Source organism: Lampris incognitus, chromosome 2 (assembly GCF_029633865.1).
Source record: "Lampris incognitus isolate fLamInc1 chromosome 2, fLamInc1.hap2, whole genome shotgun sequence".
Taxonomy (NCBI): domain Eukaryota; kingdom Metazoa; phylum Chordata; class Actinopteri; order Lampriformes; family Lampridae; genus Lampris; species Lampris incognitus.
In genome coordinates, this window is record NC_079212.1 from 39,387,143 (window position 1) to 39,509,038 (window position 121,896).

The 121,896-nt window shown below is 45.1% G+C and overlaps 1 protein-coding gene across 3 annotated transcripts; it reads left to right on the forward strand.

The window, feature by feature from the left end:
- Positions 1-53,375: 53,375 nt before the first annotated feature.
- On the forward strand, positions 53,376-121,552 carry LOC130108191 (paired box protein Pax-7). 3 transcript variants are annotated; one of them, XM_056275047.1, is made up of 9 exons: positions 53,376-53,460; positions 54,415-54,650; positions 55,138-55,282; positions 55,545-55,673; positions 78,648-78,847; positions 92,153-92,318; positions 97,220-97,419; positions 116,607-116,874; positions 121,410-121,552. In XM_056275047.1, the coding sequence occupies exons 1-9, from the start codon at positions 53,376-53,378 to the stop codon at positions 121,550-121,552; spliced, it is 1,572 nt and encodes a 523-aa protein (XP_056131022.1). The 3 variants fall into 3 exon arrangements, with proteins under 3 accessions (XP_056131022.1, XP_056131023.1, XP_056131024.1); XM_056275048.1 differs by having other exon boundaries at positions 121,437-121,552; XM_056275049.1 differs by having other exon boundaries at positions 55,138-55,267; positions 121,437-121,552.
- The last annotated feature ends 344 nt before the right edge of the window (positions 121,553-121,896 follow it).

Sequence of the window (121,896 nt, forward strand, 5' to 3'; positions counted from 1 at the left end):
ATGGCGCGCTCTTCTTTATGTTGATAGTGAAACCCATGTACTCCATGAATTCCATCAACTCCTGAGTATGGAGTATTGCTTGTTCCGGCGACCGGGCCAACACCAACAGGTCGTCTAGGAATCATGCCAAGCGCATACCTTTGCGCATCAACACTCCGAGCGCTGCTTTCACACACCTTGTGAATGTCAGAGGAGAGAGGCGATATCCGAACGGGAGGCATGTGTACTGGTAACACTGACCCCGGTAACAGAAAAGATACTTTCTGTGTCTTTCCGCAATCGGACAATGATAGAAAGCATCTTTTAGGTCGACCGAAGTTAGCCAATCGGACTGTGTCACCATTGACAGCAGAACCAGTGTGCGTAGCATTTTGAAACTGACCTTCTCTACATACTTGTTGAAGGGTTTCAAATCTAGGATTGGGCGCATGCCCCCATCCTTCTTCGGGACCAGAAAGTAACGGCTGTAAAACCCGTCTTCTCTTTCTAGGGGAGGAACCACCGTGATTGCCCCTTTCGAGAGTAACTCTGTGAGTTCGTTGTCTAGGATTTGTGCTTCGGCCACCGACCCCGGTTCCGTATGCACTATTCCCAAGTACGGGGGTACAATACCGTTCTCGAAAAGGATTTGGTGTCCGTGGGCTATCTGATCCAAAACAGAAGCCGACGGGACCAATTCCTTCCACCTGTGTAACATGCGTGAGAGAGGTCTCGTTGCCTCCTGTACCTTGCTGTTCAGGTAGCGCGCGTAAGTTGCGCGTAAAGGGTCTGGGGAAGCCCCGCCCGCCATGCCCTGCATCCATGGGGGGGCTTCGTCCTTGTAAAGGAGACCCAGATGGGGGAATTGGCGTTTTGAACCTTTCCAAATTACCATTTGACCCATCAGAGAGACAAAACATTGTCGCATCATAGTCCCCTCCCAGGGGCTCATTTGCGCTCATGTCATTATTATCCAATATTTCCAGCAGGGATGTTATTACATTGTTATCATCATCTTTACCTAAAGATTCAGACAGACAATCAGACTTGCGTTTCAAACCTTTTAAAACGCAATCACCATCATCACCAACATAAAAACTTTTATTCACATTCACAACCTTTGGAATAGAACAAGTAGACTGTGCATCAGAAACCAAAATAAAAGGCGCAGTGTTTAGCCCTGCGCACGCTGTGTCCCCTGAACAAGCGTCTATATCGCCGGAGACGGCTCTGGAATCAGTCTGTTGGTGTGGGTCGTAACATCCTGCCGAAACACGTCACTTGGCAGCTCCCTTCTTGGAAGTGTCTGTGCTGTCCGGCTTGGCCGCCTTGGCCGCTGGATCTGTGGAAGACTGGGAGTTTGGACGTGAGCCCTGTCCACGCCCGCGCCCCACTTTACCACCTCTTTTTGGATAAGTCTCTCTCCATTTCTGCTTGCGCGCAGGCTTGTCCCCCTGCCCTGTGCCCACCGCGGGCTTAGGGGTAGGCGGGTTCTTCATCATCGGGAGAAGCTCCTTGTGCAAGGTTTCGCGCTCGGCCTGGGCGGCCTTGTATTTGCTGATAATGTCCGGGGTCGTTCCAAACAGGCCCTGGTTCCCTGCGCAGGAGTGGGCCATCCACTCCTTGCAGGATTCCTCTTTTACCCCGGCTGTCTCTAGCCAGAGACGTCTGCGCGAAAGGGTGGAGGCAGCTGCGCTAGAACCGCACTCTAGAGCGATGGAATACAGCAGCGATCCCAGGGAGTCAGCTATGCGTTCCATTTCCAAGATGTACTCACAACCTGCTTCGCTGGCCACTACGTCACCGAACTCGGCCCCGTCAATACCTGCTGTAGCGATGGCGGCTTTGCTTTGCTCGACGTTTGATAGGCTGCAGAGCTTGCGCATGTACGCCGTTATCATCCCAGCCGTTGAGACGAGTCCAGCTGCGCGTGTACTGGCGTGCCATGCATCACACGCGTAACGATCCACCTGTTGGCCCCACTGCAAAGGGTGTTTGGGAGTATCGCGAGACCCCACCTTGGTGTTAGGGTTGAACGATAAAACGTCCCTCTCTGGTTGCGGAATTTTCCAGTCTTTGTAGTTGAGGTTCCTAACCTCGACTGCTAAGACGTCAACCCCCTTCTGACTGAACTTTGAGGACGATTTAAGTAGCGGATCCGCCTCCGCCCGCTTAAACGCTCGTTCGATGTGAGGATAAGGTGGTAGAGTGGAGTCCCTGACCCTCTCTGCCATTCGTGGGAAATCGGCTCCCACCGGATCTTGAGGATTGCCCGGCTCGGTAACGATGTCGGCAGACTTGACCGCTCGCGCGAACAGATCGCGGAAACTGGCGAGGATTGTTTCGGACCCACGTTGCATGGCGTCGCCATCTTTGTTTGGTTGAGACGAACTTGGCTGGTCGTCTTCCACGCCCTGATCGTCTACTTCCTCAGGCAGTGAATCCTCGGGTTCCGCACCCGCCGAATAACATGCCACGGATTCACCAGGGAGAGATAGGATCTCATTGATCCAGTCCTCTCTAACTATCCCGGATGGTGGGATAGCCTCTGGCTCCGGAGGGATGCTAATGCTAGCCGCCGTCCCGTGACTATAGCTAGGAAGCATCGGAGGGATGTTGCTAGCCTCCGCCCCATGGCTTTAGCTAGGTAGCACCATGCTAGCCGCCTCGTTAGCAGGTGCGAAGGGATCTGCAACTCCCCATCTTTGACGGTACAGGGCAGCCCACCTTTGGCGCCCCGACCCTCTGATGGTTTTACAGAAATTGCAGTCGATCTCATTACGGTCTACATCCCTCAAGTAGCCCGTGTAGTGAACATGCGTGATATGGGAGACACAGTCCGGATGGGGGTCCCATTGGAGCGTCGCCGGTTTAACACACCCGCACCAAGCGTAGAATCCGGCCTCATCGACCGGATTAACGAACATCTTGGCGATAAAAGGTAAGCTAACTATAAGTTAGTATCTAATATACCAGTATATCACTAGATTAGTTGCGTATTTGCAGTTTTCCTCTTAGTCCCAGCGAGAGAGAAACAGCCATCGACCGATCTCATTTAGTTGGAGATGGAAAGAGGAATAGCGCTTCCGGTGGGCGTGCCAATACGGGGTCGGTGGGAGGACATATGACCACAGGGGGTCATATTGTCCGGGATTGGCACGGGGAATGCACCTCCATCGTTTTTCTTTTTTCCAGCGAGCTATTGTGGATGATGTCACAATGCAATAACCCTCTCAGCCATTTTGGAGTACGTGAAATGTAACCGGTTGCTATCCGTTTCCACAGGGGGAAACAGATCTACGGGGAAAGAGTTCAACACCGGCAAATTGCATCCAATCTCGTTCGAATCATTGATTTTAACTGGCCAGAGATAAATACAAGAAAGGTGATATTTCTGGTAGCTGTTGTAACAATAGGAAACAAAGTTTAGATATATGTTGCTACACGAACCTACGTTGTTGTTGCACCTAGAGAGAGCGCACGGCTGAGTGCACGCAGGTGTCAATGATAAATAAACTTGTTACCCAGTTGGGTAGGAATAATATATTCTGTAGTCCTCCTGTGTGTAAAAGGGACAGACTATAACAGGTGACATCCTCACAAGTGCTTTTAACGTTAAACCTATTCCCGCGAATTAGTAGTAAACGGTATCTTCGCGTTTGCACGTCAAAGTACACTAAGATGTTAAGGGCAAAACAAAAACACAAAACTCTAGGGACAGTGTGTATTTTCTAAGCAGCGGACATTTGTTTTCTGGATTGATTTGCAGGCGTCATTACGGCTGTCGGACAAATGGGCTTTCGGTCCAATGGGACATTTTTCGGACTACTGGGGTTTCGTAATATTAGGCCGTCGTTTTTGTTTTCTTTTTATATTGGGCCGTCGTAACGATGGGCAGTCCCCATGAATGACGTCACTGGGTTCGAACCATGAAGAACGGTCCTGGAACGGTTTGCCTCGATATCGCAACCAACCAAATGGGGGGGGGGGGGGGGGAACTCTCATATTCTGATCCTTTGTGAAGGGAATCTAAGAGAAGAACATCAGTTATTTATTTACACTTTAGAAGAGCTTTAAAGAGTAAATAACTGATGTTCTTCTCAAAACAAAATCCTTCAAATATGTAACGCAATAACGAACGCAAAGGTTACTTTTTTTTCAGTGATAAATTTCCCTAGCCTCTTAATAGCGCCCCCTATGATTAAATGTGTTTGGATCTGCTCAACACATCAGTGGCAAACACGAAGTCTGTCAGTATCACTACAAGAACTGTCTCACTGTCCCTCACCTGTCTGTCTGGCTTGTCCTATTTCTACCTGCCGGCTGCCTTCCTGCTGACGGGACTCTTGGCTCGTGTGTTATCGTGTACCTCTTTGCTTTCTCACTTCGCTGTCTGTGACTGAGGCTGATGTCTTCAGTCCGACGTGAATCGATCACATGACTGTCCGCGGCTGCTGCACGCCTTTATAAACCATCGGTATTATGACGTCACTGAGGCCCAGAATGGCCAGAAGGAGTCACAGGTAGTGGGTGGATCGCGAGTGAGTGCACGGCCAAGTGGAGACGAATGCAGAGCAATAAGAAGGGGCGCAATAGGAGGACCTACGAGTTCAAAAGACCCCCACGCAGCATCTGAGAAAAGCTGAACATCATTTACACACAAACACGATGATACACACTCATACGCACACTGACACATATAAATACACACACAATGAGCTGTTGAATTATTATGAAACTTTTCTTCCCTGAAACCTCTGTCTGACTGCGGCTTTATTTTGTTGTATGTCTGTTCTTTGTTTTTATTATAGTAATAATATTCATTTATCTCTGTAACTGTCTGATACCCTTATTGTATTCTTTTGACGTAGTTGTATAATCATATTGAACCTGATATGTGCTTATACTATATACCAGTTTTTTCCTGTAAATTTGTCTATCGTTCAATAAAAAAAAAACAATCGTTCTGTTGACATTTTTTAACCTGGGGAACGGCCTGCGGAACGAATCACAATTATTTCAATAAAATTAAAGATATAGAAATATTCATTGGCGGCGGCCACGGGTTTTTACTGGGGGTTCTCAGTTGGAGCTTGGCTATTAATTGGGGGTGCTACGGTACTGTGGATATACCAGTATACGCACGCACGACCGAACGCAATCGCACGTGTTAAGAGTGGCTGATACACACACTGACCAATGCAAAAGTACGACAAAATCAGACTGAAGCTCACACAAACACACACACAGAGTGGGTCAGCGACAGAAACCTCATGCGCCGCTGTTGGTCTAAAAACAGCGCGTCAGACCTCGATCCAGATCAAAACCAAAACTGTGCAAACGCGGTGTAACACAACGTGACTGCCATTTCTCTCCAACGTCCCAAAAAACCGTAACAAACCATTTGACGCATAGCACAACACACATCTCCAGGTATAAAATATGCTGCCGGCTCCCTAGTAAGCTCATACAACAAAGAATAACTTACAGAATATAAAGAAAGAATATTGGTGCAGCATGAGAACAACTGTTACATGGCAAGACCTGGCCTGGTAATAAAGCGCCATTATAAGACAGTCACTCACCATTAGACGTCTTCATAGAAGACTTGACCAGAAATGTAAAGCGCTTTGCGTGGCTGCTGCAGCTATAAAAGCGCTATATAAAAGGCAACTTGATTGACTGATTGAAGAACAATGTATCTGTAATTTTGATTGTTGTCAAAGGCATCGATGATTTCATCAGTGTCAAAATCTTTTGTCCTCCTAGTGTTTATGGCCAACAATCAATCAACCAATCAACCAATCAAGTTGCATGCCAGGTTACTGTTCCGGGTGTCCCCACTGCTGTTCCTCAGGTATGTTTTTAAACGCAGCTTGCTGATGACACGGGAAGTGTTATTGATATACATATCAGTTTATACAAATCCATAAAGGCATCCTTGTATGGGCTCATACGTGACAGGAACTCCATGGTGCTGTTAGTGGGGTGTCCTTGCTCTTCTTTTCTTTGCAGCAGCCGGCGGACCTGGTGTAACTCTGCAGCCAAGTTCTCTTCATCAATTCCATAATACCGGGACATTGGCAGTATAGATGTTTGTTAAGAAACGATGTGTGTTTAGGGCTCAGGGCTGTCACACCCATCAGCACATCATTTGCTTCTGTTGAAAGGCGTCTCTTCATTTCACTTAAGAGTCTGTCAGTAACATGATAGAACGAGTGCTTTCACATGTCATCCATGGTGTCATGCCGTCTCTATTGGAGCGTCGACTACAAAACCCTCCAAGTGTCGAGGTGGTTGGGCCTGTCTTTTCTCGTGCCGTGGGCTCTGTGCAGTGATGCCAGCCTTCAGGCACAGGTCCTCTGCTCACTATCTAATATTTTCCCATGAATCCTCTGTGCGTTTTCCGGAGATGGCAGTGATTACGGACTGGGCCAGGTCTCTTGCCGATGCTCAAGATCGGCTGACTGCAGCTGATCAGACATGAATTTAGTCACTATGAATAGATCTCCAAAGAGAGTCAGATGCAGGACAAACTGCTCGTCTATGATAGCACGTATAGCCCCTGTCTTGGCATTCCTGCGTGGTTTCGACTGGTCGAGCATGTCTAGCAGGGTGGCTCGTTTGGATGTATAAATTGGAAATGTCTCATTTAAAATCGAGTGTCATTTTTGAATTTCAAACTGAATAAGGTTTTGAAACCTAATTTTCTTTTTTGCATTAAATGTTCCCCATTTATTTCAAGGTTATTTGAAGTGAAAACTCAACACTCAACACCCTTTCAAATTCAGTTCCTGCAATAAAGATTCAAATTGAGAGTGGTGTGTGAATTGTCAGTACATTCTACATAATCCAATTACGCAGTGCACACTGCATACTACTAAGTGCATAGTATGCACAGTATGCATTGTGCACTATGTACATTACACTTTGCGGATCACATCCAAACGGAAGTGACCCTTCATAACAGCAGAAAACCTTTGTTGCTTTTTAATTAGAGGACCTTTGTCTTTTTTGCTTCAGCCGTTGTGACTAACCGTAGCTCTTTATTTATGCTAAGACATTTTATCATGGTGGTGTTAAAGCATACATTTGAACTTCCAACGCCAGCTGCCACTCATCCCACTTCACTTCACATCACATAGTTTTGGCAAGTCTTTCCCATGGAACCCGAATTATGGGATAGTTTAATTGCTTATTGACCATAAGCTGTGTAGTGCAAAAACATACGAAACAAATACTTCAAACCACATACCGTCAAAAGAAAAAACAAAACAAAAAAACAGTCCCATAACTTGTCCTCTGCATCTCTCCATACTACAAAAAATAAAAAACACAAATACAAAAGTCACATGAAACACTCTGCAAAACATCGCATCTCCTACGAGGAGACGCCATACAAATCCAGCCATTGCATGCTGCCTATTAGCACACGAGACCAGCATTTGTGTAGAAGCTAGCACGAGGCTAATTAAATTAGCCAAACACACATGAACAATAGTCTAAATCAAAATTACAAATCATTTATACAATGGAAGATAGATCAATAAGCTCGTTAGCACATCACAATACTGCGTGTATCATCATAATATAACTTTTAAAAAATGAAGAAAATGCGTAAGATAATGGAGACAGCATTGGAAAACGTGACTCACCAGCTCCGAGCATACGTGCTCGCTGAAGCTAGACCCAGAGGTGTCACACAACAACAGCGCCCCCCGGAAACAAATGGTATGATTTTAAAACCGCTAGGGTGGAACCTATTTACAGGTAGGAACTAATTTTTGGGGAAGTTCACAACAATTAATATATATATATATTTCAGGGAAAATAAAGAAATAGAATAAAATAAGAAACGTTATTAATAAGTGTCGTGTATTGATTACGTCATTACGTCGCGCTTTGATGCGGAATGTAGATGAAGAAGGAATATGGAGTAAAGGGAAGTGATGTGAAACGTGGCTCTCGGTGTGCGTATGATTTAATTCGGTTCTACTTGGCATGATATGCAAGTTAGAAGTGTAACAGTGGCGACGAGGACACTCAATTCGAATAGTTAACTCTGGAAAGTGAGTTTAGTTCGTCCGCGAGATGGAGAACACCAACGTGCCAAAGTTTGATTGCTACAACGAGCCTGCTACGCTAGGTCCTCGTTGGAGTAGATGGCTAACGGCTTCCGAGTTGTTCGCAGACGGTAAAGGTCTGATAATGACGGACGATGTCAGCGCAAGTACAAAGATTAGGAGAAGAGCATTACTTTTGCATCACGCAGGGACAGATGTGCAGGACGTTTTCTCTACCCTTGACGACACGGGAGGTCCTGAAGATTATGCCAAAGCAGTGGATGCACTGAATAACTACTTCCTGCCTCAGGTGAATACCGCGTTCGCGCGCCAGGCTTTCTACCAATTGTCACAGAACAATGGCGAGACTGTACAACAGTTTGTAACACGTTTGCGCCAGACAGCTAATGTAACGGGGGCAGTCCTATGCCGTTCTATGCTGGTCAGCCTGCTGCACGCCCGTCACTCTCATCATTAGCTCTGCGTTGTATTCTATTTTGGGTGGGGCCCCAGGTGTTGTGGGGGGCCCTCAGTCTCTCATCATCATTGTAATGAATGAAAAATGTTATTATTTTGAAGGTCCTGTCACGTGTTTAACTTGACCTACTCACGGGTGTACGTGCAGTGCGTGTGACGTATACAGGAAGTTAGACACTCATGTTATGAAGGTTGTATGATGAACGAACGCTAGTAAAAGCTACACAGTTAAGAACCTACGAAGTCGGCTCATTCTTGAATTATTCTTATGTCAGTAAGATAAGGCGTCTACGGACATTACATGGTGTCAGAATAGTCTGTGTATCTGAACACGAGCGGTCATGCCGAAGTTTAATCCGCCGAGTGAATTCAAGTTTGACTGCCCTGTTGAATGGCCGGAGTGGAAACAAGGGTTTTCGCGCTTCAGGCTCGCGGCAAAGCTGGATAAAGACGACGGGGAGATTCAAGTGAGTTCGCTGATTTATGCAATGGGAAGCGAGGCTGAAAAGATATTCAGCTCGTTTGACTTCGCGGCGGAGGATGATAAAGTGGACTATGATATCGTACTGAAAAAGTTCGACGACTACTTTATTCCCCGCCGTAACATCATACATGAGAGGGCGTGCTTCTATCAACGTAGCCAGCAGCCAGGAGAGACAGCGGAGATGTACATCCGGACACTGTATGAGCTGTCTGAACACTGTGAGTTTGGGGACAAGAGGGATGAACATATCAGAGATCGTCTGGTAGTGGGCATAAAAGACAAAGTGCTCTCCCGTCAGTTCCAGCTCACAGCGGACCTTACTCTGGTGAAAGTCATTGAACAAGTGCGCCAGGCGGAGGCAATAACAAAGCAGCTCAGCCTCCAAGCTAACCAACCAGAGGCCCAGCTGGCTAACGTCAATGTTGTCCGACGGCGGGACGGACACCAAAAGAAAAAGGGCGGACAGCGTCATGGTGGCGGCAGTCCTGCAACCAACAAAGTAGATGAATGCGGGAGGTGCGGCAAGACGCAGCACACCGATGAGCGGAAGTGTCCTGCAATGAACAGTAAGTGCAACAAGTGTCATAAAAAGGGACATTGGGAGCGTGTATGTCACTCTAAAGTGGTGAGAGAAGTCACCGAAGAGGTTAAACAGCTGTACTTTCTGGGAGAAGTTGGCAAAGAGAGCAGTCAAGAGGATTGGACTGTTAGTTTAACAATAAGTGATGTACCAATAACCTTTAAAATTGACACGGGGGCTGACGCTACTGTTATCAACCAAGGGACATTTAAAAAGCTGAAGCCAAACATAAAACTGGGACCTACTGACACATGCTTCATAAGCCCAGGTGGAAACATCAGCTGCATAGGACAGTTTCAAGCCACAACCAACTACAAGGAGAAACAATACTCCTTTCCAGTGTATTAGTCCATGGGCCAGACGATATTTCGGTACACTCAAGGTGGCAAAACTTACTTATAATTTTTGAAAGGATCCATGTCTGTAGATGATATTTTGGTATGATAACCATTCCTGAGTGGCAGCTGTATCACAGTTATCAGCTCATGAAGTTAACCACCCGCTAAACTAAATTGCATTTTAGACGCTGGTGCATATCCTGGTTTAGCCTCATGGTCAGGACATTTTTCAATGTTCTATAATACTGTCTTTGGTATCATTTTAAAGGGGACCTTCTTAGCTTTCATTCAAGCCCTGTTGTGGATATTTCTCACAAATATAGAGGTCACTTGAGCTCTTCAACCCATCAATAACACACATCTTTCTGCAATTTTTCGCCTAAACTATATACTTTCTTTTAGCCCTGTGGCATCTAGGAATATCAGGGACACAAAACACAAAAACTGGAATACTCACAGGACTGTAAAGATTCAGGAAATGTATAATATACCCATACTATTTCATTGTGTGAGGTGATTGTGAGCCTTAAATGAGAACTAGACCAAAGCCAGTTAGGTCACAAACTGGTCTCTATACATTTGTTTAAATACACAATCAAAATACATGATAAAAAGGAATACCATAGTGAGGTAATGAACTATTTTAATATTTTAAACAACATTGACATTTACATATACTTAGTCAATGATACATGTAATCCCATATCATTAGTGGGTATATGTAATGGTAATGGGTAGGGTAATGGGTATATGTGAATATGGTTACATTATTGTTATCAAGCTCTGGGTAACCAAGTCCAGAATCAACATCCTGTGCATCAATAGACTACTACCACAGTAATACCATCAGAATCATCACACTGTCATTCATCAAACTGCTCGTTTCTCTCATCATCTGACTCCCCAAGTTCAAAGTCCAGTTCTGGACCATCCTGCTGTTTTTGGTTACTGCAGGTCTGTAACCTGCACATGTCTGTGCATGGAAGTCCATTTGACAGGCACATGCAGCTTGGCATTTTGCATGAATGCACACACTTGCATGTTAGCATTTCCAAGACCACATCTGGTGCAGATGGGGAGCGCATCCAGTAAATGGCCAGCTTGCCTTCATCGTCTGTCCATCCATACTCAGTAGGGCTTGGCACCACAGGGTTAGCCTGCAGACAGCACTTCCATATTGCTGCCTGATAGTTGGCTCGTTGAACATGCATAAAGAGACAGTCTCTACATGGTGGCAGCTGGCTGGACTCAACCTCTCCCCTTTTGGTGCAGAAGAGCTGGTAACGCAGTTTGTTCACCTCAGCAGTGCTGCTATTAGCAACATACATCCGACAGGTGAACTGCTCAATTTTCTGGAACAGCTCATCACTCACATTCCATGTCTGTCCCAGTTGACTAAAAGTCTCTTGGCAGGAAGTGTGCTTTCTCACTATCTTCAGGGCATTCAGCTTCCCTCGACCAGCGAATGCACTGACAGTGTCGCAGCCTGTGAAGGCATGTAAGCCAATTAGGCTGTCACAGATGCTGTCTCCAAGTGAACTTGCCAGTTTGGTGATGTCGACAAACCGTGTGCGGTTCTGAGTCCCACACTTCTGGTAGATGGGACAGGTGATGTCCTTCTGGAAGCCAAGACAAAGCACCATGACATCAGTGTCCTCAGCTGTGATGATAACTGACTTTGAGCCCGCATTTGCTGCATGCAATGCATGCAGGAGCAGACAGGTGTCAGCTTCTTCATGTGTGGAGTGCAGTTCTGCTGCTTCCTCACACCCATCTTCTGTCAACTTGTAGCAGGTTTCCTCACAGGTCATGTACAACACCTTGCCATGCAGCATAGCTCTGTATCGTGGGAGTTTCCACTCTTCCACCAGAAACTTGATGAGACTGGTCTTGTTGGAGGAACTGCACAGAAATTTTCTCCACTGCTGGACGTGGTGTCCCCCTGCAAGATTCTTGTACTGGAGATTGATGTCTCCACCCCGGTTCAGTCGTTCAGCATCTTTGATCGAAGTCTGGTGATAGACATCAAAAACAACATCAATCCTCCCACTCTGTGCTCCCTCATGGAGGACCTGGGTCAAGGCTGACTCTGCCACCTGTGCAAAGGTTTTGTTGTTGCCATTCATTTTTTGGACCAGGCTCATCCCATCAATGATGGAAGTAGATGGGATTGGGATGTCTTCTGCAGGAGATACATTCTTTTCAAGCTCTCTGGCAAGTGCAGCCTTGTTTTTTTTTCGTAAGGACCCATCAGCATTTGCCAGTGCCCATGGTAGTGGGCCCAATGGGTAGGCAAGGACATCCTTCAGATTCACCTTCCTGCTTTCAGCCACCAGGATCATGTGACTGAAAAAGGTTTCTATCTGCCTTCAGAACCACATCCTGTGCTTTCTTTCCATGAGCTTGTTTTGTGCTGACATTGGAGAATGTTTTCAGACTTTGCTTGGTCATCTTGTCGTGGAATTTCACAGGTGGTGGGTCTGCATCTAACCTTTTTTGCTTGAATGCTTGGTAGGCCTCTTCTCCTTTCTCAAGAGCTCTCAAGAGATCTATGGTCACATCAGGTGGAGCCATGTTGCCAGTGGAGAGGCTAACCAAATCAATCTCATCAGGGGACATAGGATTGAGCCAGTTATTCTCCATAAGGTCCATGAGAGACTGGACATCTGCTTCATCTCTCTTGATCCTTGGACTCTGTAGATCTGGATGAGACCATTTGCACCTGCCTTGACCTGTCAGGTCTCTCAGCTGTCTGAGGTACATGCTTCTATACTCAGCTGTGAGATAATATTTGGTCACAGCTCCTGGCTTCAAGCTGAATCCCTTTGTCCCTCCAGCTGTTTGGGTGTCTTTGTTCACCGTTTCTTCTATAGCTTGGTCAACAGGGATTCGGCCAAAGGGATTGGTGGAGCCCAGTTGGACTGAGAAGCCTCCTTCCATGAATTCTGTGTACACATCTGGGTGTGTGATGGGCAGCTCAGACATCTGGGCGTAGTAGTAGGGGAGGTAGCGTGCATAATTCATCCTGTCATAAGCAAAGCACCATGGGATCATTGCTCAAATGCTAGCCAAGTGTAGCATCCAGTCTCCCTCTCTTGATGCTCGGATGAGCCCCAACAAGATTTCAACCATGTCCAAATAGGACATCCAAAAGTTCGAGAGGCTGCCGTTTCCACCTCTAAGGAACTCACGGTAGACTTCAAATAGATCCATGATGCGTGTACAAGAGCTGTTCTCGAGGACCTCCTTCAAAGCATGTTGTGAGACTTCTTTCCCAAGGCTGTCAATGGTCTTCAGTGTCTCATTCAGGTGAACCATGTCATTCCTGTGAGTTTCTTCCAACCAGGACAGGAAACCATTCAAGGTCAGTCGCATGAGAGCCTCATACAGGAGCTTGTGTAGTCGCACTGTCCTGTTGTACTTGCGGCCATCCATAACACCAGCAATTGAGCCTTCTGCAATCATGCCAGACTCAATGCAGAGGTCTTTGAGTCCAGCATCTTGGAAACGCTTTCCTATTATTGCCAGCAGTGTGCAGATGGTGTGGAATACCCCAAGCCTAACGATGATATCATGAAACTTGTCATGGTGTTTCCATGTGATCTCGACAGCCTTCGCATACAGGGCTTGGTCAAAGACACAGACAATCTTCCTCAGGCCTAAGCACTGCATGATGCTCAGTGACTGGTTAAGCACCTCGTTGACAGTAGACATTTGTGTCGCTGGAGCATTGATGGTAGGCAGATAGCCTATATTGTCGGGGATGACCGTCATCTCTCCTCGAGTCAGGATGTTGAAGCCTGTCCAGCTGCTGACTGACTGTTCTTCTTGTTGTGACATGCGTGCTAGGACCCAAAGAAGGTTTTTCTCTCTGGCAAGCTTAGTATTGGCTGCAGTATCGGCATCTGACTTTTTGCTTTGTGGTGGCCCAACCCGTTGTCCAGCATTGTAAGTTGGTAACATTGGTGGGGGTCCATCAATGCTTCTCTTCTTTGTTTTGGGAACAGTGGGCATGGGTTGGACAGGAAGTGGGTTGACTGGCTTTGCTTGCACAGCAATCCCACTGACTCTTTGAGATTTTCCCTCACCACTGACAGTTTCTTCAAGACGGTCGATATTGTCCCAGGCTAAAGTTGTGAATATGCCAGGATGGATGTTAGCTGGAAGGGCATCTTGACAGAATGCCACTCCCTGATGATGAGAGTTTCTGGAGACACAGGGCAGTGTTGATCTCTTCCATCTGTGAATAGGACACACTGTGACCAAGTCGGTTGAGGATGTTTATCAACTCTACATTTCCTGTCAACGATTTGACACTGAATGGCAGAACAATGTGCTTGGAAGGCTTGGTATTTCCACATGTCACTGCATATACTATGTCATGGCCAAATGACTGCAGAAGGCACTGCACTCTCTGGGATGCATGATCAGGATCATTTGAGCCTGTGAGTAGAGAGTACAGGAAGATAATGAGCGACTCTGGAATGGTAGGACATTCTGCTTCTGGTTTGACTTCAGGCGGCCAGGTTTGAGGAACATCTTGACTTTTAATGTCTGCTCTCAATTTGATGGCTGCTTTGGCTATAACATCTTGTGCACTGACACTTTACAGGGTCTGCAGCTCCCTTTTGAGAGAGTGATTTTCTTTGGCAAGTTCCCTCATGGACAAGTTATCGGGATAGAGGAGGAATTTTCCTTTCTCATCAGGGAATATCTGCAAGGCTCCAGCAAACTCACTCTCCAGGTTTCGCCTTATGTGCTTCTTGGTTGATTCCTTGACTTGGGCAATGCCTTGGGAGTTCATTGAAGCTACCAGTCTAGAAGAGAGATCAGTCATTTTCATCACTTGAGGATTGTCAAAAAGCTCCATCCTGATGAAGAGGAACAGCTCATTGTATGCCTTATTCACAGCAGCTTCATACTGGGCTGCAGCATCATCATCTTCATTGCTGGCAACCTCTCCTTTGGAAACCTCTTCTTTGGTGTAAAGTCTATAGCATGACCTGTGGTAGTGCCCTTCAGCTGCTACAAGGTCTCTACTCACAATGGCAAGGATTCTGCTGTCCCTTTTCTTTGTGGCTGCACTCCTGATCTTTGCATCAGCTCGCAGTTCTCGACACTGCACCAGTACTTCTCTCGTATTCTGTCTCTTGGAATATTTGCTGTTTTTCTGACAAAATATGCACTCTGCATCATAAGTCCTAGATGTACTTGGAGCATGTCGAGCTACTCTCTTAGATTGTTTCTCTTCAGCAGAGACACAACTTTTCTTTTCTTTTGCAAGGAGGCCATCAAGAATTTGCTTCATAGTGAAGATACTGCGACACTTTCTGTGGTAGTAGATTGCTGGAATCTGTCCCTCAGGAATGTCTTTTGCCAGTTTCAAAACTGGTGCATGATTTCGTATCTGAGCTGCCCTGAGCAGAGTTCTCCATGAGTCGACACTTTGTAGTGAAACCAGCTTATCTGTATCATCAGAACAGTGGATAATGCACTCCACCCGTGGGCGCTTTGATATTGGGTAAAAACTTGCTTGTTCACCAGTGGCCATATTCAGTCAGTTTTCACCTGCCACATACAAACAAATACATGTAACTTAGGTGTATGAACACTACTAAAACAAAGTTTACTTTGCTTCACCAGCGTCATATTACCATTATTTATCTTACATAGCCACAAATAGATACATTACCTAGTTGCTATGCAACAGCTGTATTTTGTCCACATGAGGCCGCTAAAATCAACACAAGATGAAAGTTCCTCGTAGCCACTTTAACTAATCATATTAACATATACATTAAAAGAACATGCTAACATTATGGGAAATTAGCTTACAATCTTCTCCAGAGTGAGACAAGAAGATAGATACCAGTTTCCTCTATATGTGTTTAGTAGAAAGCTATCTGGCTGCACGTTAGCCTAGCTTAGCACAATGAATGGAGGTACACAGTACTGGTTATCCTTGGTTGTTGGCCAACTAAGAACTGTCCCAGAGTTTAAGCTAGGCTAATCAGTACCAGGGGTGTTGAAATGCTATATTTGTAAAAATCTGGGCAAATACACAATCGTGAGAGGCACAGAAACAGGTTTCCTGAAAAAAAATGAAATAGCTGCTCATTTGGAAAGGTTATCATGTATTATTTTACTTCTGTTAGTGTACCAAATAAAATGGCACCAGTGAAGTTGTGTCACCTTGGGTGATATCGATATCTGGTCTGACCCATGGACTAACTGGCTTTGGTCTAGTTAGTTTCTTAGTAATAATGCCCTTCTAATTTAAGGTTCACAATCACCTCACACAATGAAATAGTATGGGTATATTATACATTTCCTGAATCTTTACAGTCCTGTGAGTATTCCAGTTTTTGTGTTTTGTGTCCCTGATATTCCTAGATGCCACAGGGCTAAAAGAAAGTATATAGTTTAGGCGAACATTGCAGAAAGATGCGTGTTATTGACGGGTTGAAGAGCTCAAGTGACCTCTATATTTGTGAGAAATATCCACAACAGGGCTTGAATGAAAGCTAAGAAGGTCCCCTTTAAAATGATACCAAAGACAATATTATAGAACATTGAAAAATATCCTGACCATGAGGCTAAACCAGGATATGCACCAGTGTCTAAAATGCAATTTACTTTAGGGGGTGGTTAACTTCATGAGCTGATAACTGTGATACAGCTGCCACTCAGGAATGGTTATCATACCAAAATATCATCTACAGACATGGATCCTTTCAAAAATTATAAGTAAGTTTTGCCACCTTGAGTGTACCGAAATAGGAAATTTTGGGCTCTGGCCCATGGACTATATGTGATCAAGGGGAGAGGCAGCTGTCTGCTGAGTTGTCCAGAGGCAGTGGAGATGGGTCTAGTGAAGCGGATGAATGAGGTCAGTGGAGTTTTCGGTTCAAGTGGACTGCTGAAAACAGACCCAGTGAAAATAGCTCTGGTGGAGGATGCCCAGCCATACGTGGTGCATACAGCCAGACAGATACCGCTGCCACTTGTACCACTGGTTAAGAAAGAACTGCACCGCATGGAAAATGAGGGCATTGTTGAAAAAGTGACTCAGCCCACAGAATGGTGCGCCGCTATGGTGCCGGTCCTGAAACCGAACAAGAAAGAGGTTCGCTGCTGCGCTGACCTCAGAAGGCTGAATCGAGCGGTGAAACGTGAGAAATACGTGCTGCCCACTATGGAGGAAATAATGCCAAGGCTCGCAGGGTCAAAGTTCTTCACAACGTTGGATGCAGCAAGTGGGTTTTACCAGATCCCCTTGCATGAAGACAGCAGGGGGCTCACCACTTCCATCACCCCATTTGGAAGGTATGCTTTCAGCCGCCTTCCATTTGGTATAACGAGTGCTCCAGAGATTTTCCAGAGAAAGATGGCGGAAACTCTGACCGGGCTAGAAGGCACAGAGGTGTACATGGATGACATCCTTATACATGGAGAGACTGAGGAAATCCATGACTGGCGCCTAGCAGAGGCGCTGGGGGTCATTGAAACAGCAGGTCTCAAACTGAACCAAGCGAAATGCAAGTTCAAACAGAAACAAGTCCGCTTCCTTGGTCACATCATCGACGAGGCAGGCATCAGACCTGACCCGGACAAAGTGGCCGGAATAGAGAACTTTCCTCAGCCCCAGAACGTGAACGAACTCAAGAGGTTCCTCGGGATGGTGAACTATTTGGCAAAATACGTCCCAGAGCTGTCCACTGTAGGTCAGCCGCTTTATGGACTGCTTAAAGCAAGGACAGAGTGGCTGTGGGGACCTGCACAGAACACAGCATTCCAAGACCTTAAAGCAGCACTCGCCACCGCCCCGGTACTCACCTTTTATGATGTCACTAAGGCTACGGTGGTGTCAGCAGATGCCAGCAGCTACGGGCTGGGGGGCGTTCTGCTCCAGCAGCACGGGGAACACTGGAAGCCCGTGGCCTACTGCTCCCGATGGCTGAGTGACGCAGAGACAAGGTACGCACAGATCGAGAAAGAGTGCTTAGCCAGCGTCTGGGCATGTGAAAGGTTCAAGAAGTACTTGTTTGGGCCCGACAATTTCAGACTTGTCACCGATCATAAACCACTAGTGCCTCTCATGAACAGCAAAGACTTGGATAATGTGCCCATTAGGTGCCAGAGACTGTTAATGAGGCTGATGCGTTTCAATGCAGTGGCTGAATACTCACCAGGCAAAACGTTAGCTGTGGCTGACGCACTCTCCAGAGGCCCAGAGCAGCGCTACGGAGATGGTGCTTCTCATGATGATGTTGCGGCACACATTGATGCCATCGTGTGCCAGGTGCCTGCCACACCTCAAAGGATGCAGGAGATAAAACAGAGCACAGATGGGGATCTGCAGCTCCAGACAGCGTTGGGCTTCATCAGACACGGCTGGCCTGAGTATGTCGATAAAGTGCCGGAGACAGTCAGAGACTTTTATCAGGTGAGAGGGGAGTTATCTGAGGTAGATGGTTTAGTCATCAGAGGCAGTCGTATCGTCATTCCCACAGAGATGAGGGAGGTGATCTTAGAGAGAATACACGACAGGCACCAGGGGATAGTTAAGTGCAGAGAGAGAGCTAGCCAGTCAGTGTGGTGGCCCAAAATGACAGAGCACATTACAACAAAGATACAGCAATGTCAATTCTGCAGAGAACACAAGAACACACAGAGAAAAGAGCCTTTAATGTCAAGTGAGCTCCCATCCAGACCATGGCAGAAAGTTGGCATAGACCTGTGTGAGTACAAAAAGCAAAACTACTTGATAGTGTCTGACTATTATTCCAGGTTTTTGGAGATCCTAAATCTACCAACAACTACTAGCAGTCAGGTTGTAGCTAGGCTGAAGGCTACATTTGCACGTTTTGGTATCCCTGAAATTGTAGTTAGCGATAATGGGCCACAGCTAGTTTCAGAAGAGATGAGGAGGTTCAGCGAGGATTATGATTTCATCCATGTGACTTCAAGCCCACACTACCCCCAGAGTAATGGACAGGCAGAGAGGGCTGTTCAGATAGCCAAAAGCATATTAAGACAGGAAGACCCTCTCCTTGCCCTGTTGACATACAGAGCTACACCCTCTTCTTCCACTAGAGCCAGTCCAGCGGAATTGCTCATGGGTAGGAGACAGTGTTGTATTCAAGACCGCCTCAATCGAGACCAAGACAAGACCAAGACTCCTCCTAGCCGAGACCGAGTCAAGATCAAGACCAACGGTGGTCGAGACCAAGTTCAAGACCAAGACCGGAACAAGTCGAGTCTTTTCCGAGACCGAGAATAGAATAGTTTGTATACCCTTTACAATAACTATACTATTGTATTATAATGGCATTTATACATTTTCTACTCAGAATGAAGCCATTGTACAAAACACTTACACAGTCAGGAGAGAAAATTATTTCATTGATCCTCATGCATAGTCTTTTAAAAAATACCAGTCAGTATAACATAGGATGGCTGATAACATAACTTTCTGAATAAACCAACTTTAAAAAAGGAACGATTCCCTCTGGTTAAAGGCAAGCAAAGATTTCACATTAATTTGGCCAGTGCAGCAACGCATTCAACAATACAGTACAACTAAACATCAGGTTATTTGTTAAAATGTAATGGAATTAGATACAGTTCATGCTTTCACTTAAACAATGAAAATACAGTAATCAGAAGAGAAGCGAATAGATTTGCAAAAAAATATTTAATGTTTACAACATGTTTTATGTCTACAGACAGTCTGTTGGTCTACTCAGTATAAACCATTTTATATACCAGCCAACATGGGCATGGGCACCTTAGACTACTTAGACAGTAGTGCATGGTTACACTTAAGAAACATTAGATATGACAACATTTTTGTCCCCAATCGTGAATGGTGAGGCCTCATGATAAGGCCCCCTCTGCTGAATACACGCTCAATAGGAGCTGAAGATGCAGGCACAGACAAGACTTTAAGTGCCAGGGAATGTAGGTTGGGGAACTTCTCTTCGTTCCTAGCCCAAAAACTGAGTGTGTCTTCATCATGGAAGTCTTTAATGGTCTCAAAGTACTTCTGTACTTGTGATGCTATTCTTGAGTCTCGGTCACCACTGTGACTTTTTCTATGCCATTGGTACCTTACCAATAGTCTTGGACACTTGAGTGGAGGTAACTCCTCTTGAGATTGTTGCGCACTATGGGGATCCTTCGGAGGGGATCCTGTTCCTATGGCCCTTGCTTCTGTAATCAAGGTGTCTGAAAAAAATAAACAAAGAAAAAGATCATTAAGTCTTTTATGAACAAAGACTTAAATTATACCATTTTGTCATTTATTATATTTACTACTGTTCCTAAACTACCATTGTATGTACACAGAGCCATCAGGCAGTGAAAGCAGTGTGTGTGTGTGTGTGTGTGTGTGTGTGTGTGTGTGTGTGTGTGTGTGTGTGTGTGTGTGTGTGTACTGACCTTTGAGTGACCTCTTGAGTTCATCTCTGACCTGAGGGGACATGACATTTTCAGTACACTTAACATCCATATCCACCCAGCTGAGTCCAAAACGTGGGTCAAGCATGGCAGCTATGAAGTAAACATCCTCACCAAACGGTTCATGGTGCTGCTTGCTTTCATCCATTTTTGTTCTAACAAATATGCCAGAAAACCTCCTGTGTAAGGATTCTTTAAGTGCTCTAACTAAAGGCCGGCAGAGACACCTCTTCTCTTCCATCCTCATGAGGTGGGTGTTAATGTCCAAAACTGTGGGGGCAACTAGGCTGCTTGTCACCAGTTGCTCACCTTGTGTGAGGTCGGTAGACTCTGCAAAAGGCTCAAGCATGGTGCAGAGTTCTTTGAGCTGAGCCCACTTGCATGGAGAGAAAACAACATTAGGAAAGTCAGAGCACATGTCTGTGAGAATGCTGTGATCCAATGCTGTGATAGCTTTCAATTGCTTAAAAGTGGAGTTCCAGCGGGTGTCATTTGCTGCTGGGATAGAGCGTCCATAGCCAAAAGCAGTGTTGTAGTCAAGTCACTAAACCTCGAGTCCGAGTCGAGTCTCGAGTCCCCAGTGTTCGAGTCCAAGTCCAAGTCCGAGTCACCAAAGAAAAGTCGAGTCGAGTCCGAGTCGAGTCCCCATTACCTGAGTCCGAGTCGAGTCCCTATTACCCTAGTCCGAGTCCGATTCATCAAGGTTGAGTCTGAGTCGAGTTCCAAGATGGCTCCAGTGATCCACTCGGGCACAGTCAAAGATCTGACATACAAATAAAAAAGGTCTACATTAAACATAAATGACAGCTGTCACCATTTCAAAGGGAGTTTAATTACTTTGTAACACGATAGCCAAACAAATGCACACCCACACACTCGCACACATGCACGCGCAAGCATGCGCGCACACACACATTTTTAGAACAGTCTGAATTTCTTTGACATTCTGAACACTGGATGTGCTTCAAAACACCTGGATAGCTGTGAATAGCATGATATTAGCAAATGGTGGAAACAGTATACAGAAGTAAGTTCCACAGCATACAATACATTCATAAAAACTAGTCAAAAGACATTGTCTCTCAGGAATAGTTAGGAACAAAAGGCTGGTGGCACTAGTTTTAAGCATACACGTTGCATTTCAAAAACATAAGATCTAACAGCATGGAACTACTCAACCTTGCACGGTGAGGCCTCATCAAAATGCCTCCATGACTAAATACCCTTTCAATGGGCGCACTGGAGGCAGGGATAGAGAATACCTGTGTGGCAATCTGATAGAGGGTAGGGAATTTGGATTTGTTTTGCTGCCAAAACCTGAGGCACGGGACTGAGTCAGAGTCCTGCTCAGCGATCAAGTTGAGGTATGCAGTCAACTGAGCCTGGCCAGACGGCTTCTTCTCGGTGGAGGAGGGAGTCCTCCTATAGTGGGAGAACATTCTCAACTGCTTCTCAGGAGGAGACTCTGAAAGTTCACCTTCCCCTGGTCCTGTTGCTTCCGCTGCATCTGCTGTTGATACCGCTTGCTTGTCACCCTCTGCCTTTATATACTCTGAAATGAGAGGGGGGCATGGGGGACTCATTACAAATATGTTATTGACTAGGCCTACATGACAAATGACATGTCTATGTGCTTTATTGTAACACCTTCAATGATTTAAACATCACAACAATCAAATAGTTAATCACTTAACTAACATTAATCAAAACATTTCTCACCTTTGATCTCAGTCTTCAGCACATCTTTAATGTCACTGTCCAGCTGCACATCATGTTCTAGCCACTGGAAGCCAAATGCTGGGTCCAACACAGATGCTATGAAGTAGGCATTGATGAAAGGAAATTTGGTGGGGCCTCTTCCTTCAGCTGGCTCACATCCTGGTATCTTGACTGCACTGAAAACCTCTGCAAACCTTGTTTTCAAGGAGCTCTCCAGAGCTCTCACCAGAGGCCCACAGTATCTGGCTTTTCCTCTTATTTCCTGCAGGTAACAGCGCAGAGTGAGGACACAGGGCACAATCACACTGACGGTGACAGTAGTCTCACCCTGAGTTAGGTTGGTTGCCTCTAAGAACGGATCAAGAACTTCGATCAGTTCTTTAAGCTGAACATACTCTCGCGGGGATAAGATAAGGCTTTTGTGCCCCTCTGATTCCAACACACTGGACAGCTTTTGCATGTCTAAATGCACATAAGCCTTCACCTGCTTCAGAGTGGAATTCCATCGTGTGGCATTCGCTGTTGGAATTGTTGCATCACCAAAACACGCTTCAAAGCAGTCTTTAAACGAGGTGCCACTGTGGAGGAGGTTGGCTGCACGGGATAGCTTTGCTAGGGTGCTTGACAGCCCACTGGTGTCTTTCAGACCATCTTTTATGACCAACTGCAGTGAATGTATGAAGCATGATAGTCTCTGCATCTTACAGTTCTCAGCCAAAGTGTCATTGACTGTCTGTTGATCTTCTGGCATCAGGTCTTGCCATATTTCCTCATCCTCCTCAAATGTGCTGGGATCATGAGCTTCAGCATCACAAGGATCCTCTAGGGGAAAGCTGGCCTGGAAAGCTTTTCTCATGTTGGATGCATTGTCAGTTATGACAAAGTTGATCTTGTCCTTAATCAGGTATTCTTCAGCACAGCATTCAAACATCATTGCAATCTTCTCTCCTGAGTGTTTCCCATGCACTCTTTTGCAGGAAAGAAGATATGACTGAAGGCTGAGTTCCTGTTTTTTTTATCCATTGCCACTGTGTGTGCTGTCACTCCAAGGAATGACTGCATCTTTCGATCACTCCAAATGTCTGTGGTAACAGCAACACTCGATGCTTCTGCCAGCTGGTTCTTTATCTGTTCTTTCTTGACTTCCACCATTCCTGGAATGGTCACAGAGGAAATTGTGGATCTTGCTATAGGCCGGTACTGAGGGTCCAGGACATGCAGGAAGTGCTTGAAGTCCTCGTTGTCAATGATGGAGAGTGGCAAGCAGCACTTCATGATTAGATCTTTTACAAGGGCATCACTTATAGCCTTCTGACGTGGATGTTTGAGGTCGTACATCCTTTGCTGTCCATCATTTAAAAATGATGTGATAGTCTTCTGACCTGGAGCAGCTGGCATCACATCTGAAGCAGTGGAGGCAAAGTATTCTTGGAACCTAGGGGAAGATAGGATACACACTTTAGCTTGCTGATGCCAAACTGTTTCAAGTAATCTTTCTTACAGCAAAAAATGTGTAACGTTATAGCTATAACAATATGCAATAACAATACAAATGTTACACATTATACACATAGTTGTTTGAACCATAACCAGTTAAGTTACATATTTAGTTATCTATATAACTAACATTACCATATTAGTAGATTAACTAATGTAAGCTAGCTGGATAAATGAAAAGTATGAGAAAAGATACATAATTTATGAGACTAACAGGACAGGGATTAATTAGCAAAACCCAGTCATTTAATTATTGATTTAAGTATGTTACATGCTACCTAGCTGAGCTTTAACTCTCTATCCTCCGTGAGTCTGTATGTTTATTCTGTATGGGTCAGGGAGGGTGTGATTTTGTTAGAAGACAGAGCCAGTTCATAGTACTGTTCAAAAGCTAGGTCGTGCGTGTCTATTTTTAGAATTTGGCACACCCAATGCTGCATATATGCAAAGAAAAATATCCCCATATTTACAGTAGCCTATGCGGTGTCACGAATCACGATACGGTTCGGTAGTTTTCGGTACATCGGGGGGGGGGGGGAAATGCCACATCCGTCAAATCTTGTACCGTCTCCAGCTCTCAAGAAAACCAGTGGCGGCATCCACATTAGCTTTCTTCAATTAGTCCATTTAGCGAGTAATAGCCTACAATTATTTTTATTTGCATTGTAAAGTTGTGTACATTTTATCAACATTATTTGTGGATGCATATAGGCTAGACTTCTTCCTTCTCCGCACTTGGAGAATATTTATGGCGGAGATCTGCAATGTGCGGATTTGTTATTGCTAGTTAAGATTAATGCTAACATGATAGTTCAGAGTGGTGTGTTTTTTCCGTTAAGTGTATGCTACTTGGTAATTAGCTAAATGATAAATAAGAAAAATCAGTTTTAATCTCCCTATAACATGAAGACGCTGCGTGTTACTTACCAACTCATCATTAGTGAGATCGATGGCACGCTCGTACCGAAAGCGAACCGTACTGTGACTTTTCTGTGCAATGCTGCATTAGCACTCTAACAGTAACGTTACTGAACTTACCTATACAATTTCACTTGGTTCTAGTGATATGATATACCCACACGACCTAACCGAACATCTTGGACCAGTGGTTGAGTTACTTCAGAGGCTATTGTTACCATAGCTAGATAGCTAGCTAGCTAACGTTAACTGATCACCAACCATATCATCAACTGACTGCATATCACTTACTTTTCTGGGTGCATCCTTGACAGATGTCTGTTGAAGTTTGAGGTTGTCCCGGTCTTCTCCTCAATAGTTCGTTTACATATCGAACATCTAGCAGTGATCTTGCTGGAATTTGTTGTAAAATCTGTGTAAGCAAAGAGCACAATTCGGGGCGTCTCTTTAGGCATCTTCGCGCTACTGAACATGACGGTATGCACGCCACGTGAATCCGCATGTAGGTGGAACACACGTGCCTGCCCTTACACGGAATTGAATAATTTTACAGTATTAATATAGCTATCAATATATTTTAATAGGGCCTATTATTTAAAAAAAATCTAACAAAAACAGTCTTTATCAATTAAAAAGTCAGAGTCCGGGTCTCCAACTTCCGAGTCCGAATGCAGTAAATTCGCGAGTCCGAGTCCAAGTCCGAGTCATCAGTGCTCAAGTCCAAGTCGAGTCACGAGTCATGAAAATCAGGACTCGAGTCGGACTCGAGTCCGAGTCCTGGACTCGAGTACTACAACACTGGCCAAAAGTGACTTCAAACTTATCTTTAAATGAAGTGCTGAAATGTAACAAAGACGACAGTTTTGAAGCTTTGGCAATCACACCGGAAAGACACTTAGTTTCCTTTAAGCCATCTCCTACTACCAGTTGCAGAGAATGAGCAAAGCATGACAAACGCTGTCTGGAGATACTCGTTATATCTGCACTGCCATCCTCATCCTCCAGATCCTCCCATAAATCATCATCATCAAGGTCTCCCACCTCGTCTCCACTATCATGCGCATCATCTGATTGTTGCGGCATTTTAACTTTAAAAGCACATTTCATGTTGGAAGCGTTGTCTGTTATTATGTAGTCAATCTTTTCACTGATTGTAAATTCTTCCGTGATCTCATAAATGCAGAGGCAATGTTCTCGCCACAATGTCGTCCAGTAAAACGCCTACAGTCCAAGAGATAAGACTTAAGCTCAAATTCATCTTTGGTGCTGCTATACACATGTGCAGTTAACCCTAAAAAAGAACGCAAGGTTCGATCAGACCAAATGTCTGCTGTCACTGAGATGTAAGCCTGACACTGCAGGTCATATTTAATATGTGCTTTAACCTTATCTACTAGATGAGGGATAGGTTTGTCTGTCATGGTTCTCCTTGACATTGGGGTATATCGATCATCCATAATTTTCAAAAAGTGTCTGAAGTTGTCGTTTTCCAAAAGTGACAGAGGCAAACAGCATCCAACAATCAAGTCACATATTACTGCATTGTTGATGGCCTGTTGTCTAGTCGAGGTTTGACTGTACGCCTGCTGTACCCGGGGCTGTAAAAAGGATGACACACTTGGCTGAGAGGTCTGCTCAAATGAAGTAAATTTTCCAGCTTTATATTCACTTAACCTGTTAGGTGGAGATGGAAAAAAGAAAGAAAAGAAAGATTAAATGAAATTTAAAAAATAGCAAATAGCTATTAGCTAGCTACATACAGAAGTATTAGAATATTTACACATCGGTGTCGGTGACTATTTTAATAATTAAAATAGGTGACTATTTTAAACGTTATTATGCAATAAATGCAGGTTATGTACCGTATAACATCGAAGTCTGTGTCTGGTAACGATTTGGCTGGCTAGCTGCAAGCTAAGCTAATTTTAAAGGAAGAAAAGGCCAGCTACCTTAGCTCCATAGGAAACCATACATCGATAACGTTAGCTGTATCATACTGTAGCTATTAATACTAGCTCTTATAAGAATTAATGCTGGAAATTGCTTTAATTCACAGCTAGCTACCTAATGTTAGCTAATTTAGAAAACTGTATAAAATAAATAGCTGGGGCGCATTCCAGTTTCACACTGAATTTAAACATTCCAAGTGCGTGAGCTAGCTATATAACTAGCTATGCTAGCTCTAGTCTAGCATAATCACCGTAGTTGACTCGCCCAAAAGAGCGAACGTTACATGAGAAAAGACCCAAAATGGAACAGTTGGCTTGCTTAGCTAACAATATAAAAGCTATTGCACGAATGACTAACCTGTCTTTATGGCTTTATGGCTCCATATGCCTATAGAAGCTTGATGTTGTCCCAACGGTCTCCGTGATCGATTTGTGGCAAAACTTGCAGACGGCTTGATGCTTCTTTTTCATATTGGACACAAACTCTTTGTGATTAGTGTACCCGAAGCGAATTATTGACGACAACGCAGACATTATTAATTAACTTAATTATTATTAGCTAGTGTGCGCGTATTCAGCAGCGAGAATCACAACGAACTGAGCCGTGGCTCGCAATAGAAATGAACAGCAACGTTAACGTACACAGTTGCCAATGGTAACGAGGAAGGAAGGAATGGCATCTTTACAACAGTTAGCTAGTTCCGACCAAGTACTTTGATGTGACGAGAGGCAGCCAATGAGTGCTGATATTCAGTACAACATCACTGGGACTTCACTTTAGTATCACTCCGCTTTCTGCTTTGTGTTGATTACGATCGTAATCTATCTTAACGAATGAGGAAATGGGACTGAGTTACATTTCACGCTAATGGTTAATACAAATATGTTTACATTGTGCTAAAATACATGTAGCCTGTTAGCGTAAATACACGGATTAGTCATAGTTTAGTAAAAAGCTATATTGTTCTGAAAAGTAGGCTACGATGCTTCATATAATCTGTTACAGTCAACTTTAAACATACTGTAGCCTATCTAAGAAAAAGGCCAAAGTAGCGACTCTACTTTTGGAGGTCGGTGATTAATTAGCCTCCCATTCCGATATTAAATAGCCATTTAGAAAACAGTAACGTTCGTTGAATGTAAAATGTGTTCTCGAGTTTGGTCAATTACGCATCTAGCTACAATCTGTGTTCAGTGCGTGGATGACTGTGTGTGTCTGCAGTGCAGCCTACCGGCTGATTCTCGCCAACCTATTATTTTTTAAATTGCCTCCACTTAATTTTCACTCGATACAAATTTGAGAAATTCAAGACCAATATCCGAGACCAAGACAGGACCGAGACAAATTATGTCCGAGACCAAGACCATGGGATCCTGTCTCGAGACCAAGACCGGTCTCGAGAACTACAACACTGGTAGGAGAATCAGAACCACCTTACCCACATTGCAGCATAACCTGAAACCGGCCTGGCCTAAAGAGGAACTGATCAAAACCGCTGACGCCGCAGCTAAATCGAGGCAGTCTTTCTACTACAACCGCAGGAACGGCGTGCGGACACTGCGCTCACTGAACTCGGGTGACGCAGTACTCACCAAACTTGATGCAGAAAACATGGACAATGCCAGCAGTTGTTCACAGTCAGAGCTCCACTCCCAGATCCTACATAGTGGAGACAGCTCAAGGTGAACATTACAGAAGGAACAGGCGCCACCTGTTGGCCACACCCAAAACACTCACCTTTGTCAGCAGGGATCCTGACCATGTCACTCCATGGGAGAGTGGAAACACGGATGAGTCCCGAGCAGCAGAAATGCCAACTTCCACACCACATGTTACTCGCTCTGGCAGGGTGAGCAAGCCAGCAATCCGGCTGGATTTGTGAGGCGTATGGACTTGTGTACTGTGGGAGATTTTTTTTAATTTTCCTTGTGAAAAGGGGGGTGATATACAGGTTGGAATTAAAAAAATAAATATTTCAGTTGAGTTATGGACTCTTTAAAGCTTACACCCCAGGCCTGTCAGTAAAATGTTGGACATTGTAAATCAAAGATGTTTGATGTCTTTGCTCTTTCTGTTTTACAGTTGAAAGAAAGAAAATGGTATTATTTTATTTGTCAAATAAAGCTACGGTTAAAGTCAGGAGTTGCTAAACTGGAGTTAAAATTGTTGGCAGTAAATGTTCAGAGAAATGTTTAGAAAATCATCTTAGAGGGGGAGATGTAATGAATGAAAGATATTATTTTGAAGGTCCTGTCACATGTTTAACTTGACCTACTCACGGGTGTACGTGCAGTGCGTGTGACGTATACAGGAAGTTAGACACTCATGTTATGAAGGTTGTATGATGAACGAACGCTAGTAAAAGCTACACAGTTAAGAACCTACGAAGTCGGCTCATTCTTGAATTATTCTTATGTCAGTAAGATAAGGCGTCTACGGACATTACAATCATCATCATCATCATCATGATCAAGGAAGGAGGGCGGACACACAGGACTCTATTTGGCCCACCTTGCCATTTATTTTGGTTTCAAACCCTTCGACAAACGTCCAGTCCTCCAGCTGGAGCGGTGTTTCTTACGGACGTGGGGGTCGAAGCTCAACCACTGCCCGGACTTCACTCGTGTGCGTTAGAAGGAGAAACCGTCCACGGGACTCCGATGTAAGAAAGGATAAACAAGTATTTTATCCCACAGCTTGCAGTATCTTCTTACAGGGATACTCAAGGTTACGTTCTCCTCAACCAGCAAAACTGTGCTACGGTAAGAAACACGCGTGGCTTGGCTCGATCGCTGCTTGAGACTCCTCCCACAAAACAAAAATGGCCTCTCCCGCGTTCCCTCTTCCGTGTACCCACAAGACCTCTCTCTTAAAGCGACAGTACAAGTATATGACGGTCGTTATAAAACATACATAAAAGTAAATAATGACATAAAATAAAATGTAGTAAACACAAATAACAGCACACAGACAGGATTTGGTGATATTTCATACTCAAATAAAATAAAAACATTAATTTTAACCTGGTTACACTAAGGACTGTGGTTTTGGGGCGGATATGTCTAACCAGCTCAGGGATGCGGTGCTGAGTAAATGCACGTCAGGATATGTGCGGAGAAAGCTGCTTGAGGAGGGTTCGGGACTCACTTTAGCGAGAGCGCTAGAGATTGCTGCGTAGTGTGAAAGAGTAGAACGACAGATGGCAGCAATGGGCGTGAGTAACACGGACGCAAAGGCAACTGAGACTGTGAACCAGGTATCCAAAGGGAAATGGGTCAAGAAGAGCCGAAAACGTGAAGGGGAAGGAAAAGGGAAAGAGAAAGTGTGCTGTCGTTGTGGGCACGGAGACCACTTTGCAAAAGATGAAACATGTCCAGCACGCGGGCAAACCTGCAGGAGGTGCGGTGGTAAAGACCACTATGCGAAAATGTGCAAATCTAAAGGTGGCAAACAGTTAGTGAAATATGTAGATTCAGAAAAGGAAGAGCAACAGGATAAAGATTATGCATTTGTGGTACGTGACAGTAGCGATATTGATAGATTAACATTTAACATGGGTGCTGTAGACCTAGAAATGTTAAGTGACTCAGGGGCTACGACCAACATAGTAGATGAAAACACATGGGAAGGACTAAAAAGAGAAAAAATTAAGTGTCAGTCCTCCACTTCAGACAAAAAGCTGTATACATACTCGTCAAAGGAACCCCTGCCAGTGAAGGGAGTGTTCATATGTGAGGTGAAGATAGGGAAAAGGGAAACCCAAGCAAAGTTCACAGTAGTAGCGGGTCAGGGAATACCACTACTAGGGAGAGAGACAGCTATAGAGCTAGGTGTGCTAAAAGTGGGTGTAGATGTAGCAGCGGTGACTGATATCAGGGCAGAGGTAAAGAGGAAGTACCCAAAGCTCTTCACAGGGGTTGGTAAGCTCAATACCAAACAGATCAGTCTGCACATCAACAACGACGTGGAACCCGTAGCACAACCACTGAGACGAGTACCGTTCCATCTGAGGGAGGCAGTCGATAAGAAGATAGAGGAGCTGCTAAGCATGGACATTATCGAAAAGGTTGAGGGCCCAACACCGTGGGTAAACCCAGTCGTAGTAGTTCCCAAAGCAAAAGATACTGATATCAGACTATGCCTAGATATGAGAATGGCAAACAGGGCTATCATCCGGGGAAGATATCCAATCCCGACAGTAGATGAACTGTTAGTTGACATGAACGGTTCAGTTGTGTTTAGTAAACTCGATCTGAAACGGGGCTACCATCAAATGGAGCTCACACCAGAGTCAAGAGCCATAACAACATTTGCCGTGCACAGTGGAACATACCGCTACAAAAGGCGCATATTTGGAGTCTCGTCTGCGAGTTAGCAGTACCAACATGAAGTGGCAACGACACTGGCTGGCATCGAAGGAGTTGCAAACATATCCGATGACATCATCTCCACACACCGGATCGTGAGACACATGACCAGCGACTACATGCCGTACTGGAGAGACTTGAGAGATGCGGCTTGACCTTAAATGGTGAGAAGTGTCAGTTTGAGATGGACAAACTAGTGTTCATGGGCATGTTACTATCAGAGAAGGGGATAGGGCCCACAAGCGAGAGAGTGAGAGCACTGGCCGAAGCACGCGAGCCGGAGAACGGATCAGAGGTCCACAGTTTCCTGGGTTTGGCTGGGTACAGTAGTAGATTCATACCCCAGTTCACCGCCATCTCAGAGCCGCTGCGGAGACTGACCAAAAAGGATGTGCCATTTGTCTTTGGCCCAGAGCAGAAACAGGCATTTGAGACACTGAAAAATAAGGCATTCTTTGATAAAGATGCCCCCACAAAAGTGATAGCTGATGCAGGGCCGGTAGGCATAGGAACAGTTCTGGTACAGGAACAGCAAGGAGTTATGGTGCCTATATGTTATGTGAGCAGGAGCCTGACAGACTGTGAGAGGAGATATTCTCAAACGGAGCGCGAGGCCCTGGCACTGGTTTGGGCATGTGAACGCCTACACCCATACATATACGGGAAGAGGTTCGACCTGATAACGGATCATAAGGCTCTGGAGGTGATCTACAGCCCCAGATCAAAACCGTGCACCCGGATTGAGCGTTGGGTGCTCCGTCTCCAACCTTATGACTTTCAAGTGATACACATATCTGGAAAGTACAACATTGCTGACCCTCTGTCTCATCTCCTTGGGGACACTGCAAAGAAGACGACACACACACATGGAGCGGAAGAATACATGCAGTTTGTGGCAGTGCAAGCGACGCCCAGGGTGCTGACTACAAAAGAGGTGGGGAGAGCCTCTGCAGAGGATGAAGAACTGAATGAGGTGAGGAAAGTGATACAGAGTGGCCGGTTTGAGAAGTGTTCAGCCTATGCGCCTATCGTAAAGGAACTATGCACTATAGGACAGTTAGTGTTAAGAGGAATGAGAATTGTTCTACCGCAGAGCCTACAGAACAGAGCTCTAGCGTTAGCTCATGAAGGACATTTAGGTATTGTAGGGACAAAACAGCATCTCAGGGGAAAGGTGTGGTGGCCAGGGATGTATGGGGCAACAGAGAAATATGTTAAGTCATGTCACGGGTGCCAACTAGTGGCGCGGCCCGACGTACCAGAGCCATGCGGCCCACAGCTCTCCCTGATGGACCATGGCAAGATATTGCCACGGATTTGTTAGGTCCGTTAGCAACAGGACATTCTATCTTAGTAGTTGTAGACTACTACAGCAGATATTATGAGTACGAGATCATGCGATCCACCACGACAGACAAAGTGATAGACCGTTTAGAGAACATATTCAGCCGCCACGGTCTACCTGTCTCTATAAGGTCCGACTGTGGACCACAGTTCTTGTCACCACAGTTCCAGGAGTTCTGTCAAGACAACGGCATACAGCACGTGAAAACAACACCTAAATGGGCACAAGCAAATGGAAAAGTGGAGAGGCAAAACGCGTCGATCATGAAATGGATACGCATCGCACAGGCGGAGGGACTGGGAGAAGGAACTCCGGAGGTACGTCACCATCTACAGATCCATAGACCACTCCACCATGGTCAAGAGCCCAGCCGAACTCTTGTTCAACAGAAAGCTGGGAGGAAAGCTGCTGGACATCAGTACACCTAGGAGTGACCTGGAGGCACGGGACACTGATGCAGAGCGAAAGGGGAAGTCCAAAATATACGCCGACGACCGACGCGGAGCCAAACCATCCCAAGTACAAGTGGGAGATGAAGTCCTTTTGATACAGGACAAAGCAGATAAGTTCACGACAACTTTCAACCAGACACCACACACGTTAATCAGTAAGAACGGTAACAATGTGGTAGTCGAGTCACCCACAGGAGCTCAGTACTCCAGAAACACAACCCGTGTCAAAAGGTACACACCAGCTGAGCTGACGTCATCGCCTGCTGGAAAAGAAACACAGACAACACTGAGTGAGAATGAAAACCAGGGACTTGAACACACAGAGAGGTCCACACCAGAGACACCCAGTCAGGGGTCATCCCCATGCCGACCTCTGACAGCACAGACAGAGAGACCTCGCCGAGAAATAAAGATGCCCCAGAGATTCACAGGTTTTGTTATGAAGTGAATTCAATGTGAGTATGCATATGTTCATGTGTATGGTAATAGAGAAAATTAATACACAATCATAGGGGGCAGGAATGTTTATTCTGTGAGAGAATATGTTACTAACATTCAGATATGACCTGTTGTTCATGTAAAGGAGACATTAGAGTTCTAATCCAAGTAAGGGGGGATGTCGTGTATTGACTACGTCATTACGTCGCGCTTTGATGCGGAATGTAGATAAAGAAGAAATATGGAGTAAAGTGAAGCGATGTGAAACGTGGCTCTTGGTGTACGTATGATTTAATTCGGTTCTACTTGGCATAATATGCAAGTTAGAAGTGTAACAATAAGAACTGCTAGCCCATGCAGACGGGCAGCCATGCTGACAGGTGTTCATTCTCTGGACGGTGGAGTTTTTCGACTGTGTTGCACTGGGTGGACCGTGTGTTGGCTGTTTTTTTACTTTGTTCTCTGTGTTTTTGTTTGTTTTTGGTGGTGTTGTCTTTGTCATTTGTGTTGCACTGCTGTGGGCTGGGGGAAACGGAATTTCGTTTCTTTTGTCATTAGATGAAATGATAAATAAATTGTTCATGATTCCTGATTCCTGATTTGGCTCGGCTATAGCTCCATACATTATATTTTCACGTACTATGCACAGTAGTATGTATTCACACAGCTTTCACATACTAAATCTGCATACAAAACATTGTGCACATTACAATTCCCACACTATCAGTATCTATGTAGTATGAACAATTCAGACAGTTTCTTCTGACATACACACCCGGGGACTTGGAAACGCAATAAAGCAAATATTTGATTGACTTCTTATTCAAATCTAAAAAAAAAAAAGAGCATTTGAGGGAGCATGCATCATGTGGATGTGTGGCTGCAAACCAGAAATGCGTGGTAATGGACACCACGTGTAGTATTGTGACGCCATAACACTGCAAGGATCAAGATTAAGATCAAGTCATAAGGCATTAAAAAGTATTTACAAAGGTTTTATAGCAGACAATATAGTATATTAACTGTCATATCTTACATAAAATAGTCTAATCCCTCTAATCTACTATTTCCGTGGCGTCAGAATATTTACATATATTTACAAAATATTTACTTATAATAGTCTCCCTCTAATCTACTGTTTCTGTGGCGTCTACTATTTCTGTGACACCAAACAAACAGCCTCTTCCCTTTTTCAGGAAACAATTAAACCACAATGACGTCAACGTCCTTGGCCATGATGCCACGCTTTCTTTTGATTATCTCATTTTGAAATGCCATCGCTTTTACCTTAATAGTGCCAATATGACCTCTTATAACATTTATTATTATGCACCGACTGCTTTGTCTTACTTCCATGGCAGTTCATTACCACTACCACGGAAAACATGATTCGATTTTTTTTTTTGATCAAGACAAAATTCTGTCCTTTCTTGGCAGCAAATGCATAGATTCTACTTCACCAAGCTTCCTGTTTAGCCTATATAACCCCCCCTCTACCTCCCCATCTTCCCTGAAAGAGCTTGTTTTGAAGGCTGGAGGGCTTTGGACGTGAAGGTTTGTACTCGTATCATTCCTACCAAACACTACCAGCTGATGCCACTGACGCCCCCCCCCCACTGGTTAACGGCGTGCTAATTGGTGCATGACGCAATTTGTGTCACATGTGTCATGTCACCGACTGAAGAAGAGGCAAACAAGGTGGCGTAATTGTAAAAAAAAGTAAAAAAAAGTGTGGAGTAATTTGACAATATAACCAGTAGATGGCAGTATTACACCAAACAGTTATGCACTAAGCGCTCAACATGGACTTCGATTAATCAGTAGCCAGTTGTCAGCAATGCAATGTGCTCACACCTCTCGGGTTGGAAACACCAGTTTTGGCTTATTACCACTGGTGTTGTTCTAATACCATATGCTACCAAGAACATGTCCACCACAATAAGTCTTACACAGTTATTACGGATTCTTTCCACAGGCGGCCATGAATGGTTAACACTTGTCAAATAAATCCAGCCATCTTGTCTATAAGTGTGCTGTACATTGTACGTATACTGGTACGATCTGTCATGTCCACCTACCTCAGACGTGTGTGTAAGTAACCTGCTAACATCTGTTTCAGCATCTCTGGTATGTTATCTGCACCACTGCATTTTATCGCCTCTCATTTCTCCTGTATATATTCAACCCTTGTGTGTATATCTGAAGATTGTTGTGTTGTAGCGTTGTTATTCTATTTTAAGTACACTGAGAGAGCCATGAAACCGGAGTCAAATTCCATGCATGTGCAAACCTACATGGCCAATAACATAAACATGATTCTGATTCTGATTCTGATTCTGATACAACAACATTTACAGAAATGAACATCTGAGTCAAGGTTGGACTGTTGGAAATGCTCACAACAAGTGGACTGTATTTTGGCATCTGCATTTATATTTAAGCACAGACATTCATTGATATGGACATAGAGCGTGGATGATTATTGCAAGAAAAACACCCTGTGATGATTTGGCTCAGTTAGATTATGACGTCCCAAGGCAAGGCAGTTTCATTTACGAAGCAGGTTTTATACACAGAGGTGGATTCAAGGTTCTGTACACAGAAGTTGAAACAACACGGTACAAAGTTAAAACAACGCAACTTAAAAAGAGCAAACTATTAGAGATAAAATCCATACAGAAGTAATAATTAAAAGTAATTAAAGATAAAAGATAAAAAGAGTAAAAGAATAAAAAGATTATAAATTCTAATGATAATACACTAATAATAAGACCTGGAGTTTTAAAAACATCTACATACAAGTGCCTGAGAACAAGGAGGTTTTCAGTGTGGATGTAAGAACACGGGTTGGGGCGCCAGGCTGCAAGACGACTGAAAGCCCAGCCATTATACTGCATCAACAACACGGAGTGTTGTTAAAGAAATGATGTTGCCACTGATTTAAAAATTATATCACATTCATAACCTGACTAATTTACCAGTAAACCAGTATATTAAAATAGTTTAACCATGACCAGATGTCCAAACACGACATACATCTATAGTGAGGATGAAGAAGGTGTAGTGAAGGTGGTGGTGGTGGTGGTGGTGGTGGGGGGGGGCATTTGGGTATGGGGTCTTCCACCACAAAAATAAGTCTTTAAAAACACATTTCATGCATTTCTTCTCTCCTTCCCGTCCCCATGTTGCTTTCTGGGTGGTGTGTGGTCAGAGCAGTAGGTTGGGACAGTGCGACATGGTCCTCCATAACATCCCAACTAATCTTTTTTCCAGATATGAATGGCACAAACTTGCTGTTTTCACGGCCTGATTATGATTACAGCTTGCCTGTAATCGGCTTACAAATGAAGTATTCAAAGTTAACAGTCATTGATAAAAAAAAAAAACATCCACCACCCCCTTTATGAAAATCATAAAATTGATGTTATTCGTCATCAAGTTTGTTTATCTTCAATTGTGCAGCAGCTTGATCTAAGCCAGACTGTCAAAATAGAGGTGGAAGAGGACGGATAAGCTAATTTCTCTCCTAGAGACCGACGACGTCTACTGTACACACGCTGTGTGAGCACGTTACTGACATACTCACATGCACAGAGAAGGTGTCTGCACTGTTCTGGTGAAAATCAATTTCTTATTATGTGCATGGCCTGCACTGAATGTTGCAGGAAATAATTACTTATGAGCAAAAATGGCTTGCTGACTATCAACTAATTGAAATGTATTGAAAATTAGTCTCTTGTACATTTCTGCAAATACGAAGGACGTGACCTCAGCTTTACTGTCATTCTGACCGTTATATGAAATTAGCCCAGTTCCCCACAGAACGTGTCACAGGGTCACTGTGGAGAATAAACCCATCGACGCTTCAATAAAAAGCAAACACAGTACACTCTGAAATGAGAAGAATGATATCGTTCCCAAATAGATGGGCATTTTTACAGATAACAAACGGGCGGCGATGGATTTGAGAGGTGGACCGAACTCTGCAGCCTGCAGGGGCCACAGACAACTAGGGAATCTGTCAAGGCTGTGCCTGAACAATCTGTAAAACTTAGCCAGCAAATTGAAAATCAAACAAATGAATCAGATGCCATCTTTGAATATGGGCAATGATTCCCCCCACTTTTTCCTTTCCCCCCACAATGATTCCTGTGCTCTTTTGGTTCGGCCTATCGGCTCCAGCGTTTAACACCTACCATTGTGAGTCCAGCTCATGATGTCTGATGCTCATCAACTGTAATTCCTGTGGCTCTTCATGGTTAAACATACTATCAAGAAGGTCCTGGGTTCGAACCTTGGGGATCATCTCAGGTCGTCCTCTGTGTGGAGTTTGCATGTTCTCCCCGTGTCTGCGGTGGGTTTCCTCTGGGTGCTCCGGTTTCCTCCCACCATCAAAAAGACATGCATGCTAGGGTTAATACTCCTGTCTGTGCCCCTGAGCAAGGCAACAGAAAGAAGAACTGGAGCTGGTCCCCGGGTGCTGCAGCTGCCAACTGCTCCTAGCTACACAGCTAGGATGGGTTAAATGCAGAGCAGGAATTTCCCCACGGGGATTAATAAAGTATATCAAAATAAAAAGAAATCAAAAATGAAGCAGAAATGCTCCAAAAATAATCTATTCAAGCAATCAAATGGCTAATTACCACTGTAGGTTTTACTATAATCGCATGACTCTCAGTGATCTCTTGCTGTGGTCCTGAACCCAGGCTCCATTAACTCCATCAGTGGTGTGCTATTTACTGGGTTCACTTTATTGCATTTCACGACGTTGTACTAACCATAATGTACCACTGTCTTCTTCTACATGTCAAACACAGAATTGGATAAAACATACTCAGTGTGAAGCGCCGTCTCATCTGTGGGCACATACTGATTCACTTTGGACAATGTGTCAAAGTTTCATTTTCTCCTCGCCATAAATAACAATAACAATGGCTTCCTGTTGTTCCCACAACTCTAATGTCTAGAAAACATCATCATCAAACTGCTGCAGTGCACTGAGAGCATAAATTAGCTGTGACAGAGATTGTCAATGTCATCATTTGACAAAAGACACAAGCGTGAAAGTAGTTTGTCATTATCGGATATTTGCATCCACAATCAATTAAAAATGAGGCCTACTGGTGATTCTTATGAAGTGAGGATACACTTTATGGGGAGCCTAACTGGTATAAAGTTATGTTTTACATGAAATTTGAGATGGTTTATTGTGGCTGCCATTTCGATTAGTCTGTTAAGATCTGTCAATTTAAATCGAGCAAAATTGCTCTTAAAAAGAGAAAGCGCTGCGTTTCACAGACAGCACCAGCTACAGCTGGGTGTAGTTAATGTACTGTTAGGAGTGTTCTCATTACAAGTGTTGTTGCAGCTCTTTCCCCTCGTGATGTGTTGGTCAACAGTGCTGTGAGCAGGCCACCATTCTTGTCTCATGGGTCATTTTGCCTTTGTGAAGTCTGCTGCAGACAACATGCATCACAATGAGTGGCAGTCCTCCATGTGGTGCCGACGAGGAGACATTATTATTATTCTTATTATTACTATCATTATTATTATTATTATTATTATCATATTATTATTTCTGGACTTTGATGATAAAACAACTCACGTTGTGTCAGTACTGTTCTGTTGTTGGTCCTCAGAGGCTAGAAGCTTGCTTCATAGTGCAGTTCTGCTGGAGTCTTCTGCCATCGCCTATCGCCGTCATGTTTGACCTGGGATCTGTTATATTTGTGCGTAGCCGTGATCAAGTCTCACAGGTCAGAAATTCCCCACCTTTGTGGAAATGTTTTGCATTTCGAAGCGTTGAAATAGAACGTAAATGGAGTCACCATGTGAACCGAACTGCTACTTTGTCCACTAACCCGGGCTCTTGTCGATTGTCAGAGGAGTAAGATTGTGCTCCTGATAAGCAGAACCATCAGTCTTTGTCTTTTTTTAATCTTTGAGATGGACATATGCATTTTAATAAATCTGCAGATTATCTTTAAGATTGCAATCCCATCCGAATCAGTTTTCTCCAAATGAATAACTAATCTAAACATCTCTTGCACGTGTGAACAGGCCGAGTTTCACAAAGTTAACCTGGCCTCTATCCAAATCTTTCCCAAATCAGTGGTTTTGACCAAAGTTTTACTAAGTCAATAAGATAATGGGAGCGTCAATCTTTAATTGTAGGTTTCAATTTGTATAATGCAAACATTGTACCAAATACATCTTGTGCAGACTGAGGATGTTATTCAAGCCATCAGCGTCATCATCACGCTGTCCACTTTTACTCCTGTGAAAAATTGGCCGATGAATAGACACTTCAGATAATTACTTAGCAAACAAAATGCATCTTGCATGGTGGATCTGTGTTGTTTGATCAACAAAATGGCAACATTGATCCCAGAGGTGGCTCACGCCCCTCATGAAGGTCCCATGCTCTCTTGGCGTGTGAGACAGTCTGTTCTAGCAGTAATCGCCTGTGAAAAAACAAGTTAGCGATGCTTCGGTGCCCCAATATCATGCCGCCAAAGATTAAAAGATACCCTACCGTGCGAAATTAGCTATGTTTACAGGGCTGGCCATTTTTTGAAAACATGAATTTTATTTTGGTCTTGTGTTGGACCGCTCTCTATAGTCTTACTGTTCACAGTTAACACTAAATACAGTTGCATTATTGTAGGACTAGATGAAAATAGGTATACCTGGTTTCACCGGGGATGCATTTCATGTGTCATTCTGAGCTTTGTTTCAGTTGTTTTATTCCAAGTCCACCTCATTTCGAAATATCTGTATCGCTTGTTATTTGAACCGCTGTGGATTTCTGCGCTAATGGTTCCCATGTCAATGGAAAGCCCAGTCTGACTGTGTCTGTGGATGTCGAGTTAGATATCTGAGCCGTCATTGCAGAGCAGATGTTGAACTTGGAGCTTGAATTTCTGTCAGAAGATGTTGAACTTGGAGCTTGAACTTCTGTCCTGGACTTGTCTTGTTAAGCGGCTCACCTGGAAGAGCACGTACCACGTAGCATGGCCGGATCCGAACCGCAGTGGCCTGGGTTGGGATCTAACTCGGGCCCTTTGCTGTATGTCATCCCCTTCTACTATCAAATGAAGAAGAAATGCCAAAAAATAATCTCTAAAAAAAAAAAAATCAGGTTTCAAAAACGATGTCACCCACGAACCAGGCTTTGGCAAACAGTTCAAACATAGCATTAAAAACTAAGTCCCAGCAAAAGGTTAGGGTTTATGCCCTCTCTCTGTGTCAAATGCCCACTCATAATCTTGATTAACAAGGTGGCCTACAAACTGAGTGGTCCCCACATCTTACAAATACAAGTTTAAATTGTATGGGAATCTGTTTCTCCATTGAAATTGGATTAGTGTTTGAGCTAACGTTTGTGTTTCACTTGTTTAGTGAGACCTCCATGCTCTGATGCAGCACTGACAGAAAGAAAAAAGGCACAGGACAATTTTGCAGTGTAATTACATTACATTTGACCAAGTATGTAACTTCCGGGTCCAATGCATTTTGCCAAATGAATAGAGAGGATTGAAATGAATGTTTTGCCTCGCCTAACCGTCATAGTTTTCCAGTTAACTAAAGTTGTCTCGTAGCTCCTCAGCTATTAGACTGGTTTGCCCATATAACTTAATTGTGGCCACGTTTGCAAATTTGCAAAGTAAATGTAAAAAATAAAATAAAAAATGACCATGCATAAACAGAAACGCCTGCTGTTTGTTTCTTTCTACAAGTTTCATTCTGTATAGGGGTGTATGGTAAAAGTATGTTGTGTGTTGTTTCATAAGTGTAGCATCTGCAATTCAGCCCGGTTTCCCTTTCTTCATTTGTGAGGTAGATAGTAGTAACTTATTAGTACTAACTGTTAAAGCAGTAACGAATTTAGACATGGTTTTTGACATTTAGCTTCCATCAGAAAGTAAAACATTGTATGAAGTTTGTGTTAAATCAACTGAGTGAAGGAGTTTTGCACCACCCTGAAATTCCTCTCTCCTCACAGGATAGGCATAGGACAGGGGCAGGAGATGCTGGGAGGTTGGAAATGGAGCATGTGGGGTATCAGATGCATCACTCTTCATGGGTCGGTCACCCAGATTGATTAAGTGAAACCAATCGAGACAGCATGTAAAATCATGACTGCTACTTTCATCTTTGGTAAACAGAGTCTTTTCTTTTTAACATTTTCAAAGGCAAGCCTGATCTAACTGATTAATGCAAAACGACCATCTCGTCTATCACATGCCAAAGCAGTTTCAGAGCCTTGTGTCAGTAGGGAAGTTTTGAAACTCTGCTGTGTAGCGATACAAACCGTTAGTGTTAAAAGTTATGTTGGCCGAGTTTTGTTAAATGCTTCTGTTTTTTGTTTTTTTTAATCTGTATTTACTGCTCAGTCTATGTAAGGCCATGGTGACTGTAAAATGGATATGTCTTGTAAATCACCTTATCCTGTGGTTCACCTACAAAGATATCAATAGTTCTCTGCAACGGGCTAATCCAAACTTTCTCACCTTATATTTAAAGAAAACCATTTTACTTCCCAGATGATAACAAGGTTTTCTTTCTTCCATCCAGTATGTCTAGGATAGAAACAGAGGTGGCACTGACAGACGTTTGGCTCCATCAATTTCATATGAATAATTATTATCGATCTTACTGTAATTGTTGCAGATAACAGTGTGGTGAGGAGTGTTTATTTGGCCTGTCCATCATATTAGCAGCATTTAACAATGTTTAACAAAGTTAAATGCCTTGTAAATTGAGTTTGCAAGGAGGCTAACCTCTGTGCTGGCAGAAGAAGTTAAACATGATTGAATTGTCCATGCTCGCTGGTTTTGACTCCAGCTAACCAGGCTGGATGTGTACACCAGTATCTGAAGACATTTATCAATTCAATCTGCTCATCTGAGTTTTACAAACATGGCAATACTTCAGTTTCATTTCGATGTGATTAATTCATGAAACATTTCTTATTTTTATTGTTTTCATCAAGATCACAGTTCCCTTTCAGGTGTATCCTGGATGGAAATTTCGACAGTCAATACCTGCAAAAGTTTGGCTGTTTAAATTGCTTATTCTTTTTTTTTTTACTTATTATTATTAAATCAATCTATGCTTGCCCAGTCTTTTTTTTAAAAATATTTTGGTGGTCAAATAATGCACTATGCAGTGTTTAAAGCGAGGAGTTGGAACATGCATAATGTATGGTCTTTGAGTGGCAAGTAACGTGTCATACTTCTTTACGTAAGCTGCTCGGTCTCTCTGCTGCATGTCCGTATGAGCCCAAGCCTCCTTTGCACATTTTATCAACTCCTCCATCTCTTGGACTGTGAAGGGATGAAAAGGGGAAAAGTCTCAGTGTGAAAAGATCACACACTGGGGGTCACCAAGGGTTCTTTCCCCCACAATCTTCAGCTCATCAAATCACAGGGCCTTTTAACAGAGATGGCCATCAGAGGACTCTCAAACTGCGACTGAGACAAACCGGTGAGTTTACAGCTCGCCGTTGGCCAAGTGAACTTCTCGCAGTGCTTTGTATACTTACCTCAGAGAGCTTTTAGCTTCATTGAACTGAAAAGCAGACAGGTGAGCACATAATGGTATTTTTTTTTATTCTATTCCGGTGGGCGACATGAGACAGTTTACTCAGCTGCCATGTGTGAATTCGAGATGCAAAGTCTATGTAAAAATGTGATCCTGAGAACACTGCATGGGTTGCCTCTACATTAGCTTTTACTCTGGTCACTTTTCTATTCACGCAGTGAACTTCCGGTCAAGATGGCGGAGTGAGCGGTGGATCCTTTTGCAAGCTCCGAAGCCTGAACCCCCCACCCCCCCCAACATCAAGAAAGACTACTTTTGCACTGAAAGCAGGGACGGGCCTTAGGGGGCCGGACCCGCCTCCACTAGTGCTAGGTTGAATAAATTTATCAATTCAGCTATATTATTTTTCTGTTAAAAATAAAAACACCAACTTTATATTTCTTATAAATTAAGACATTAAAATAGAGAAACAATGGTGTTTTTTTGATTGTCGGGGTTCTGTTATGCGCGCAACAGCCTATCTCTGGCGGCCGCCATACTGAAAAAGGAAGTGACGCCAATGTAGCGGTTATCGCGCGATTTTAGCTGTGAGTGGAGCCGAGCTAGCCGAGCTGTTTTTCCCAGTAGGACTGCTTTTGCTATTTGCTTAAGAATGGACATTCGTAAATCGCAAGTCTCTTCCATCTCTTCTAACGTTATATTGGAGGAATCAGATTCCGCCTCCAAACCGGACACGGCACCCAAGCCCCTGGATGTTGATGGCGCCGGAATGCAGCCTAGCACCAGCACCAGCAGCGGCTGGCTGCTATGGATCTGAGACTAGCCCAACGACTAGCCTTGCTGCTGCAACCACAGGGACAGTATTTGGACCACAACTGTGTGCAGGATTATCGGTGGACGACCTTGGCACGGACAAGCCTAAACAGGTTGTGTTGAACAAATATCCAGTCAAAATGTTTGGTGCCAAAAAAGGTCATTCTCCTCTAGCTGGTATAGGAACAGGGACTGGCTTGAGTACTCTGAGAAAAACGACTCAGCGTTTTTGCTATCCGCGCAGGATATTCAAATCGGTTTCATCTGATGCATCCTCCTCCGTTAGGGGATTTAATGACTTGGAAACATGCCATTGAAACTAGCAAGGGTTCGAATAAGCACGCAGCTTCAAAAGAGCATTTAGCCTGTGAAGCACTGTGGAGGGAGTCGGAAAAACGTAGAGAGACAGGGGCAGAGATTTCCACTCGTAAACTCAGAACAATTTGCACGCAACAGATAGTACATGTCAGCCATAATTGATATGCTTGAGTTTTTAGTGGTGGATCAATTGCCCTTACGTGGAGATAATGCTGGTTTTGACAGCGTGCTGCTAGAAGACCATGGCTCCGCTGGGCTGTTCTCGTCTCTGTTCGAGTACACCGTGCGTAAAGATCCAGAACTGACAAAAGATTAGGAAAACAATTCCTATACAGAATACACGCTATACCAGCCCACAGATACAAAACGAGATTATCGAACCGATGAGCGACGTTGAGACAGATGCTATAGTGAGACGAGTAGGGGATAGCTGGTACACAATAAAGGTACATGGGACACGGGATCCTATAGGCCAAGAAAACATATTGTAACGTGCATGGATAATTAGACACGCTGGCCACTGGTTGGCGAGTCTGACCCTTTAGTCGAGCGGTTAGCGATATCTCCTGCGGTGCGGGCGATACGGGTTCGCTTCCCGGCCGCGTCAGTTCCTGTGGTTGCGTTGTCCCCCGAATTCGCTGCAATATTGTAACGTGCATGGATAAGTAGACACGTTGGTCCTTGATTAAAGGCCCTTTAGTCGACTGGTTAACGTTGTCGCTTGCGGAGTGGGGAGACACGGGTTCGGGTCCCGGCTCTGGCGACGGTCTCCCCGACTGCCCCCCGAATTTGCTACAATATCTTTAGTCGTGTGTTTCGTTGACGAAAACCACGGGGTATCTGAGCGCATCGGATTATCAAAAATATTTAATAATAATTGTGCCCCCCTCATGCAGTTCATATGCCCCACTGAAGACTGAGCCCTGGCGACGGGTCTGACTGAAAGACATCGTTTACATCAATTCACTATTGGGCAACTGCGGGCGGAAGTGGGAGAGACACGGAGCCGGGTTCGCCTGTTGCGACTGAAAAAGACGCACCCGTGGCTAGCTAAGCTAACCAACTGGCTAATATGACACAAACAAAACTCAGCTCAAAACTTTATTGCAGATTCAGGGTCCATAACAGACAAAGACATGGTACAAAAAAAGGGGACGGGACAAAAAAGAATCCCCCAACCGAGGAAGATCTAGAAAGTTCGCTCGACTTCCTGGCGGAGGAGGTTGAAGTGGTCAAACAACATCTAAATGTCTTACACATTACATCTTGCATGCGTTTGCTGACTTGCCTTAGGCCATCCATCAGCCGTCGACTGTTCTCTCTAGTTTTGGCTTGAGTTCTGCCTTTACCTTCTCCACACTGGATTACGAAACCTGATTTCAATCATGTGGGCCAACCACAAATGACTTCTAGTGTTGTAGCCATCAAAGAAAGAAATATCATTTCTAAAAGAGTTTTTTGTATACTGCCTGTTTCGCAATGATAAGACTGGGGGATAACAGCCTTTAGCAGAGACAGATCGGGGGGAAAGAGACCAAATGCAAAGGTGGCCTTCAGGGTTGAGGTTTTTGTTGTCCTTGATCTGCAGCCATGCTCCTGATACTGGCTACACGTTCTGAACATTAAAGTAATTTATCTCTATGTCTGCTTTGCTGTCTGTTTTTAGGACTAAAATCTGTCAGTGCACAAGGAAGGGCATATAACTGGTAGGAAACTAAAGTTGGTGTCAAACATGATGGTTATACACCCTGGACATTCCTTCCTTTTGCTGGTGTTGATAAATGGTGACAGGGTGTCACTAAGGGCCCCAGTGATTTAGCGCCTTTTAATGCTTACAGCTGGACTGCCCGTCTGCTCACCGTGCTGAACGAGTCATGCTTCTCAGCTCCTGCAAAAGCCTCTGCAACCCCACCTGGCTATTCTCCGTTGCCGATTTTCATTTTTTGCACCGGCATAATTTTGATGGTTTGATGTGAGGAGCCCATCTTGAATGCACAACTATAATGTTTGTATAACCTTGAGCTGCTCATCTAATTCCTATTCGATTTGAGACTCCCAATTTAAAATTCCATCATACGTGGCGTCGTGTTCGATCTGAACCCATAATCTGTCCCTTCATACTCAATTTATGAAACTTTTGTGTTGGAAAGTAGTTTCTTAAACCCCTTTAACCAATACATTTAACAAGTAGCTAGTGCGTACGTATCAAGCGAGTGTCTGGCCAAATATAATTTCAGTCAAAACTTTTCTTTTTTTTTGTCCGTCAGTGTTTTCTCATCTTATTTCACTTGTTGATGTCAGCAGCCAATGACCTCAAAAATGAATGGGCCTTCCCCCAAATTTTAACATAGAAGGCTTTGATTGGGCTATGGTTTTTTGAATTATATGGGGCAGAAGTGCAAAGATAGAAATAACAAGATGACAGAAATAACCAAGACACAAGTATCTTTACCCCGTCGTTGGTGGGTAATAAAGCTACCCTATTAAATGAAGCTGCCCGGGTGCAAACAGTAGAGGATTATGGTTTGATCTGGTATAAATGATCACCATGCATGGTCAGCATGGTGGCCCTGGTTAAATGAACACTAAAATATGATGGAGCTTAAAGCAAGCTTAGCTTGTCAAACATGCAGCCTGTCAGACATGTTGCTGTTGTTGGAGGTGCTAACACACCCACAGGGCCGTGGCGCGTAGGCACTTCATGCTGGGTTCAGAGGCACAGCACCCTCATATTTGCAGCTCAGTGATACGAGAGGCAAGGCACCAAGCACACAGCCATGGTGTCTGGATGCTTTAAATACCAGGCTGACCCTGGTAATGCTGGTGTCATCCTCTACGCCCTACACTATATTAGAGCCGTATGAATGTTTTACGTTATTATTATTACCATGTTAAAAGTGATTGAACATGGTAACCGAACTGGACATTTAATATTATTACAAACATGTGACCATGTATTCAATTCTAACAAGGCAGTCATATGTGTAACTGTGTTATTTGTTGGGATGAAACTAAATCCAGTTTATTGAGAAAAAAACTTAAGATTTTTTTCTAAAAGTTTGGAAGGTATATGTTCAATCGTATATACCTAGATCACAGTTAAAGTCTCATAGGAAGTCTCAGAGAACTGCATTTTCTTGGTAAGACAGGTAGATACAGCTGATGATGATGATGATGATGATGAATACAGTTGGGGACAATAGGCGACACCCTCTTTCCTTAGACCCTCGATCTGGATGAGGAAAAACGCCACAGAGGGAAAAACAACAATGAGATGAAGTTGAGGAAAGACATCTTCCACGATGGCTGTGGGGTGCAACAGGGGCTTGGATGGAAACCAGGATATGTTGTTGGGCAGGGGCTCCTCCACCCCACCCCACCCACACACACTATTCCCACTATTCCCACCCCGACGTTGCCCTATTACCATTCTTTATCTCACACTACCTTCATGACTCTGGCCCTGCTGAATGCTGTTGTAACGGGCTATTCCTTAAGGGAAGTACACACTTCACAGTCGTTCATCTAAGTCAGCCAGTGTTCAGTTGTTTAGACCAGTCCAGTCACATTGAGACCAGAGGTAACGTCATGGAGGATGGGTCGGAATGATGCGGTGTGATGGCAGTGAAACAGAGATCACGCCTCCCAACTGTGTGCACTTCCTTGCTTAGTGTCGCGTATGGATCTGGTCGTACTGGACAGATTGTATGTCCTTCACTGCTGCATCGCTTCACACAGACTGAACCCACACATCTTCAGTGGATCTCCGAACATCTGTCTCAGCAGACATCTGCTGAAGGCATCACAACGAGGCAATGATAACAAATAATTAGGCATTTTTCCCTATTTATTCAAGACTTGTGTGATAGCCTTTATGCAGTATATGCTGTATATATATTCTTTTTTAATTTATCTATCTATCTATCTATCTATCTATCTATCTATCTATCTATCTATCTATCTATCCATCTATCCATCTATCTATCTATCTATCTATCTATCTATCTATCTATCTATCTATCTATCTATCTATCTATCTATCTATCTATCTATCTATCTATCTATCTATCTATCTATCTATCTATCTATCCATCTATCCATCTATCTATCTATCTATCTATCTATCTATCTATCTATCTATCTATCTATCTATCTATCTATGGCACGAAACAAGCTTGTTCTGAAATGCATTAAAAAAAATTCCTACATCTAAACACACACCGAGAGAGAGAGAGACTGTGATTCATAGTGCTGACCTGGGACCAGCTCCTTCTGTTTCCGTGTTCTGTATCATTTTGTAACATGGCAGTCTATATCTTATAATTGAGGAATCCAGTACAACTACAGCATAGATCTCCATATCTATCTATCTATCTATCTATCTATCTATCTATCTATCTATCTATCTATCTATCTATCTATCTATCTATCTATCTATCTCTCTCTCTCTCTCTCTCTCTCTCTCTCTCTCTCTCTCTCTCTCTCTCTCTCTCTCTCTCTCTCTCTCTCTCTCTCTCTCTCTCTCTCTCTCTCTCTCTCTCTCTCTCTCTCACCCACACCCACAAACAGACTCATTCATTGTATCGCCCCACATGGCTGAGGGACTGGTCCAGTGAGGTGCAGCCTGTTTGCTGGTGTATTTCGCTTTTCATTGAGCTGTGTTTGCCTGCTGGAGTATTTATTTAGCATTTCGTTTGGGGAACGAGGAGCAGTGTAATCAGTGACATGCCTAAACATTGCTGCGTTAACTATCATGCAAGTATAGACCGGATCAGGGTATAGCCTGGAGTTTATAACGTGCGACCCGATGGTTCATGTGAACGTGTTGTGCTGGTCTGACAGTGATTTCCGAGCAACATTTCATGTCACATTCTCACGGATGTTCCCTGACGTACTTCATTCTCCGGCGTGTTGAGGTGTGCGGGAGGGAGGGCAAGGTGACCGAGGCAAAGCCATCTACAGGGAGGTTGCCACTAGGCGAGTTTATCAACGTCAATATCGGAGTCATCTCAAACACCGCGCAAGAGGGCACTCGTCGAGTCTGGTGGAAAAAAGGGCAGGGGCTCAAACCCCCATCCGAGGTCTATCTGTGCACCTGCCATGTGGTTTCGTCCTCGTTTTGCCCTGCTGACCACGCCCCATAGCAACGCGACGGGGGTCCCATAGACTCCAATGGCAAACTGCTGCTCCGATTTCGTATTATTAATTACATAAAGGCCGCGTCTCGCACGGTGCTTATCACACCTTATCAAGTCACGTGTCCACGCTTGGTCAATACAGCTCAAATAATGACGCAGTGGGGCGAGGCCGGGCTCGTGTGTGTGCGCGCGAGTGCGCGCGCATGCTCTTGGGCTCCATAAGATGTTTCCAGACGTCTCCTCACAGTGTGATAAATGTAATATAGTAGCAGAGGCAAGTCTCCTGCATAGCTTCTCTGTCCCAGGATAGAGAGATGTTGGACAGAAAATGTCACGACATTCTCTGTTAATGTCCACACTGAACCTGATCCTTTCTTAATTGTCCTGGGACCTTCAGATTCCACATCTGTATTAGAAAGGGCACAGCAACAACTTTCCTATGGTCTGATTACAGCCAACAAATTAGTTTTGACATTCTGGAAGAAGAAAGAAGTTCCCACTTTTAAGACGTGGCTCAGTGAATTGACTGATAACCTTCAAGTTGAAGAAAAACAACAACACCAAAAAGAAAAAAAGAAAAGATTTTTCCTGAAGAATAGAGTCACAGTTCAATAAGCTCTGGCTGGTCCCAAGACACAACCCATAGTGGACACTCCTCATGTAGTCGACTGTCCATAATTACTTTTCACCTTTTTTATCGTTATTATTTTCCATTTCAATCTTTATTGTGATGGGGGGGGTGTTAAGAGTATTTTGTTTTTGTGTTTATTTATGTCTGGTACTATCTGTTGTACTCTCTGGCTTTGTTTCTCTCAAATGAAAATGGAAACTCCGTTCTCATGGCCTACATCTTTAATAGAAATACTTGACAAAAAAAGAAAAAAGACTGCATGTGCTCTTTGTGTAAGTAGGTGTTTTACATATTGTGAAAGCCAAAAGACAAGGACTTATGTCTACCTTAACCACCAGAGCACGCACGCACGAACACACGCACGCACACACACAGTGAGCGTCTCCATACAGAATAGCACCTTATAGTGTCCTGTTCGTTATAACTATGTAATTATATTAGGATTTGTCGATCTTTAGACGTCCCTCTCCCTCATGTTGCATTTGGCTGAGTCCTTCTCGCCTCTTGAGGGGTTTACACTCCTCTCTGTAGGGAGCTGAACTCGTGTTTGGACTTTTGTTGCCCTCTAGCGTTCAATGTTGACAAAATCTTACGAACCAGATCACGGCTCTATCTATCTACGTGTATGACTATCATATGTTATAGGTTACTCTAATGACAGTCATATGATATGACTGTCATTAGAGTAAGCTTATTGTAACCAGTGACTGCTTGTGTTAAAAATCAATAATCCAGCCACCAAATATATTGGCATATGCAAACCAATTTAATGATCAATGTAGACCGTCCAAATAACCTCAGGGAGTAGGATATTGTAAATCACAAAGCTTAAAACCGAGATTGAAAACTATGCGGCAGTCTCCAGAGTTCACATCTGATTAAAAAGCAAAAAAACAAAAACAAACATGTTAGTCTGGTTGTCTGTTAAGCTGTCGTCTTCGAATAACTATTGATTTCTTCAGCAGTCGTCCCATGACATCTGTTCAGGGGCAGAGAAAATTGAAAGTTTTTTTCCTTTTTTTAAAATATAGTCCTTCATCTTGTGTCTGGGCTGCTTCAAAACCAGAAACAAAAACAAAGAAACAGCCCCTAACAGCCAACGGTTGTCTGTCCGCCATTCATTTGACAAAGTGTGAAGAAAAGCTGTGGAGCATTTATGGAGCATTTATTCCAACCGGCCCTCTGAAACTGTAAGATTTAGTTTGTTAAGTACAAATGTACGGAGTGGGCACGACAAAACGATTGCATGTGGCACCTTGCGAAATGTTCGTCTTGCTCAACATTTTCTTAGAAATAACGTGTTATTATAAGATTTAGTGCTGTCAACGGGGTTCACCGCACTTCACATGTCATTGTTTAACAAGTACTGTCATGATAATGATAACAGTGACAATATTAACAAAAACAATCAAAATAAAACTGTTGCTGCTAGCTGCTATAGTAAAAGGTTAAAGGCTTTTTATCAACTGTTTTTATTTGCTCAAATCAGAATAATCACGTGCACTCCAGTGACCAAAATACTTAATGAAATAAAAATCATGAAGCTGAATTGACATTTTGAGGTTTCTGGGTTTAGTTCTAGTGATCACTGACCAGTATGGACCTTAGGGGCACATTTTCGACACCATCAACCACACCATTCTTCTCTCCCCGCCTTGAATCCTCCCTCAACATCACTGGTACTGCCCCCTCTTGGCTAAAGTCATATCTCACAATCAGACAACACTTCATCAGCATCAACAACTGCACCTCCTTCGCCACTCCCCTGTCTGAAGGCATCCCTCAGGGTTCGGTGCTTGGTCCTCTCCTGTTCATTCTTAACATGTTCCCCCTTGGTAACATCATACATCGTCGTGGTCTCCACTTCCACTGTTACGCCGACGATGTCCAGCTCTACATCGCCACTAAAGCCATCACTGCAACAACTTACTCCAGTCTGACCAACTGCCTCACTGAAATTAAATCATGGATGCGAGCTAACTTCCTCAAACTAAATTGGGTTAAATCAGACATGATCATCATCGGTCCTAAATCCCTTGCCAAAATTACTCACAACTTCCACCTTACCATCGACAACTCCACTCTGTCTGTCTCCCTACAAGTCCGCAACCTCGGAATAATTTTCAACAGCGACCTCGCCTTTGAACACCACATCAGCCAAATCACCAGAACTGCCTATTTTCACCTAAAAAAAACCCTAGGTCATCTCCGCCCATCACTCTCCATCTCTGCTGCCGAAACTTTGATCCATGCCTTCATCACATCCAGAACTGAATACTGCAACAGCATTCTCTACGGCTCATCATCCATAGTCCTAAACAAACTCCAGTACATCCAGAACTCTGCTGCTCTCTTGCTCACCTACTCCCACTCCCGTGACCACGTAACCTCTGTCCTCCAGAACCCCCACTGACTCCCTGTCCCACAACGGATCCAATTCAAAGTCTTTCTCCTCGCTCACAAAGCCTTCCATAACCAGGCCCCCTCCTACCTCACCAATCTACTCCACTCCGATGCCAACCTCCTGTCTCCACCACACAGGACCATGCACCAGACCCTGGGCGACAGAGCCTTCTCCATAGCTGCCCCTCCCTCCCGAACTCCCTCCCCAAACACATCAGTGACTGTACCGATCTGTCCACATTCACATCATTAATCAAAACTCACCTTTTCAGAATTGCTTTTAATGTGTGATTAATGCTGTGTGTTATGTGTTGTTTTTATGTTTACTTTATCTTCTGTAAATAGCTTTTGAGTATCTTTAAAAGCTCCCTATAAATAAATTATTACGATGATGATTATTATGATGATGACAACGATGATGATGATTATGATGATGATGATGACGATGATGATGACGATGATTATGATGATGATGATGATTATTATTATTATTATTTTGTCAAACTGTAATGGTCCTTAGTCTAGCTTTTGATTTGACAAGAAATACATTTAAAATAATATTGCGCTGGCCTATATGGCCTGTTCTGGACAATAGGCCCAATATGCCACATAGACTGCATGGCTCATGTCAGGCGATGTTGAAACAGGCCAAAATTAAACTGTAACAATTAATTGTGTCATAAGCCATCATTTGCACGTCGATCCGGTTTTGACGCAGACTCAACACAAAAGCAGCGAAGGAGGACGCGAAACCGATCTTTCCCGCCAAAGCGGCGGGAGCAGGCGGTGGCAGGAGTGCGGTGAGTAACAGCACCGGTATATCAATCACGCACTTTAACGTCAGAAATTAACGTTTCGGCTGTTGGCTAAAGCAAACTTGGCCCCCACTTCCTCCCCTCATGAATAAAACAAAGCTGCGGGAGCCTATCGCTCGGCGCGGCGCGGCCCTCCTCCCACGCCTGGATAATAGTGCCAAAGTTCTCCGCTCCAACTTCTCCTCCCAGCCTCAAAACCCAGCGGAGCTTTTGGAAAACACGGCAAACCATCGGGAAGCCTCCTGCCTGTGCTACTTGAGAGCGTAAGGGACTTTTACCCCTCCGTCTCCTCCTCCTCCTCCGTCTCCGTCTCCACCCGCACCGCACCGTTTACCGGTGTCTTATAATGCTGCTGTGCGCCAGCGCGACCTGAACGTGTTATTTACACGTTTTTGGAGCTTCGACGCTGACACTCACATCCGCTGGATGAGCACTTTTTCCTCCCCCCTTCTCTCCATCTCTCTCTCTGACTCTCTGACTCTCTTTCTCTCATTGGAGTTCTCGTCCATTTTCCGTTTTGTTTTTTGTTTTTTTGAAACAGCTGTCACCAACAACTGTCACCAAGTGTGGACTCGGGGTCTGCTCGGCTGAGTTAGTGCATCGCCCCCCCCCCTCCCCCGTGTTGTGCCGGTTTAACGATACCATGTCGTCTTTGCCAGGAACGGTACCACGGATGATGCGACCCGCGCCCGGACAGAACTACCCCCGCACCGGCTTCCCGCTGGAAGGTAGGCTTACTATCCCCTCTCTTCCAGCCCGGCGGGTTACTGGCCTGCGCGGTACCGGATGACACCGCATAGCGACCGGATAGCCGTCCACACGTGCCAGCGAGGCTTAACGAGAATAAAGAATTCGAGAAAAATAACAGTTTTACAGTTTTTCTTTCTTTTACTCTACTCTTAAAGGACACGAAGTGGTTTGTTTTGTTTGTTTGTTTTGAGCGGCTGTCGTCGCATCCTCCTCTCACAGTGAAAACCCCAGAGAGTCACAATAAAAATCTCCAGGCTTTAAAACACAATTTATTTGCATGTACGGACGGCGCGTGTGCGCATCCCGCCGGCAGACGTGCGTGCTCAAGTGGCCCCCAACGAGCTCTCACGAGAGCACGGCGCGCGAGCGTCCCTCGAGTGTGCCCGCGGTTGCAAATTAAAATAAAACACAGAGCAAAACGACGAATCAAAGGATTACGCCAATATTTGGGCAGCGTGACGGCGAATAAATGGGAGCAGGAGGGGACCGGCGCTCCTCGCAGCCTCCTCCGCCCGCCACCGATGCCGGCTGTCGCACCTTTTCTCCCTACTCCCAATCCCTCCAAATAAACGAGGTGCAACATCTTTAAGAGGGGGGGGGGGGCAAAAACCATACATCTATAGATGGAGGTTAGTTTCGGGGTGATGCTGTGATAATTGATCAGGCCAACTTTAAATTGGCTAAATTACACATCGTGAGTTGATAGATCGATGAAACGCGTGCAGTGAAGGGGCCTCGGTAAAACAGGTTTATTCCAGATTTATCCATTTGAACGGGCCCACATCCGCGTTAGTACTACACAGCCACCCTTCCTAATTTCGTTACCTTTGTTGTATTTTAGCACGTAAACGAAATAGTACGTCGATGGTGTGTCAGTTAAGGTCTTGTGTTTTTTTTTATTTGGTTTATCTATATATTTTTTTCTTGCACAGTTTCGACTCCTTTAGGCCAAGGCCGGGTGAACCAGCTCGGCGGAGTGTTTATCAATGGAAGGCCCTTGCCAAACCACATCCGTCATAAGATCGTGGAGATGGCCCACCATGGCATCCGACCCTGTGTCATCTCCAGGCAGCTGCGAGTCTCCCACGGCTGCGTCTCCAAAATCCTCTGCCGGTACCAGGAAACTGGCTCCATCCGGCCTGGAGCCATCGGAGGGAGTAAACCCAGGGTAAGCACAGATGTTACTATTATTATTATTATTATTATTATTATTGTTATTATTATTGTTATTAATGTTTTTATAATTATTATTATTGTTATTATTCGTATTCATTATTATTATTATTGTTATTATTATTCGTATTCAATATTGTTGTTATTATTATTGAAACATCGCCATGATTTTTTTCAATATAAAAATTTAGTTCAAAACTTCAGATCCTAATTTAGCTCTTCACTTTATTCAACATTGTATTTATTCAACATTGAATAAGGCACACTTCAATTTATTATTATTATTATTATTATAGCTATTACATTATTATTTTTGCCATTATTGCTATTGTTCGTGGTCGACTTATATTCATTTACCGTTGTATTTTCCCTCTCCCCCCCCTTTTTTTTTAAATCTTAACTCGCGCTGTTCCTGCCCTCCCCCTCCCTTCCTCCTCCTCCTCCTCCTCCTCCTCTTCTCCTCATGCTGTTCTCCACAATAGCAGGTAGCAACGCCTGACGTGGAGAAACGAATCGAGGAGTACAAAAGAGAAAATCCCGGCATGTTTAGCTGGGAGATCCGCGATAAGCTGTTGAAGGACGGTGTGTGTGACAGAAGCACAGTACCTTCAGGTGAGGCCTCATCTGGTAAGACACCTTTCTAATCACCAATCATTTCCCCTCATAACGACTAGAAGCATTGATAAACAGAAAACAAAAAATACGTGTAGGCCTTTATGTTGCCATAAAAAGGCAAAACGAAGGTCAAATGGGATTATTATAGTGGGCCTAATAATAATAATAATAATTAATAATAATAATAATAGTAATTACAAATATTTATAATAATAATAATAATAGTGATAATAGTTGTGCTGAGCACTGTAAAATAGTGTCCTTAATTTCGCAGTGAGTTCAATAAGCCGAGTTCTCCGAGCTCGATTCGGGAAGAAAGATGAGGAGGACGACTGCGATAAAAAAGACGAAGATGGAGAAAAGAAAACAAAACACAGCATCGACGGCATCCTCGGTGACAAAGGTAGGCCCGACGTGGATTATAAACCAGATTAAACCCGGTGTGACACTGCTGACTGGTGAGCTGCCTTCTGGGTAGCGCGCGTCTGGGCCTGATGCGGGTTTGGACGCGGCTGTGGCTGGTCGCTGGTGAAGGGAAGGGATCGCAAATGGAAACGATGATGGGTTTTTTTTCCCTGTCTATCACTGCCGGCCCACTAGGGGAAACGTCCCAGTTAATTATTTATTATGAGCCCTGATGTATTGCGTTGGATAGTCTCCATTTGTCGAACAAAGCCCTCTGGCGCTGGCTAAACGGTCCCTTGAAACACACGCTGACAGATGAGCCCAAGTGACAATCGATATCAATTACCGCCAGCAGGTGACAACTGGTCCTAAACCACCGCTGCTACTCAAGGCAGGCGGTCAGGCCCATTTCACACTCACGATATGAGCAACTGCAAACGCATAGTAGATGCTGTGTGCCACAGTGACCTATATATACATACATACATACATACATACATACATACATACATACATACATACATACATACACACACACACACACACACATATATATATATATATATATATATATATATATATATATACACATACATACATGTGTGTGTGCGTGTGTGTGTGTGTGTGTGTGTGTGTGTGTGTGTGTGTGTGTGTGTGTGATTTAGGAACTTTTCTCACTGGAATTGTTTCATTAAATTTGCATTACAGTCGTTTTTCTTTCGTTATTGTAACAAGTGCAGGATTTAGTGTGTGTGATATTTATTTATTTATTTATTTATTTATTCAAATATATGCATTTTTGTATGTATGTATGTATGTGTGCGTGTATGCATATCCACCACGAGTCGCGTCAGTTCGGGCATGGCGTCACACAGACGGCCGCACGAGCGGCACAGTTTGCTGCACAAAACCAGCGGTGAGCGCATGGTGACAGCTGTGCATCGCGCCGCTGCGTTCAAAGATGAAGGTGGATTTGTCGAAGAGGGCCCAAAATAACAACCCTATCGCTCTTGGTCACGTGGTTGTCCTCGCGTTTTTTTTTTAACGGGCAAAATCCCAGTTGTGTTAATACCGGGAGAGGCCAGATGTGTGTTGATGCTGCTGATGTTCTGCTGCTGATGTGACGTGATGTGATGTGATGGGGTGTGATGTGACGTGATGTGATGTGATGGGGTGTGATGGGATGTGATGTGATGTGATGGGGTGATGGGGGGGGGGTGATGAGGGATATATGTCGGTGTTTCCCATGCACGTGAATAACGACAAGACACAAGTCTGGCCCCTTGCTTTTCGACCGGCCGCTGACCCGCTGCAGGACGCTCCGTCCAGCCGGCCTTCAGCTTTTGCTCCGGCGAGCTTTCGGGAGGCGGGCTATCAAGTGAAACGTCCGCCTGTAAATGTCTTAAAAAGATCAGTGGCATCATCCTGGCTGGCGTTTAGCGCCGTTAAGACTTATTACCGCTGGTAATGAAAGCGGTGTGTGCTGAATGGGCGTGTGTGTTGGAGAGGGGTGTAATAGCTCACAGGCATGGTAAGAAATGTATTTATCCCCTCTCAGCCCCTCACTCTTTGAGTTTCAAGCACATACGCTGTGTTGAAGGGCTTTAAAGCAGATTAAATTGAGCCTTTTATTTCTTTTCACTTTCATCTCTAAACGGCTCCCTTCGCGACTGGGGCCCCGGGCGCAAGCTCGCGAGATCCCAGGTTTCTAGTGTCCTTGTTTAGATTGGGTTTTTGTACGGGCCGCGTATTCCCTTTTGTCTTGCGATGCGCAATCTGCCCCCCCGATCTCGAGCGAAGGCCCTTCATAGCCGGCCGCTCGGTGAACTGATGGGGACGACACGCGCACGTGCAGGTTTGGGAGCACGGGAGAGGGAGTCGTCGCGAATGGTGTTGTACTTAGAAAAAAATTGAACAATAATAATAATAATAATAATAATAATAATAATAATAGTAATAATAGTTATTATAATGACTTAACATTGCATTGATTTGCACACTAGATATCAGAGGGAACCGGTCTTCAGGGGCACTTTGGCGTGAAAGACTGCCTTGCAGGAGTGTACGTTGAGTTTGGGGGACCCCCTGCAGTGGGAATGTGGATGTGAGGGTTGCGGCCATTAAGAGTTCAACTGCAAGTGGCTGCATGTGTCCACGTGCAAAAAGCTTTGGTGCATCGGAGGTGTTGAATCTGCTTCTGAGTGGAAGGACACAAATAGGCTGTGTGTGTGTGTGTGTGTGTGTGTGTGTGTGTGTGTGTGTGTGTGCGCGCGCGTGTGTGTGTGCGTGCGCGCGTGTGCGTGCGTGTGCGTGTGTGTGTGTTGTTAAACGAGCGAACGTTCAGTATAGAAGGTGTTAGTAGTGCTTTAGAAATGGGGACAATTGTGGTTTAGACAGTGACCTCGTTTTGAAACAGCCAAGTCTGCGCACGGATCGAAAAACCCGGCCTTTGTCTGCAAGCAGGCCGCATGCACTGTGAGTGTGGTGTGGTGTCATACGTCAGCCCAATACCACAGCACTGGCTGGTCAAACACCCAGCAGCCCACGCAGCTCCTGCAAGCGACGCCTGAACAAACTAGAGGATTACCTGTGATTATCAGCCGATCGGATTGATGTTTGCTGTGGTGGGATTTAGGGGCCCGCAAACGAAACATCTCACCGGACCCTCAGCTCAGGTACACACAGCCTGTGTTGGACGTCTCAAAGTTTAGTCTTAGGTTTAGGTAGGCTTAAACCGGTAAGCGGGTCTGTGGGGATCATGCAGAATTGGCCTATGTAGATACACCCTCCAATTAAAACCTATAAATAAAACAAAATTAATACAAATATTGATAAAAGTAGAGCTTTTATGCTTATTTTTTGCAGCACAATTTATTTTTCCAAAGGAGAGTCGTATAGCCATCTTAAGACAAAGGAGAAAATGAAAATGAATTTGATGACGAGGAATCCAGATGAGAGGTCGGTGATGGAGACCACCTTCACCCGACTGGAGCGGATGTGACGACAGGGAGCGTTACTGGCGGTACTCCCACTGTGGGGTTATGAGACGATAAGGAGGTTTGTTCCTCGGGCGTCGGGACTTGGCCTGCTCCGTCTGCACTTCCTCCCAGCAGCTATTTCGCTGGTCTGATATGGAGGGAGAGCCAAACGTTGCCTAGAGATAACCACCTCATCACAGCCTCGGCCCTGTGCTGTTGACCTGGACTAACCTCCCCTTCTGCTGCTCCCGCCACACGTCATGGCAAGGCATTGGTTTGGACGGGGCAGGTAGAAAAAAACATAAGACAAGACCACTGTGAGGAGAGTGGATCCTCAGATGGCAACAACAACATCAACAACAACAACAACAACAGTAATAATTGCTCATTATATTACTTGAGCTCAATATTCAGATTTTACTGATTGCAGAAAGATGTGAGACGGCCTCACGAGACGGATGGTTAAAACTCATATAAGTTCTTTTCACATGAAAATAAACAAATGGCTACAATTTAGTAGCATTTTCTCCCTTTTGGTCACTTGTGTCTTGGTGTTAATTAGCTGGTTGTAGACGAGGCAGGCGGTACACCTCATAGAGCCGCCCTGCTCTTGGAGTTTCTTGCTCTCTTTCTCCTACTGCAAGTGATTTGTTGAAGTGAGTGAACGGTCTGGACGTGTATTCGGTCAGAGGTCAGAGGTCAAATAAGTGTTGAATGCTAAATGCTGCAGCAGCCACCATTGTCTTGCCTCGGGACCGGTTTAGCGAGACCGGTATGGGGGAGCAGCTAACGGCTGAAGACGTAATTACACCCGATGGGAGGACCTGTACAGTTGTGTGACGATGGCATGTACAGTCATGTACGAGTGTTTCACACTCTCCATGTGGGGGGGGGGGGCAATATGTAGGTGTTGGTGTGTTACGGCGTCCATCTCGGGCTGAGCCGTGAGTATTAATGAGCAATTACACCCGGGAGCGGTAGTGACCTCCTAACCTGAGGCCCGCCCTGTGGCAGTCATGGGAGGGGTTTCACGTTGTGTGTTTCAGGAATGTAAAAGAGGTGGGGTGGGGGGGGAGGGGGGGCAGTAAGAGAAATAGGTGAGGAAATGTTGAAGTGGCTAGAGGAAATTGAGAGGCTTAGAGTCTTTGATCCTTGGCTGCTTTCGCTTATCAGAAACATTTGTGGTGACACCGCCACAATGGGAGTTCATCATATTACTGGCTGCCAGCGCTGTTTTTAAGCCGGCCTGTCTATTAATTAAAGCCCGTGTGCCATGTGGGACAGGACCTATCTGGCTGTACGCACCGCCGCCGCCGCCGCCGCCGCCACCAACACTACTCCGTGGACCCCTGCTGCACGGGGGGTTTCTCCCTCTCTCCTCCCCTATTCCTAAACACTTTGGGAAAATTCAAAGATCTACTTTACACTACGTGTGGGGATTTCCCGCCATAAGGGGAAGGGCCTAATCCTCCCCTGCTCCATAACTTTAAAGCAATTGCTCCAATGCCACCCTCCCCCAAACCAGCACCCCCACATCGTACTCCAGGCTATTGGATTTCATCGAACGACGTTAGCAGCCTTTGTTTATTCTCAGTTTCTACTTCAGTTTCCCTTCAGCTGTGCGGACCGCGGTCTCTGTTGAGGCGACGTACGTCTTGCTGCATGAAGCGAGGGGGTCAACGACTTTATCCCTTTTGGCCAGGGCAGCGGGGGGCAGTTTGGTGGGATATGCACAAGTCACACTGACAACAAAGGGAAGCTCCAGCTGATACCAATAGAAGTAGGCTATTAGCCTCCAGGCTCCCCCTGCCAACAAAACGCCAATCCGTGAAAAAAATGGAGTCCGATAGAATTATTAGTGTATTCTCTTATATATACATCTATAACTCGTTAAAACTATTTCAGTGTAGCTTAGGCTACTTTTCACAGCCTTAGCACAAATGTCCTAAGTGCTAACGTTGCAAGAACTAATGCCAAAACCACATGTACGCTATATATCGTAGGCTAGCATAACAGCTCTAACTGCAGTACTTGTTGTCTTTTGCAAAATTTATCAAGACTTAATCTGTTTTGTAGGTCTGACCTACTTGTTGATTTTTTTTTTAATTCCCCGTGTCTTTTCAGGCCTCTCAATGATGTCTTTGATAAAACAAATATATGGAAAAAGGAGTTACTAAACTGGGAAGGGGGGTTTGAATGGGAGAATAGCAACGCACTTCTTTGCCATGGAGTGTTCAGTAGCCATCCCTTAATCCTGCTTTCATTTCGCCGACAAATGCCAAGAATCTTGTCTGGCAGCCCGATGGGAGGCTGATCAGCGGACAAAAGAGAAAGTGTTCACAAAGAAGGAATGGGCAAACCAGGGCTGAGGCTAGTCAGAAGACTTGGGTGTGCCTTTAATACCCTGTCTGCAAATGGCCCAGGACAATGGCAGACACAGAAATCTTAAGACAAACAATATGGCAAGCACAAATAAATAAAATGTCACGAATGCTGTTGGTCTTTAATTGAGCCCCTAGCCACCCTTCTGGAGAACCCCTAGCGTTAGCGCATGCGGGCCTATTGTTATTGTTCTATGGGACTGCCCTTTTGGAGTTCAGTTGTAATTTATCATCTTCATTATTATTATTATCTGCGATTCCACCGTTGAATGAAAAGATATTAAACATAGCCAGGGCAGGCCTTATCGGTGCTCTTATCGGTGCTGGGTGAATTTGATATTTTGTGCATGACTGGTTTATTAGTCACCCCTGTGTAGAGATTTGGTATGGGCTGCAGAGGCCTGGAGACATCCAGCTAAATCCAACTCATTTTGCTCCCCCACTGAATTCATCCCAAGAGCAGGCTGGAGAATGTGATAGAATATTGTCCCAAAAAACAAACAAACAAAAAAAAAAAACACCATCCCAACCTACACCTAGTCTTTGATTAGAGGGAGTCTTTGATAAAGAGTAGAGGCCCTTACAGCTATTTGCAGCATATAAAGCCAATGAGGAGCTCATTTCCAAAACAATCGAGTCTACTAATTTGGGGAGGAAAAGGTCCCCGTAAAGCCATCAGACGGAGTTAATGCATCAAAAATTGAACTTGTTTTCATGAGAAAACATCTCAAAATGGTTGATGTGGTAACCCTTAATGGATATTATACAAAATTAGCACATTGTCATACGCTGGATAAACACCTCAGACAAAGTTAAGCATTCTACATAAGACGTCCACATAACTTTGACATCACGTGATAGGGTCTATGGCCCTCGGAGAACGTAGAGGTTGAAATTTTAGAGAAAACCTTGATGAGGTGTAGATTAATCTCACTGGATTCTATAAAGCTGTATTGTCTGTAGCATAATTGTAATTGTTTACAGTCATTTTCCAACAGTTTAGCCCAACCCCCCTACATATTTAGTACAATTTTAGGATGCTCATCGTGAAAACAAAATAAACAAAAATGACAGCTGGTGCATTATTGTCAAATTTAAGTCTGCCTAGCCGGTCTATTATATTATCCTTAAAGAATGAGGGTCCTGGGTTGGGGGAAAATTGAATGAATAATTATTTTAGTGATAACTAGAATTCATCTATTTGAATCCTATTTGAAATTCTCTGTCAAAGGTCTCTCTCCTTATGCCTATTACATATCTTATTCATGGTATGCACAGTCGATCCTTAGAATAAATTACAATGAATAAATGCAACCACCCTCTGTAATTGGCCAGGTAATGTCCTTAATAACACAGAAATTACAGGGAGAGAGATAATGGTCATGCTACTGAAAAGCACAAGAGACACCCTCTAAGTCATTGCAATTCCATTTTTTTGACTCACATTCAACATCCAATGAAACAATAAATGCACATTTTGTTTTTACACATTATTCTGATTTGGATTTTGGGATGGATTAGACTGAGTCCTATTTTGTCTGGACTGTCAAAATGTGTCAGACCACAACAAATTTTTAGGCTCCAAACTCTTTTTGTATTTGATGGAAAATTATGAAATCATTATCAAGTGAATGTGTAGCAGGCAGTTAGCCACCAATGGGCTTCTTTATACATTCAGCAGCTGGTTTCACCTTGTGGTTAGTATCATTTGTGCAATATGACATACATGCTACACATGCACAAACATGAGCACACAGATCAAAGAAGGTTGAATCAGTTCATCTGGATACAATGTTTATTGACAAATACATTTCATCACTCATCTAAGTGATGTCACTTAGTTGATTCAACCTTTGATTTTGCTACCTGGATGATTGAGCGTGCATCAAGACACGAGCTCACATATGTAGCAGAGACTTGAGGATCGTTTCATGAGGATATTGTACGGTCATTGTTTAATTGAAGCGCACTTGTAATGATTTGTACAGATCCAATTTATTTTTCATTTTTTTTGGTCATGGTGTAACATTTAAACAAAACGAAAACACATTTTTGTCGTCCTGAAATGTGTAACTGTGGTGTGGTGGGGGCGATGGTGATACTGATCAAAATACCTGCAGGTCTGTGCTCACAGAAGCTACATGGTCTGCTAGATAAAAAACTAATGCCAACCCAGTGCCAAGATAAATGCTCTCCAAACACCTTTGGAGCTTATAGGCGTATTTATGATTAACCATGGGTGAGACAAAAAGTCAAAAAAGAAACTAAAAACATTTTCAATCACTTCAAAAATACGTTGCTTTGGACATTTTAGCCTGAAGAGGTGAGATTGTAGTTATAAATCCTGATATCCAAGCAAAAACCAGTACATATATATGAGAGTTTCAAGTTCTCTGTTGACCAAAAGGTTTGGCTATAACTGCTCTTTTTTTTACACTTTTCTACAAACAATGGCTGAAAAGTCAATTGAGAGTGATTTAAGTCATTCAACCCTTTTTGCCCTGTATGGGCGTTTGTGGAGAATGAGGGTGTGGACTGAAAAAAAAAGAAGAAAACCCCCCCCCTTTTTGTATGGTTTCCATCTTGGTCTATTAATAGACAGGCAGCCACTAACGAGGATGAAAGGAGAGACGGGGAGAACGGGGCCAGAGGGGCCTGTCTGTTGTTTTGTGTCTGCATCAGTTATTTAAGGAGTTGATGAACTCCTCCAAAAGTTTATTAAGAGCGAGGAAACAAAATGAACCGAAGCCTTCAGGGGACCCGGCTGACAGTTTATAAACTGGTGGCCATTGTGGCCCAAAGGCAGATGCATGAATACCCCTGAATAGGCTCCCTCGAAGTGACACGATTGAGCCAGACAACGGCAAAATGCTAAAGAGGAGGGCTTCTCCTGTGCAGCGCCGGGCCGCTTGGTATTTCTTATTCTTTTTCTTTGCATTAATGTACATCTGCAGTGGGAGGGGTGGAGCCTGGGAGGGGCCGCGGGGCTCGAGGCAGAGCAGTGGGTTTTACTGGCCTTTTGGTGGGTAAGTAAAAGCCTTGTGTTTCATCCGCCCACACCAGGCAGCAGGTGTCTTGACACTCTGAGGGGAAATATGCTAATCAGAATGAACGACGGGGCGAGAGAGGAACAAATACTTCTGCACCGCTCCTTCACAGCTGCAGCAGGGCATCAACCTCCATCTGCAGCCGAACGCATGGAAGTACAGTTTTGGGAACACCGCGTCCTTTCTCTTGCTTGGGCTAAAAAAATTTTTTTTTTTAACAACACTACTTAATGTGAAATAAGACTTGTGCTTCAGCAACGTCCATCATCCAGCCATCACAGGGATGGATAATCTTGATAGTAGGTGGAGCACAAGGAATGTCGGAAAGCAAAAACGATGAGTATGTTCCCAGTTCAAAGAGAACTTGCTAAAATCATTCTTAACAATACGTTAATATGCAAAGTAAAATCATATAATTATGAGTCAAGTGATATATGGGACGTTGTGAGTAGAGTGACATGTTAAGCTACATAGACCTCAACATATATCCCTAATACTATTGTGTTCCTCTTGAAACTGCTTCACATCGTTATGCTGCTGCAAATATTGCACAATTCAAACTTTAATGGTGGCGGTGGGACTACACTAAGAAGTCGTGTAAGGTTCAGGAGAGAAGCCAAATGGGTGCAATATTTGGGAGAAAGTAGTTTTGAAGTGCACAGCCAACTATTGCATCCATCAGAATTCATCAGATTTTATTTCGTTGTTCCATTTTTATTTTTTGTACATAAGGTTTGCAAGGATCTCAGATTGGATGAAAGTGGCAAGATGCTAGCACCTATCATACAGCATATAGCACCTATCATACAGCATATAGCACCTATCATACAGCATATAGCACCTATCATACAGCACATAGGCCAGAATTGCTAGAAGGCCCCGAACTCTTTAAGGGCTGCATGCATAGGATGGTTGTAGCGGATGACTGATTATCCTTAACTGATGCTATTTGGCTGAAAGCAGGCCAGACGCGGCCTTTCCATTCCCAGGGGGTGAACCTGCAACATCTGGGATTTTCAGGGCAACAGGCAAAATGGCTGTGGCACACGAGTCATCAGCAGCACAATTAGCTGCCAGCAGTTGTTTTAGGTCCCAGCATGCTCACCTAAGAATGCTGCGCTGCTACTCAATTAAATCCAGAGCATGACAGAACAGAGTGGGAGGATCTAAAGGGGAGCGTGTGTGTGTGTGTGTGGGGAGGGGGCGGGGGGAATTAAAGAAGAAATTAAAGTCAAACTGCTGTTAGGGAGCGTAAGGTCTGGAAAAGCAAAATATTATGAGTGTGTGATGAAAGAGTGCTTCAAGTGTTTATGCTTTGTTGACAGAATAGGCATTTTCGCCCCGCCACCCTCGAACCATGGGCTAGCCTTAACCCACAACAAACGAGCCACTGACGGATGCCCAAGTTCTCCTCATATCTGCATTTTTGTTTTGTCTGTAACTTACTGGTGTTGGTTTAGTTTTGCAGCGGTGGCCGTGAGGAGATGTGAGAGAAGGAAGTGGGAGGAAGAGATTTAAGTTGCCCCTCATAATGCATATCTTCACCATGACAGGGCTTCTCTGTGCCATGTGAAGTGTTCTGGGAGAATGAGCTCAGGAGCAAAAAAAACCCCAAACCCTCCATATAGTAGTTTTCCAAAACACAAAGACACATAGGATGTATGTATAACCAGAAATATGTTTATCTATTTATAAGGAAAAAGCTGGGGATATGAACCTTGGTTAGTTTATGGGGCAATACATAAAGGCGGGCTTGGTCCTTGTTGGGAAACAGAATTGGATGGGGGTATGAGGTCCATGTAAAGAACACGCAGAACGTATTGCTAAATGTCATGATGATAATGTAAATGTGAATGATTTTCTCCAAAATTACCCGGTGACAAGACTGGCTCAGTTTTCAATGTAGTGTTTAACCGAGTGAAAACATGACTTTCTTTACTTGATGATCGAATTTAAGGTCAGCATCAGAGATGACTCCTGCAATTTCAATAGCCGACTAAGATAAGGTGCCCATTTAGCACGATTTGTCTATAGGGAGTTATGAAAAATATTCTGGGATGTCAAAAGCTTAAAGAGGGCTTAAGAAACACAAGGCGATGCAAGTTATACTGGGTTTCAAGACAGCGTATTGCTATTGCCGTGGATCATCAGCAGGGCACCGCACGGAGATTTTGTGTCTGCATATGAAAAATTAACTTATCATCACCTGCACGGCTGAATGGCACCTTTTTTATGATCATATTCACCAGGTTTGTCACGTTACACTCGTGGCGGTGGTCACTGATATCCTGAATTAGGTGATGCAAAACTTCTTCCGTCTACCACCAGAAGCAGGTTGAGGATGACAACGGTCATTTTTGAGCCTTCCATTATCAGAAGGAGGATGACATGAATAATTGAGCACACAGGCATTTGTTCAGTTTTTCAGGCCTGATTAGTGGCTGACAACATGTCCCAATGGCTTAAAAATCACCATCAACCCACGCCACTTAAGGCCATAAAATCATCCATTTTCTGCTCCTTATCTGCTTTGCCCTGGAATCTTCCCCCTTGCCTTAATTATCTGTGTTTTTGCTGCCATGCACAAAGGCAATAAACATGTTGTTAGACTGTTGCAAATCAGACATTTGCCTTTTTTTCCCCCCTCCTCCGGCCAGCTGTGGATGTGGTGGCCAGTGTTGAAGCAGACACTTTGAGCCAGCCAGCTGTGACGGGGTCAGGGGTTTGCTGCCGCCGCACCATTCAGCTTCAAACAGCGAGGCTTGTCTTACAGTCTTTTTTCCACTGACGGGCTTAATGTATGCATCTATCCAAGCGCCCTCTCCTCGGGGCTATATGTGTGCATATATCCACGCCACCTCGGCCCTGCCCAAACACACCACCACGTACCACCATCGCCACCGCCACTCCTCCCAGCGTCTGACTGGAGACAGCGGCGCCGTTGTCCCCCTCCTGAAACAACGCAGGCCAAGGTCAAACTATCTGCCTAAGCCAATTTGCTAAAAATAAAACTTTGTCAGATTTAAAAAAAAAAAACTCGAGTTCTTCAAAACGCATCAAAGGCTGGAGCTCTTCTTGCGGGATATTCCAGCATGATTATTATCCCAAATGCACGGCCGGGAACAAAGATCTCCACTCAGTTTTTCAAATCATAACTTGACCAGCTGTTCACCCGATAGATGTCAGATTGCCATGAAAAAGGGGCAGCCGCAAGAAGGAGTGAAGAATGAGTACTTTATTTCCCTCTGGTATTAAGGGGACCGCTCCCCCTCTGGAGTGACACGGCCCCAGATCAAGTGCTCAGCATCCCCCCCCACCTACCCACCCTCACCCCCCCCCCGACGAACGTATCCGGGTGCATTTCAAAGCACCTTTTAACCGTAATCTGTAAAGAGATTCAACAAGCCTAAATCACTTCATTTTGTTTGCGGGGGGGGGGGGGGGGACCACACTTCTATGATTGTTAATCTGCTTTCTTCAAAATAAGATTATTCTATTTCTCTTTAAAACTTTCTGCAATTGCTTTCTTAAGCCCCAAGCTGTCCACTAAGGGCTTTGGTTTGTACCGTATATCTCCAATATGCCTCTTATTATTATTCTGTGTGCTCCCAGCTGTAATCTATATCAGTGTTTATATTGACAGTCAACAATTTTTGTTTGTGCAGCTATTTTTTTTATCAGTAAATAAAGACACTTACATGCCACTGGCTGAGCAAGAAAGAAGATAAAGGCTTTGCATTTAATAGCTGTTAGTTTTCCAGGACGTAATGCCTCGATAAGGCGGACTTCTTTGGGAGGACTGGGCCGAGTTCAGTGTCACTTCTGCACTATATGTACCCTTTTACCATTTACCAGGAGGGTCCTGCAGTGTGCTAGTGCGCTTTATAGCTTTGTGTGTGACCAAACCATATTTCTACCACTATAGCATAGTTTTTCACAATAAAACAAACCACAAAAAAAGATGATTTTTTTTCTTACTGGTTGTGGCAACGATTCCTGAATATAATCAGCTTGAAATTTCAGTGTTTCTAAATCTTTTGGCAAATATTTAGCCAGCACTTTTAACACTGCTTACTTTGCACACTGCACTTTCGGTGCCTACTTGTACATTTTATTGCGACGCTGCTTGTGAATAAATACTATTGTCTTCCCCCTGTTTTTGGAACAATGGCTGGAATGATATATGAATGGGAGGGAGGATGCATAGCCGCTGAATGTGGTGACATACGTAGCGCTAGGCTAGGCTTCAGCCGAGTTTTTGCCTATAATGTGTTTGCTTGGGCTTGGATTTCAGGCCCTTTGTTGATGGATTGGGTTCCGGTGCCAACTGGCAGATTTCACTTCACTTCCTTTTGTGTTCTTTCATATTTCTTTTTTTTTATAACTTTGGCTTTGACCTCAATTAGTCAAATCTTTAAGCCATGAAATGAGGACCCTACGTTCCCTGTACGAAGATGGGTAATAAATTAATGAAAAGAAACATGCATTAGGCAAATGTAGAGAAGCTTATTATTGCTCTCTGATTTGTCTCGAAAACACACAGGGTCGATCCAGAAATTCGCTTTCAAAACTCTCAGAAATGACAAATAAACGTGCAGATTTGATGCAGAACTGCTGGCTGATAGAAATGATACACAAAGTCCACTAGTGGATGCTGATAACGTTATCCCACTTTTAGGAGTTAAAGTGATGATTTTCCCCTGAGTGTTGTTGAGAATGTAATTTTAATAAGCGGGTATGGGATGCTTTTTAGGGGGTTTACTGTTACTGTAAAAGACATGCAGAAGCGAGGTGTTGAGATGTTGCTGTCGTCGCCGTGAGGAGACAATTTGGTTTCTAATCTGCCCGTTGAAAGGCTTTAGCTATCATGGGCAGCATCTCCCTCAAAAACCTGCAGGAATATCAAGTGTTTTAACAGTTGAATTGCGCAACATTTACTAAAAAACAAAAAAAACAAAAAAAACCCCAAAACCTGACCTGTGCTCCAACAGGCCCCCCACCACCACCGCCCCGCCCCACCAAACTATCCTTTCAATGTCGTGCCTCTGCTCCATCTGACCTTTTTAATAGTTAAATATGCGGGCAGCACTTTGCCGCGCGGCTCGGGAACAGAGAGTCAATATGTCAGCGTTTATTGATGGCCTGCAGAGCTCGGCGGGGTTGGCAGGCCTCTTTTCAGGGCCAGGCGGCCCCCTGAAGTGCTGCCTCTATTGGCCGTGAATGGCCTGTGAGACTCCCGAGTCCCTCCGTTGTTTAAGGTGAGCGCGCTCTCACACACATGAAGTGCACAAAAAGGGGGCGTCCCAAAAGAAACCTTCAGAGCCATGACAAGATGGCTAAAAGACCATCACCAATCACCTCTCCGCTCCGCTCCTCCATTCTTTTCTTTCTCTCCCACCAAACCTCCTTTTAAGCGCCGGGGGGGGGGGGGGGGGGGGAAGAAAAGAGGTCATAATTGTGTGTGGAGGGAGCGCGGTGCCATCCTCTCCTCGTCCTCCCCTCCCCTTTTGCTCTTCTCTTACGCCGCTTTCTCCAGAATGAATGGGAAGACTGGCAGGACACATTCTCCGTGAACGTTGTGGAACAAAACATCCCCTTTTGCCCACATTCAGGCAAGCAAAAACAGCATTTCTATATTAGATAAAATGCTGCGTCTTTGCTGTCCACCTTTACCCTTTCTCCCAAAGGATTTTAATAATGTAATATTTGGCCTGTTTTATTAAAAAAAAATCTTCCTAATACTACTAAATACGACTACTGATATTTATATTTACAAATTATTATTATTATTATCATTGTTATCATCATCATCATTATTATTATTATTAATATTGTTATTATTGTTGTATTTCAGGAAGCATATTTTCTATAAATTTCTTTAAATTATGTCTTGATGCATGCTCAATAATCCAGGCAAGAAAATCAAAAAAGGTTGAATCAGTTCATCTGGATACAACGTATCCTTCATCTGGATACAACGTTTATTAAACATTGAATCAGTTCATCCGGATACAACGTATCCTTCATCTGGATACAACGTTTATTAAACATTGTATCCAGATGAAGTGATTCAACCCTCTTTGATTCTTTAAATTGTCTTTGAAAAGGTTCAGTAGGGTGACCCACATTAAATGGTGCTGCATTTCTATGCACATTGAACTGCAGACATGGTCTCTGTATTCCACATCGTTGCCGTGAAAATGAGGAGAGAGCCCATACACACCTTCTCCCCACCTTCTCGGTGCGACTGCCCCAACTTCTCCGTCCCAGCAGCTAGCAAAGAAGACAGGTCGGGTAAATCCAGCCCGCAGGCCAAACCGACAGGAGAGAAACAGATGCTTGTCAAAGATAGTGGATCATAATGGGCTGTTTGTATAATACTCTCTCCCTCTTTTGACGTGCACACACACAAAGAGAATGTCTGGGCACTGATTACAAGGAACTTGAGGCATCAGCAGACTTTTTCTTTTTTCCCCCCTCTCTTTCGGCGGCCTGTATTTGCAGGCGAGACATGTTTTCCTGCAGCCATGATGTTGTTCTGCTGGTGTGCAGTTGGTCAGTGCTCATACTACCAAACTGAATGTGGACGGAGCCTGATTGTAATTATACTGGAACTAATATGCTTTTCAAAATGACCCGTAATGAGTTTCATGCAGCTCTCCAGAGCTCTGTCAGTCTTTGTCTCTCTCTGTCTTGGTCAAATAGTGGAACCGAGCAAGCACTGGTGTGGACCCTGCACAGCATGGCCAAGCCGCCCTGCACACCCTGCACAGCACCGCCAAGCCACCCTGCACACCCTGAACACCCTGTCACAACTACAGGCAGCGCCCGGACTGTCCAAATACCAGCATTTTTTATGATTATCATTTGATTTTTCATTTTGAACGAGAGTTTTTCTTCCTTATTTCAGTGTGCTTGTCATTTGAATGGAAGGGGAAATTACACCCTAACAATAAGTCTGCTCTTAAATGACCCAGGTGTCATTTAACACTATGTCAATGACCCTGACTTCTACACTGGTCACATTTGTTTCAATAAACCCCCTTTAGTTGGACTTACTGGTCGTCTTTATGACCCTGCTTACAAACCTAGATGCGTAATTAATCAACGTCGTTATGGATGGAGTCTAGTCCCGATGACTAGAGTCTTCCTCTATAGTTGAAATAGAGACGCAGAGGATTTGGCCTTTAGCAAACGTGGGCGTTAGCCTGTCCAGCCGCAGCACTGCGACGTATGCCGTCCCCGCCTATATGCACAAATTCCCATCAGCAGCTGCTCTCCAATAATCACAACAACACGGCCCCGTTGGGAAACATCCACATTCAGTATAATTAACAGGCTTATTTAATTAAAGTATAACAAGACAATTTGTTCATTTTGATTCAATTTTTGATTTGTTCTACCATTTGGTAAAGGTCAGCAGAGCATGCTAATCGTTTTTGTCACAAATACACTGTACATGCGCGCGCCGCAGACCCCGGAGGAGAGTGTACATTGCATGATATTTAATTAAGCGCTAATTTGGCGATAAAACGCCCGAGACTTCCTGGCGTCTACATCGCTGCCCTCGTAACACTTGAAAATACAATAGGAGATGTTGTTATTTAGTCATCTGAGTGTCCCTTTTAAGCAGACGAATAAATAGCCGGCTTGGAATTTTTATTAGATTTATTTTCTGAAAGTGTGAAAGTGAGCATGTACATGTACGTGTGTGTATTGCTGCTTTCTGTCTACTGACCAAAACAGCATGTGACGCATTTTTTGATATAGGAATAACAGATTTATTTATATGCCGGTTCTGTGCGTGCTGGAAACAAATGGACCTCTGTTGTGAAATGAGGAAGGGTGGGGTGGGGTTGGTGGTGGGGGGCGTATGTTTTTATTTATGCCATGGCACATTTGCAAGGCTTGCATGCGATGAGCTTTGCCATGGCACCATTTGCTTGATAAGATGGAGCATGCCAATCGCGGGATCTGGTGGGAGACAAAGATGAGGTCCAGGTTGAGCCCCTCTATCGGCTCAAGGCGTCTGTTTCATTTCCATAATCTCCGGTCCCCCATTATCAGCAGAGGAGGAGAGGCGGGGGGGACAAGAGAGGAGCTGACCATCCCAATCCTGTGGGCTGTCAAACTTTATTTTGCTCCGTCCAGGGGAGCCTCATTGTTCTGCCAGCTGAAGCCGGCGTGGAGCCTCGGCTAGCGTGTGGTACCAAAAAGGCAAAACAGTGTGCAGAGGTTGTGTCCACCTGGACTCTGCTGCTGAGGCAGAGGTAGCAAGAACACCGCCGCACACATTTTGGAGGAAAAAACAAACAAACAAGAAACCCCTCCGGCCCCTTAAAATTCCCATTCAGATACCCCTCTTTGGTTTGTATACAGAGGCCATTGTGAAATAGAAATGTTGTAAAAAATTAAGAAAGAGAGGCTGAGAAGGGCGCCGGTCACATGGTCACATGGTCATGTGGTTGCATGGTTGCCGGTTCAAATCCAGCCGGTGAGCTTTGTTGCAAGTCATAGCCCCCTCTCTCTCTCTCCCCCCCCCCATTTTCTGTTTGCCTCCGCTCCTCCACTTTTGGTATCCGATAAAGGTGTAAAATACCAACAGAAGTAATCTTTTGGAAAGAAAAAAAAGAAGGAGGGAGGGAGAAAGTGGGAGGAAGAGAGACAGTTTCAACTGTGACTTGTTTGTAAGGCATTATGTGAAAACTGAGGAAACTATCCACATACGCAGGGCCAAAGCCATGGGTTGTGGGCTGGCAGAGAGACAGCCAGCCAGCCAGAGAGCGAGAGAGAGAGAGACGGGAAGAGCGAAACTGAGTCAGACAGAGAAGTGATGCAAGGCATGGATGTGCCATTTTGCTAACATCCCCCCCACCCCCCCTCCTCCCACCTCCGCGTCACCCCTCCCACCTCCCTTAAATCCACCAGCATGTGGAGGGAAAACAAATAAGAAGTCCACGATCGTCGCTGGAATGAAAAGGCAGCGCTGCAGCCACCCCGAGGACTCCGAGGGGCCTTTTGGAGAAGTGATCCACAGCCCACCACACCGGCCTCAAGTGTTGTCACGCCGTGTTAGTGGCAAATCGCTTTGCAGCGAACCCCCCCCCCCCCCCGCCACTTATTCCAGCCCCCCCCATCACCCTTCACCAACCTGTCACAATGAACCAGATATGTTTGTAAACACATCGTCTCCTTTAAAGGCGTGCAACGTATATGCCTCGTCTTTTCTTTCTTTTTTTTTTTTACCTCCGTTTTAGGAAAACAAATCTTTGCGATGACTAAAATGGTGGAGGAATTGATTTAATTAATGCAGCACCATGTCCTGCGGCCACATGTAATCCGTTGAGGATTCTCTAGCTGGAGCTTTTGAAGGGGGGGGGTACAAAAAGATATCCTCTGTGAGACTCTTCCAGTGGCCTGTAATGAGAGCCTCTGTCTAATCCCATAATTCCTTGTTTAATTAAACTACAGAGCTGGCCCTGTAGTTTTCTAAGACGGTTTGATTGGCCCTTTCTTCTTCTTGTGATTTGTTATTTCGGTGGCATGTGACAAACTTTCCCTAATAATGAGTACATACACGTACGTACACACACACACACACACACACACACACACACACACACAGACACCAACCAACCACTGGTGAGACTCTGGAATAAAATCTGTGTCCACCCACACACACTCCACACTCAGCACCCAGAAGGCATTGCACAAGTATCTTTGCATATCTCAGATGGGGCCTACAACCCTATGTATGTATGTATGTATGTATGTGAGGTTTTCCAGTGTTATTGTATTTAGACATGGAAATAAGCAAACGTTCAGTCTGTATGAGATGTGTGCACGCACCCTTAAATGTTGACCTCAGAAAGTGACACGCAGCTTGGCAGCGTGTCATTATGTCAGAGCCGTCACCGTTAACATGAAAGGCCATTATAAGGTCATTATAAGGCCATTATAAGGGCTTTATAAGGGCTTTATGCATACCGGCTTTCAAGCGGTAGCGGAGACGTTTGGTGTTTTGATGCCACACCCAGACTCCGCGCTGCCTTACTGTCCCCTCAGGGGCCCTCGCGGAGCCGAACAGGAGCAGACAAGAGACGAAGCAGTGCTGAAGTTTCTACACAACACCATCTATTCCCACATGTGGCGACTGAGCTCATCACACCTCTCAGTGTGTCAGCGACACACACACACACACACACACACACCCGCATGCACGCACGCACGCACGCACGCACGCACGCACGCACGCACGCACACACGCACACACACACGCACACACACACACACACACACACAACAATTTCAAGGATGTCTGGGTAGCATAGCGGTCTATTCCGTTGCCTACCAACACAGGGATCGCCGGTTCGAATCCCCGTGTTACCTCCGGCTCGGTCGGGTGTCCCCACTGACACAATTGGCCGTGTCTGCGGGTGGGAAGCCAGATGTGGGTATGTGTCCTGCTCGCTGCACTAGCGCCTCCTCCGGTCAGTCAGGGCGCCTGTTCAGGGGGGAGGGGGAAGTGGGGGGAAATAGTGTGATCTTCCCACGCGCTACGTCCTCCTGGTGAAACTCCATACTGTCAGGTGAAAAGAAGCGGCTGGCGACTCCACATCGGAGGAGGCATGTGGTAGTCTGCAGTCCTTCCTGGTTCGGCAGAGGGGCTGGGACGGCTCAGAAGAGTGGGGTAATTGGCGAAGGTACAATTGGGGAGAAAAAGGGGGGAAAATTCACACAAAAACAAAATTCAAAGGCACACACAGTTGGATTTACTCGTCCCCGGCACACACCCATGAAACACAAGGTGTGAGTCCATGCGAGCTGCTGCACTTTAGTGTTCTCAACAAGCCTGGAAGAGAGTCAGCTGGATCTGCAGACGACTGCAAGCTCGGTTATTTGGCACCTTGCACTTTCGTTCAAATGCGGCAGACTTGAAGGGTTAGACTAAATCCCTCTTAATCAAAAGGGGGTGACCGACATCCCCGTTGACACCATGTCAGTGTTGTCATCACAGGTGTGATTCCTCTGGCAACAAATTGCCAGCTACGCTCGCTTTGCTCGAGGCTCCCTTTGCTCGAGGCTCCCTTTGCTTGGATGGTTGTGTCAAACCTTCATCTCACAAGTGAGGCCACTTGATCCCTCTCCAGAGCGGCACTCCTGCTCCTGAAGTGTGCTACAGGGGCATACCTGAAAAAGAGAATGAAGCGTTAGGGGGTCCGAGCCTGTTCTACTGTAAAAGGCAGCTGGCGGTTTTAAGCAAGGTCACAGCTACTGCATGTTTTAAACCCATGTGGTGGTGGTGGTGGTGGTGGGGGGGGGTTGTCTCGCGCTCCAGCCCCATCTCCCGTTTCCTTCCTTTTCAGCTTCCCCAACTCAGAGCCTCTCCTAATCTCTCTCTCTCTCTCTCTCTTTCACTTTTGGCCTTGAATCCTCCCTAAATTTTCACTCTGCTCCCATTTCTACTTCGCTCACCCCGCCAATTTACTTCTTTCTCTCTCCGTCGAGCCACAGTCACCTTATCATCGCTGCAGCACAGGGCTGGCAGTCTGAGACGCTGACACCCTCACCTTCTCCTCCCCTCTTTCTCCTCTCCTCTCCGCTCCTCTCTGCTCCTCTCCTCTCCTGTCCTAAGGGCCGCCCACCCCCCCAATCCTCCCCACACACACACACACACACACACACACACACACACACACACACACACACATACACACCTCTATGCATATCTACGAGGTGCAGGGTAAAGTCAGGCAGTGCAGCCGTCCCTAACACGGGATGGCTTAAAGTGTGAAGGGAGAAGCCACGGGCTGGATGCCGGATTAGATGTGGAGGGGGGTGGTAGCGGTGCTGCCGGTGCTGAGGGGAGTGAATTGGGGATGGGATCAGACCCCCCAAACCACTGGCAAATAAATAAGGGCACCGCTAACATCCAGGCCAAGTGAGGAAAGAGGAAATGGGATAAGAATGGCCTCGGACCACTCCGTTTGTCACCTAGACAGACCGGAGACAGACACATACTGAAAAAAAGAGTTGGACCAAGAGTGACAGACACAGATGAAGTGAGACGGAGAGAGGGAGGCTGGTGTAAGACAGCCAGCCAGGGCAGCGAGACAGTCTTGGGGACAGACATGACTAGAGAACATGTTGAAGAATGAGCTGGCTGGCTCGGCTAATTTAAACCACTGCAGTCTGTGTGCATGTTCAGCGTGCTTGTGCATACGACTGCACGCGCATTTCCGACTTCGCTGGGGGGAAGAAGAGGGAAAAGTGGATGCAAAGAGAAAAACAATATTTTAATTGTGTCATAACATGACTACTGAATCTTACTTTCTTACGAGAAACACTTTTATTGTTGTCCGCGGTGTCATATCTAATTGATGCTCAGACCGGCGGCAGTAGCTGTCATTTGCAGAGTTCATCGGCACAGAAAAGTATTATAAATATACATTAACCTTGCTGCCAATCCCTGCAAGTAGCGGGCCGCTTTGACAGATATGGATAGCAGTGTGCATTAGATAATCTGCAGAAGAAGAAGAAAACACAGCATCGATGCATTGTGCGTGGGGGATTCAATGAAATCAGCGGCACAATAAATATATTGGGAATTCGCAACCGTGCCAGTTTTTTTTTTTGTCTGACGTGCCCTCAAGCCTAGTGGAAGAATAGTGGCACATGGATCACCAAGGTGGTCTGGTGAGATTAGCACCCCCCCCCCCCATTCCCTTCTGACTCTCAGCTCCAGGCCCCGGGGACTCGCAGTATATGTTTGTACTGATGCAGGATTGTATTCAGCAAGAAGGAAGGACTCTGTCGTGTGAATTACCACACAGTGAAATCATAAAGCCCTCGGAGGAGGCCTCGGAAGCCATGTTATTTGAAGCAGCAGTTGCCCTCGCGTTCTCTGCACTACGGATGGTATCTGTATGGGCAGTGCTGCTGTGAGCTTGGCTTGGAAGCGGGCCCATTTTGCTTAAAAAGGCCTATTAAGTTTTAATGGGTCAGTAATCATGTGTGGAGGAATCCAGTGATGCAAAAAAAGAGGCTCATTTGAGGATTTCCCAGATCCCTTAACCGCCGAAGAGCCCGTGTGCAGCTTCGGTTGGAAGTTGGGAGAAATACGGTTTCTGCGTTATCATATCAGCTTTTAAATCAGTTTTCCAAATCACAAATGTATTTCCCATAATTCTGTGTAACCTTAGCATGCAGGAGAAACAGGGAGTTTATCACAAATGCCACACACACTGCTCCCGTACAACACTCAAGAAACATCAGATGTGATCCGAATGCCTCCCTGACAAAATACCATGGCCCTTGACATCGCTCTTATTGTCAAAATATTATGTACACCATCTGTCCATGCTCATGCAAACCACTGGCCTGGACTAAAAAACACCGTTTACTGCATGCAAACGCGTCCACAACATGACTAGAAAGACAGAAGGAGGTGATAGAACGAGTCAGTCGACACACTGTGAGAATGCTTATCGGTGACTACCAGTACTGGGTTTTATGCATCTGGCTAACACAAAGAAACACTCGCTTTGTTGCACCTCTTTTGTGGGTCTGGCCCCTTTACTAGAGGTTAAGTGAGTTACTGGGGGGAAAAAAAGACGAAAACAAACTTTTCCCCCCATATTTACTGCCGCAGTCTTTGTCGTCCCTGTGACATATGACCAGTACAGCGAGTAGTGTTTTAGACTGCTGTTACTATTAAAGTAACATTACTGTGTAATTAAGGTAAAGATAAATGGCCTTTGTTCATTTTAATGACATCACATTATTTGCTGTTCAGCCAGGTTCCCGCCTCGCCGGGCTAACTCGTGGGAGTAAGGCTTAAACTTTGCTAAGCCCGGCTACACTGAACAGGGGCACACATACAAAAGCAGAGGAGAAGAATATCACATTTACAATTATCATGAAGTTTGCTCATTACCATTCCCGAGCTAATACCTGGAATCTAATCCGCCAAGTTAGTTTAATGTCAGCTAGCTCTGCACTGCTAAGCTAGTCAAGTAACTCGAAACAAATACTTTGCATTCCGGCCTTATGCCGGATGAAATTCAAAGATGTCTCAAATTCTTCCTCAGTTTCCTTTAGCATATTTTGCATTTTGCTCTCCTGTTCAAGACTGCCGAGGGTAAACCTGCACTGACAACAGTAACAGAGAGTGGCGCGAGGTTTGGTCTCGCTTCTTGGCAGTGCGAGTCTACATCATCTCAACACATCTTGTGTTGTGATTTCAACTGTCAGGTGGACGTTGCTGTACAACCAGATTGTCTGGTGCAGATTTAAGGTAATGCTGCAAGATGTGTCACTGACTGTACACAGAAAATAGTCACGTCCCAAGTTCAAGTTCAAGGAGTCAGTGTTTGTGTGTGAGTCCGAGCCAAACTTTGCGCCATTCGTTTTTAAGTCCGGCTCGGGTCACAAGTTATCAGAGTTGGGCCTTGAGTTTCACTCGAACCCGAGTCTCTCGCTTGAGTGCTACACCAGAGTTAGGATATCTTGTGTTCATTTAGAGGCGGTAAACTGACTGATCTCTCCTCCTGTGTCCCCTCTCCAGGCAGTCGGATGGATGACGGTTCAGACGTGGAGTCGGAGCCCGACCTTCCCCTGAAGAGGAAGCAGAGGAGGAGTCGCACAACCTTCACCGCAGAGCAGCTGGAGGAGCTGGAGAAAGCTTTCGAGAGAACCCACTACCCTGACATCTACACAAGGGAGGAGCTGGCCCAGAGGACCAAACTCACTGAGGCCCGTGTCCAGGTAAAGAGACATGGATAACATAAAATCCACCATGGAGCATTACTGAAGCTGTAAAAATGTTCTGTATCCCTTACTTATCCTGTCCACATTTAAACAAAAGCACACCGGGGAACTTTTTGGCTTAAATCAGTACGAATTATTATGGCATGAGGCACTTTATTTACCACAATAAAAGCTGACAGCTGGACTCACAGAAGCCAAAACCCATATAAAGAAATGCACAGGAGGTAGAACAGGACTGCCGGTCTCGTATCTGTTTGGCCCATCATCGTAACGACTCAAACGGTCGATATCTGAGCTTGTATGTGCACAAACACACAAGACACGCTCGCACTCTTCCCTGCATGCATAGACACCCACAGTCTGTCACGCACAAACAAAAGCAGAAGGTCATTCGGCATTTGGGAAAAGCCTTTGGCGGATCTAATGGCCTTTGGTTGTCGGCGAACAGGCTGAGGTCAGTGTTAAGGAGAAACGTACCATCACAGCCAGCTAAATGGTGGAGCACGACCCCTTTGTAACCTCCTCCAGCTTTTTTTTTTTGGAGGTTGACATTCATATATGCCATGGCTAATTTTGGTCACTGGGTTGTCCCCCCCCCCCACTCTTTTTCTCCCCAATTGTACAATTGTACACGGCCAATTACCCCACTTTTCTGAGCAGGTCCTTGGTCTCCGCTCCACCCACTGTGCTGAGCCGGGGAGGGCTGCAGACTACCACATGCCTCCTCCGATACATGTGGAGTCGCCAGCCACTTCTTTTCACCTGACAGTGAGGAGTTTCACCAGGTGGACGTAGCACATGGGAGGATCACGCTATTCTCCCCCAGTTCCACCCTCCCCCCTGAACAGGCGCCCCGACCGACCAGAGGAGGCGCTAGTGCAGTGACCAGGACGCATACCCACATCCGGCTTCCCACCTGCAGATACGGCCACTTGTGTTTGTAGGGACGCCCGACCAAGCCGGAGGTAACAGTGGAACTCGAACAGGCGATCCCCATCTTGGTAGGCAACGGAATAGACTGCTACGCCACCCGGACACCCCAACTCGGTTGTTTTTATAGTTAGTGTGTCTTTCTTGGTTCTTCTGAGGACGACCACATCGACCATGATATGCTGCAGCTACAGACAGAGAGCACGGACTGTGGCGTTGGAAACCCCTCACCGTGTTACCACTCATTCTCCTTCGTCTCATCCTCACATTTCATCGCGTCTTTTTTCCCCCCTCTTTTTGCACATTCTCTTATATGTTTACTCTCTTTCTGACTTCTATTCACACGTACATAAAATGCTCCCCTAAGTCTGCCAGCTGTTCATGTCTTGCTGAAGAACACTCTTTTCTCACTTAGGTTTTGACAGTTTCACTGCCTGGAAGTACCGCTGGAGAAAAAAGAAGAAAAAAAAAACTACTGTGGAGTTATAGCAACAGCTGTTAGGTGTGCAGCCCAGGGGGGGCGGTGGGGGACAGGGGGATAAAATGAGCTGCACATTCCTGATGGATTTCTCATTCTAACGTCTTGGCTGGGATCTTTTCTTCCCACCACTTTCAAGCCCACCGCTCCTTGTAAAATTCACCGCGTATTAGAGAAGGCTTCTTGGGGATCTCTCTTGGGAGCTTTCAGCCCAACAGCAACATGAATCAATCGAAGCCTAGTATGAGTGAAAGAGACAAGGAGAGAGAGGGAGAGAGAGAGACAGAGAGAGAACACGGCTAGGCAAACCGCCTGGCTCCACGCTGTGCCCCGTTAACTCTCGCCCCAGCGGACAATTGAATAACTTACCCTCATCTCACAGCAGGTCACAGTGTACTTCACACAATGTAAACAGTCATGTGACCTTCCCACCCGCGCCTCTGACGTATACCTGTCCGAAATGCATTGGTGGGGTACCCCGGGATGGGCAACAAGGAAGATGTCGCGATTGACATCCATTTATAGGGACATCACTTCAGCGTGCATAACGAATACATCAGTTTGGGGTGTAATAATTATTCAGCCAAGTTGTGTGTGGACACACAATCAATATGCAATATTGACACTAAGCGTCTACGTGGACCTCATGATAATATGACGGTACATAACATTAATGATATTGAAGCTAATGGCCCTCCTATGAGTTGATAACTGTAGGGCGTATAACCATCAGTACTCTGGGAATATCTATATCCTCGGGAAAAATACATGGATAAAAGCAAGAAAGAAGGAAAATGTTCCCGATCCCTGATATGAGAGGAAGGGAAAAATCAGGCCGTATACTGCTGCGTAATGTCTCTCAGCATTGCTACCTCGCCGCCTCGGCCCCAGCTGGCCTCAGACACAAGCATCTGTTGGCTGGCTGTGTGTTATTCCACTGACATGACAAGTACACACATCACTCACGCCGTGTGGCCTTGGAAGAAGAGTGGCAGCCAGTAACCCCACACTTTAACGCAACACAACATGCAGGACAACTTCTACTCGCGGAATTAGGTTTGTCGTTTAGGTCAACAACAGTGGGCTGATTCTTTTCTTTTCTTTTTTTTAAAATTTTCTTAATCGTTCACTTTCTTCCAATAGACACAATTTATCGACCCCGTCTACCATCCATCACGGTGTAATTAAGAAGGGGGTCATCAGTTCTTCACCTGTGTTCACCGCTGCCAGATGTGTGACTATCAAATTCACCCTACAGAGAAAGCGGATGAAAGCATAGCAGCCTATACTGTTTTTTTTTCCTCTTCATTTATTGGCTTTATAGTTAGTTGTAAAATCAACTTCTCCCCGTTACACAAGAAAGAGGCCTATCCCATTTCAAGGCCGACTGTCCTGTTCTGCAGGTCTGGTCTTCACCCGTCTCCTTCTGAAACCCCATCAGATGTTTTCACAGACTTACAAATACTTACCGGTTGGACGGTGTCCATTTATTTGGTTTACTATGAACATTTCTCAACCAATCTTTATTTTGAAGCACTCGATTCTGGCCATATGCTGGCAAATAATTAATGCCTTTATTAAAATGTATCTTTTTTGTTTTTTTTGTTTTGTTTTTTTGTTTTTGTTGTTGCTAACATGCCATTGAAGATAATGGCAATAGGAGTTAAATTGACTGTCCTCGAAGTACTGGAAAATCTTTTGGCAACGTTTTCTATGATGCCCATGTCTATAATGCATCAAAAATATATGCTGCATTATAATCTGCTTAAAATTATAATTATAAACACATAAATATTCATAATACTTTTTACTTTTGGTGATGAACAACTGAATGATGGATATTTACATTTCACTAATGTAATATTTCCCCAAAAAACTCAATGTAAAGACTCAATTGACTCGTTATAAAGCATTATAAATATTCAAGAGCGCTTATAACTATAATTATACAGTGCTATAAGCAGATTACAATGCATTATAAGTATGTTTGTAATGCATTATAGACATGGGCGTCATAAAAAATGTTGCCTATCTTTTATATGAAGGTGTGTACAGTATGTTGTTAGCATCACAACTGCATTTGGAAAACAGTTAAACGCCCATGTTGGTGTCAGGGGGCTGGAGGAGATGGGTGGAGAGACTCAATAGTGCTATTGTCAATCCAGTGGAGCTAGCTAGCTATGTCCCAGAGCGAAACTGTCAAAGCGTCACCCTTTGCAAAGGTCATCTGTCATTTTTATAGCTAGCTTTGCATCTTCAACCTAAACATTTTGGATCAGTCAACGTCCAATATTTAAAAACAGCTTGAATATGATGTGAGGAGAGCGGCCCTGGCACAATGCATCGCGCCCACATTCTCCTCTGGCTGGTTAACATGAAACAAATGAACAATGGGTTGCTTACAGGTCAACTGACAGGGTTACACTGTAGATGCTCAGGTCTCCAGCTGTAAATAGACCCGCTGCTCGTGACAAGTTAGTCCTAGGAAGACAGACCATGTAGATGTAAAAGGCATTGGCAGGGGCATGAGTGGAATATACTAATGCTATATTACTTCACTTGAAGAGATGATTTTTTTTTTGGTGGACTCGTTGTCATTTTGGAGGTATTTTCCTTAACATTTAAAAACTTGAGCAATGGAGGGAGACAGTCTGAAGTTCAGAATCAGGAATCAGGAACATTTTATTGTCGCTTCCCCCAGCCCACAGCAGTGCAACACAAAGACAAAAACACATATCCAAAAACTACAAGAACACACATATCCAAACTAACACATATATCCAGACTGGAAAAAAAAATCACTGTCCGAGGGAGCCTGCCAGGATGACTGTCGGAACTGCCAGTCTGCATGGGCTAGCAGTTAGCTTAGCCTGCCCCGCTTCCATGTCCTGTCAGACCGCCCTCGGCGTCTCCTCTTTGGGTGCAGCTCCAAGCAGGAGCCGTGGTCCTCGAGTCCACCGGACGCTTAACGCTAGTTACGGCTAACAAACAGAACTACACACATGCATACACTTTTATACACACAAATCGTTTCACACACGAAGACATGAAACACAAAAAGACACACACACACACACACACACACACACACACACACACACACACACACACACACACACACACAGAGTCGCTTCCCTTGCTGACCACTATGACGTAAAAGGCCCTGTTGTTCCTCATTAGGTGGCAGGGATGTCTGCTGCCAGAGTGACAGTTTATAAAGTCAGGATGTGGCTACTGCAGCATGTTTTGGACACCATGAGAGAACTATTAACTCAAAGGGTTTTTTTTGTCTCAATTTTTTACATGTAATAATTATGAGAAAGCATGCTGATAATTAAAACAATGGTATTAGCGCTTTCTGGAGTAATTGAAATATTTCTGAGATCATAATAAATCCTATGGACTGCTTAATAATCCAGACGGCCCCGCTAACAGTCAAGATGTTGTTGTCACGTCTTATACACCTGTCCATAGCATCAAATCATCAACCCTGACTGACCTGCATTTGGTCTGCATCGGGGGAGGGGGGGGGGCATTCACCCATCCTTATAGCGAACCTTGCTCCGCTTAAAAACAGCTCGTGTAAAATGTCAGCTCACAGCAAACCTTTCAGAGTCATTTGTTTCCCGGCACCACAAAGGAACAAATGGGATTTGTGTCAATCAGTGAGTTGAAAGCAGTCGCTACATACCGGGACCAGTGTTCAAACAGAGAGAGTTATTATTAGAATTTTAATGAATTTCTTTCAGTGTCTCTTTCTGTTCCTGATAGTTATCGGGCTAATCCTCCCCTCCGCTCTCGGCATCCTAGCTCTTCTTTAATTAGCAGTGCCAGCCCCAGCTAAAGCAGACGTAGCGATGGGGGCGGGGGGGGGAGTGAGCGAATCAGAGACACACAGAGAGATAAAGACAGACAGACAGACAGACTCTCCTTACTGGGCTGATGTTCCTCAGTTCATTTTCAGCAGGCTATTGAAGCCAGCAGTGACCAGGCTGTAGGATGAAGCACCATCTGATCTGCGTTCAGTTGAACATGACTTTGTCCATACGGCACTGGCTCCAGATGCATGCAAACAGAAGCTAAGACACATGTGTCAAAAGTTAGGATGAACACTTGTTGCAGCAGCTTTGGCACATTTTTTTCCATTATTTCCTATTCTTTCTTCACTGTTGCGCCATTATTTCGTTTCTTCTTCTGTATATTTGTGACACTGGGAACTGTGGGGGACGCACACCACCACTTCCAGTTTGACCTGTAAACCTGTGCATGCTGGATCTCTATGTTATTTCCCACAGTGCATCTCTATCATGTGTTGCTGTAAGAGTTCCAGTGTGTCTCATCCCGTGGCTCTCGTTGTCCTTCTCTGTATCCCATTTTGTGGCCCGGGGCAGGCGTGACTAGGCATTTGAATCTGGGACCGTGTGCACTGAGTTTGACTGCGATTCTTAAAAATGTGTCCGCAATATAGCACATGGGTCCATATCTGCAAACATGTCTGTGCTTCCCCACTTCTGTGTCTGTGGGTGTAACAGACAGAAAGGGAACAAGATGACGGGAGCATGGAGCTGAAGGGAAAAACTTAGGGCGAGAGAAAAGAGGTTTGCACAAAGAAGTCAGCGGTAAGAGTGACAAGGAGAAAAGGGGAGGAAATGGAAAACTCAGAGAAGAGCCCCCCTGTAAGAGGAGCGGTAGATCAGGGAGGTAGAGAGGAGCGGTAGATCAGGGAGGTAGAGAGGAGCGGTAGATCAGGGAGGTAGAGAGGAGCGGTAAATCAGGGAGGTAAAGAGGAGCGGTAGATCAGGGAGGTAAAGAGGAGCGGTAGATCAGGGAGGCAGAGAGGAGCGGTAGATCAGGGATGGGGTACATGGAGGTGCGGATGAAGCTGCGGGTGGATTGATGTCAGGTCTTTTCATGCTTTTCAGTCTCCGTTCTGTTGGACTTTTCTGCTGTGAAATTCAATCAGGTTATCCAGGTTTTACCGCTCATCGTGCCCGCCACACTGGACATCCTGTCCACACACACACACACACACACACACACACACACACACACACACACACACACTGTCAGCTCTTGCAGTAATCCCAGGGAGAAAATCAACACGCTACCTCTTTAAACCAATATCACACACACACACCTACACACACACACACAAATGTCAAAAAATTTTACACTACAGCATAGAGACGCACATAAAATATACAAGAGGAAAAATACATTAAGTATGCAAGCACATCCACACACTCACCAACACACTCTGTACCACACACACCCACACACATACAGACACACACATATACACACACACACACACACACTGTACTACATACACATATATACACACAAACACACACAGATATACACACACTGTACTACACACAGACACACACACAGTACTACTTACACACACACACTTTGCTTGCTGGTTGTCCATCGTGCCCGATGATGACCATCTTCTTCTATTTGTGGGTCCTTTGAGGACTCAGATAGCAGAACATACCTGCGCAGAGATGGTTTTTAAAGTGACATGGGGGGTGCGCTTCTCCCAACGCCACATGACTTGATTGTAGAGGAGATGGATCCGATGGCAAGGGTGATCCCTAGACGACCGGCACCTCCACACAACTGCAGGGGCCTGCCGGAAATCCTGTTTTTCAGAAACCGCCTCGAAGCGTGCCGCCACAGCTTGCTTTTCTGTTGGGGTGAGCTCCCTTAGCCTTATGTCTTCCCAGACTCACCCATAAGGCAGCGGGACAGTGGTTGATAGGTGCCAGGGCGTGTCCACCAGGGTGGGCCTGCACACCATATCTCTGGGGCCCACTGCTGCTCCGAGATCCCCTGCCAAGTTAGCCTGGGGCCGCAAGACCCTAGTTACCATGTGTGGCCACGGGGAGGCCTGGCAGGAGTCTTGGTGAAGGAGAGGCTATGTACTGGCAAGGGAAGGCTTACACGCTAGGATGCTTCCCTATTCGCCACAAAGGCTAGCCAGCGGCAGCAAGCTAAGGGCAGGAAGGACACAAGCGGGTTGGAAGAACACATGCACCTTCTCTCCAACTACACACTGCTACACTAGACGCATCACAAAACCCTGTGTGTATGTACGTGCACACACACACACACACACACACACACACACACACACACACACACACACACACACACACACACACACACACAGTACAGCAGTAGTATACAGAGTACATGACTGCTACTAGATTGTGTACATCTCTGTGTGTGACAGTGGGCAGGTTGCTGTGATTTGTTGTTGTCATTATAACATGAAGAGTCCTCACAGTGTATAAAGTGCAACACTCACATCCTACCAAACTCCTCCCCTCACGCGCCTCCTGGTTACAGGAGGTTAACTGGATGGGAGACGCGCCTCCTGGTTACAGGAGGTTAACCAGATGGGAGACGTGCCTCCTGGTTACAGGAGGTGAACCAGATGGGAGACGTGCCTCCTGGTTACAGGAGGTGAACCAGATGGGAGAATGTTGGTTTAGTGACCACTGCAGATGTTTTGTCTTCAGCCGCCAGTGCGCCACATGTGTTGGTAGAGTTATATATAGATGTGTTGCTTTAGATCAGGAATGACTGCAGGTGGTGTCGAGAGAGGGAGGACCCGGTGCACCAGTCCCGGGCTGCACTAGGACTGAGGAGCTGGTGGGCCGGTATGGACTGGTGCGGTACATGTGGACTGGCTGAGCCAGTAGGATGCAGTGGCTGCAGAGTGGTTCTCAGTGTTGGTGATGGCTTCTGCTTAGACACACACTCAGACAACACAACCATGTAGTTTCCCCACATACAGGTACACATACACACATACAGGTACACATACAGGTACACATACACACATACAGGTAAACATACACACATACAGGTACACATACAGGTACACATACACACATACAGGTACACATACACACATACAAACATACAGGTACACATACACACATACAGACATACAGGTACACATACACACATACAGGTGCAGGTACACATACAGGTACATATACACACATAGAGACATACACGTACACATACAGGTACACATACACACATACACACATACAGGTACAGATGGACATCAACATGTTGTGGTAGTGTGTTTCCCCTTCATGGCAGTTGTTCTGAAGGAGGTGCAGGAGGTGGCACTCCTGTATGTGTAGGTCACCCACAGTGAGGCCAGGAGAGCACTAACAATACCCCCAGAAGATGGGAAAATATTGTCTTTTTGTTTAATTCAATCTAATGGTGTGTTGGTGTGTGTGTATGGTAAAGCGTGTGTTGGTGAGTGTGTGTGTGTGTGTGTGGTAAAGCATGTGTTGGTGTGTGTGTGTGTGTGTGTGTGTGTGTGTGTGTGTGTGTGGTAAAGCGTGTGTTGGTGAGTGTGTGTGTGTGTGTGTGTGTGTGTGTGTGTGTGTGGTAAAGCGTGTGTTGGTGAGTGTGTGTGGTACAGAGTGTGTTGTGAGTGTGGTACAGTGTGTCGGTGAGTGTATTGTGAGTGTGTGTGTGTGTGGTACAGAGTGTGTGTGTGTGTGTGGTACAGAGTGTATGTATGTGTGTGTGTGTGTGTGGTACAGAGTGTATGTATGTGTGTGTGTGTGTGTGTGTGTGTGTGTGGTACAGAGTGTGTCGGTGAGTGTATTGTGAGTGTGTGTGGGCTTGCTTGCATACTTAATGTACCGTTCCTCTTGTATATTGCATATGTGTCTGTATGCTTTAGTGTACATTTTTTTGACGTGCATGTGTGTGTGTGTGGGCGTAAATCAAAGTGTACACTGGTTTGTGAGAGACGGAAAGGCAGACGCGAAGGGAAGAAAGGACAAAAAGAAAACAGCAAGAAAAAGAAAAAGAGAAGCAAAAGCCCAGTTCCAAGGTGACATTGCAGGATGGTTTTGGAGTGAAAAGCATCCTGCCCCTTTCACAGCAAGCCTCTTACCAAACCTCCTGTGTCCTGCTAAAACACGCACACGCACGCACGCACGCACGCACACGCACGCTGGAGGTGAGTGGATAAGCTCCCCGGCAGCTCAGTCACTCAGTCTTTTAACGCGAAGCGTGTGCATGGGAACACGTGGGTGTACGCTCACACGTGCACAAAACACATCTGCACCCTCACGAACACTGACGCACCAGAGGTGGCTGCACCTGCATGCACGCGCAGACGCGTAAACAAAACCTACGTTAACTCCGACACACGCCGTCACCCCGGCGGGCAGCGGGCGAGGAGCAGCGGGCGAGGAGGAGCCTCGTAAGTTGGGGAAGTGAAAAGTGAAACTCCACTTCTTCCCCCGACTCTTACAATAGTACCTTGGGGCTCTAATTATTTGAGTCTCCTCCACAAAAATAGGACTCCAAATGATGTCCTCCACTTGAAAGGCACGTTTTCATTTGCACAAAATGGAAAAAGAAGGATTCCTGGAGAAAGTAAGTGGGTGGTGGGGAGCTGGAGGCGATCCACAGCTCCCTTGCTGCTACCGCAGCGTGCGCGCGTGCGCGTGTGTGCGTGTGTAACTGTCTTGGTGATAGTGTACATTCAGGAGTTGGCTTCATTCGAATGTGGAATAGAAGAGAAGTGTGTGTGTGTGTGTGTGTGTGTGTGTGTGTGTGTGTGTGTGTGTGTGTGTGTGTGTGTGAGAGAGAGAGAGAGAGAGAGAGAGAGAGAGAGAGAGAGAGAGAGAGAGAGAGAGAGAGAGAGAGAGAGAGAGAGAGAGAGAGAGAGAGAGAGAGAACAACAATAGGAAACTAAATAAATATATTTGGGAGGCAAAAGAGAGAGAGAGAGAGGAGATAGGTTGCATAAGCGGGAGAGAGAGAAAGTGAGAGAGAGAGAAAGAGAGAGGGCAAGTGGGGGAGAGAGAGAAGATAGGTAGAGCAAGTGGGGGAGAGAGAGAGCAAGTGAGAGAGGGCAAGTGGGGGGGCGAGAGAGAGAGAGGTAGATAAGGACACTAAAGAGAGAAAGAAAGCGTGTGAGTGTGTGGTTCTCTGTCGAGGCACTGGCTGATACTTGCTTCGAGGCCTCCCCCGTCCCACTCCCCCCTCCTCTCTTTTTAGCTCTGTTTAATTAAGACCTTGGAAATTAGTGTCCTGCTGAGTTGAAAAAGGGGTCATTTTTGCCTTTGGCAATACACACCCCTTCCTCATTTCACAATCTGCCTAATTTGGCTGACTTTAGTTGATGGTGGGGTGGGTGGGGCTGTGTGTGTGTGTGTGTGTGTGTGTGTGTGTTTTTGGGGGGAGATTGTCATGCCATGGCTGCCTCCCTTCCTATTTTGACGTATTTCTGAAGAGACTATATTTTTGCGTCAACATGTGATCCCCAGGGAGGGAGGGAGGGAGTGGACGCGCGGCGTGGCTGTAGTGCCGCCTCTCTGCTCCGGAGGAGCATGATGGTCCAGGGAGCAAGAGCTAAATTGAATTCAGGAGGAATCGCTGCTTCGCCTCAGCCAAGGGCAAAAGTCTCCAAAGCGAACTCTCTGAAGAGTTACGGCTAAAATTATAAGGGTGTATCAGTGTCGCCATATGGCAGGGTGTTTGTGTGTGTGCGCGCGCGTGCATGCATGCGTGCGTGCGCTCGCATCCTGGTTTGCATATTAATTGCACATGTTGTCTGCGTATTGCTATGATCAATGGGCTTGTGTTTGAAAGTGGTGAAGAAAGGAAAGCCATTCAGTTGTTGGGATGCTGGCGACTCCTCCTCCTCCTCCTCCTTCTCTTCAGGGCCCATTCATTCAGAAGCCCATTGTGTTTCCCTTCCACCTGCCCTTTCCTCAATGGGCCAACCCCCTTCGGAGAACAACAGATGATTAACTTGCGCACACTCCATTTGCAGTTCATAAACTGCGCGCACTCCATTAAAAGCTGATTAACTGCTCTTTTCAGCCAGCATCCAATCAGCGACTCCTAACCCCGCGTTTACAACCAGAGCTTGCTATCTTTTTATATTCACAACGTTCTCGTGTTTGTAGCGGCAGTGTCAACGAGACAGGGACAAAACAAGCAAGACGTCAATGATGATTCATCGGACTGGACTAGCTCACCGTGGTTGGTTTCTCTGCAGCTGTTTTCTGATGTTAAACCGCAGCAGTGTGAACAGCATATGGCAGACAGGTGTCCCCCCTGTAATAAACCCAACTGTTTCAAATATTTCCCTGTTTTAGTACTTTCTTGTTACACCGCTGTGTAGTATTGATTTCATACATTGCTGGGAAGATACTTTAAGTTGATGTAGATATCACTAGGATCACTCAGTCAAAATTTACACACACACAAAAAAAAAGACAACTGATGTTAAAACCGTCATATTAGCGCGTCCGGGTAGCGTAGCGGTCTATTCTGTTGTAACACGGGGGTCGCCAGTTCGAATCCCCGTGTTACCAACGGCTTGGTCGGGCGTCCCTACAGATACAACTGGCCGTGTCTGCGGGTGGGAAGCCGGATGTGGGTATGTGTCCTGGTCGCTGCACTAGCGCTGCCTCTGGTCGGTCGGGGCGCCTGTTCGGGGGGCGTAACTGGGGGGGGAATAGTGTGATCCGCCCACGCGCTACGTCCCCCTGGCGAAACTCCTCACTGTCAGGTGAAAAGAAGCAGCCGGCGACTCCACGTGGATCGGAGGAGGCATGTGGTAGTCTGCAGCCCTCCCTGGATCGGCAGAGGGGGTGGAGCAGTGACCAGGATGGGTCGGAAGAGTGGGGTAATTGACCGGGTAAAATTGGGGAGAAAAACGGGGGGGGGGGGACCTTCATATTAAATTGAGGACCATTGCGACCATATGTCTGCGCAAATGCAGAATTTCGCAAAAATACATAGAGACTAATACTATATACCTGTGTGTGCTTTCAAACATGTCCTGGTTTCTGTCAGATCAACGTCTGATATGTTAACCCTGAACCCTGACCCTGTTTCTAACATGAATCTGAATGAACAAATGATGACGGCCCAGAAGCACATGCAACATGTCTCACATAAGAAATCAGGACGTGCACGCTAACACATCTATACACCCTAACTTGTAGTTTAAGCTTTTGCAATATACATGTAGGCATGTGTGTAAGTAACCTGGTAACACCTATTTCAGCATCTCTGATATATTCTCTGCACCATTGCACCTTATCACCTCTTATTTCGACTGTATAAGTCAATCCTTGTGTATACATTTGAAGATTGTTGTGTTGAGGGTGTTATTTTATGTTAAGTACACAGAGAATCCATGAAACCGGAGTCAAACTCCATATATGTGCAAACCTACATGGCCAATAAACATGATTCTGATTCTGATATAAATGATCAAATCTGTCAAGTATTCTTGTATTCTCGTTTATTTTTTAATTCCAGACATTTTCCCAAGTTGTGTTAAGAAACAAATAATAAAGATAATTTACAGCCTGAATCAAGCACCAGACCAACTTACATTGAAAAGAGAATTAAATCTTAGCAACTCATTTAAAATTGGGCCTGTATGGAAAACCCTCGCTCTTATGCACGCTCATAATAATAATGATAATTACATAGTGCTTTTCTAGACACCAAAAGCGCTTCACATTGAAGGGGCTAACTTACTTCAACCACCATTTTCCTGTCCCGGAAGTTGTACAACAGCAGATGGGGAGTTATCATGAAGCCAAGTTTCTGATGAACAGAGGAGTTGGACTCGAATAACATATGATTTATCTGCTCACTTTTGGATTTTAAGCTTCGTATATGTAGGTGTCCACCTTATATACCCTTTGGCTTTGCTCTTGGAACCCAAATAATTCTCGCGTTGTTTACCGTTAAAGACTTTCCACTTCCAGTTCATTCATACACGCAGGCACACACCATACACACGCGCAAACACACTCTTTTCGCTTTTTGACCTATCCATTTTATAAGACTTCCTGCACTTTCCACAGGTCTGGTTCAGCAATCGAAGGGCGAGGTGGCGCAAACAAGCGGGAGCAAACCAGCTAGCAGCGTTCAATCACTTGTTACCAGGCGGATTTCCTCCCACAGGGATGCCCACGCTACCGACGTATCAGCTCCCCGAGTCCAGCTACCCCACAACCACACTATCACAAGGTACGTGCAGCGCTTTACCTTTTTAACACAACGGACCAAAGCAACAAAGCCTGACTTGGTGGTGATGCTTGAATAAGAATGATAATGATGATAATAATAATAATAATCACAGGGTATTCAATGAAGGTTTGTAATGAAATAATGTTCCATGACTTTTGCATGGATATACACAAAAGCCATTGCTCATAGAAGGTCATGTTTTCCAGTATTAGGTATTGGTGGAAGCCTCACCAGTCTCTAAATGGACCGGCTAACGTTTAGCTGGTCCCTGAACCGACCACCCGAACTCTGAGCACTGATGTGCAATTTCAGTGTCTTAAAATATGTAGAGATGGAACTTAAACTACAGAAGGCCCGTTTGGAAGCTGACCTAGCAGTGGAAAAGGTCCGCATAGAAGCCACCCTAGAGACTCTTCAAGTAGAAAAGAAAACAGATGCTGCACGGATTGAAGCAGAAATGCTGGAGTCAGGTTTGATGGACCAAGACCATCAGTCACGTAGCAGTAGAGCCTCTAATCATCTCTCACCCCAGACATGACTTCAGCGTATAGAACACTATGTACTGGACCAGGCCAGCCTCAAGTCCAACCCATTCAGCTCACATGCCTCACCTTATCATGAGCTCCAAGTCACAAGTCACACCCAGCAGCCCGCTACATCCATCCCACTCTACAGACCCCTTCCCATGAAAATGGAGCTGCTCTGGCAGAACGACAGAGGAACGGACAAGAGAGATCAACAACGACCCCTCAGTGATCCTAATGATAACCAGAACAGAGCGGTCAGCCCAGGCACCCCTGACACCTCCACCACTAATGACCTCTTCAGGTTTCTTGCACAGAGCCAGTTGGTGACTTCAGGGTTGACCAATTTCGATGACAAGCCAGAGAATTACTGGGCGTGGACGTCCACCTTCAACGGAGCCATCACAGGCCTGTGCCTGTCAGCGGGAGAAGAACTTGATCTTCTCATCAAATGGCTTGGCAAGGAGTCTTCGGAACAGGCACGGAGGCTCAAAGCAGTAAACATCCGACACCCTCAGATCGGCTTGATGATGGCCTGACAGAGACTGGAAGAATATTATGGCCCACCTGAGGCAATCAAAAGGGCTCTCTTCAATGAACTTGGAAGAGTTTCTGAAGGTGATGCAGAAAGACCTGTACAAGCTCCGCGACCTGGGTGACCTGCTCCTAGAAGTGGAAGCCACAAAGAGGGATGGCTACTTACCTGGCCTGTCTTACCTGGACACCTCCAGAGGAGTGGCTCCAATTGTCAACAAACTTCCATACAATCTTTAGGATATATGGGCATCATTTGGATCCACGTACAAGCAACAAAACAATGTGGCTTTCCCTCCATTCACTGTGTTTGCTGACTTTATCCGCAGAGAAGCCAGAGTAAAAACAGATCCCAGCTTCAACCTCCCACCATACCACGCAGCACCTGAAAGGAATGAGAGGTCAGGCAGACAAGGGAAGACAGCTATATCACTACACAAGACACAAGTGTCTTCTACAGAGAAAAGACCTGCCTAGTCAATGTTTATCCTGAAGGTCCAGAAGGATGTATGCCATCCTGGACGAGCAGTGTAACCGTTCCTTGGCAACACCGGAGTTCTTCAGTATCTTCAAGGTAACGAGTAGTCCATCGCCGTACACACTCAAGACATGTGCAGGACTCAAGGAGACAGCTGGTAGAAATGTCTGGGGCTACACGGCGGAGTCAGCAGATGAGAAGTACAGTTTCCCTCTCCCCACACTACTCAAATGCGATCAGTGGACCACACTCTCATCCCCACAGTCGCACACTTGATCTATATTGCTCACTCCTTTGCTCTGCCTGCCCAAGAGGGCAGCTGCCATGGATGGCATATCTGTCAAAGAGGCCCCTCAGAGGAGGAGCTGGATAGAGCCAAGATCCTTGTGATGAAGAGTGTCCAACATGAGCACTATGCTGAAGAACTGAAGGACATAGCCTCCAAACAAAGTCTTCCCTCTCGGAGTAGTCTGCTGAAGCTAAACCCTATCGTCGACAACCATAGGATCCTCAGAATTGGAGGCCGCACAGCTCAGTCCAAGCTAGCAACTGAAGAAACAAGCCCCATCATCATCCCAGGTCTTCATTACCTCATGACCCTGCTCGTGCGACATCACCACAAGGCCATAAAACACCAAGGGAGGCACTTTACAGAGGGTGCCGTCAGATCAGCTGGGCTCTGGTTGGTCGGAGCTAAAGGATGTATCAGCAGCCTTCTCTTCAAGTGTGTCACCTGCAAAAAGCTTCACGGGAAGACAGAACACCAACAAATGGCAGATCTGCCTGCCAAGCATCTCCAAGTAGCCCCTCCGTTCACCTATGTCGATGTGGATGTCTTTGGACCATGGGATGTTACCTCATGTCATACCAGGGGAGAATATGCCAACAACAAAAGATGGGCTGTCATGTTCTCATGCTTGTGCACAAGAGCTGTGCACATCGAAGTAATAGAGACTATGAGTGCCAGCAGTTTCATAAATGCCCTGAGAAGGTTCTTTGTCATCAGAGGCCCAGCGAAACAAATACACTCAGACCAAGGCACTAACTTCATCGGTGCCTTCAGAGAACTCAAGATGGATAAACCAAGCTCCAGCTCAGAGACCGTGGAGAAGTATCTCCAGCAGCACAACTGTACCTGGGTATTCAACCCACCCCACTCTTCTCACATGGGGGGCACATGGGAGCGCATGATTGGAATCGCCCATCGCATCCTCGACTGTATGCTCCTTCAAGGTGGATCATTGCGTCTCACACATAACGTCCTGACTACCCTAATAGCTGAGGTTACCGCAGTCATGAATGCTAGACCCCTCGTCCCAGTGTCCTCAGACCCAGAGTCTCCTCTCATACTTTATCCAGATATGCTCTTGACCCAGAAGACATGCGTTTCCCCTCCCCTCCATGTGACTTCAAGGCAGGAGATCTCTTCAAGGAAGAATGGAAATGGGTTCAGAGTCTAGCAGACATCTTTTGGAGCAGGTGGCGAAAGGAGTATCTCCACACACTTCAAAGCCATCGCAAGTGGCAGGACAAGAGGCCAGACCTCCAAGTAGGGGACATCGTCCTAATGAAGGACAGTCAGGCCAAAAGAAACAAGTGGCCTATGGCTATGGTTGTGAAGACGCTTCCAAGTCAGGATGGGATGGTGAGGAAAATAGACATCAGAGTCATCAAAGAAGACACCCAGAAAGTCTTCTCCCGCCCAGTTTCCGAAGTGGTCCTCTTGCTTTCTACAGAAGACTGATTAGTAGTTTTGGGTTTATTTTGGCTCTTTAAAAGACCCCAGGCAGGGAGTGTTCTGGACTCTGTTAGTCATTGTTTAAGATGAGTCCTTGATTCTGTCGACGGACTTTTATTTTGAAGTACTTCCTTCGCGACCGACAAATTGTAATCAGGAAGGGTTATACTGTCTTACCAGTGTATCGTGCATGCCGCAAAAGGTTATCCGCCATCCTTGATTCTTATATCTTGATACACGCAATGTTTGTATGTATTTCAGTTTATGTGGCCTATATTTACTACAGCATTACAAAAGTCTACCCCATTCATCTTTCGTTGTATCTGTAGTATGTTATGCCGGGTTGGATTGTGCTAGTTTGCTATGTGTTAGCATGTTCCCTTTTGCTAGTCATGTACTACGTTATACCTATCTGTATATTGGCTAGTCTACAGCTCTTATTTCGTGTACTAAGGCACTCTTATTTGTACTTTTGATATGTCTTATCTGTTCATATTGTGTACTTACTTTGTAGTACCTTCAATTTTGTAACTGCGGTGTTATATTGTGTTTGTATATTTCAGTTTCACCTTTTGGCAAGTAAACATCATAAACTTCACTCCGCCTCCTGAAATGATTGATTGCTGAAGAGTTTAGCTGACTGGATAGTTGGGTTATTGCTCAGATCCTTCGAGACCAGTACAGACCTCAATAATATTTCTGTTGACATTTAATCCTATTCCAGGTGTTATCCGTGGCTGGGAAACTAGTCTATAAAATTCTAGGTTTTCCAGGATGCGTGGGAACCCTGTTTTCATTCATGTCAATCCTTTACACTTACTGATGACTGACAAATCACTTACTGATGTCCAAATCATTGTAGTGAACCCCACCAATCAAGTCCTGCACTTAGGTGAATTCAGAATAATAACTTGTACGTTTCGACAGATCCTGTTTTCATTTTATTGATATGGTAAAAATGCAGATGATTGCATATCTGGTGAGATATTTGGTTAACTTATAACCTCAATAATATTTTTTAACACACCAGCAGCCATTCTACTGTTGAATGAATGATGTAAGTTGACTATGCTGTCAAAGGGGTGTCCAGGTAGTGTGATGGTCTACTCCGTTGCCTACCAATACGGGGATCGCCGGTTCGAATCCCTGTGTTACCTCCGGCTTGGTCGGGTGTCCCTACAGACACAATTGGCCGTGTCTGTGGGTGGGAAGCCGGATGTGGGTATGTGTCCTGGTCGCTGCGCTAGTGCCTCCTCTGGTTGGTCGGGGCTCCTGTTTCAGGGGGAGGGGGAACTGGGGGGAATGACGTGATCCTCCCATGCGCCATGTCCCCCTGGGGAACCTCCTCACTGTCAGGTGAAAAGAAGTGGCTGGCGACTCCACATGTCTCGGAGGAGGCATGTGGTAGTCTGCAGCCCACTCCGGATCGGCAGAGGGGGTGGAGCAGCGACTGGGAACAGCTCGGAAGAGTGGGGTAATTGGCAAAGGTACAATTGGGGAGAAAAAGGGGGGGGAAACAAAAAAACAAATATGCTGTCAATGTTAGATAAAGAAACCATATCATCTATTTCGCTGTGCGTGCTGCAGCCAAACTGGATTCTGATCAGATGTGAACATTTCCTTTCAGACGGGAGTGGCACGGTCCACCGTCCCCAGCCCTTGCCGCCGTCCACCATGCACCAGGGCGGTCTGCCCAGCGCAGACAGCAGTTCGGCTTACGGCCTCTCCTCCAGCAGACACGGCTTCTCCAGCTACCCCGACACCTTCATGAGCTCAGCGGCTCCGAGCAACCACGTCAACCCGGTCAGCAATGGCCTCTCTCCACAGGTCTGTCCACATTGGTCCCTAGTACGCATAACATGAACTTCTATGCAGTGTACTGGCGTAGGCGTGAGTCACGCATGACGCCCGCCGTGTGTGGGTGTTTTCTGCCTGTTTGTGTGAGCAGCTTGGCTCATTGTGACGCAGCCGTGCTTGCGTGCTTCACAACAGGCCTCAGTTGCGTTTTGACACAGTTTGTGGATGTTGGCACGCCTTCTCTTTGGCCCCCACACACCCCGACAAATATTGTCCTAACCTCATGGAATAGATGAGACTAATCGCAGCAAAGTCAGTAAAGCGCTGCACTTACACACCAATATCCCCCTTGCTCACAGGGGATTTGGAGTGATATCGTTTCACAATTAATTTCATCCCCACTTGAGTCTCTCTAATTAACTTGATTGTTGGAGACGATGGTTCCAGATGGATTCCAGCTTGAACTTTTAACAGAACAAAAAAAAAATGTTCGATGGGGGGAATTATCTTGGATTCTTTATGGGGGAAACAATTCAAATAAAAACGTGAGGGGGGGAAAAATAATAATCTTTCTTAACTAATGAGTGTGATCCCGAGGATTCATACGGTGTCGCTCAGAGTCGTATTTTGCAATTAGCAGATGTTTCTGTCAATGCAGACAGCTCTAATGAATTGTAGCTGATACCCTGGTGCCTTGCCCATCCGAGTTAGGACTTGTTTGGTTTGGAAATCACTCATTTACACAATGAGAGACAGAATAATATCATGTTTTCACTGTTAATTCCTCCTCTGAGATGTGTATATATACCGAGAGCTTCATCCAGTTTCTGAGCGAGGAACGATTCAGCGCTCTTTCTGCTCATCATCGTGTGATTTAATGTAGTTTTGTTCAATGAATACATTTGCAAAACATTAAGTGACTTTTTCATGGCCTGTCTGGTCGGTCAGGTAGCTCGTTTTTTTGCTCCGGGTTTTAGTGTTTGTATTGAAATTCGGTGATATTGATATTCTGTTTTGCTCCAGTTAGGCTCATTCGTCCCCGCTTTCTCTATATCCGAGAATTCCTCACAAAAAGGGGGAGAATTATAGCCCATATTTTCCTGCGAGTATTGCTCGAGGTATGGATGAAAGTCCTATCTGGAAAACTGTTGCTTCCTCATCGAAGTTTGTTTTCACGGGGCACCATGCTGTTTGCGTTGGAAAGCTGACACATGCGTCATGTGTTACTTCTTTCGTTTCTCAACAATGCTGGAGAGCAGTGGGAAAGGTAACGCAACGGGACTCTAAAAATCAGCCGGTGCCAAAGTCAAAAGAATGCATTTCCTCTCATTCGCAAACGGTTGCTGGCATTTGTGCATGCACGCATCTGTGTTCGCCTGCGCATTTGTGTGTCCGAGTGGACGGGAGGTGAGGGGAGCTCGCGGTAACATCCTATCGTGGTCCTCCCGACATTAACCAGTGAGGCTTTCCTGGTTGGAGTGGTGTTCCCAGCAGCCGGAGACTGGAGGACTGGCTGGTATCAATGCACATCACTGGGCCAGGAAGAAATTATATGCAATTACTCACCAAAACTGGGCAGTCCAGCCCACCCCGAGCAGCAAGATCTTCCTAACAGGCAGAAAATAAGATTGAAATGGTGTTTAAAAAGAGTTGGAAAATGAAATTCAATGCCACATTTGTTCGCAATTACCCCCTCGTTCACACATATTTCATTGGGAGGTCTTTTTTTATATCCTCAACGACCCCCCCCCCAACACACACACAGATACACTCCCCCGCCCCCCGCAGTAAATACTTCCTCAAAGCTGATTGGAAAACGGGTGTTACTTCCTTCTTCCTTTGCCCCCCCAAATGAAAAGAAAGAGTTAAGGATTTGGTGACAAAAAAGAGATTTTCTCTTGTACTGGAGAGTTGGAGGATAACAGAGAGGTTTTTTTTTCCTGTTCTTTTTTTTACCACCGTTCCTCCTGTTTGATTGTTAATCATGGCGGCGGGGCTTTGGCTCTTAATGCTCCTTGCCGCAATATACCACCCTGCATAAATACAGGGGACATGGCCGGATTTCTTTATTACTGACACTCCTCGATCCCCCCCCCCCCCCATGTTGCCCTCTCTTCTTTTGGAGGAGGAATGATAAAATAACACGCCGGGCCTGCTTTACATTAGGGATTACTAGACAGCCCCCATCAACCCGACCTACAGGGAATAAAAGATTCATCTGTTATCCTCACTTACATTTTGCATACATGTATCTTAGTGTATTAACGATGACTCCCCCCCCCCCCTAAATTCAATTTCCCTCTGATTGAGAAGAATACAGCGGTGAAAAACATTACTGTAAACCGTCTCTTGATGGATTTCACTGCGTGCTGGCAGGGATTTGATCACACACACACACACACACACACACACACACACACACACACACACACACACACACACACACACACACACACACACACACCAATATGTCAAATATCACATATGTTGGATAATAGAACAGATCATTCATTAATTTACCAATAATGGCATGAAAAGGGTGTGGGTTTTTTTTTAGTTTTTTTTTTTTTTTGCATGAGCGCGTGTCCACATACAATGTGTATTTCACATGAAATACACTTAATGTAAAGGATTTGCACGGCACCATTTCCCTGTTTTAGTCCATCTTCAGATCAAAATGATAACCGTTTAATTAGCCAAATAAGTTAACAAACGTAAACAATTTGACATGATTGTGGATGATTTTTCACATTAAGATCGGACCGGACGCACAACGGCGACATACAAACACGAGAAGCTGGGGGGAAAACAAGCGGCGTAATATCGAGAGCCAACCCGTGCAGACGTAGAGATTTGAGACATGGTTTGTCTCGTTTATACAGACTGTACTTGGAGCCAACTGGACTCTCTTTGTCCTACCTTCCAGGCTCCCTTGAATCTCTCCAGTCCCCCCCCCTCCCTCCCCCATCTCCCCATCTCAGTCCATCACTTCCTCACTCTGGTCCTCTTGCTTTAATCCTATTACCTTCTCATAGCGGGAAAAATTCATGTGATCCCCCTGCAAAGGCCTCGGCTTTCGCAGGCCTGCCCTCCGCACCAGCACGCACGGCAGACACGGTGTGCACGCCGTCTGTATTCGGAGGCTGAAGGCACTTCATGGTCCGCCCTCGACGCCCCCAGTCAGACAGAACCGGCACCGTCTTTTTAGCTTTTAGAGGAAACTTTTTGGATTAGGTATCAAAAAATGATAAATTGTTTGTGTGTGCGTGTATACTCATGTATGTGTTCACGCGTATGCAGATTCTCTTTCTTGTTTAATAAACCCCAGCTAAACCCAGGCACTGCCTGGGGACTGGGGGAACAGCTGCCAGAGAGGACTATTTTTTTTGTACAGCGTGATATGTTTATGGCGGTTGCTCTTATTGTTTCCCAATTTTGGTAAAAGGAAACGGTCTCAAGCACACTGTGACATTACCGCATATCCTCCTCAAAGGCTCACCTCTATGCCGAAGCGCCGCTTTCTAAGAATTGAGATATGCTTCCTGATGTGTTGCTTGGTTTATTTGGGTATTGTTGCTTTGTGGTAAAAAAAAAACAAAAAACAATCATCACGAGGAATGCTTTCTCGTCGTGTCGAGTCTTTCTCTGCTTTGCAAAGGCAGAGGCGAGCACAATCTGAGCACTTTCCCTGCAAACAAGCCCAGATTTTGGCCCCTTGTGCAGATTATTAGCTTGCCTTTGTGTAGATTAACCTTGAGCGACTGTTCATCCTTCCATTTTGCTCGTCTGAAAGTCACGCCGGTTTTGTGACAGTGCTGCGGCAGGCTCGGCGTGTACGTAGCGCAGGCTTCATCACCACCTTCTAAACTGTAGCAAGTGCAAACATGCTAATAACACCGGATGCACCGTGCAAAATCGACATCTGCTCTACAGATCCATGCTAGCTAGCATTCATCCGTTTCCATTCTTTTCTTTTTTACCCTCTTAATTCAAGCCCGAGTCTGGTTGCGTGTACATCAGCTGTCATGTGTTTTCTGTCATTTTCATCTGGGCTAAACATACTGTCTGTAGTGAAATTCCAATGACTGCCGCAGCCTCACCTATATAACTGAAACTAGCGTGCTATGTACAGGCTTCTGGCACTGCTGGCTCTTACATCTATTTCTATACATTCATACCAACAAGGAACATACTAGTTGATTGTAGGGGAAATCTCATTGGCTGATATACGGGCACGTTTTTATTCAAAACCAGCACTCAGTAAATCCACTTATATGAGATAGTACTCATTCATTGGTTGAAATACAGAGAGAGGCTTGTTGGATTGAGTACAATGCATTTTTATGTGTATTGCATTCACTATGTATTTTTAATGGCGTCGAGTCCCTGCTGAAGCATCCATTTTGTGGGATCGCTGCTTCTGACCCCCTCATCACATTCCCATCTGCTTATACAAAGCAACGATGTAGGGTGAATTTCCTTCGACTTCAGAATAGCGTGCGCGGGGGGGGGGGTATACATAGCATGTGCTCGTCATTCAAATTGAATTCAATTGAAAACCAGTATATTGCGTTTCAAATCATACGTGCCATTTTTTTTGCCTCCTCCTTTCACACAATATATGCAAAAGAATTAGACCCCGACTTGAAATGTGGAAAGCGAGTGCAAGGAGGCAGCCGAGTCAAATTCTCGCTGAATGAAGAAAAAAAAAGAAAAAGCAAAGTGACAATATACCATCCCGGAGATGGCGAGGCATACTGGGAATTTAAACAGTCCTCCTTTCACCACGGCACTATCACTGCTGTTACCAGCTCCCCTACCCCCTTTTTCTCTTCTAGGCTTGGCAAAATAAAGCTGGCTTCATTTAAACCACACTATTTTTGACAAATACCATAAATCTATTTTGCTATTTTGAGCCTACTCAGTGGTGAGATCCCAACCCGCCCCCCCCCGTGAATATTGTCAGTCAGACAGGCAGTGATGTCAGACCAGTAATCCCCTTCTGTCAGAACAGAGAACTTGTTGACCTGCTGTTGATAAAGAAACAACTATTTCACACAGCGAACCCAACAAATCAACTCATCATGGAAGTAAAGGGATACATTTAAAGGGACGGGGGCGGCGGGGGGGTATCCCCCCTCCTCTCTCTCTCCTCCCCTCGTTCCCACTGCAGTTGGTTGGTGAGAGGAAGATTTTGTCTTTCCGAATGGCGGGGCTTTCTCACTCCGCTATTTGATGTCGGAGGAAGCGAGTGGGAAAGCGACACAAAGCGTGCGTGTGCGTGTGTGTGTGTTGGGGGGATAGGCAGGATTTTAGTGACTGGAGAGCAGGGTTGGGTGGTTGTGTGTGTGTGTGGGGTTGCGGGGGTGGTGGTGGTGGGGGTGGGGGTATGGGGTGGGGGGGGATCAGAGCTGCTGAGGCGCTCCCTAGCTTTCTCCCTTTGATCCATATCCCCAGGCCTGCCTGCGCTGCTCTGCGCTTGCTAACTCAGGCCTCCGCTAGTGATTCCTGACAACTGTCGGACTGAGATAAGATGGGGGTGGGGGTGTTGGGGGGGCATTTAGGGGTGTGGGAGGAGTGTGTGTGTGTGTGTGTGTGTGTATTTGGGGTCGCCTCTTCTCCCAACGCCCCCTGCGCCACCATTTACTTCAATTAACACCGTCACATCTTTTAAAAACACAAACCAATGAGCGAACACAGAGGAATTTATATTGTCCTGAACACAGGCGGCGTTTACCAAATATAACGGGGAGGGGGGGGGGCTTTGGGGGCTTCTCTCTCTCTCTCTCTCTCTCTCTCTCTCTCTCTCTCGCTAACCAAAAAAAACAAAAAAACAACCGCATCCCCCTTGTCCCATTCACTTAAGACATGACAGTGTGCACCTGAATGTCAATGAGTGTTGCGCCTCACATAGGTCTCCAGTGCTATTAAAACTTGGGGTATTAAGCCCCCTTTGATTGGGCATGCTGTCAGCTGGCAGGCTCCCATGTCAACAAATCAGAAAGGATGAGCGCATATATTTACATCTCACGCATACTTAGATACACTGTGTGTGTGTGTGTGTGTGTGTGTGTGTGTGCGTGAGAGAGAGAGAGAGAGAGAGACCACAAGGACGGGGCGAGGGAGGGTTTATATACTTGTTAATTAGAAATCACCCCGAAATACAGATTGTGTTTCAGTTTGGCAAGAAGGGATGCGAGGAGCTGTTGTAGGAAATTAAATAAATAAAAGACGAGACCCTGCTTGAGAGGCTGCCAAGGAAATCAGAGGAATTTAAATCATACCCACTAGTGGAATGTTTATAGAATAAATCGCCCGCCCCGCCCCCACCCCCACCATGCCCCCCCCCCCAATCTGAGCCCGCTGGTAGCAAGGTTCAGTGGCTACAAAGTGTCAAAACCCTTTCAGTACGGGCTGAGGCTGCTGACAGCAGACGCGCGAGTTAAAAAAAAAAAAATCACACGTGCGATTCCTGAAATGTGAATTACTTCACTCCTGTAGTAACCGCTTTAACCAGTCAAACGGTCTGCTTGTTAATAATCACCGCCCAGGACACAGTTTTCAGTAGGACATGTCCAATGTGTAAATGTCTGAGTCCGTTTTCTAGTTCCTGTTTAGCCTAAATCAAGCAGATACCAGAAGCCATTTTGTAAGTTTTTTTTTTCTTTCTTCTTCTTCTTCTTTGTAAGGTTACAGTCAAATTCATCACTGGAAAAAATACATTTTCTATGTAAATCCCTTTCGCTCTTTTTGCGCAAATGTTTTATCGATTTTTCATTTTGCTCATGCGTCTGACTCCATCGCCGTCTCTCCTTTACATTTCCTTACCATTTAGTCGCACATCTCTTGCCTCCTGATAGTAACAATAACAGTGATAATATGACTAACAATAACATATTTTATTTAAAGCACCATTCGAAACACCTCAACCCCCCCCCCATGGTTTGTCACTGTCTCCTTCTGTCCAACTTGCTCCCTCACTTCCCCTCCTGGGTTTCATTTCTCTCCATCTCATCCTCCGTTCCTCTCCTCGTGCCCCCCCCCCCCCACCACCACCCCACCACCCAAAGAAAATGGGGGGGGGGCTGTATTCCTCCAGATGAAAGGCCGCGGTGGACAAGTAAAAATGCTATTTAAATGCAAGGCCATTTGTGTGCATGTGAGAGATACTTTCCCCGGCCAATGGGGAGCTGTTGCATTCAGCGAAAAAATAGCCAAAGATGAGGGAATGCGAATTACATTTATCTTGCGGAGGCAGCCAATATGACTTTCACTAAATCCCAGAAGATGAGGATTTAAGTGAGAGGCCCTGAAGGAGACCACTGCGTACAATCTGAGGATCCTATACATGAGAGTGTTAGCTCTATTTCCCTATTAAAAATCTAGGGCATCTTCTTAGCCTGTATCTCCAATACTGATCACACAGGCACTGTTATATATTCACAACACTTTCAGAAGGGATTTGATAGAAGTGTGTTTGCAGTTTATCCACAGGGAAATTCACTCCAGTGGTTATATTATTTATTCTTTGGGTTCTTTTGTATTCGAGAGTGTTTTTCCTCCAAGCCAGAGAAAATATCTATCATATCAGATTGAATGATCAAAAAATTGCCATTGCATTCTTATGAAGTGGGGGAAAATCCCCTTCTGTGTTATCATTATACCTATTTTTTACTCTTAGTATACTCCGGTATAGTATAATGCATACTGCGAACACCAAGTACAGTATGGAATTGTTTGCTGAATTGTACGATTCAGCATTTTAAGTCACTTGGTTTAGTCTTACATTTACATTTCCGTGACCAAAGCATGGCTTCTTTTGCAGCGGTGGGCTCGCCACGTGCGCCGGTCCCATTGTCACAAGTGTCATGCGTGCTCGCCAATGGCTGTCTATTTGTGGCTGGGGAACCTGATGTTCACAGCAAAGTTCAGAGGTCAAGTGGTCGTGCAGTCTGATCTAGTCAGCCATGTGTGTGCATCAGACACAGGGGTGAAAGGTCAGACCGTGTCCATGTGCTTCCTCTTGGTTCTAGATACCAAGCTGACAGATGGAGGGATGTGATTTATGTAAGGTAGAAAATGCACGATAAAGAAGGCTTCAGATACCACTAAGGATTTTTTTTTAGTTTGTATTTGAAAATACAGGATGTAGCAAAAAAAATAAAAATAATCTGCATGAACAAAAAAAGCGTTATTTCAAGACACTTTTTCTGACATTTGTTGGGAGCAGAGCGCACCCGAGGACAGAGCTGTGCTTGGTGAAGTTGGATTTAACAGTCCGCTATAATAACAATTTGATGTTTTACTGAACCATTTAGGGGAATTATTGTTTCATTCGCACCCCTCCATAGAGAGATTAGAGGGGTCTTCGAACACAACTCTGCCCCGACAAGTTGCGGGGAGACTAGTGTCCTTCACAAAGATCATTTACATAGACTAGATAGAAGAAGAACAAAACCTCGGCTCCTCAGCTGAAGGGCCGAGTTGAGCAAACTGCTTGGTCACCTATACAGCTTTGACCGTTATACACCATAAAGGTTTTGTAGCAACATCAATATTTGGTGAAAGTTAAAATGGTGGATGTAATGCTTTTAATGTTTGTTGGCTTTGATTTATAGTTGTGGACTCTGGTTTTGGGCTCATGTTCCCTCTCTGTCTTTCTTCTTCAGCACCTCTGCTTTGTTGCTACTGTACAGTTTATTTGGCTTCTCTCTCCCTCTCTCTCTCTCTCTCTCTCTCTCTCTCTCTCTCTCTCTCTCTCGCCCTCTCTCTCTCTCTCTTTCTGTCCGTCTGTGTCTGTCTTCCTCTCTCCCTCATTAGCCTGGATGTGATGCAGGCAGGTCCCCAGCTGGCTCCCAGTAACAGCGGCCCAGTGCCTGTCAGTCTCCAGCTGAGAGCCATTTCTGTTTACTTACATGTCATTACGGTCAGGAGGTGCAGATATTAACACTGTCAAGAACTATTTGACCTGACATTCTTCACTGGGCCAACTCCCCGCTGCGTTCAGTAAACAGTAACCAACCCACCCCACTCCTCCTCACTCCTCGCCACCCCCCCACCCCCCGTCATCTCGACATCACCCACCTCGCTAGTGAACGAGCTCAGTTTCTTAGTGTTGTCAACTCTGGTGCGTCCTGGGAAACTACTTCGGGGTTAAATCATTAAAGGCTTCCATTTCAGAGGAGCGGGGCAGGATCAGAGGAGAATGAGGTGAAGGCTTGGAGGCTGGGGTGATGGCGTGAAGAACAAGGGGTTGTTTGTGAGCCGGTGTGTTCGATATTATTCAGTGAGAAATAAAACAGAATACCCCCCGTTAACCCTGGTGAAATTAGTTGGCATTAATTCATGTCTAAGAGGTGTGAGGAGGGGTAGAAAGGACCTCCGAGGCAGAAAATACAATGCACTGTCCAAGGGGGATCTCATGATGAAATAAGGGTCACACAGAAAGCAATTCTTATATGTAACAGCTTCTGTGTGAGCATTACTTCATCAGTAAACTTCACTTACAGCTAATTGCAAAGCAGTTCCTTTTTTCCATTTTGTTGTTATTGAATAAGACAATCTAAAGAAACATAATTTCTGGTCTGAAATGCAACTTCTGTTTGTTTGTGTCTGTAATTCCTCTGTGCATTGTAAGACCAAGAACGTGGTCTTACCGTAAAAAAAGGTATATGTGAGCTACCGAAAAATGAGATCTAGGATTTGAATTAAATATGCAGACTCCATCAGATGCTGCTGCTTGCAGATATTTACTAAGGCTGATCTTTGTGTTATCTCTGAGTGCATCCATCTGTCTCCCTCGCTATGTGCTATGAAGTGTGCATGGCCCCCAGCCGATCACAGCGACTGTGCCTGGTGTCGTGCTTTACTAACACGTTGTGAGAGGCGACAGCTTGTTTGATTGCACGCTAATCGCTGTCATCTGGGCCCGCCTTGTTGTTGCCCAGTTCCTGTCATTGCCAATCAAATGCCTAATTTGAATCAATTAAAGACTTCCATACTGAGCCCCCCCCCCTTTTCACTCTCCCTCTCTCTGCTTCCCTCGCTTGCACCTAATATTCAAGTTTGCTCACAACTACTCCAATTCATCAAGTGTGCTAAGAAGGGCATGTCGGCAAACCTCCCTCTCCTGGGTATCTTCATGCACCGGGGTCTAATGAGAGATGTAAGGGGGCAATAGGGCCCCTCACTTCTTCTGTTTTCCCTTGGGTGCATTATACAACATTAGCTTTTGACTAATGCATAATTTATAATGTATCAAACATAATTATCATGTATATGCTTGATCATATTAATAACATGCAACATATCACAGAGACAACACCAGCGTAGTATAATGGGGGCTTCAGCCTACTTACATGCTTTAGTTACCTAGCATGAAGCTACCATGTCACATGTTTTGACGCTTGCTTCTCTTACTGTCACATTTCATGAAGCCAACATGTTTGCATGAAAAGTAAAACATTTTAAAGCGATGTTGTTCAGTTTTCTCATGTTACCAGTTACCACTTTTATTTCAAAGCTGCACTCCTGAGTAGAAGATATTGGAAGCACAGAAAAAAATAATTGTTTTGAAATAAGTTTTTTTTTGTTAGTAAGCTACCTTCTACCACTGCTATCATGGCCCAACAAATAAACTGCTTCCAAAATGTGATTATACTGATAACAAAATAGTGACGTTAATATCCAGGCATAAACATATAATCTAATTTCTTTCAATTAAAAGTACAACGAGTATGATTTGTCGGTTGCGCTTTGTAAACGCATTCGAAGTTGGCCCCGCCCCCCGGCTCAACGTCACCAGAAAGACACGCCCCCTGACCGCAGCAGCCAGAACACATCCCAGTGTACAGGCCAACTCTGCGTCACCCTTCATTCCCGTCCTCTCCTTCTGCGCTCGCCGGTGGGGGAAAGCCAACCCCAGATTCCCCCTCATTTTGGAACGAGATTTGTCCCCTTGGCGTTTCGCCTCCCTATATTTGCGTCTTGGCGGTGTGTCCGCCATTATCGTATGCGGATGCGTGCTTACGATCTCGTTCTGGAGTCCCGCTGCCCAAAGGTCAATGTCCAGTAATGTCCCGAACACAGCAAAATAAGAAAATACAGGCAGAGGACAGGGTCTCTGCAGATACAGACACCCCCCACACGTCTAGTGGGTCATAAGTGATGATTGCAAGGGATTATTTCTGTATGAATCTATAAATTGAATTTTAGGAAAATCCTACCCATTCTGTCTTTAAAGAAATTCTTTTTCCTTTTAATATTTTTTTTATTGCCCTGCTAGCAGTGAAAGTTTGAAACTCCTGTTACAAATAGGTCCTATGAGAAAGTTTACAGGGGAGGTGTCTGGTGGAGCCAGAATCTGTGATGGAGTATTGATGCTGACTCCCAGTGTATGTTATTTGGTCAGTGGTTCCAAATGTACATTAAGGGACAAAGACAATAACGTTCTCAATGATATTCAGGGATAGGAGGAGGGAAACCGGAATGAACTAAAATACAAAGGGAAAGTAAAAGGTGAAAGGAAAGTATAAGAGTAAGGAAAGAGTGCGCAAAGAAATTAATTGTAGGGAATTAGAAAATGCTCCTATCTGCTAACTTTGCTCTCAGCTTGAGAAAACCATCTGGTTAAAACGATAAGTGACGGAAGTGACTCGGCGTACTCGGAGGAGAATCCCCTGCCCGTTGAAGGTGTTAGCAGGACGGTGTCATGTAGCAGCAGGAAGACCTCCTATATTTTCCCGTTCGGTGTTGCATAAAAAAACGTCAGAGCTGAAGGGTTTTACATAAGGCTGATGCTTTTGGATATGGTGTTCGTGCAATCTAACCATCAAAGATATGACTCATTACCTAGCACATTTGATGGCGTGATTAACTTAAGGTCTTCCCTTTAATACGATCAAAGACAATAGCACAAAAAGCCAAGGTCACCGTGTTCAGTCTTTCTATTTAGCATATAGGTTCCGCAGATTTGTTTTCAAGTCCTGTCAGAGCGTGGATACATTTGTTTTTTTCATTGCTGCTTTACATATTTAAATACGTCTTCATGACATTGAATATAATTCTCACCAGTGACGGGGGAGTTGGGATTTTCAGGATTACTGCCTCTGACAAAACCACATCTGCTCTTGGTAGAATGGCATTAGCTGATCTCATAATTACTTCTGATTGCATCAGATAGTCTCCATTCAGTATCGACTTGCCTTGCAATTAATGCCTTCAATTTCATCTGAGACAGTGATGGATCAAAGATTGACACCAGTAACACAGCTGCAGGCGCCGGCTTTTGTATGTGATGCAAGTACCCATGTAAAAAGATAACCCACCGAGTACGTTTTGCGAAAATCTCAGTAAAGATACAGCATATCCGCCAACAATAAAAAAAATTTAAAAAAAAGTCAACTGATATTGTGAGGGAAATCGCAAATAAAATGAATATGCATTTGATGTGTACGATATATTTATCCCGTGGCGTGGTATCGTGAATGAAAACATCAAACGTGTGGAAGAGTTAAAAGGCCTTCCCAGGGGGCTGCTGTTTGGTGAGGGTGTGAGTAATGGGCCTGGTTGTAGGAGATGTCATTGTGCGGCCCTGAGATAACCCTGCACGTCTGGATGCCTCTGTCTTCTCATCTCCACTCTGCTTTACCCTGAAGGCTTTGAAAGACTGGCAAAGCTTATCAACTCACCTCCTGTGTGTGTGTGTTCGTGTGTGTGTGTGTGTACACACAACTACTCACTGCACCAGAGGGGTTAATATAGCTATTTATCCCTTACTCCCTACCAGTCTCTCTATCCTCCTCCACTCCCCTTTGCCTCCAAACAGTCCTTTTGTCATTCTGAGTGGCGAGTTAAGAGCCATATCGTTCAGAATCACCTTTTCGTAGAAATGTATTCCGTAAAAGGACCCAAAAAAAGGAGGTTTTGGATTTGATTCATTCGATCATTTATGAAGTCATTTAGTCGTTTATATATTCATTCTCTGATTTGAATTATCGTTGATTTTTTTTTGGACCCCCGCCCCCCCTTTTCTCCCCAATTGTACCCGGACAATTGCCCCATTCTTCCAAGCCGTCCCGGTTGCTGCTCCACCCCCTCTACTGATCCAGGGAGGGCTGCAGACTACCACATGTTCCCTCCGATACATGTGGAGTCGCCAGCCGCTTCTTTTCACCTGACAGTGAGGAGTTTCCCCAGGGGGACGTAGCGCGTGGGAGGAGCGCGCTATTCGCCCCAGTTCCCTGAACATGTGCCCCGACCGACCGGAGGAGGCGCTAGTGCAGCAACGAGGACACATACCCACATCTGGCTCCCCATCTGTAGACACGGCAAATTGTGCGACCAAGCCGGAGGTAACACGGGGATTTGAACTGGTGATTCCCCGTGTCGGTAGGCCACGGAATAGACCGCTACACTACCCAGATGCCTTAATTATCATTGATTTCTAATGTGTAGTGTGCTCTCTTATCATGTTGTAGATAGAGGTGGATGTGCAGAAGCGAATAATTCAATATGAAACAAGGAAAAATATTTCTGCACTCTATCTTCTATCTATATCTATATAAAAAATACAGGCCCTGCATGTAGAACGCGGTAAATGAAGAGACTGAACTGGTTCAATGATGTGTACCTCATGATTCATACTGTCATCATCATCATCAACTTTAAACGTTGTACCCACATGACCTGATTCAACCTTCTTTGATTTGCTGACCTGGATTATCGAGCATGCGTCAACACACCATCAACTTTCGTTCCTGCAACCCAACAATCACGGTGTCAACACTGCAACGTCTTCAGTATTTAATAGACCTTCGTGTGGAAATAGCCTTTGACATAACTGTGGTGCGTGAGAGAGAAAATATCGTCTGCTATCACAGAGCAAACGACTGCAGAGTTTGTATGTTTGTGTGCTTTGGGTGTAAGTAAACACTGCAGTAGTTTCTGTGAACGCACAAGGACGTGGTGAAATGAGACTGCGAGAGCCGCTGGTGAGTGAAGCTGTGGTGTCATCAGAAAGAGTGGCTTCATTTGATCGATGCCATCTTAAGAGAGCGGCTGCTATCTTCCTGTGCAGATGCAGAACGAGACGCTCCGACGCCTGAGAATGAGAATTAGGAGGGGGAAAAAATGGCCGAGGTTCTTCTGAGAGTAACAAGAAACAAAACACGGCCTAATTGGAACGGTTCGGGGAATTAACGGCACATAAAGGGCAGACTGAGTTGTGCTACTTATTAATCTGAGAGAATACAAATTGTATCCATTTACACTTTTGTGTGTCTACGGGGCCAGGCTGGTTTTTCGAAGTCGAGGGCATTCATCTCTTTCTGTATTGATGTTTATAGAGCAAATTGTCTGATGTGTGCCCAAAGTTGCTATCGTGTATGAAGGAGCAAGTGTGTGTGTGTGTGTGTGTGGGGGGGGGGTGCACTAATGGGGGAGACAAAATGCTTTGCTGCAGGATCCTAGCTTTTTGGGTTGGGGGGGTGCAAAAAAGCACATTATGAGGAATGAGGAGGCAACAGGTTGCATACTATACACTGCTGCGGTACCCATCCATTACAAACATCTTTTTCTCTATCTTTCTAGCTATCTCCCCCATCATCACCCCCCCCTCCTCTTCTGCCCCTTCTAACTCTCCTCTTTATGGTCTGTAATAGTTAGCCTGAGCTTGTCGTGTGAACTGTGTGTGTGAGGAACGGGCTGACAGCCCTCCGTGTGGCCAGCCGCCGTGTGTCAGAGCCATCAGAGGTCTTGCGTGACGAGGGATATATTGATTTCTCAGCAATTAGCAGCGATGGGGCACTCGAATAAGAAGTCAAGGAGACGGCAGCGTGAGAAAACCTTTCACAGCACAGCGTTTAGTTATTTGTACAGCCTCCCAAATCCTTCCCATCGCATTAACACACACAGACACACACTGAGTGCCAACACACACAAACCAGACGAGGCCAGTGCTTTGCCCAATTTGACAGACGATATATTTGTTTTTTTTTGGGGGGGGGGTTATGATTAGTTATTGTCATTCCTAAAAAAACAGTATGCGACCATCAAGTACTGTAGTATCTGTATTTAAGGTGTTAACCATATACATGTAATATAACACAATACCTACATATAAAACATATACATATGTAATGAACAAAGTTGAATTAGCCGTAAGCATTTCGTCTGTATTGTTGTTATTGTGATTATTATTGTAGAGATGCAGCCAAACACTTTTCTTTTTTTGAGTCCAGCAGCTGAAGGTAAGTCTGTCAAACAAATGGGCCACCCTGCTGCTTCATTTATGGAAACTTGTCAAAAATGTTCCTTTGCTTGTTTTCGATTTTATCGATATAAACATTTCATTTTCTCCAGTTGTGGTGGGGTTTCTCTTGCTGTGGTTGCCCACTGATGCTGAATGACGAGCAGTAAAACAACCCAGCCGTGGTAAATGGTAAAATATAAAACCTATACGTTTTTAAATGTGTTCACTCTGTCCGTTCTGCAGAACACCAGGAAGCATTTGAGCCTCGGAAACTAAATAAATAAATAAATAGTGTGCTGGCATTGTAGAACAACCCACAAAAGCCAGCTTTTTTGGTTTTTCAAGAGTTAAGAAACAGCATTATTCTTATAATAATAACCATGTAATGTGTTTTCTAAGTATACGGTGTAATTTGAAGAAGTTTTATGGGCTCTTCGATCACATATACAGGTTGATGTTTAATATTTTTTTTTTAATAAAATTCCCTTGAGCTAAAGTTAGACGGGGTTCAGACCGTTACAGTAAGTAGGTCCGTTGCGTGTGTTGTTGGGAATAGCGGATCCTGTTTTAGCGGCCCCAGAGCCTGAGCTTATGATACTCTGCCAACTCCTTTCTGTCACTCTGTGGAACCCTGGTGCTACCTCTCACTATGCTAGCCCAAATATTTCACCCCATGATCTAAGCGCCTTTAATTGATGTCAATGAGTTTATGCTAAATATGAAGATTTGAATAATTCTCGCTTTCACGCGGCACAATGGCTCTCACTACAGTGACAGGCCACCTCCCTGCTGCCCTGAATAGACGTGTCAGGCTCCTAGAAGGCCCCTCACCTCTTTGCCCACATCGAGCTTTGACATCTCCTGGGGCTTGGGCTTGGGCAGACCCCCTCCACCCCCTCCCTTCCTCCCCCCTCCCTGAGTCTGAACCACCCTCCTGGGGAGAGGCAGGGGCTCAAGGCCCCTTAAACACTTCACAAACACCAGCTAATGCCCTTTCTAGGGCAAAAGAAGGGAAATTATCCCAAATTAAAGAAAAAATGTTAGTGGGGTGAAGAAAGCGGATTACAGCTATTTTACTAAAGAGTTTTTCTCTCTTGGCTATCGTGGAGGAAATTAAAAGAAATGATAAAATAATTCCCTCACAAGGTTGTTTTTTTTCTCTCCAAAGAATTTCATCCTAGAGTCTTATCAATTATTTCAATCACTATCCAAAAAAAGAAAAAGAAAAAGAAAAAAGGAAAACAGATAGATAAAAATAAATGGTGGAAACACGTTGACAAATATATCTTTATATATATCTTACGAAGAACAGTGTGACACCATTAAGTTAATTGGCCCCTCTTTTAAAAAGGAGGGTGTCGGCTTTGGAAAAGGGGGGGTGAACATGGTGTGAGTTTAAATTGGCCGCGCCATATTTTGTACGGTGCTGATAGTTGGCGTTCAATTTCATGGTTAGATGAAAAGAAAAGCAGAGAGTTTGCTGGCTGGGTTGCTAATTAAACATCTTTTAAATGGCCTGACTGCCCTCCGGCAGTTCTGCCCATGAGGAGGGTATTTCCACTGGCCCTCGTTAACTGGAAGTGCCGCATACCAAACTTGTCTTGTCCACAACTCTCTCCGGAGTCATCGGTTGACTGAGCGATGGGAAGACCCTGTGCACAGACCACCTCTATAACAGGCTGAATGAAGGCCTACGCTGTTCACAGAAAAAGAGCGGTGTAGTAAGATTAGCAACACAACTGGACAACGGAAAGCAGTATGAGAATGAAAGAAAGGATAGAAATCTGTGATAATCAAGACATGAAATATAGATATAAATAAAGGCCTCTTCTGTTGCTCTCCCTGAGGTTTCTTCCTATTTTTTTCCTCCCTGTTAAAGGGTTTTGTTTTTTAGGGAGTTTTTCGTTATCTGGCACGACGGTCTAAGGACAGGATGTTGTGTTGCTGTAAAGCCCCTTGAGGCAAATTTGTAATTGTGATATTGGGCTATACAAATAAAAATGACTTAACTTGGCTGAGAATATAAAATAAAAGCACAGTAGTAAGTGCTATTAAGAAAGCCATGTAAAAACAAAACGGTGTTAGGGGTGACATAAGGGGATAGTAATTCAGCTTGGCTAAGATGACTGGTACCACAGAGTCAGTCCGTCGTCACCTTGGTCTTTATCTTTTCCTTTGGAACAGCGGACGAATCCTGGACCAAAGATCTCAGGCGTCCGTATGGCCTCATGAGGACACAAATCCTCTGTGATTTAAGTGGATACCAGACCCGGCTTTGTCTTAGAAATCTTTCATAAATGACTAGTCAGTCTAGTCGGTCCTCTGGCCAGTGAGGCTAGGAAGATGTGTTTGTGTATTTTCCTTTCTAGTCCCTGCAAGTGTGTGAGAAGGTCTAGATCAGTGTTTCTCAACCCAGTCCTCAAGGACCCCCTATCCTGCAGATTTTCATTGTAACCCTGCATAGGTAGCTCTGCTTGTACTTACTCAACCAATCATCTCACAGCACTTAATTATGCAAGGTGTGCAAACTCTGACATTCACTGCTGAATTACTACAAACAGGTACCTATTCAAGGTTGCAAAGAAAATCTGCAGGATAGGGGTTCCTTGAGGACTGGGTTGAGAAACACTGGTCTAGATGATGGCAACTACCGTCACATCACACTGTGACCAAAGTCACATGATTTGTAATCATCACAAAATATTTTATCTTCTCATCATTATAGCAGTAAATCTGGTACCAAATCCCCTGGTATCTGTTTAACATTGTAAAACCGATGCATGAGACTCTCTGTGGTTGCTCTCGGTGAACCCAAACACCCTCCCAAGTCCAACTGACCACACTGTGCCATGGGAAATAACAGCTTTGCCAGTTTTAATATGCAGCCATTCAGTGTACCTTATTTTTTCCTGGACATTTACTGTAGGTGTGCTAGTGTGTGCGTATGAGTATGTGTGTTTTTGCTTGTGTGTCTTTGGAGGCGTGGGTACCTGCGAAGTAGTATTGGGTTGAGTCCAGATAAAGATAACAGCCAGTTTCAAGGGGCTGCTTTTGGTCTTGATTGTATTGCCAGCTCCTCTCACAGCTAATTGGTTTAGCTACACGAACAGCGTATTCACCGGCTGCCCATGGATCAACTGGGCAGCTGTCTGGGGGTCAAGACCCGTGTGTGTGTGTGCGTGACTGAAAAACAAAAGGACAGAAAGAGAGAGAGAGCACATTTTGTCTTTCCAGAGCATGCGTTTTGACTGGCAGGGCTACTTGTAGCAGCTTTCACCCAGTACAGTGTGTAGCTGCACTCTGTCTTGCCGCTAATCTCCAGAGGCATCTAATGGGAACTCTTTATGATCTTTAAACAGCTGAATCATTCATGAAGTTGGCTGGGGAAGTCTAAGAGGTGCCTGGGGTGGTGGGGTGGGTGGGGGCTGTACAGATTAATGCCGGTCCCCAAGCGCTTGTTATGGAGCGGTGCTTCGGGACATGAGGCATCTACGGAGTCCGATGCCCCCCAATATCCACCCCCCTCCCCGCCCCCAGTATACCCCATCCGCCCTACCCATTCTACCGTCCCATCTTTCCCTCGCTTCTTCATGCTGTTACTCCTCTTTAGCACCTCTTTCTGCCGCCTCGTGTCGTATATTCTACCCCTCCTCTTTGAAATTCTTAGCATTTCTTTGGATATACATTTTTTGTACACTTTGCTCTAAAGAGCTAAGATTTACCCGAGATTTACCATTTAATTTTTTTATTGAACAAATAGCAAACACAGACAGAAATATTATAGATAACTGCAACTCAACTCATCAGTAACAATTGCTTCTGTACTGTTTCCCTCACTGATGTAACTGATGGGACAAGAGTCATGGCATTGGTCGTTTGGTAGCTCATGTCTTTGAAAATCTGTGTCCAGTAGTCCTCTGACCCACTCCAACATTTTCTCTTTTTTTTTCATTGCTGCTTTGTGTAGGTGATGAGCATCCTGAGTAACCCCAGTGGCGTTCCCTCGCAGCCGCAGCACGACTTTTCCATCTCGCCACTCCACGCCAGTCTGGACTCCTCCTCGTCCAGCGCCATCTCAGCCAGCTGCAGCCAGCGCTCGGCCGAGGCCTCCATCAAGACAGTGGACAGCCTGCCCTCCTCTCAGTCCTACTGCCCCCCGACCTACAGCACCACCAGCTACAGTGTGGATCCGGGAGCCGCCACCGCTGGATACCAGTACAGCCAGTACAGCCAAAGTGAGTACTGCCAGCGTCGAGTCAAATGGCCTTCTTAGCTCACTTCGGTTCATCTAGTTATGTGAGTGTGAAGCAGATTCGAAAGTGCAAAACAAATTAAAGCTGAGGACTTTGGGGTGTTTGTTGACTTTGCACACCCTTGAGAACAAAAGTGGTGGTGTTTCATGGAAGAACGACTTTATGGACGCAAAGATCTCTGTTCATAGCTAGTGTACTGGTTTTGAAGAGAGAAATGAGAGATTTAGTGGTGTTTTGGAAAAAAACACCTTTTTTTGCAAGCAATGAAGTAACGTATTTCTAATTGTGGCTATGTGTCCAGACTGTATTTAACAAATTGTTTCATCAGATTTCGGGGGAATCTGACCTGAAGAAAAGCATTTATATATCAAATAATTATATAGCACAATCTAATGTCCTGACTGATGGTCTCTTAATGGTCCATTAAATCTGGGGTTGTAGATAAGTACATTCATTTTTTTATATGTATATATAATATTAGATATTGTTATGTTATATTTGCTATATTCTTTTATTTATATGTGCACATTCAAAGAGAAAAAGGTGAAGAAAAGGTTAAGTTACAGAAGGAAAAACTGCACTAAATGATTGTCACAACTTGCTTAACAGAACAACAATAGCCATAAATATGAATAAAAATTGTTATTTTAAAACTGAAGGAGTTGTGTTAAAAATGTCTTATTTGGAGCAAGAAATTCTCTTAAAAGTCTGAACTTTATGTATACTATGCTTTTTTTAATCTTAATTAATAAGTTAGAGATTTCAATTAAAAATTAATTTAGGTCTTGAGGGAAAGGTTATGTGAAAGTGGAGTAAGCCAAGAGGGATTTTTGTTAATACTGTTGTAATTATTGACAAGATAGACATTAGGTAAAGTGAAGAGGAAAGGAATCCAAACTGTTAATATTGCATATCGTAAATGTGTGTATAGTTGTGTACAGTTGTGTATAAAGGTGTATAGTGGCGTATAATAGTGTATAGTGGTATATAGCAGTGAATAATGGTGTATAGTGGTGTATAGCGGTGAATAATGGTGTATAGTGGTGTACAGCAGTGAATAATGGTGTATAGTGGTGTATAGCGGTGAATAATGGTGTATAGTGGTGTATAGCGGTGTATAGTGGTGTATAGCGGTGTATAGCGGTGAATAATAGTGTATAGTGGTGTATAGCGGTGAATAATGGTGTATAGTGGTGTACAGCAGTGAATAATGGTGTATAGTGGTGTACAGCAGTGAATAATGGTGTACAGTGTTGTATAGCAGTATATAGTGGTGTGTAGTTGTGTATAGCAGTGTCTAGTGGTGTGTAATGGTGTATAGTGGTGTATAGCGGTGTATAAGGGTGTATAGTGGTGTATAGTGGCGTCTAATGGTGTATAGTGGTGTATAGCAGTGTATAATGATGTACAGTGGTGTATAGTGGTGTATAATTGTGTATAGCGGTGTGTAGTGGTGTACAGCAGCGTATAGTGGTGTATAATGATGTATAGTGGTGTATAATGGTGTACAATGGTGTTTCTGTGCTCAATTTAGTCCTGATGATGAGAACACAATGTGGCTTTGGAGCCATGTAGCCGTAAAGACTATTTTGTTAACTTTACACCACAGCCACCACACTTAACATACACACAGAGATGAACAAATATTTTACACATAAATTCTTATCAGAATTTTCAGCCAGTAAATTTTCAAAAATGTTTCAATGTATTTCCAGCTAACAAGTAAGCTAAAAAAAAAAAGTTTTAAATATTGAGAGAAATTTTCTCCAGTGTATATTTTAAGGACAAATCAGATATTTGACCATGACTTGGTGATCTTGTCTAACAACAAGAGGGTCCTTGGTTCAAACTCAGAGCCTCGCTTGCTAACAGGTGTGTGTGTGTGTGTGTGGGGGGGGGGCATAGTGGACTGATGACCTGTCCAGCATGTCTCCCTGCCTTCTGCCAGACAGGACCAGGCCTCCTGTGATTCTGAATTAGATCAGCTGTGTGCAAGCATGAATGAATGAATCAAATGTTTCACGGGCAGAAAAAGCAAAAGTTATGGCTGGCGTATTTCTGCCATCGCTGATTAAATCTGTATTTACGGCATTGTTTCTTTTTACTCGTGAACGTTTCCTGTATGTTGACCCCAGGAATGCAATCTCGGTAAAAATCGAATTTAATCGAGGCTGTTAATGTCGCCAGACTCGTGTCGTCCATGTTCGGCCTCCCTGAGAGGAGGGAGCGGGAAAGATTTTCGTTGGGGGAACCATTTTCTAAGCTCCGCTGTCTTTTCCTCTGTGCATATTTCCATTTATTGACTTTATAAAACAGCTTTCTCCGCGTCCCTTATCACGTTTCCCCCGCTGTAATCGTGGAAATGTTGCACACTAAATCAATAACTTGTCATGAGGTCAAAAAATTGGTAGATCTTAAAAAAAATAATTGATCTTGGAGATTTTCAGCTGTTTAAGTATGTTGAAATAATCACGTGAGCGGACAAGAATTGATAAGAACAACAGTCTTGGTAACACAACTGTTTCCCACATATTCATAGGTCAGTAATTTAACAGAAAAAGAAACAGAAAAAGAAATCACTAGGAGTTAAGCTATGGAAAAGATGGTTTTCACCTAATCTTAAACTATTATACTGATATGCACTGAATGGAAAAAAAATAGATGAGACTTGAAAAAGATAGATTCTCTAAGAAACCCATCTCCCGCTTCTCTCGGGCCTCCTGGCTTATGCGCCTTAAAAACACAGGAACTGTTCCAGTGCTACTCCTTTATCATTGTGTGCTGGAGCTCTCCGACATGTCGGGGTTTGGCTCTGGCCTTCCAGCATCCCGACACACCCCGATCCCACCTCCCTCTCTTATCCCCCCCATCCCCACACCCCTCCCTCCCTAAAGGAAACAGGTTTACCATATCATTTGAGACACTTGACTCTTCTCTTGTTCTAATTCAGGAATCACATGACAGATTAAAAGCCCATACCGTCAGAATGACAAGAGACGTGTGTGCATGTGTGTGCATGTTTGTTTGTTTTATCAGATGGGCTCTATCTCAGTAGCAGAGGACTCTTAGTGTGTGTCTGCTTGACTGGGATTAAAGGTGTAAACCTAGTTGACAGGAAAAAATAGCTCTCCTGGGAGGGGCTCACTAAACCCCTGTGTAAAACACGCACGCACGCACGCACGCACGCACGCACGCGCACACACACACACACACACACACACACACACACACACACACACACACACACACACACACATCAGCCATCCAGATGACTGGCATCTTGGCAGACAGGTCTGCCCACCCACAGGTGTGCCGCTTCCTACCGTTTCCCAGCACAAAATGACAGCTCCTCTTTTTATACACTTACATGCTAAGTGACACGCTAACACGTCCTGATTACTTATCCCCCCCCCCCCCCCCCAGACAGCAGTCTGGCATTGCCCAGAAGTCTGTCACACACACACACACACACACACACACACACGGTGTCGTATCACACATCCTGTCAACCCCTCCTCCTCCTCTCTGGACTACAAAGGACAGGTTAGCATCAACTGAACCAGGGAGGGGAATCCAACGGAGTGACGTCCCAGATGCAGGAAAGGAAGGAGAAAGGTGCCAAGTTTAGGATGCCAGCCTTTTAATATCCGTAATCAGAATAGTGACTGGTGTCTGTCTCTTTTTAAACCGCCGCTCCGATTCCACTCCTTTTGTCTGTCACTGAAAACACTGTCCTGACACCCGGCACGCCACGTACATCCCCCCTCCTCGGGAAACGAAGGATGAGTCTACCTATCCAAGTGGGACTGACTGGTCCGTGGTGTGACTTCAGGTCACAGAAATTGATTACTTGATTTACGCTCAAGATAAATTATTCCAAATCGGCAGAAATTGTTGTTCGTTCGGTGACTTCAGTGTTAATGAAAAGCACCTCCGTGAGGCTGAAGGAAGTCCTGCCCGACAGGCTACATACAGTACAGTGTGAAACAGCTATCCAGACCATTTGCTATAGTACAGGATCAGTTCGTCCTGCTCGAGGGAAGGTCAGTTGAGTTGTATCGTATCATAATATGATCACACAGCATTCACAGTGAACTAGATAACTGGTGTGGCGAGGGAAGGTCAGTTGACTTGTATCGTATCATATATGATCACACAGCATTCACAGTGAACTAGATAACTGGTGTGGCACCACTCTGAGGTCTTCTGACGGGTCCCATAGACCGCCTGCAGTGGCACAGGTGACTTAATTCTGCTAGTTATAGCTTAACAAGGTAGATGTCACCTTGAAGAGGGCGGACTGGCTGGCGTGGTAAACAACCCTGATGTGTCTGTAACACTCACTCGAGTTTCCCTCCTATTTATGATGTCAGTGATCTTCTATTGAGACTTTTTGCCCCTGTTCCTTCCCCAGCTCCCAAGATACCTGCAATTCCCCATCTGCCTCTTCGGTGTCGCCGAGTGTAACAATAGTTGATGTAACAGAAATGAGTTTCACTTACGTACTGTAATTTAAGCTCCCTACTGTCCTTTGTGTGTTTCAGCTGCTGTGGATTACCTGGCCAAGAATGTCAGCCTGACCACCCAGCGCAGGATGAAGCTAGGGGACCATTCGGCCGTGCTAGGACTCCTACAGGTGGAGACGGGGCAAGCCTACTAGTTGTGTGCACGCTCAGCGCTGCGGTGCCACCACCCGTTTGCCGCCGGCACATCCGTGCGCCCCAATTTTGCCCATGCGCCCCGCCCACCGGTCCCGCCCCCTCACTCGCCCCGCCCCTACCCTGCAATCCCTCAGGAGAGCGACAGCATGCGGGCGTGTGGTTAGAGACGGAGGACACTGACAAAGTATATCAAACTGGAGCGGATGGAGTCAGCCATTCCCCCAAAAGAAAGAGGTGGGGGGGGGGATCTGTGAGACTTCGCCATGTGCCTCCTCTCTCTGCTCCACAACTGCTACTCCTCTTGTCCACAGGATGCTTACAAGAGCTTTGGAAAAAGGGTTGA

Excerpts from the sequence above, each read along its gene's own strand:
- LOC130108191 (XM_056275047.1), top strand. The coding sequence starts at position 53,376 with ATGTCGTCTTTGCCAGGAACGGTACCACGGATGATGCGACCCGCGCCC. Across the intron at positions 55,674-78,647 it reads CGGCATCCTCGGTGACAAAG|GCAGTCGGATGGATGACGGT; the intron begins GTAGGCCCGACG and ends TCCCCTCTCCAG. Across the intron at positions 97,420-116,606 it reads GCAATGGCCTCTCTCCACAG|GTGATGAGCATCCTGAGTAA; the intron begins GTCTGTCCACAT and ends TGCTTTGTGTAG.